The sequence below is a fragment of the Artemia franciscana genome, chromosome 6 (genome assembly GCF_032884065.1).
Source record: "Artemia franciscana chromosome 6, ASM3288406v1, whole genome shotgun sequence".
Taxonomy (NCBI): domain Eukaryota; kingdom Metazoa; phylum Arthropoda; class Branchiopoda; order Anostraca; family Artemiidae; genus Artemia; species Artemia franciscana.
Window position 1 is genome coordinate 37,678,247 of NC_088868.1, and position 121,896 is coordinate 37,800,142.

Genomic DNA, 121,896 nt, shown 5'->3' on the forward strand with positions numbered 1-121,896 from the left:
AGAACCTGGAACATAACGCTTTACCAACTCAGCTACTTCGGCTTGAATACATTCGTTTTTGAATTGGTATATGATGACTAACTTTATGACGACATACAGATCAATCCTCATAATGACGTCAGTCGACAGACAGACAAACAACTTATTTTTATATATATAGAAGATATATATATATATATATATATATATATATATATATATATATATATATATATATATATATATATATATATATATATATATATATATATATATATATATATATATATATATATATATATATATATATATATATATATATATATATATATATATATATGTATATATATATATATATATATATATATATATATATATATATATATATATATATATATATATATATATATATATATATATATATCCTCCTTTATTTTTCAGTTTTTTTCCTTTTTTTATTTTTTTTTTGTTTTTCAGTTTTTAGTTATTTTTATGTTGCATGTTCAAGAGTCGGTAAACCTGACAATCTATTTATATGTCCCCCAACGGTAGTTTTTATATATATAGATAGATTCGGTCGTTATTTGTGTCCCGGTGTTCCTGTCTGTAATTTCTCTTTGAGTGTCCCGGTCGTCATTTATATTCCCTGTTTCCTGGTGTCCTGGTCGTCATTTGTGTCCCGGTGTTCCGGTCTGTAATTTCATCAGTTGACAAACATGCCGTCGTCATAACAAACATGACGACAACTAACTTCATGACGACATACAGCTCAATCCTAATGACGTCAGTCGACAGACAGACAAACAACTTATTTTTATATCATTTTCAGTTTTGATATGTTTTGACTCTCGCTGTCCAGGTGGATCTTCATCTAACTGCGCGGTTTTGCGTTCTTTAGCCTCAAGCCTGTTTCCTTGCTGTTCTTTTGATTCCTCGGCACGCTTTCTTTTCTGACTTTCTCTATCAGCAGCAAGTTTTTTGGCATAGACTCTTTGAGCATCTTCATCGGCTTTTGCCATTGTAAGTTCATCAGTCATTTTAAACTTAAACATTAATAGATTTCTACGTGAACATATGTGTCTTAAATATCTTGAATGACGTCACCGTCATAGCAAAAATGACGACAACTAACTTCATGACGCCAGTCGACACAGAAACATGACGTCACCTGATCCACAGACAGACAACTTATTTTTATATATATAGATAGATAAATATAATTTCAAAATTGTCAGGTAATTTTCTATTTTGAAATAAAAACTAAAAATTATTGCTCAGACAACATAAATCTTTTTGATATTTACATAATAGCTTTAGTGGTTCTGGACTAAAAACTAAATATGCTAATCAAATTGGGAATTGCAATCTTTTAGATTGAAAAGCAGATCCATTGGAATCATGAGAATGCGTGGAATAAGAAAAGCCTCACCCTCAAAAGGCCCTGTCAAGATTGTTGCCTCTATTACGTTATAACAGACATAAAACGTCATTTGTGTCCCGGTGTCCCGGTCTGTAGTTTCGTTAGTCGACAAACATGACGTCAGACGACGAACAACTTCATGACGACATACAGCTCAATCCTTATAATGACGTCAGTCGACAAACATGACGTCAGTCGACACACAAACATGACGTCAGTTGACAGACAGACAAACAACTTATTTTTATATAGATAGATAAATGTCAGGTAATTTTCTATTTTGAAATAAAAACTAAAAATTATTGCTCAGACAACATAAATATTTTTGATATTTACATAATAGCTTTAGTGGTTCTGGACTGAAAACTAAATATGCTAATCAAATTGGGAATTGCAATCTTTTAGGTTGAAAAGCAGATCCATTGGAATCATGAGAATGCGTGGAATAAGAAAAGCCTCACCCTCAAAAGGCCCTGTCAAGATTGTTGCCTCTATTACGTTATAACAGACATAACACGTCATTTGTGTCCCGGTGTCCCGGTCTGTAGTTTCGTTAGTCGACAAACATGACGTCAGACGACAAACAACTTCATGACGACATACAGCTCAATCCTTATAATGACGTCAGTTGACAAACATGACGTCAGTCGACACACAAACATGACGTCAGTCGACAGACAGACAAACAACTTATTTTTATATATATAGATTTTTAAATATATAGATTTTAATTTAAAGAACGAGCCATAGTCCATAGTGACTGAAATATTAAACTAAAAAGACAGTTTCAATATAATCATTGGTGCGGCAGTTGCTGCAACCTAGAAACAGACAAGCCACCGCACATAATAATCAAAAGTTGAAAAATGCGCTTTGAAAAAACTAGCTATTGAGAAAAATTGCCATCTTAGATTGATAAAGAAATAGTTACTATTATTTTGGTTATATAGGATGAGCCATGGGATCAGTGAGCAGAGTCCTAAAATGCTACATCATGCCAATTACAAAATCATCTTTCATACAAAGATTTAGTTTTCACTTGAAATATGGGCTGCAGTGGTAGCTAGCAGCCTAGTAGGAACATTTTCTTCAAAATATTTCTGGAAGAACTAGGATCCAGGCCCAATTCCATTCGTAATTTCAGTTTAAGAGCAGCTGATCAGAAATATTTCTCTTTTATGATATCTTTTTTTAATGTGACTAAGTTTGTTATTCGTTTTTGCATATATGGTTTCAAAGGTCAATTTACCTTTTTTGCTCTAGACATTTCCAAAGTAGTCTTTATTAAGCTTCAAACTTTTGGCATTCTTTTTTGATTATAATGAAGAACGCATATAAAGTTATTAAAAGAGGCACTTAGATATAGCTACATAAGGGATCTATATAGTTCATTTTAAATTGGGAGTATGTAAGTTTCATTCGACAATTCTGAAACCTAGAAAACAAAAAAACTACAGCAAATAGGAACTAAAATTCAAGATAATAAAGTCATAATGAAGAAGTAGCTCTTGCCAATATTAAATGATAAATTTTCTAGTGAATATCCGGGTTGAAATAATTAGGAAAGAATTCTAACCAATGGTGCAACGAAGAACAAACCTTAACTCATAGTAACTGGAATATCCCTTCATAGTTGTAGCTTTAGATTTAGTGACACTATTATCGTTGGTAATTTAACGACGAAAAAGATGTAGTCCTCATCCTGTCTGTAATCAGGCTCCTCTAGTTGCAGCGGTAGTCTTCTTTGATTGAATTTTTTTTTAACAAATCATCTTTCGTATCACCAAATCATCTTTTGTTCATATTTCAAATCATCTTTGTTGTTTTATTTTTTAAGGTTTTTGAATTGTTGTAATCCCTTTTGAAAATAGAGACAAATATTTTTGCAATTACCAGTTTTTTGCGATTTACCAAATTTAATGTCTTGTCGTACTACAGTATATAAAACTAACATTAGAAAAGCATGTAGATATAATTATATAAAGTGTAGAAATTCTGTTAGGGTGTTAACCTAAAATCTGATTGTTGAATTAAAACTGGAGTAATTCCTGACAAATCTAAATTAAACAATTCAATTTTTCAGTTGAAAGTTATAATTATCTCCCGGAACCAAACTTTTATAGGCTTTAATTCCTAAAGAGCTCGTATCTGTAACGTCATGTTATAATTCAATAGCAAAAATAAATTTCAAAATATTTTTTTTATTTTAGTTCTCAGTTCAGGATCGATAAACTTATTTCGTAAACTTCAAATATATTTATGGTGTTTGAGCAAAAATTCTAATTCAAACTTAAATTCAAACTAAAAAAACTAAAATTAAATTCAAACTAGAAAAATACCAGAAATTTTCTTATTACCTTCTAGCTACTTGTCAAGTGTCAAGTATATATCAAAAACAATGTTTCAAAAATATTTAAAAAGAAAGATGAAAATTAGAACTAAAATGACAAAATTCCCAAAGGAAATGAAGCAGCTTATCGCTGCAGAAGAACTATGGCTGCGCTGTGGAAGAAGCAATAGAATATTAGAGATACATTGTACTGAATTAGAAAATATGCTAACAGAAGGAAACAGGGCAGATGAGGAAATTTATAATTATACGAAGAAGTGTATAAAAAAAACTCAACTATTGCTTGAAAAAGAGATAAATTTATTGGAAAAGGATAATGAAGCACAACAGAAGAACGCTGCTGAAATCGAAAAAATGATGAGTCAGACAAAGAGAAGCTATTCTCGGATTTGGAAGTACGCTTTACTTTTATCAGGGTTTTATTTCGTGCGCTTGATCTGGTACCTAGCAACCTATTAAGAGATGATTACTTCTTAAAATACATTCCAATTCTGAAAAATACAATAGCCCATACCTCCTAAAATTTGTGTGATATCGAAACAAAAGCCTTTTCTGAGATTTTTATATCGGAAGCTTACGTTCTCTTAGCTTGAAAAACAAAGTTTTAAAATCTACAGCATCTTTTTTGTTTATGTTTTTCTTTTTCATCAGCTACTTGGGCACTGAAAACTCATAGAGAGAACTGGAACAGACCGTTCTGCTCATTTTGATACCTGGTACGCTTAATTAATTAAGTCTGTATATTTGTTCTGTCAATTAAGAGGGATTAATTCAGAGGTGTTTCATACGTCTTTCTTAACCGCAAACAACTGCAAGTTTAGCGTTGTTTGGAATTGATGCAACAAATAGGTTAACCAATTTAGTAACCAAATTCAGTTTACCTTAAGTTAGTTTTTGTAAAAGTGGCATTGAGACAAAATAGTAATTATAAAAAGTAATAATGTATGCCAACATTGCAAGCACATTGAAACTGTGGACTACTGTAGCATCAGAGGTCAGTATTGCATGCTCTATAGTCTAATCTAGAACATCCGCAGTAATACAACACGGACCGACGGTAAAAATTACCGAATTGCCGGCACCCTGGCTGGTGTACTTACTAATGCCAATGTATTTTACCTTTGCCGTCATAGTTTAGACACAAGCAATTTTTGTGTTTTTTTATTCATTTATACCTACCTTACTTAAGATACCCAAGCAGAACACTGCATTTTTCTTTCTTTTAATATAAACAGTTTGCTTACATTTCTTTCGTCTCCAATTAGGACTGCAACATAATGTATTTAGGTGTATTTTAATGCATTGAATTGTGGGTTTCTTATCCCAATATCTAGCACACATCCTCTTGTTTCTTACGGCACTCTTCCCACAAGTTTAAATACGTCAGAGTTTTAAACTGATTTCTGCCAGATTGCCAGATTTTCGGTCTCTTTTAGCTTAATTTTGAATTTTTCATGGTCAGATTGAAAGCTGTAAATAAACTAACCAAATATAAACGAACTACCATGCCTGTGAGTAGTAACGGCCAAATCTATTTTATGACGCCCATAGCTGCTATTCCTTTCTTCTTTTAAGATGAACAGTGATCCCCTCAATACCCAGGTGCTATTAATTTTTTAAGAGGTGCAGGTGCTTTTCTTATTTTCTAAGAAACACAGGAGTGGAAAAAATGTAATCATAGTTTTTCTTATGGTTATGTATTACGTCGTGTTTGAGTCCATCTGTCGCGCAGAAGAGTTTTATTAAGACATTCATCACCAAGGCGTTTTTTCAAGACGTTTCGAGACATGATTCATCAAGATGTTTTTCAAGACCTTACAAGACTTTTCAGGTCGTTTTTAAGACATTTTTTCAAGTGGTTTTTTAAGACATATTTCTTCAAGGCGTTTTTCAAGAAGTTTCAAAAGATTTCAAGACGTTTCTTCAAAAACATTTTTTGATAGTTCCTTCAGTTCTAACATAATGGAGAGTTTTCACCTGGGTAATCAATGATGCATTCTAGCATTATATATTTTTTCAGGGCCCATGGAAAACCCCCACTCGGAACTGTGGGTTTTACGACACATGCGGGTTTTACGTAATAATCTATGAGATTTCATTTTATTTCGAAGTATTTTTATCAGGGAACCTTTATTCATTTAAGATTTTTGTTTCTAATAGGACGCAAACGGCAACTTTCATACGATGGAACAGCATCCTAGACACCAGGAATATAAACTTATTTTTAATATTTTGCTTCGGCTAATAAATTCTAAGAAATAAGCCATTCCACGCAATAAAATCCCTCTTTCCGTTTACTGGCTCGATTGAATGATTCCCAACCCTTTCCGGATCGGAGCACTAGTGTATTTCAATGCTATTGATATTTGCAGCATTAGATACACCTGCCTATTACTGCGTTATTAGTGTTCTAACAGGAACTACAGAGCAGATGTTACGTAATATTGGTGTTAGATTTTTCATTTCATTAGTGAAATATACTGAAATCTTATCTTGCATCAATAAATCTAACGAATTAAGACCATTGTAAATAAAAGTTATATTAACAAATACAAATTTAAAAGCTTTATCAAATCGCAGAAAAATAGTTACAACTCAACAAAATTAACAAAATTAGAAAAAAGTTATAAAGGATAAAACATATTTAAAAAACAATCATGAATTAAAAAAAAGGTGGGAAACCTAGCAACCAATTCCAGAAGGGCGAAGGTTGTTATTAAAAGTATATTTAAGCCCTATTGAGCGCTATTTCTGAGAGCTTTTAATGGAAACACTTTGTTTATTTGGAGAAAGCCTATGAATATTGGCCTCGCCACGAAAATATACCACTGACGCACCCCCTAGGAAGCAATTCTGGGGGGGGGGCTATTATAAGACGTAAATTCAGACCATTTTCAGCGTAATTTCTGAAAGGTCTTAATGAATTTGCCGCGTTTCTTTGGGCTAAGACTATGAAGGGCTAAGACTGGGACACCGGGACACAAATGACGACCGGGACATAGGGAATATAAATGACGACCGGGACACAGGGACAAAACTACAAAGGGGACGCCGGGGGGCACAGGGGGATATATAAATGACGATGGCAACACAGAGAATGGTCGATTAGCAATCACCATCAACCAAGCTCAAGGGCAATCATTAGAATCATGAGGTATAGATCTGAATACGGATTGTTTTCCCATGGACCATTATATGTTGCATGTTTAAGAGTCGGTAAACCTGACAATCTATTTATATGCACAGACAATGGGACAACAAAGAATGTTGTATATTCGCAAGTTCTACGTAGTTAAAAACATATATATATATATATATATATATATATATATATATATATATATATATATATATATATATATATATATACATATATATATATATATATATATATATATATATATATATATAAGTTGTCTGTCTGTCTGTGGATCAGGTGACGTCATGTTTCTGTGTTGACTGACGTCATGAAATTAGTTGTCGTCATTTTGGCTTTGACGGTGACGTCATTAACGGTATTTAAGACATTTGTTCACGGAAAAATGTTTAATTGTAAAATGACTGAAGAACCTACAATGGCAACAGCCGAGGAAGCTGCTCAAAGAGTTTATGCCAAAAAACTTGCTGCTGATAGTAAAAGTAAGAAAAGAAAGCGTTCCGAGGAATCACAAGAACAGCAAGAAAACAGGCTTGCGGCTAAAGAACGCAAAACCGCGCAGTTAGATGAAAATCAACCTGGACAGCGAGAGTCAAAACATATCAAAACTGAAAATGATAGCGATGATGATTGGGTTTGGGATTTTGACTTGGATAAGGTCATCAATGCCTACCAGATTTAAGTTAAAAAAACAAAGGTTCGTCGATATGTACTTCATAGTGACGCTGAAAAATAAAGAAGAAAAAGAAAACTGAAAAAAGAAAAAAGGTAAAAAACTAAAAAAAAAACTAAAAAGAAAAAACACTCAAAGATAAATTACAGACCGGGACACAAATGACGACCGAGACAGAGGGAATATAAGTGACGACCGGGAACCTCAAAGAGAAATTACAGATTGGGACACCCGGACACAAATCACGACCGGGACACAGGGAATATAAATGACGACCGGGACACAGGGACACAACTACAACGGGGACGCCGGGGGCACATGCGGGTTATATAAATGACGACCGGGACACAGGGATTGTTTGAATAGAAATTACAGACCGGGACACCGGGACACAAATGACGACCGGGACACCGGGACACAGGGAATATAAATGACGACCGGGACACTCAAAGAGAAATTACAAATTGGGACACCGGGACACAAATGACGACCGGGACACAGGGAATATAAATGACGACCGGGACACAGGGACACATCATTAGAATAATGAGGTATAGATCTGAATACGGATTGTTTTTCCCATGGACAATTATATGTTGCATTTTCAAGAGTCAGTAAACCTGACAATCTATTTATATGCACAGACAATGGGACAGTGAAGAATGTTGTATATTCACATGTTTTATGTAGTTAAAAACATATATTTATATCTATCTCTATTCACAGGTGGGACACAGGGACACAACTACAATGGCGCGTAACTAATATGGCGCGTAACGACTTACACGCGCGGGGGGGCTTGGGGGGGCGCGAAGCGCCCCACCAACTAGGTGTTGGGGTGGCGCTTCAGTGTTGGGGTGGCGTGAAGCGCCACCCCAACAGCTAGTATATATATAAAAATGAGTTGTCTGTGGATGTGTCTGTCTGTCGGGTGACGTTATGTTTGTGTGCTGACTGACGTCATGAAGTTAGTTGTCGTCATTTTTGTTATGACGGTGACGTCATTAAAGATATTTAAGACATGCGTTCACGTAGAAATCTATTAATGTTTAACTTTAAAATGACTGATGAACTTACAATGGTAACAGCCGAGGAAGATGCTCGAAGAGTCTATGCCAAAAAACTTGCGGCTGATAGAGAAAGTAAGAAAAGAAAGTGTGCCGAGGAATCAAAAGAACAGCAAGGAAACAGGCTTGAGGCTGATAGAGAAAGTAAGAAAAGAAAGCGTGCCGAGGAATCAAAAGAACAGCAAGGAAACAGGCTTGAGGCTGATAGAGAAAGAAAGAACAGAGAGCGTGCCGAGGAACTACCAGAGCAACGCGAAACCAGACTTGCTGCTAAAAGAGAAAGTGAAAAAAGAAGGCATGCCAAGGAACTACCAGAGCAACATGAAACCAGACTTGCTGCTAAAAGAGAAAGTGAAAAAAGAAGGCGTGCGGAGGAATCACAAGAACAGCAAGAAATCAGGATTGCTGCTAACAGAGAAAGTAAGAAAAGAAAGCGTGCGGAGGAATCAGAGCAACCTGAAAGTTATCGCCTGGCATGCAGGTACAGCCCAGTCGATGATTATAGCTTGAGTAGATGTGTTCAAATCGGGACTATGTCTAAAATTTGTCCCTATTGCAAGGCATTGAAATTCAATGGTGAAACAATGGGAATGTGTTGCGCCTCAGAAAAAATTAAACTTCCTCTATTGGCTGCACCACCAGAGCCATTGAAGACTTTCCTCACTGGAACTACGTCAGAATCTAAGCGTTTTTTTGTCAAAAATCACAAAATATAACTCATGTTTCCAAATGACGTCGTTTGGAGCCCAAATCGAAAATCCAGATCAATTTATGTCTACTTTCAAAGTAAAAGGGCAAATTTATCATAGAGCAGGGTCCCTTCTACCATTCTCAGGCGAGAATCATAAATTTTGACATTTATACTTCATCAGTGATAGAAATTCTGAATTGAATGCACGTTGCAAAATTTCTCCCAAAGTTGAAAGGACAATCTTTTCCCAATTGCAACATCTTTTCCACGATAATAATAATTTAGTGCGTCTGTTCAAAACAGCCATCGATTTGATGCCTACTGATACGCATAAAATTTTTATTTCCGCTGACAAAACGCCTCCTGGCCAACATGTGTGTAGATACAATGCTCCAACTATCGACGAAGTGGCAATCGTTATGGTCGGTGATCAGTTTTTACCTCGAGATATTATTCTTCATAAGCGAAACGCTCAGTTGTTAAGAATTGCTGAAACTCATCAATGCTACGATGCCCTACAATATCATATCATTTTTTGGGATGGAGCCAACGGCTATCACTTTAATATTAAATTGATGAATCCAGCCACTAAAAAAGAAATGAATAAGAAATGCAGTGCAATGCATTATTATTCCTATAGACTAATGATTCGGCAGGATGAAGAAAATTATATTTTAAAATGCCATGAATTGTTTCACCAATACGTCGTTGATATGTGTGCTAAAATTGAATCAGAACGTTTGCTATATATCCGCCTGAATCAGACCAAGCTCCGCTCTGAACAATACATTCATTTGCGAGATGCAGTTGTAAATGTCGGTAATACCACAAAAGTGGGAAGATTAACAATTTTACCTTCGTCATATGCCGGCAGTCTCCGTCATATGCATGAATATGCTCATGATGCTATTGCGTATGTTCGTCTCTATGGTCGTCCAGATTTATTTATTACATTTACATGTAATCAATCTTGGGACGAGATACAGCAGCTTTTACTTCAAGGACAATCGGCGGTTCATACACATGACATTACGGCCCGTGTCTTCCGGCAAAAGTTGAAATCACTGATAAACTACATAGTAAGACTTGAAGTGTTTGGGTCAGTGCGATGCTGGATGTACTCAGTGGAATGGCAAAAACGAGGTTTGCCACACGCACATATACTAATCTGGCTACATAAAAAAAAATTACTTCAAACGAAATTGATGATGTGATTTCCGCTGAAATACCTGATGAAAATGTCGATAAGGGGTTACATGATATTATTCTAAAAAATATGATACATGGACCTTGCGGTGCACTGAACGAAAATTCACCATGCATGGCCAAAGGAAGGAGAACAAAGCAATATCCTCGACTTTTAGTATCCACATAATTACTGGCAATGATGGTTACCCACAATATAGAAGAAGATCTACTGATGATGGCAGTAAAACAGCAATAATAAAGAAGCGTAACGGTACCACCATCGAAGTAGATAACCAGTGGGTTGTTCCATATTCCCCGTTATTATCAAAAACATTTAATGCACACATAAACGTTGAATACTGTAACTCCGTAAAGGCAATCAAATACATATGTAAATACGTCAACAAAGGCAGTGACATGGCAGTTTTTGGCTTGCAGCCCTAAATCAAAGATATCGACGAAATCGTACAATATCAGGCTGGAAGATACATAAGCAGTAATGAAGCTGTTTGGCGAATTCTTTCATTTCCGATACATGAACGTAGTCCAGCTGTTGTTCACTAAGCGGTACATTTACAGAATGGTCAACGGGTTTATTTCTCGGAAACCAACGTGCAACAAAGAGCCCTGAATCCACCGCATACAAAGTTAACCGCTTTCTTTTCGCTTTGCAAAAATGATTCTTTTGCAAAAAAACTGCTGTATACTGAAGTGCCTTCGTATTACACGTGGAATACTAAAAATAAAGTATTTGAACGTCGAAAACAGGGTAAGTCAGTCGACGGCCAACCTACCATCTTCAAAGATACCACGATAGGAAGACTCTACACCGTTCACCCCAATCAACATGAATGCTGCTTTCTACGCCTGCTTTTGATGAATGTACCAGGTCCGACATCCTTTGAGTATTTGAGAACTGTAAACGGCACTATACATGACACTTACCGTAGTGCATGCCAAGCTCTGAATTTATTGGAGAATGACCAACACTCGGATAACTGCATCAATGACGCGTGCGAAACGTCAACTCCAAGTCAAATTCGTGCATTGTTTGGCATCATTTTAACAACTTGCTCTCCATCAGCTCCTACAGAGTTATGGGAAAAATATAAGTCAAAAATGCCCAAAGATATACTCCATCAAAAACAGTTAGAGACGTCAGATATGACTTTTGATTTTACATCAGAAATTTATAACTACACTTTAGTTATTATAGAAGATTTGTGCGTACGTATGGCCAACAAACCTCTAAAGGATTTGGGAATGCCTTCACCTAACCGTATCGCTGCTGTTTCGACATGTGTAGAATTGGATCGTGAACAAAGTTACAGTACGAGTGATCTATTGTCGTATGTACAAAATAACATTTCCAAGTTAACGTCGGAACAAAAAGACATTTATTATACGATAATGCATTGTGTCTATAACAACGTTGGAGAAATTTTCTTTTTGGATGCGCCAGGAGGTATTGGTAAAACGTTTGTGACAAAACTGATTCTGGCATCAATTCGATCAAAAATGATATAGCGTTGGCAGTTGCGTCGTCCGGAATAGCTGCAACATTGCTGCCTGGTGGAAGAACTGCTCATTCCGCTTTGAAATTGCCTCTGAATTTGCATTCTACAGAAACTTCCACGTGCAATATTTCCAAATCATCCGGGATGGGTAAAGTATTGCAGCAGTGCTAACTTATTATTTGGGATGAGTGCACAATGGCACACAAAAAATCGCTCGAGGCTCTGGATCAATGCTTGAAAGATTTGCGAGGGAAGTCGAAACCCTTTGGCAGCACATTAATATTGCTTGCGGGAGATTTCAGGCAAACATTACCTATAATACCGAAATCAACCCCTGCAGACGAAATGAATGCTTGCCTGAAAAATTCTAATTTATGGGCACACGTAAGAACATTAAAATTAACTACAAATATGCGTGTCCGATTGCAAAACGATGACTCTGGTCAAACATTTTCAGATCAATTGCTGGCAATTGGAAACGGAAAGCTCCCAGTAGACTCAATTTCAGGACGTATACAACTACCTGCTGGTTTCTGTAATTAAGTGACGTCCAAAAATGAATTGATTGAAAAAGTATTTCCGAATATTCTAAACAATTATAAAAATAATAAATGGCTAAGTGAAAGAGTGATTCTTGCACCCAAAAATATAGACGTCCACGAAATCAACAATATTGTTTTGACAAAGATTCGAGACCAGGCAGTCCTTTACAAGTCAGTCGACACAGTTTTGGAACCAAATGAAGCGGTTAATTATCCATCCGAATTTTTAAATTCCGTGGATCTTTCAGGGTTTCCACCACACGTGCTACAACTAAAAATAGGCGTACCAATAATACATTTAAGAAATATCAACCCACCAAAGCTTTGCAAAGGCACGCGACTTGCCGTACAAAAAACAATGGAAAACCTAATAGAGGCCACAATCTTGACAGGGCCTTTTGAGGGTGAGGCTGTTCTTATTCCTCGCATTCCCATGATTCCAACGGGTCTGCCTTTTCAATTTAAAAGATTGCAATTCCCAATTCGATTAGCATTTGCAATCACCATTAACAAAGCTCAAGGTCAATCATTAGAAAAATGTGGTATAGATCTTAATACTGATTGTTTTTCCAATGGACAATTGCACGTTGCATGTTCGAAGGTCGGTAAACCTGACAATCTATTTATATGCAGCGACAATTTGACAGCGAAGAATGTTGTATATTCGCAAGTTTTACGCAGTTAATTTGTACTGTATCTATCTATCTATCTATCTATATAAAAACGAGTTGTGTGTATGCATGTTTGTTTGTTTGTAAAAAGAGCGTTTGCATATGACGTCATTATTAGTACATAAGGCTTTGTATATGCACATACAATGGGAAAGTCAAGAATGTTGTATATTCGCAAGTTTTACGTAGTTTGAAACACATATATAAATCTATCTATATTCACAGGTGGGACACAGGGACACAACTACAATGGCACGTAACTAATATGGCGCGTAACGACTTACGCGCGCGGGGGGGGCTTGGGGTGGCGCGAAGCGCCACCCTAACAGCTAGTATATTTATATATCTATATATATAAAAATAAGTTGTCTGTGTGTGTGTGGGTCTATCTGTCGGGTGACGTCATGTTTGTGTGTCGACTGACGTCATGTTTTCAACTGATGAAATTACAGACCGGGACATCGGGACACAAATGACGACCCTGACACCGGCACATAGGGAATATAAATGACGACACTCAAAGAGAAAGCGACCGGGACAAAAGGAATGTTCGATTAGCAATCACCATTAACAAAGCACCGGGACACAGGAAGTATATATGACGACCAGGACATAAGTAAAAAAAAAATAAAAAAACTAAAAAAAAAGGTAAAAACTACAAAAAAACTAAATAGAAAAAAAACTAAAAACTAATAAAAAAAACTAAAAAAGCTAAAAAACTAAAAAAGAAAAAAAAGAAAAAAGGAAAAAAATGAAAAATAAAGGAGAAAAACAAAACTAAAAAAACGAATTTATATACAGACCGGGACACCGGGATACAAATGACGACCGGTCCACAGGGAATATAAATGACGACCGGGACACAGGAACACAACTACAACGGGGACGCCGGGGGGCCCAGGGGGATATAAATGACGACCGGGACACCGGGACACAAGGAATATAAATGACGCCCGGGACACTCAAAGAGAAATCACAGACTGGGACACCGGGACACAAATAACGACCGGGACACAGGGAATATAAATCACGACCGGGACACAGGGACACAACTACAAAGGGGACGCCGGGGGGCACAGGGGGATATATAAATGACGACGGTGACACTGGGAATGGTCGATTAGCAATCACCATCAACAAAGCTCAAGGGCAATCATTAGAATCATGAGGTATAGATCTGAATACGGATTGTTTTTCCATGGACCATTATATGCTGCATGTTCAAGAGTCGGTAAACCTGACAATCTATTTATATGCACAGACAATGGGACAGCAAAGAATGTTGTATATTCGCAAGTTTTACGTAGTTGAAAACATATATATATATATATATATATATATATATATATATATATATATATATATATATATATATATATATATATATATATATATATATATATATATATATATATATATATATATATATATATATATATATATATATATATATATATATATATATATATTCACAGGTGGGACATAGGGACACAACTACAATGGCGCGTAACGACTTACGCGCGCGGGGGGGCTTTGGGGGGGGGAGGTTGTCGCGAAGCACCCCCACCAACTAGGTGTTGGGGTGGCGCGAAGCGCCACCCCAACAGCTAGTATATATATATATATATATATATATATATATATATATATATATATATATATATATATATATATATATATATATATATATACATATATACATATATATATATATATATATATATATATATATATATATATATATATATATATAGGGATAGGTTATGTTAAATTAAGATCACTTCTCTTAAGAAGGCCTTGTTTAGGTTCTTTTGGCCGACAACATTAAATTAAACGAAAGGAAACGTCACAACATGTAATTTCTTTATAGTGGAATGCTAAAAACACATTCCACTATTCAAAAGAAAAGACTTCACTTGTGAGAGATACCTGCATTCAATTCGTGACCCTGAAGATAAAATTCGATATTTCGCTAAATGGGTGCCTTACAAGATACCTGATAAAAAAATTAAGTCAGATATCCTAAGACCTAAATTTTACTACATCTATCAAAAAGAATTTTAAAGGAAATTGACGGGCTTTAAAAATTTTTTGGTTCTTCGTATAGTCCAAAAAATTTTTGTAGCCCAAAGTTATGTAGTCTGAAAAAGTGGCAAGGACTTGAGGGAATCTAACCTTGAGTATTGAAAAAATATTGCCCAAAAACCTTTTTCAGGGGGTAATAATTGAATGACGTTTTAACATGTGACCAGCTGTTAAGGTGAAAACTATAAAACAAAGTAAAATGATTGTGAATTTGTTTGTGTGTGTGTGTTTGCGTTTGTGTTTGTATGTGTGTTTGTGTGTATATGTGTAGTGGCTGAAACACAAACAAAGCTAACACAGACAAGATAAAACATGAATGGGCACAACAAAAGATCCTAAGTCATACGTTTCAAATGAAAAACTTCCAATATACACGTTGAATCACCAACAAAGCTAATACAGAGAAGATAAAACACAAAACAACACGAAAGGACACCATCTTAAGACATATGCTTCAGTTGAAAAACATCTAAAATACACTTTGAAACACCAACAAAGATAATACAGACAAGATAAAACATAAAAGAGCACAATAAGAGATTCTAAACAACTAAAAACTTCTAAAATGCACATTGAAAGAACAGCAAAGCTAACACAGATAAGATAAATCGCGAATAATGTGAAAAAAACATCCTAAGTCATTTATATCAAACGAGAACTTTCAAAATATACTTTGAAACACCAGCAAAGCTAACACAGATAAGATAAAAAACAAAATAGCACAACCAAGTGACTTTGAAGTTAAGAAGCTGACTTAAATATTAAAATCTGAAAGCTAAAAACAAAATTTTTGACATTTGAAATAGCCAAGCATTTAACTCCGACTTTCTTACTGTTTTATAATTGGTTCAGCATGCAAATCAAAATCTGTTCAGCATGCAAAGCAAAATTAGTGCCACATTCAGTATTTGCAATTAGCTTCGATAAAGAAACATAAACACGTCACTTTAAAAAAGCCATTACACGCCAAACGCTAGATAGCGTTGATAGTTGTGATTTTGTTTGTTTTTAGACGATTTTCCATTCTTATATCTTGAAAACACTCTTTGGCTCAAGCATAAAATTAATGAAAATGCCACAAAATAGCCATAAAAAGTAATAGTATGGGATTATTTATTTATGAATGATCCATTACTTAATATATAATGACCTGAAGTTAAAATATATAATTTTAGCTAACTAGCCACAGGAACTATCTATTAGATAATGGTAATTTATTACAATTTATTACGCTAGTATAATTCCAAAGATCAATAGTAGAAAAATAATGTAAAGAATTTCCTATCTTTTGATTTCATAGAAGTGGTTGCAACACTAGTATTTTTCAGTGAAAAATGCTCTTAAGCAAAAACTTATGTCAAGCAAATCTTCGTTTTTTAAAATAACATAGCTCTTAGTAAACTATGACGACGAGCATTATCTTGCATATTAAAAGTAGTTCTCTGTTAAAATATTGATTTTTTTTTCTAAATTTTCTATCTTTAATTATAAAAGCAAGTAGACGTGATAAATTTCTGATTTATATTAACAAAAGCTACTACAGTACTATAGAAAATTCAGGTTTTCGTAGAAAATTGATTATACTTTAAAGTTCAAGTTCACAAGTAATTTATTAAACAAGATTAATATAAATTATAAAATTACCTTCGACTACAGGAAAGCCCAAATGGGCCTGTAAAGGCAGTCGATGTGATTTCTTACTTCAAATCAACTTTATCTATACTTTCTAAAAAAAAAGAAAAAAATCATGCCGTCTTCTCACAGCTTCCAATCACTATAAAACAAACCTTTTTTTCTCGAGACTGGTCTGTCAAGAAGTGTTTCTTCAGGCGTGTCTTGAATTGGGATAGACTTACCGCACTTTGAATCCCCCCAGGAATCTAATTCCAAACGGTAGGACTTACATACCTTATTGTGAAACCTGAACGTGCAGTACTTCTCTCTAGGCTTGCCAACGCTTCCGCATTTCTTGTAGCATACTCGTGATAAGAAGCATTCCTTTTAAATAAGTCAGATAACACCAATATTATTCAAATACTGATAAAGGTTCCAATCCGAGAATCTCTAATTTCTCCTACGTTTAAAATACCCAACTTCTGAAATATAGATTCAGTGCTAACAACGCCTCTTTCATACTTACCTGTAGCTCGTAAAGTCTTGTTTTGTTGTATCTGTACTTTTTTCAATTACCTTAAAAATTGCTAGCCCAATGTGAACAACCATAATATATGTATGAAGTTATCAAAAAATGATACAATATAATAATGGCACTGGTTGGAAACACATTTTAAAGCGGCGCAGAATTCCAACACCTCTTGAGACTTTAGAAGACATAATATCACTATGTTTTTTCCATGACAAATTACAAATTACATGCTCCATTGAAAGTTTAATAGGAAAACAATACAAGAAAGAAGATAACTTGCTACCACTTTAAAGGTTTTGAGGTTAAGGCCATCAATACCTGCACTATTAGAACGAATTGAGTTCATCAATTTTTTCACTTCTAACTCACTACAAGGTTCAAGTATCATTTCATGTCAATTACCACGGTCTTCCACATAAGTTTGCGTTGACACGGAAGCATCAGACAATATTTCAGGATGAATTCTTTCACCAACTGCTGCAAAATGATTGCAAAATTCTCACTTACTTCCTCTAGGTCACTCATCACTTTACCATTGACTTCAAGACTATATTCCTGTGGCTTTCTTTCTCCTTTTATTATTCCGTTAATTATGTCCCACGTACCTTTTAGATCACCTACTTTCTCTTCAAATTTTGTCCTGTAGAATGCTTTTACTTTTTTTCTATTTAATTAATTAGTTTTATTTCTCTGGTCAATGAAATGCTTCCGCCTCTCATCACCCAAAAATTTCAGATAATCTGAGTACATTTCATTTCTTAAATCTATCATTGTAAGGAGCTCTTGGTCCATCCATGGTTTTCTTGGATCCATTCGTTTAGATCGTAGCGGTTTCATAGGACATGTAGAATTATAAATATCTTTCACTATAGTGTTAAACTTTTCAAAAGCTATCGATGGACCTATCTGTTCAAAAACTGTTTCTCATGAGATTACACTTATTGTTTTTTTAAATCACTGAATATTCTCACTTTTCAGTTCTCGGATAAATTTCTCGGTATTGCCTCTACCGTGGTGGAGCATTCTATTGGAACTTCGTTAAAACTGGGAAATGGCCAGACACTGGCGTCAGTGTTACATCCGCATATGTTGAATTGATTCTTTCTGATGACACGAAAATATTATCAATTAGTGTCGCTGATTTCTCGGTCACTCTTGTAGGCAACGTAACAACTGGGTAAAGGTCATTAGCAAACATAAGGTTTAAAAATTCTAGACTATCTCCAAAAGCATTCAAAAGATTATAATTAAAATCACCCATACACACAAATTCATTTCCAGACTTTTTAACTTTCGGCATCAGGTACTCAAATCCATTGAGAAAATCATCAAAGCTCGCTGTCAGTGGCTTGTACACTACCGTAAACACTGTCACTTTTCGGGGTATTTTTCCACCTTTTTGCGCATTAAAATCTACCCCAATTGAAAGACTTTCAAACTTGCCCTCTGTCCATACATCAAATTTAGCATTGTACTCTAATGATATCGAATCATACACTTTGCTGATTTTATCATCAGGATTAACACTGTTACCGTTTGATGCAGTTTTTGAAATTGGCTGATTTACTTCCAGAGTTATTTTTGAACAAATGTTTTCTTTCATTTTAGCTAGTTCGATTTGACTAAAAGCAATTTTCTGCAAAATTGTGTCCCGAGTCGGTAGGTCATTTTGGGTATTATTAGCAGCATTAGCTGGAAAAATTACTTGGCAGGTTTTCGAAGCACTCTTATAAAAGTTAGGAAAAGACCTTAGCTCTGAAAAATCTGCCTCTGCACCCTTTCCAGTATTCTTCTGGGCATCTGGGTTATCAGAAAGCTTGAGCAAGTGTGAGTTCAACACCTTGCATTCAGAGTGGTCTCAATAGCAAAAACTACATGACGCACACTAGTCCTTTTACATCATTTTCAGAATTTAAAATTACCATAGACCACAGGAAGTAGCCTTTAAGGAGGGCTATAGCAACTTCAAACTGCTTAAAACTGGAAGAATTAATTACGAGAAGAGCTATCAGTAAAGTAAAATTAACTAAAAAATAGACTTATCTTCAAATTGACAGGCCCACTTAAGCATTGGCAATCACCTTTTGATCGGTGGCCCGGTGGACAGTGGGGCCTATGGGAGTTTTTCGCCGTACTTTTACATCCCATACAGCATCATTCCAAAGCCTATAATCTAAAAAGATTGATCAAGTTCACATAAAATTCACGTGAGATAGTCTCTTGAAATTCACTTGGCAGGACGAATTCACTTCGCAGTCTGTAGTTAATTTAGAAATTAATCCTTTTTTCACTACTGAAATTAATCCTTTTCACAGAGAAAATATGTCTTGACAGGTCGAAGACTACATGAAGAGACCAAAACCAAAATTTTTTTGGTTTTGGACTACATAACTTTGGGCTACAAAAATTTTTTGGACTATACGAAGAACCAAAAAATTTTTAAAGCCCGTCAATTTCCTTTAAAATGAGCCAATAAACAGGTCTCTACAGACTTATCTATCTATATATATAAAAATAAGTTGTCTGTGTGTGGATCTGTGGATGGATCAGGTGACGTCATGTTTGTCCGCATATGACGTCTGAATTATTTCACACTAATACAAAAGAAGAAAAAAACTAAAAAAGGTAAAAACTACAAAAAAAACTAAAAAGAAAAAAAAAACTAAAAAAGCTAAAAAACTAAAAAAAACTAAAAAAAGGTAAAAATCTAATAACTAAAAAAAAACTGAAAGAAATAAAAAAAGGCAAAAACTACAAAAAAAATAAAAACTAATAAAAAACTAAAAAAGCTAAAAAACTAAAAAAACTAAAAAAAACTAAAAAAAGGTAAAAACCTAAAAAAAAACTAAAAACTAAAAAAGAAAAAAACTAAAAAAAAAGGAAAAAACTGAAAAATAAAAGAGAAAAAGAAAACTAAAAAAATATGAATAAATATATATAAAAATAAGTTGTTTGTGGGTTATGTCTGTCTGTCTGTCTGTCGAGTGACGTCGTGTTTGTCCGCATATGACGTCTGAATTATTTCACACTAATACAAAAGAAGAAAAAAAACTAAAAAAGGTAAAAACTACAAAAAAAACTAAAAAGAAAAAAAAACTAAAAAAGCTAAAAAACTAAAAAAAAAACTAAAAAAAGGTAAAAAACTAAAAACTAAAAAAAACTGAAAAAACTAAAAAAAGGCAAAAACTAAAAAAAAAACTAAAAACTAATAAAAAAACTAAAAAAGCTAAAAAACTAAAAAAACTAAAAAAACTAAAAAAAGGTAAAAAACAAAAAAAAACTAAAAACTAAAAAAGAAAAAACTAAAAAAAAGGAAAAAACTGAAAAATAAGAGAAAAAGAAAACTAAAAAAATATTAATAAATATAAAAAATATAAATATAAATATAATATAAATTAGCAATCAACAAAGCACCGAGACACAAATGACGACCGGGACACAGGGAGTATAAATGACGACCAGGACATAAGTAAAAAAAAAAACTAAAAAAACTAAAAAAATGGTAAAACTACAAAAAAACTAAAAACTAATAAAAAAACTAAAAAATCTCAAAATCTAAATAAATTAAAAAAGCAAAAAAGAAAAAAGGAAAAAAATAAAGGAGAAAAACAAAACTAAAAAACGAATGTATATACAGACCGGGACACCGGGATACAAATGACGACCGGGACACAGGGAATATAAATGACGACCGGGACACAGGAACACAACTACAATGGGGACGCCGGGGGGCACAGGGGGATATAAATGACGACCGGGACACCGGGACACAAGGAATATAAATGACGCCCGGGACACTCAAAGAGAAATCACAGACTGGAACACCGGGACACAAATGACGACCGGGACACAGGGAATATAAATGACGACCGGGACACAGGGACATAACTACAAAGGGGACGCCGGGGTGCACAGGGGGATATATAAATGACGATGGCGACTCAGGGAATGGTCGATTAGCAATCACCATCAACAAAGCTCAAGGGCAATCATTAGAATCATGAGGTATACATCTGAATACGGATTGTTTTCCCATGGACCATTATATGTTGCATGTTCAAGAGTCGGTAAACCTGACAATCTATTTATATGCACAGACAATGGGACAGCAAAGAATGTTGTATATTCGCAAGTTTTACGTAGTTAAAAACATATATATATATATATATATATATATATATATATATATATATATATATATATATATATATATATATATATATATCTATATTCACAGGTGGGACATAGGGACACAACTACAATGGCGCGTAACTAATATGGCGCGTAACGACTTACGAGCACGGGGGGGCTTGGGGGGGCGCGAAGCGCCCCCACCAACTAGGTGTTGGGGTGGCGCGAAGCGCCACCCCAACAGCTAGTCTATATATATAAAAATAAGTTGTCTGTGTGTGGATCTGTGGATGGATCAGGTGACGTCATGTTTGTTTGCATATGACGTCTGAATTATTTCACACTAATACAAAAGAAGAAAAAAACTAAAAAAGGTAAAAACTACAAAAAAAACTAAAAAGAAAAAAAAACTAAAAAAGCTAAAAAACTAAAAAAAAACTAAAAAAAGGTAAAAATCTAATAACTAAAAAAAAACTGAAAAAAATAAAAAAAGGCAAAAACTACAAAAAAAAACTAATAAAAAAACTAAAAAAGCTAAAAAACTAAAAAAACTAAAAAAAACTAGAAAAAAGGTAAAAAACTAAAAAAAAACTAAAAACTAAAAAAGAAAAAAACTAAAAAAAAGGAAAAAACTGAAAAATAAAAGAGAAAAAGAAAACTAAAAAAATATGAATAAATATATATAAAAATAAGTTGTTTGTGGGTTATGTCTGTCTGTCTGTCTGTCGAGTGACGTCGTGTTTGTCCGCATATGACGTCTGAATTATTTAACACTAATACAAAAGAAGAAAAAAAACTAAAAAAGGTAAAAACTACAAAAAAAAACTAAAAAGAAAAAAAACTAAAAAAGCTAAAAAACTAAAAAAAACTAAAAAAGGTAAAAAACTAAAAACTAAAAAAAACTGAAAAAACTAAAAAAAGGCAAAAACTAAAAAAAAACTAAAAACTAATAAAAAAAACTAAAAAAGCTAAAAAACTAAAAAAACTAAAAAAACTAAAAAAAGGTAAAAAACAAAAAAAAACTAAAAACTAAAAAAGAAAAAACTAAAAAAAAGGAAAAAACTGAAAAATAAGAGAAAAAGAAAACTAAAAAAATATTAATAAATATAAAAAATATAAATATAAATATAATATAAATTAGCAATCAACAAAGCACCGAGACACAAATGACGACCGGGACACAGGGAGTATAAATGACGACCAGGACATAAGTAAAAAAAAAACTAAAAAAACTAAAAAAATGGTAAAAACTACAAAAAAACTAAAAACTAATAAAAAAACTAAAAAATCTAAAAATCTAAATAAACTAAAAAAGAAAAAAAAGAAAAAAGGAAAAAAATAAAGGAGAAAACAAAACTAAAAAACGAATGTACATACAGACCGGGACACCGGGATACAAATGACGACCGGGACACAGGGAATATAAATGACGACCGGGACACAGGGACACAACTACAATGGGGACGCCGGGGGGCACAGGGGGATATAAATGACGACCGGGACACCGGGACACAAGGAATATAAATGACGCCCGGGACACTCAAAGAGAAATCACAGACTGGAACACCGGGACACAAATGACGACCGGGACACAGGGAATATAAATGACGACCGGGACACAGGGACATAACTACAAAGGGGACGCCGGGGTGCACAGGGGGATATATAAATGACGATGGCGACTCAGGGAATGGTCGATTAGCAATCACCATCAACAAAGCTCAAGGGCAATCATTAGAATCATGAGGTATAGATCTGAATACGGATTGTTTTCCCATGGACCATTATATGTTGCATGTTCAAGAGTCGGTAAACCTGACAATCTATTTATATGCACAGACAATGGGACAGCAAAGAATGTTGTATATTCGCAAGTTTTACGTAGTTAAAAACATATATATATATATATATATATATATATATATATATATATATCTATCTATATTCACAGGTGGGACATAGGGACTCAACTACAATGGCGCGTAACTAATATGTCGCGTAACGACTTACGCGCGCGGGGGGGCTTGGGGGGCGCGAAGCGCCCCCACCAACTAGGTGTTGGGGTGGCGCGAAGCGCCACCCCAACAGCTACTATCTTATAAAGATTAAATGTATACTTATAGATTATAAAGATTAAATTTATCAGCGAAAGCAATAACAGGAGGGAAAGAAGTGAAACATGAAATTGTAGTTAATTTGGCAGATATAAACAGGAATTGGTTAAAAACATATACTTTTCTTTGCAAAGGATTGGGGAGAATTTTGACAAAAAAGGGAAGAAATTTCGATTAAAGCAAGTAGAAGAAAATAAAAGAACTATCTCAAACAAACAATACCTTTTGTAAATATACTAATTACACTTGGTTTTTTATTCTTCTGGCCAACCGTGTGTTTTGCGTGATTTCTCAAATGTCATAGACACTGAAATTATTCTGACATAATTTATTCCAAAACTAAGACTCTTAACAAATATTCTCAAACCTCTGGCCAATATAAATCGATTATTAAGGCTTGAAAATCCAAAGATGTCCATCCTCCTGCAAAATATAAAGCCATTTTTGAGATAAAATTAATAAATACATGAATAAATAATTATTGCTTTAAAAGATATATTACGTATATATGAGTGCGTTTAATATAATTACCAATTTTATTAGATAAGGTTTTTATCTCATATAGATCAGATATTTAAATAGTTCAATTTATTTGAAATGGTTTAATTTAAGGAAAAATAAGTGATACCGACGCTGTTAATCCGTAATATATGAAAAAGTTTTCACAGAATACGGCTTTGAAATTTATTTAATTTTCTTGGAGCATCAAGAAATAAATTGTAAAAAAATTATTGAAAGTCTTAAAAAAAAGCAAAAACACCGAAATAATAAAATAAAAAGGCTATTAAAACTACTCAAATCAAAAAAAAAAGAAAAACAAGAAAGAGGGCGGAAAAATTCTCGTTCAATGCTACTTTGTATAATCGAAGAAATTTCAATAACATTGATCACCTCGTATAATTTTTCGGTTATTATATCACTAAATTTGAATTAAGAAGCACAGGTGAAAAATTTAAAGTTTGATACTGTTGTTTAATATACTCTTGCTGTTGACAATGCCAGTTTTGTTTAAGACGGGTTTTCTAAGTTGAACAATTCTCACATTTCCCGAACAATTTTGCTGTTTGAAGGTCAGCCCACACATGAATATCGAGAATTTTCTACAAGATTGCAGGGTTTCCTCTTCAGAAAATTCTCTCAACTGGTCCATGAGAGCTTCGATGCTTTTAATTCCCTATCTTGGTGAATGACCCATTTTTGTTATTTTTGCAACTTGGCTCTTATACTAAAAGGGAGAAAAAATCAATCCTTGTGTACACAGGTACCTAATACTTCTTATATGAGATATATCATGTGTATATAACGAATGAGTAAAGTTAGCATTAAATATACCTTATGTACACAAGTGTACCTTATAAGAGAAAACTTAGATCTTCAAAAGAAGGAAACATATGTTCTTCTATTAATTTTAATAAGGATCAGTTCGACTATGGGGAAAATGTTTTCTTTCTTTTTATAAATTTAAAGAGTTTCATAAAAAGATATTAGATTTATAAGGAATTCAACACAATTTGAGCGGGCACAAATTCACGAAAACATGGCAAGGATCTTAATTTTTAGAGCAATGATCTACATTCTTTTGATACTAAAACATGTATTTTTCATATAGGGGGTGACAGCAATTTTAAATTAATACCAAAAGAAGGTTTCTCAAAATCTACAGGTTATTCCCACATCTACAAAATGTACTTTAGCACATAAAGATACTTTTTGGGGGGATTAGAGAATATTATAGTCCTTTCCTTTCGATAATCCCTTTGAAACTAAAGCTTGAAAATTATTTTCACTTGTGTCATGGACACAACTTGAAAATTATATAGTGGGAACCATAACTAAATGTATTCCAAACATCACTTATGAGGTGTTTATCAAACAACCGCAAAAATTTAAAGCTTATTCGGTATTTTTTCCATATCAGTTCTTTATCTGTAAGTAGGTAAAACATAAGGACTTAAACCCTCAGTAAGTCCGAAAATCCGATACTATCCTTCCTCGATTTACTATTATTTCAGCTGTCTTTAAAATAATGAAGGGTGATTTAAGGTAGTTTCCTTAAAATAGGGACAAATTAAGGACCAGCCCGTTCTGGCAATATCATTAGGCCTAATAATGCTTCGCCCACTCAATGGCATTGGATATTGCCAACCTATAGGAAGTCAAAATATCCAATCAGATGGCTATTGAGGTCTCCCAACATACTTAAGCAAGACATCTGTGCAATTACCCCTATTCCTTGAATGGTTAAAGTACCAAACGTTGGTTAAAGTACCGAAACGTAGTCAAGTTAAACTAGTTATAGGGTTTTCACTCATTATTTGAAATGATTTTCCAAAAATTTTCCAAAATATTTTAAAGAAATTTTCCGCAGCCAGCAGCCCACAATACAAGTCAAGCTGAAATGAGTATGGTTGGGTGATATGCTAATATTATAATAAAATTAGGGTATATTTTGAAATAGAGATGCTGTTTCATCTCTACCCTTATATCAGTACTATAATTGTGCAAAGATTGCTGCCTTTAACAATCCCACCTACTTTCCTCTACTCATACTGAAAAGAAACACTGAAGCTATTCTTTCATTGCTATATCAGTTTATACGTCCAATCTCTCATAGCTTAGCTGTGTGTGCATTGAGTCAGAAAATATCAAATGTTATTGGACTTTTATAAAGTAATTGCATATACTCACATCAAGGCATATTTGAGTTTAAATTGAAAATTATTTTAGCCCTATGTTACATGGATTCTAAGGGAAATTTCCTATTCTGATATATTTAGGTATAATAAAAGTATTTATCTTATATCCCAAGCTTTGGAGAAATGTCATTTTTTAAGCTATTATTTAATATTTTGTACATTTAACCAGATTTTGTAATGTTTATTCGTTTCTTACATTTTCTCTTTGACTTTCTCCATCGGAATAGGCTATATCATGTATAATAAATCAACAAAACAATTTCCTATATATATATTTTACTTATCTGTTAAAAAGTATCATTATAAACTTGAAATATTTTTTTCTCTCAGAAATCGATGAATACTTTAAATTTACGATAATTTTTGAATCACTTTATCTACAAATAAAATGGAACATCTTGGTCATAAGGCTTTCTAATCATGAAAGTCAAGCTACAATGATCATTAATATCGTCAAATTATCTGAGGAGAAACAATTTAGACAAAAATTGGCTAATTAAATCATTTTTGACCAATTTCCACTTAAATAAGTCAACAATGAACCTGTAAATCAAAGCACAAATAAATATAGAATCAAATGTAGTTTGAAAATATTTCATGATTCAGAACTGAAGATATATTTGCTCATAGAGGAGGAACTAAAGCAGAAATTTATTCATACAATTGAAACATAAAAAGACTATGTGATTTGTTAGTATGATAGATCAGTCTTTGAATAAGTGAGGCAAAAATTCTAGACATGGATTCCAAATTACAAGCTCAATCTTAAAAAAGAGGGAAAGTTTTTGAGAACTTTAATTAAATCTCAATATATTTAGAGAAGAATTTATGTAAAAGAAGTTGGAAACTAGAATGCAACGGCAGAGAAGAAAGAAAAAGATAGAGACACAGAAACATATTAATTATCTATTTTCAATGAGCAAATTTAGCCTTAAGAGTATAGAAAAGAAGAAAACAGGAAGAAGAACTAGGCATTTCTGTATGAAGAATGCATAACAAAGAGGGAGGGATGTGAAATACTAAGCAGAACCAAAAGGAGTTCCAAAAGGAAGATCAATAGTTATGGTTTCATAAGCTCCTTAGGGACGATAAAACATTGAGAAATAAAATGAAAGTAGAAATTAGAAGGAGAGCAATTGAGAAATGGTAAAGTAAATCGTATGCTAGGATAAGAAATCGTTCTTAGAGAGAACTAAGGGACCAATAGGGACCGTGTCCATAGAAATTTTACCCTACTGCAGCCTCATAGTCATTGTATCTAGAAAAGAATAAAAGGTCTCTGGACAGCTAGAACTAAATCCAGATCAACACCGGAGTCGTATATTCTCTCGTAATAAGCAGATTATGACTTGATGAGCCCGGGGGATCAAATAGAGGCTTGAACCCTTTTGAAAATGCTAAAGAAAGATTAAATCCCCTTAGAGAGCATAAGGAATTATGAACAGTACATTTACTTCAGATCGTGTCAGTAATTTTTACAGGTGTTCTGCTAGATAGCCATGAATATAAATTTCAAACTGACAGGCAATAGAAAATTGTATGCACTGTCTTGGTCTTCTGAACTCCTTCCATTCACTTAAAAGAAATTTCAAATTCTCTTTGCCTAGGAAGTGATCATGCAGCTCGACCAGAATAATTGATTATTTTTCAAGAGCCTTGTCCCAAACTTATAAATTTGACTATTATTCCATTTTAAGACTTTATTCTTTGATATGATTAATAATCATTCATAAAAACAGATATTAATTAAGAAACTAGGACAAAAACCACTGGGTAAGTGTGTTAAGTAAACCTATATCCCTTTATAGGTACGTCATATCGTAGCATAAACAAACACTGAGAAGGTTTAATCAAATGACTCTTCCTTTCAAACTTGCATAGAAGCTTTTGTCTAATTTATTTTAAAATATTCATTTGCAAACTAGGTGTCAACACAAATAAAACAGAATAGAATGTTTAGTGTGATTATTATTTTAAAATGGTTTTTCGATATTTTCAAGAAAATTACAGATGAATGAAGTTCCTTCTTAGTTATTTATGGCAAATAGGACATCAAATCGATATTCTGGTAGCCATATTTGCAGGCTTGTTTAGCAGAACTATTACCCAACTTAGCAGTAGTGGCAAAGGGTCCCTGAGCTTCTCATTGCATAGCAGACAAAAAAAATCCATTGAGTAACTACCAAAAAAAGAAAACCATATCAAAAGAAAAATTCTCTCGTTCATTCTTTACAAATTTTTTGGGCAAAACTGATGAGGCTTAAATTATATAAGTAATTTTTTATGATATTGTTTTTATGTCTTTTGTATGTTTCTTTTTTGCAGAAGGCTCTGAAAAAGTCTGCTTTGCATAGTTCTGTCGTTTTAATACTATTTAATTCGAAAATACTGTGGAGTTTTTTGAAAAACGTTCGACAACTTCTGAAGGAAAAACTAATAGGCTACACGTGCTATGTGATTTCACTCTCAGCTATTTTTTCTTTAAAAATTTAAATCATCTGCAAAAGAGTGCATAAATAACAATTTTTCTCTAGAGTTATATTGGAAATGGGGCCTAGGGTTAAGAAAGTTTCAAGAATGAACTTTATTTTCATCATTTTCACCTTCTTCAAGGGAGTTTCACCAGAAAAGACAGTCAGTAGGGCAGAGAATTATACGGTTTGTGCTAGTTAGCATGTTTTTATAATATTTTATGATGTACCTAAATTACTACTGATATAAGATGGAAGCTGTAAATATGCAGCAACCATTCTGCAGGAAAAGTCCAGCAAAACTATTTAGATTCAAGCGAGGTGTAGATGATAAATTGATTATCCTCTTACACCATTTTCAAAGGAACGACCTCTCAGTGGAAGTTAGAAAAATAATGTGTAACAAGTAATTTTTAGGGTTTCAGGCAAAACTTCACTCCACCTACAGAAAGATCTACAGAGTTGTCAATACATTTGGACCACATGATTCCACGACTATAAAAATAATCAACAAAACTGTAAATCAACGAAATTTTATAAAATGGATATAAGAATAACAGTCATCTATTAACAGTTATTTTTGCATGTACTTTACATATCTATAGATACAAGTACTCAACAATACAGAATTAAGGGAGCTGAAATAAAGAAGCTGTATTAGTATATTTTTCGTAGTTTACTCAAAATTTTCAGCTGTCAAGATTTTGGTCTTTAACCTTATTAATTGTGATATTGTAAACCAGAGACTAGTAAGATCAACACAAAATACTAGGGTATATAGGAGCGCTGTTATTAATGTTAAAGGTTAACATCAGAGTCTAGTATTGTCTAGGTTAATTAAGGTTAATTAATTAATTAATTAGGTTAATAATTAGGGTTAATTTAATGCAGAAATTTAGGAATGGGAACTACCTCCATGTAAGTTATAATGTTGGTAGATTCCAAAATAGGAATTTGACAGAAAGACTCCAGAAACATTTGAATACTAAACTGAAGAGTTTAAAATTTGACATTCCAGAAAATGGATGGAATAATCTTAGGAAAACAATTTGTGAAGTTACTTATGATATACAGTTATTTATGATATACTAGTTTGAAATGCAGCAAGACATATTATTGAAAAAGCTTTATGTTCAATTGAGAAGAAAAGGGGCTTGTACAAGAATTTTCTAACTGATAAATTATATGACATTATAAAGAATTTAACAGAATTAGAAAAGGAATTAAAATATGAACTAAGGAACCGTGAAATGAATACTATTGATAAAATTGCAAAGGATCTGGAAGATGCAAATAGACGAAAAAATAGTCAAATATTTTAATGGCATTTTAAAAAATTGAGAGGGGGTTGTCAATCCAAACTTCTACCAGTTGAAAATAGGAATGAGGCAACAAATAGTGATAAGTAAAGAGTTAAGAGGGATGGAAAATACATTTTGAGAAAATGGTATACCAAGAAAGAGTAGCAGGAAAACATGCCAATGAAAATTAACATGTTTGTGATACCTTCGATGCGGATCAAGATTTGTATTGTGAGGAAGAATTAGCAACAGTACTTAAAAGAATAAGAACTAATAAGGCCCCAGGTGTTAATAGTGTGGTAAATTCATTTTTTTGAAATGGTGACTCTGAAGTTAGAAACAAGTTACTGAAGATTATGAATATGATTTTTGAAAAAGGAAAAAAACCTAGTGATTTCAAAATTAAGCTACTGTACAAGAAAGGTGATAAGAGTGGGTGTGGTAATTATTGAAGCATTAGCTTGGTTTAATAGCTTTGAACCGAAAAAAACATTTTTTATTTTAAATTTGTCAAGAATTACTCTAGTTTCAATTCAACAATCAGATTTGTTTTAACACCCTAAAGGAATTACTGTATTTTATCTATATATATAAAAATAAGTTGTTTGTGTACTGACGTCATGTTTTTCGACTGTCGACTGACGTCATGTTTGTAGATCTTTTTAATTAGATGTCTCAGTAAATGCTAGTACTATATGTACTTTTTTCAATACTAATCCTTTTTTTTTAATTCTAAATTCTTATAATGCACAAAATAATATATTGTATTATATAAAGTTGAAATTAATTATATTGAAAATGTTCAGGAGCTAGTGGTAAATCTTTATGTGAAGTGTGTAACTTACTTGTATATTTTAAATCAACTTCGCAAAGGGAAAATATATTTTCCTTATTCATTTCTGACTAAACATAATATTTTATTGTTGGTAACAGTCTGAGGTCTTGATTTCTTTTAGATGGATGAGTATAATAATAAAGATAGTCTCTGTCAGGTAAATTTTGTGACATTCCCATACCATATAAATTATTAGCATCTAAATACAATATATAATCTGAAGATTTTTGTTTTTGATTAGAATTTTCGTACATTTATTATTTGCTGTAGCATATCTTTTCATTCATTCAATAAAAATTTCTCTTTCAATAAAAATATACATTTCTTTGTCAAAAAATAATGGAATTCTAGCTCTAGAGTGTTTGAGAAAAGGCTTCCCGGGTTATTCCTGGTGCTGAGAAGCTGTGCAATGGATCCAGTTTATAATTGTTGAAACATAAATTTCCAAATTTTTGTCAACATCTGATAGAATAATCACATCACTTTTTATTTATTTTTTAGTGTAATATAATAGTTTTTTAAGTTTAATTAGTTTCCAATTGGATCTAAACAGTTTTATTCTTAGAGATTCTTCTTCAGACATATTTTTCCCTGCTAATCTTGAACTGATTTGAACTGTTTTCTTTTTACATGCTGTGTAAAATGTAAAGGAATACCTGGCCTTAAATTTCATAGATTCAACAAAAAGTCTTTGAGGCATCTTATATCAAAATACATCTGACATATTTTAATGGGTTTTTTTTTAGATGACATAGGACACCATTAAAGTTTTGCATTTGCTTTGCTAAAAATATCTTAAGTAAATACAATCCCTGATGGAGTTTTGTCGATACCTGTCTTAAAATTTATTTGTCTAAATAAAATACATATTGTTTGTGGGACAGAAGTGAAAAATGGGAGCAACTATGACTTGAGTTGTTTTGTTTTGTTTTTTTAATATTTTCTCTTTCCAAATAATTTTTGTTCTCTGGTGACATTTGTGTTCCTTCCTAAGTGGCTGGCACTCTAGGTTGAGAATCTTTTATCCAAGGGGCACAGGTTTAATTCATGGCATTAGCAGTTTTTTGGTTTGGGACAAACATCAGTGATGTGACTCTGTAAGTTCAGCCAGATTGCTTGCGGGAGATTTCAGGCAAACATTACATATAATACCTAGATCAACCCCTGCAGACGAAATGAATGCTTGCCTGAAAAATTCTAATTTATGGGCACACGAAAAAAAATTAAAATTAACTACAAATATGCGTGTCCGATTGCAAAACGATGACTCTGGTCAAACATTTTCAGATCAATTGCTTGCAATTGGAAACGGAAAGCTCCCAGTAGACTCAATTTCAGGACGTATACAACTGCCTGCTGAATTCTGTAATTTAGTGACGTCCAAAAATGATATTTTTTTAAAATCAACAATATTGTTTTGACCAAGATTCGAGACCAGGCAGTCCTTTACAAGTCAGTCGACACAGTTTTGAGGCGGTTAATTATCCATCTTAATTTTTAAATTCCGTGGATCTTTCAGGGTTTCCACCACACGTACTACAACTAAAAATAGGCATACCAATAATACCGTTAAGAAATATCAACCCACCAAAGTTTTGCAATGGCACGAGACTTGCCGTAAAAAAAACAATGGAAAACGTAATAGAGGCCACAAGCTTGACGGGGCCTTTTGAGGGTGAGGCTATTCTTATTCCTCGCATTCCCATGATTCCAACGGATCTGCCTTTTCAATTTAAAAGATAGCAATTCCCAATTCAATTAGCATTTGCAATCACCATCAACAAAGCTCAAAGTCAATCATTAGAAAAATGTGGTATAGATCTTAATACTGATTGTTTTTCCCATGGACAATTGTACGTTGCATGTTCGAGGGTCGGTAAACCTGACAATCTATCTATATGCAGCGACAATTGGACAGCGTAGAAAGTTGTATATTCGCAAGTTTTACGCAGTTAATTTGTATTGTATCTATCTATCTATCTATAGTATCTATCTAGTATATATACAATAAGTTGTATGTGTGTTATGTCTGTTACCAGATTATATCTTCTATATATATATAAATAAATAAGTTGTATGTATTTTTGTGTTGAGGGTTTGCATATGACGTCTGAAAAATAAAGGAGAAAAAGAAAACAAACTAAAATGTAAAAACTGGGAATTGCATAAATATTTCGAAATATTTTGACAATAGATTAAAGTAATTCGAAAACCTTAAAACAGATACTTAAAATTTGAGGTTTATTATAAATTGTTGAGCTTTAGCAAGCTTGGTACGTGAAGATTTTTCCAACTGTCAATGTTAGAATGAAAATTAACAAATTGAAAAACTTTGAAAAAGATAGAATGTTACCAAATCCTACAACAGAAGAAACAGCCGAGGAAGCTGCTCAAAGAGTTAATGCCAAAAGGCTTGCGGCTAAAATAATTTCTTAGTATCAGAAAAAGCAAATGTGCGATCTTGCAAAGAATGCAATTGCCTCTGCCACTACACATAAGGAAAGAGTAAAATATCTAATCACTAAACTAAAAGCAATACACTTCACTTTTTTATGGAGATCATAAGCGTTGTCAAACTTACTGTGAATTATCTGGTAAAACTATCGAATTAAGTGCCCAGGATACTCCAAGTAGCATTTTCCTCTTTCATGTATGTTCTACCTTCGATACCCTGACCAGAAGGGCCGTCTACTAATAAGTAATAGAATAAGCAATTTGGCAGAATATTTTATAAGCATAGTTGCAAAATACAAGCAACTACACAAATAGGCAATTAAGCAGAATATTTCATGACCACAGTTGCACGATACAAGCAATTACGCGAACGTGCAATTTGGCAGAATATCTCATAAGCATAGTTGCACGATACTAGCACCTACACGAATAGGCAATTTGGCAGAATATTTCATGAGCATAGTTCACGATACAAGCAACTACATGAATAGGCAATTGGGCAGAATACTTTATGAGCATAGTGGCAGGATACAAGCAACTACACAAACAAGCAATTTGGCAGACTATTTCATAAGCATAGTTGGACGATACAAGCACCTACACGAATAGGCAAATTGGCAGAATATTTCATAAGCATAGTTGCACAATCCAAGCAATTGCACGAAACAGCAATTTGGCAGAATATTTCATGAGCATAGTTCCACAATACAAGCAACTACACGAATAGGCAATTTGGCAGAATATCTTATGAGCACAGTTGCACGATACAAGCAATTACGCGAACATGCAATTTGGCAGAATATTTCATTAGCACAGTTGCTCAATGCTAGCACATACCCGAATAGGCAATTTGGCAGAATATTTCATAAGCATAGTTGCACAATACAATTGTGGTTTTCACTTGCCTTTTTTAGTCATTCCATTCCAGATGCTTTGGATATTTTTTATTGTGATAAATTGTCTTAATGATCTGAAAAGGGAAAAATATTTCAATTGCATAGGATAGGAAAATTTCAGTGGGCTAATCAATTTAAAGTCCTAAATTAGCCAGGGAAGTGTTTTTTCACTAAAAAATCAACACCTTCTTTGAACTCCAATTATATAGTCCTGTTTTTGGCCCCCTTGAGCCAGTATCCAGGTCCTGATTGTCATTTACACTAAATTTCACTTTTTCTGTGACTCATTTCTTATCAAAATTACTAAAGGGTCATAGTTAAGCACTAGATAAGTCATTGTTAAATAACATGTGCTTATGTATATATAGCTTTTTGCTACTTATTCTTCTCTGGTGATATAATGCTTGATGTAGTATAAGCCAAGAGAAGGACCTGTAGACCTATAGAAGAAAACATGTAAAAAAAAGATGCTTCTTCATAATTTACATAATAATTATAGCTAACATATTCTACATGCAGCCCTACTCTACTTTAGCCCCAACCCTCCTAATATGGAAATCTATAGCTGAAATTACATATTTTCAATTGATTCTGCCAATCTATCCCTCCACCCTAGTACCTGTTAATTGAAGCAACTGTGGCAAAACAAGAACTGGAAAAAACAAGTAAAAGGTGGCAGAAAACAATGGAAATATATAATTTGGGCTATATATTTGCAAATTAGGCATGTTAGGGGTAAATTTTTTGTTATTCATATTTTGATTTACAAATAAAGTGAATAATTGCGTATATTGCTAGCTCAAGTTTAAGTACTTTTTGACCTTACTTAACCTAACAAATTTTGGCAGTGAAAAACATACATTATTTTGTCAAAAATAACCAAAAACACATACTTTAATTGAAAATTTGGCATCAAAGAAGAAGAAAAACAGCATAATATTGTATAATTTATTAATCCAACTTAATTGTGGAAAATCAGTGCTCATAGATTATACAAAATTAAAATAATGGATGAATAATGAAACAGTAGGTTTGAGACCAATGTTTTAAGCTTTTTTATACCCAAAAACTATTTGGGTATATTTTGGTCATTTTCAAGAGCTCAAAAACTTGCAATTGAAGCACTTATTTTGTTTGTAAATAACATAAAAAAGCATCAAGGGGTATGTTCACTTTATTTGTAAATAAAAAAATGAATAAAAAAAAATTACCAATTATTAGTATAGCTGCATGATTTTCCCCTGGGTATGTAGGCTAAATGGAAGGTTACTTATACCTGATCCTGTCCCTACTGTTTTTACTTGGTTGAAAAAATCCAAAGAAAGTTCCCATTAAAAAGGAAAGAGACCACAAGTGAGATTGAATTTGTCATAGCTTGGAGGTTTGCCCCTTCAGTCTGTTTAAAGAAAACAGATTCATAATTGAAGCTTTGTTCATTTCAATCTTCGGGATGATCTACATTTGTTACACTTCATTAAATGGTTGTAAAGGGATACTTTTATTTATTTGTCTTGTTTGTTTTCTACATGATTTTTTAAATCTTTAAATTGATATACATTTCTTACAAATTAATTAGTCATACCATAGTTCCATTTGCAAGTTTTGACCTACTTTGTAACCCTGGTCTCAAAATTGCATATAAATTTATTGAAGCTAGGAAACATAGAACTCATCTCTGTTTAAAAGAAAATGGATGGACATAAGTAGGTTTTAATACACTAAAGTCCTACGGTCATGGCAATTAAAACAAAACAATAAAGATTAACTTTAAAATGCTTGACATTACATAAATATAACATTCACAAAGAAAAACCATTCACAAAATTTTACATTTGTGCTCAGTTGCCAACCTGAGCAATTGCCCTAAATTTTTAAACCTTGCAAAATATTCTTTAGCCACCTCATATGACCTACACTCTTGTCTGTACATCAACAATTTGTTGAAAAGGAAGGACCACCTTACTCGTATTTCTTCCTTTGTACTTATATTTAATAGGTTTAAAAGAAAGCTTCTATGGCTAACTCAGAAAACCAGGAAAGGACAAGGTAGTCCTAAGCCAGGAAGTGCAGGAAGTGCAATCGAGTCTTCATCTGACTTGCGTGCGGAGAGGTGCTGTCAAAATTATATTTTCAATTTTATTTACGCGCGGTGGCGTTGTTTGACATTTGTGTATCTAATCTATGATTTTCGTTTCAAAAATATGAACTTGAGGATTATTTTGGATATTGAATCTCCTCACAGCAGGTAGAGAATTTCTGTGGTTTTTACCCCAGGTAAAGACGAGTTGGTCGGGTTCGAGGTAGTCCTCCTCCCAATCAGCCTAGTACACAACACCTAGTTTTTTCCAAGTTAATTATGACTAAATATTACTGCCCTGAATGTAGAAACCCAGCAACTAGTGGGACAGTTCAGTGCACCAAATACAGTCAATGGTGGCGTCCTAAGTGTGCAAGGATCACGCTTGGAGCAAGAGAGAAACTACTGGTATGGTTGTGCTTAAATTGTGACTTCTCCACTTCACCTTCATTTACTAGCGGTATGAAAATTCCGTGCAAAGTTACGCCACAAGCGAGCCCTAGACCTAGATCCTTTGTCAAAAACACACCCATAGTCACACCAAGGAATTCTAATCCCAAAACTAAGACAGTAACTAGGCCCAGCAGTGAGGATAAAACTCCATGCACGAATTGTTCTGAATGCGTTAATGAAGTCTCAGCTTTAACTAACAGATGTTCCGTTCTTGAGAATCAACTCTCAGCTATTCAAAATGAACTATTACCCTTAAGAAACGCCCACGAATCACTCCAATCTGATTTACGTAACCTTCAGAACTTAACTTACGAAAAAACGACAATTATTGACACCCTAATGATGCAGTTAAATCAGTTGGAAATCCTTTCACCCACGCCGCCCGTGAAATTACACTCGTCTCCCTTTAGCTCTGAAATGAATAATTCTATACAAGCCCCGAGCAATCAGATTTGTAACTCATTAAGTGACGTAAAAAGTGCATGCAGTGTGAGAATGATCCTCGATAACGAGATTCAGGAAAGTGTTAAATTAGCTGACGTAAGGTTAACTGACGAGAATAAGTTTCGTAACATTCAACCGACTGAAGATGAACCGTTAATTGTTTTCGAGAAAATAGTTCAACAAAAAGTTAAGCGCAAGCCCTTAACCAGTAAAGGATGTAATATTATATGCAGGTTTTTTGTGAAAGAGGCTCCCAAATTTAACAAGATATGTCGGTATTTTAATGAAAGTGGTTTCTGTAAGCACAGAAAAAAGTGGCGTTTTTTACATATATGTCCGCGTTTTATTTCGAAAACTTGCAGTAATAATGAGTGTAATTAAGACCACGTTGATTTATGTTGTGTTTTATTATGTACGGAAAAAGAATGTGTTTTCGCGCATGCGTGTTGCGGTACATCAAAAAGACGTAGCTCCAGTCACACCAATCGACAGGAAAATGCTTTTCTGGATCCAAACCCGGCATCAAAAAACTTAATTGGACGGGGGTTACGAATTCAAAAACATCGCGATTACACCTTTTGCGGACCTGCGTGGCCCCCCTTACCAACAATCCCTCCCGTACATCAACATACCCCCAACCAAGCGTGTGTTGCGCCTTCTCGGTCGGTCGGAATGTTTTTTTCCGGATCCACTACCTTAGCAACATCAACTTTTCTATCCCCCACAAAAGATAACGTCCCCGAGCCCCCCGACAGAGTTTCAAATCCCCGTACCTCCCCCCTCCTGTCCACCCTCACAGCCCCCAATGGCGAGGACACAATTTCTTCCGTTTCAGCCGAAATTCCAGTACTGAATAAATTTGAGCCCCTGGTTGGTGTGGGTAATCCTGATGACAGCCCCGCCCACCAGGGAAATAACATATTCTTACAAAGACCTACAACAAGAACATCAAACACCACTAAGGTAAAGTATTATAATTCTGATGTTTTTCCTTCCCTAGGTTTATTTACGCAAATGCTGAAAGTTTAAATTTTGATAAAGTGGCTGAGTTAGAAAGTCTAGCTCAGGCAACAAAGTTAGGCATCTGTCCTAATGGTTTCTGAAGTTCATCGACAAAACCCAGAACTCCTGAAAATAGGTGGTTTTGATGAGTTTATAAAAATACGACCTGATGACCATCTACTGGGGAAAAAAGGTGGGGGAGTTCTTATTTATGCCCATGAAATTTTTAAAGCAGCTAGACTTGATGTCCCTTTTTTAACTGAGTACGACGAAATAATGTGGGTCATTCTAAAACCACGACGTCTCCCCCGGAAATTCACTGGTATTGATCTCTGCGTGTATTATTACTTGCCGGGTCAGACGAGTGAATACCGCCAAGCATTCGTAGAAAAGCTACAACTCAGTTCGGATTTTGTTTTGGGCAAATACCCATCATGCGGAATTTTCATGATGGGCGATGCCAATGAATTAAAGCTCCATCACCTGGACGCCGGAATCGGCCTGAAGCAGCTCGTCAATTTTCCCACAACCAAAGGTGGCACCTCCCTTGACCTAATTTCCACAAATATGCACGAATTTTACAACATACCTACGACCGGGGCTCCAGTTGGAGGAAGTTACAACTTTTCTCTTGAACTTAACCCCACCTGTTCCATTAAAATCGATTACACTACAATTGTAACTATCAGTCGACCAATCACAAGTGAGGGACTTCTGACTTTTGGCCAATGGTTAAGCTGCGAGAAATGTGAAAAATTCCAAGATGCTAAAAGTAGCAACGAAAAAGCTACTATTTTCCAAGAAGCTTTGCTTCATAATTACAAGGCCTGTTTTCCTGAGAAGTCAACAAAACGTTTCTCGTCAGATCGACCATATATTACACAAGAAGTTAAGAAAATGGTAATGGAAAAGAGATGGCTTTTCCGTCATGGTAATACCCAACAAGCCAAACTAAGAAAAGTCACTCGAAAACACGCGAACAAATATGTAGAACGTAAAGTTAATCATCTGTTCGAGTCCAAACCAAGCCAGTCGTACAACCGAATCAAAAGGATGAGGGGCAAGGTGGAAAAGGAGTCGATTTTGGCATTGATGCAGATGACGTCGTAACAGCCGACTCCCTTAATAAACATCTGGGTAACATTTTGCAATCCCTCCCGCCTTTGCTGAGCGTGGGAATACCCACCCCTCCTCCTGAGTCTTTTGATTTCCCTTTGATATCAGAGTCCCAGGTGTTTTTCAAATTAAAAAGGCTTAAAAGAACAAGCATTACCCCTGTAGATATTCCCATTGATCTCATCAAAGCATTTCCAGATTATCTTAGTGGCCCCCTAACACTCCTTTTTAATCAGGTGACAAAAACAGGTGAGTATCCATCAATTTGGAAAAATGGGTTCATTACACCAATACCAAAAAAAGATGCGCCCAATGATTTTTCGGGTGTCCGACCGATCACTATGACACCCATTTTTAGCAAAGTGTATGAAAGTTTTGTTGCAGCATGGCTGAAAGACCGTATTCTGGACAGAATTGATCCAAGGCAGTTTGGAAATATGCCAAACACTTCTACATCTCATTACTTAGTAAGTATAATTGACAGTATTTTGCAAAAACTCGATGAACCAGATTCTTGGATTAATCTTATTGCAATAGATCTAAGAAAAGCTTTTGATTTAATTTGCCATAATATTCTTGTTAAAAAACTTCTTGGACTAGGTGTAGATTCATTCCTTGTGCGTTTAATTGCTAGTTTTCTTTCTGGTAGATGTCAACGGACAAAATATAAGTCCACCTACTCCGACCCACTGCCCATTTTTTGTGGAGTTCTCCAAGGTACCCTCTTGGGACCACTTTTGTTTCTTGTCATAATAAATGATTTGGCAACAACACTGGATGACCGCTGGAAGTATGTCGACGATCTGTCGCTCATTGAATGTTGTCGAAAAAACCTACCAAGCAGAGCAGGTTCATTAATGAAAGATATATGTCAAGAGGCAAAGGTGGACAAAATGACTGTCAACTTTGATAAATCTGTAATTTTAACATTTTCTTTTTTTTAAATCTGCGCCAGTTTTTAATCCACCTATTCCCAGCGCCAGTCACGTGACCGAAATTAAACTGCTCGGCGTTCATATCACTTCAGATCTGAAGTGGAATAAACATGTTGATGGCATGTTAAAAAAAGCTAATTTGGCCATCAGGTCTCTGAAGTTGTTGGCTCGCCATGGAATCCCTGCACCACACCTCCTACGCATCTATTTCTCTTTTATACGTTCCACACTTGAATACTGTCGCCCTGTATGGCATTTCGGGCTGACTAGGGAACAGTCGGACCGGGTTGAGAGGGTGCAATACCGTGCCCTCCTAGTAATCTCAAAAGCCCCAAAAATACCGTACATATCCCTCCTTAATCAGTTTCAACTTCAAACCCTTCAATCTCGTCGTTTAAAACTAGCCCTATCCTTTGGTAATAAAATTTTGTCCAGCCCTATAGACCGAAATATCCTTCCTCCCCAACATCAACCGGCACGGGTAAGGCCACTCAGGGCCGTTGCAGAGCCTGTACCAAAACTTCAACCTGTGACTGCGTCACATGCTCGTTATGAGCTTAGTTTTGTGCCCTCGTTTGTTAAGTTGTTTAATGCTGGGTCGACTTTTTAATCCGGATTATTGTTGTTAATTGTATATATTATAATTTTGTGTATACTTGTTGACTTATTTTCGTGTGTATGTGACAATTATTATTGTTAATTGTATATATTATAATTTTGTGAATGTTAATTTTGACTTGTCGACGAATTTTTGTGTGTGTAGGACAATAAAAACTAATAATCGGCTCTGTCCGTCGAATGTTTTTTAAATAAAATGAATTTGAATTGAATTGAAAAGCTAGGGGCCAGTCATCCTATGCATTTGCATGCCCTTCCTGCTTACTGACCCCTGATTTCTCTAGGTAAGCTGTTAAGTTTGGGCCAATTCTGGCTGAACTTACAGAGTCACATCACTGATGTTTGTCCCAAACCAAATAAACTGCTAATGCCATGAATTAAACCTGTGCCCCTTGGATAAAAGATTCTCAACCTAGAGTGCCAGCCACTTAGGAAGGAACACAAATGTCACCAGAGAACAAAAATTATTTGGAAAGAGAAAATATTAAAAAAAAACAAAACAACTCAAGTCATAGTTGCTCCCATTTTTCACTGCTGTCCCAAAAACAATATGTATTTTATTTAGAAAAATAAATTTTAAGACAGGTATCGACAAAACTCCATCAGGGATTGTATTTACTTAAGATATTTTTAGTAAAGCAAATGCAAAACTTTAATGGTGTCCTATGTCATCTAAAAAAAAACATTAAAATATGTCAGATGTATTTTGATATAAGATGCCTCAAAGACTTTTAGTTGAATCTATGAAATTTAAGGCCAGGTATTCCTTTACATTTTACACAGCAAGTAAAAAGAAAAACAGTTCAAATCAGTTCAAGATTAGCAGGGAAAAATATTTCTGAAGAAGGATCTCTAAGAATAAAACTGTTTAGATCCAATAGGAAACTAATTAAATGTAAAAAACTATTATATTACACTAGCAAATAAATAAAAAGTGATGTGATTATTCTATCAGATGTTGATAAAAATTTGGAAATTTATGTTTCAATAATTATAAACTAGATCCATTGCACAGCTTCTCAGCACCAGGAATAACCCGGGAAGCCTTTTCTCAAACACTCTAGAGCTAGAATTCCATTATTTTTTGACAAAGAAATGTATATTTTTATTGAAAGAGAAATTTTTATTGAATGAATGAAAAGATATGCTACAGCAAATAATAAATATACGAAAATTCTAATCAAAAACAAAAATCTTCAGATTATATATTGTATTTAGATGCTAATAATTTAAATGGTATGGGAATGTCACAAAATTTACCTGACAGAGACTATCTTTATTATTATACTCATCCATCTAAAAGAAATCAAAACCTCAGACTGCTACCAACAATGAAATATTATGTTTAGTCAGAAATGAATAAGGAAAATATATTTTCCCTTTGCGAAGTTGATTTAAAATATACAAGTAAGTTACACACTTCACATAAAGATTTACCACTAGCTCCTGAACATTTTCAATATAATTAATTTCAACTTTATATAATACAATATATTATTTTGTGCATTATAAGAATTTAGAATTTTAAAAAAAGGATTAGTATTGAAAAAAGTACATATAGTACTAGCATTTACTGAGACATCCAATTAAAAAGATCTACAAACATGACGTCAGTCAACAGTCGAAAAACATGACGTCAGTACACAAACAACTTATTTTTATATATAGAAGATATATAGATAAAATACAGTGATTCCTTTAGGGTGTTAACAACAAATCTGATTGTTGAATTGAAACTAGAGTAATTCTTGACAAATTTAAAATAAAAAAAAAATTTCGGTTCAAAGTTATAATTATTTTTAGGAACCAAACTTTTATTAGCTTTAACTCATATAGTGCTCATATCAGTAACGTTGTGCTATATTTCAATGGCAAAAATAAAATTTCAAAATGTTTTTTAATTTATTTTAGGTCTCAGTTAAGGATCAATAAATTTATTACGTAAACTACAAAAATATCTATGGTATTTGAGCAATAATTCTAATTGTAAAATTCAAACTAGAAAAATACAGGTAAATTTTAATATTAATTTTGCTTTTTGTTACTTTCTAGCTTCTTTACACGTTTCAGTGTTTCATTGATATTAAATGCAAAACATGAAATATCAAATTCGTGAAGATGAATTATCTCATGAAATTGTTGAGTATTTCACTGCGAAAAGTGAGTTAACAAAAAGGAATAAGAGAGCAATAGAGCACCATATTGCTACGGTAGAAGAGTTACTTGAAAACGGAAGAAGAGAAGATGAGGTCTGTCATCGTGAAAAGGAAGAAATGTTGAAAAAGATCGAAGAGCTATTGAAAAACGATGTTGAGTTGATGAAAGAGGAAAATGGATTACACCAAGGCAAAATTAAAAAGTTGATAAAAGATACAGATAGAACATATTTTTTTTTGCTCGTTATGAACTTAATTGTGATTGTATTCATATTTGGATTGTCATGGTGGCATTTGAAAAGTGACAGAGATAGAGCACAACAGGCAAATGCTGCTGAAACAGAAAGGAGGTTACTCTTAACGCTCCGTTCAACTGGTATTTCGCTTGCATACACTTTCATTCTCTTTGTAATTGCTATTTTACACCAAAAAACAAAACCAGGCTTGCGTTTCAAAGAGAAAGGGCCAGATTAGGAATGTGCAATTTACGTCAACGAAGGCGTGTCGAGGAACTACCAGAGCAACGCGATACCAGACTTGCTGCTGAAAGATAAAATAAAAAAAGAAGGCGTGTCGAGGAATCACAAGAGCAACGTGAAAACAGGCTTGCGGCTTCAAGAGATAATGCTAGATTAGGAATGTGCAATTTACGTCAACGAAGGCGTGTCGAGGAACTACCAGAGCAACGCGAAACCAGACTTGCAGCTAAAAGAGAAAGTGAAAAAAGAAGGCGTGTCGAGGAATCACAAGAGCAACGTGCAAACAGGCTTGCAGCAGATAGAGAAAGTAAGAAAAGAAAGCGTGCCGAGGAATCACAAGAGCAACCTGAAAATTATCGCATGGCATTAAGGTACAGCCCAGTCGATGATTATAGTAGATGTGTTCAAATCGGGACTATGTCTAAATTTTTTCCCTATTGCAAGGCCTTGAAATTTAATGGTGAAACAGTGGGAATGTGTTGCGCCTCAGGGAAAGTTAAACTTCCTCTAATGGCTGCACCCCCAGAGCCATTGAAGACTTTGCTTACTGGAACTACGTCAGAATCTAATTTATCAAACATCAGAAAATATAACTCATGTTTCCAAATGACGTCGTTTGGTGCCCAAATCGAAAATCAAGATCAATGTATGCCTACTTTCAAAGTAAAAGGGCAAATTTATCATAGAGCAGGGTCCCTTCTACCATTCTCAGGCGAGAATCATAAATTTTTACAATTGTACTTCATCAGTAATAGAAATTCTGAATTGAATACACGTTGCGAAATTTCTCCCAACGTTGAAAGGACAATCGTTTCCCAATTGCAACATCTTTTCCACGAAAATAATAATTTAGTGCGTCTGTTCAAAACAGCCATCGATTTGATGCCTACTGATACGCATAAAATACACTGATGCACCCAAAAATATAGACGTCCACGAAATCAACAATATTGTTTTGACCAAGATTCGAGACCAGGCAGTCCTTTACAAGTCAGTCGACAAAGTTTTGAGGCGGTTAATTATCCATCTGAATTTTTAAATTCCGTGGATCTTTCAGGGTTTCCACTACACGTACTACAACTAAAAATAGGCGTACCAATAATACTGTTAAGAAATATCAACCCACCAAAGCTTTGCAATGGCACGCGACTTGCCGTAAAAAAAAACAATGGAAAACGTAATAGAGGCCACAATCTTGACAGGGCCTTTTGAGGGTGAGGCTATTCTTATTCCTCGCATTCCCATGATTCCAACGGATCTGCCTTTTCAATTTAAAAGATTGCAATTCCCAATTCAATTAGCATTTACAATCACCATCAACAAAGCTCAGGGTCAATCATTATAAAAATGTGGTATAGATCTTAATACTGATTGTTTTTCCCATTGACAATTGTACGTTGCATGTTCGAGGGTCGGTAAACCTGACAATCTATTTATATGCAGCAACAATTGGACAGCGAAGAATGTTGTATATTCGCAAGTTTTACGCAGTTAATTTGTATTGTATCTATCTATCTATCTATCTATATAAAAACGAGTTGTCTGAATGCATGTTTGTTTTTTTGTAAAAAGAGCGTTTACAAATGACGTCATTATTAGTACATAAGGCTTTGTATATGCAAAGACAATGGGAAAGCCAAGAATGTTGTATATTCGCAAGTTTTACGTAGTTCAAAGCACATATATAAATCTATCTATATTCATAGGTGGTACACAGGGATACAACTACAATGGCGCGTAACTAATATGGCGCGTAACGACTTACGCGCACGGGGGGGCTTGGGGGGGGGGGTGAAGCAACTCTCCAACTAGAAGCGCCACCCCAACAGCTAGTATATATATAATAAGTTGTAAGTGTGTTATGTCTGTTACACTATGTCTGTTACGCCAGATTATATCTTCTATATATATATATATATATAAATAAGTTGTATGTATTTTCGTCGTGAGGGTTTGCATATGACGTCTGAAAAATAAAGGAGAAAAGGAAAACAAACTAAAATGTAAAAACTGGGAATTGCATAAATATTTCGAAATATTTTGACAATAGATTAAAGTAATTCGAAAACCTTAAAACAGATAATTAAAATTTTGAGGTTTATTATAAATTGTTGAGCTTTAGCAAACTTGGTACGTGAAGATTTTTACAACTGTCAATGTTAGAATGAACATTAACAAATTAAAAAAATTGAAAAAGATAGAATGTTACCAAATCCTACAACAGAAGAAACAGCCGAGGAAGCTGCTCAAAGAGTTAATGCCAAAAGGCTTGCGGCTAAAATAATTTCTTAGTATCAGAAAAAGCAAATGTGCGATCTTGCAAAGAATGCAATTGCCTCTGCCACTACACAGAAGGAAAGTGTAAAATATCTAATCACTAAACTAAAAGTAATACACTTCACTTTTTTTTATGGAGATCATAAGCCTTGTCAAACTTACTGTGAATTATCTGGTAAAACTATCGAATTAAGTGCCCAGGATACTCCAAGTAGCATTTTCCTCTTTCATGTATGTTCTAGCTTCGATACCCTGACGAGAACGGCCGTCTACTAATAGGTAATAGAACAAGCAATTTGGCAGAATATTTCATGAGCATAGTTGCACAATACAAGCAACTACACAAATAGGCAATTAAGCAGAATATTTTATGAGCACAGTTGCAGGATACAAGCAATTACGCAAACGTGCAATTTGGCAGAATATTTCATAAGCATAGTTGCACGATACTAGCACCTACACAAATAGGCAATTTGGCAGAATATTTCATGAGCATAGTTCACGATACAAGCAACTACATGAATAGGCAATTTGGCAGAATACTTTATGAGCATAGTTGCAGGATACAAGCAACTACACAAACAAGCAATTTGGCAGAATATTTCATAAGCATAGTTGGACAGTACAAGCACCTACACAAATAGGCAAATTGGCAGAATATTTCATAAGCATAGTTGCACAGTCCAAGCAATTGCACGAAACAGCAATTTGGCAGAATATTTCATGAGCATAGTTCCACAATACAAGCAACTACACGAATAGGCAATTTGGCAGAATATCTTATGAGCACAGTTGCACGATACAAGCAATTTACGCGTACATGCAATTTGGCGGAATATTTCATAAGCATAGTTGCACAATACAATTGTGGTTTTCATTTGCCTTTTTTAGTCATTCCATTCCAGATGCTTTGGATATTTTTTATTGTGATAAAGTATCTTATTGATCTGAAAAGGGAAAAATATTTCAATTGCATAGGATAGGAAAATTTCAGTGGGCTAATCAATTTAAAGTCCTAAATTAGCCAGGGAAGTATTTTTTCACTAAAAAATCACCACCTTCTTTTAACTCCAATTATATAGCCCTGTTTTTGGCCCCCTTGAGCCAGTATCCAGGTCTTGATTGTCATTTACACTAAATTTCACTTTTTCTGTGACTCATTTCTTATCAATATTACTAAAGGGTCATAGTTAAGCACTAGATAAGTCATTGTTAAATAACATGTGCTTATGTATATATAGATTTTTGCTACTTATTCTTCTCTGGTGATATAATGCTTGATGTAGAATAAGCCAAGAGAAGGACCTGTAGACCTATAGAAGAAAACATGTAAAAAAAAAGATGCTTCTTCATAATTTACATAATAATTATAGCTAACATATTCTACATGCAGCCCTACTCTACTTTAGCCCCAACCCTCCTAATATGGAAATCTATAGCTGAAATTACATATTTACTATTGATTCTGCCAATCTATCCCTCCACCCTAGTACCTGTTTATTGAAGCAACTGTGGCAAAACAAGAACTGGAAAAACAAGTAAAAGGTGGCAGAAAACATTGGAAATATATAATTTGGGCTATATATTTGCAAATTAGGCATGTTAGGGGTAAATTTTTGTTGTTCATATTTTGACTTAAAAATAAAGTGAATAATTGCTTATATTGCTAGCTCAAGTTTAAGTACTTTTTGACCTTACTTAACCTAACAAATTTTGGCAGTGAAAAACATACATTATTTTGTCAAAAATAAACAAAAACACATACTTTAATTGAAAATTTAGCATCAAAGAAGAAGAAAAACAGCATAATATTGTATAATTTATTAATACAACTTAATTGTAGAGAATCAGTGCTCATAGATTATACAACATTTAAAAAATGGATGACTAATGAAACAGTAGGTTTGAGACCAATGTTTTAAGCTTTTTTATACCCAAAAACTATTTGGGTATATTTTGGTCATATTCAAGAGCTCAAAAACTTGCAATTGAAGCACTTATTATGTTTGTAAAGAACATAAAAAAGGCATCAAGGGGTATGTTCACTTTATTTGTAAATAAAAAAATGAATAAAAAAAAATTACCAATTATTAGTATAGCTGCATGATTTTCCCCTGGGTATGTAGGCTAAATGGAAGGTCACTTATACCTGATCCTGTCCCTACTGTTATTACTTGGTTGAAAAAAATCCAAAGAAAGTTCCCATTAAAAAGGAAAGAGTAAAGAAAACAGATTCATAATTGAAGCTTTGTTCATTTCAATCTTAGGGATGATCTACATTTGTTACACTTCATTAAATGGTTGTAAAGGGATACTTTTATTTATTTGTCTTGTTTGTTTTCTACATGATTTTTTAAATCTTTAAATTGATATACATTTCTTACAAATTAATTAGTCATACCATAGTTCCATTTGCAAGTTTTGACCTACTTTGTAACCCTGGTCTCAAAATTGCATATAAATTTATTGAAGCTAGGAAACATAGAACTCCTCTCTGTTTAAAAGAAAATGGATGGACATAAGTAGGTTTTAATACACTACAGTCCTAGGAACATGGCAATTAAAACAAAACAATGAAGATTAACTTTAAAATGCTTGACATTACATAAATATAACATTCACAAAGGAAAACCATTCACAAAATTTTACTTTTGTGCTCAGTTGCCAACCTGAGCAATTGCCCTAAATTTTTAAACCTTGCAAAATATTCTTTAGCCACCTCATATGACCTACACTCTTGTCTGTACATCAACAATTTGTTGAAAAGGAAGGACCACCTTACTCGTATTTCTTCCTTTGTACTTATATTTAATAGGTTTAAAAGAAAGCTTCTATGGCTAACTCAGAAGACCAGGAAAGGACAAGGTAGTCCTAAGCCAGGAAGTGCAGGAAGTGCAATCGAGTCTTCATCTGACTTGCGTGCGGAGAGGTGCTGTCAAAATTATATTTTCAATTTTATTTACGCGCAGTGGCGTTGTTTGACATTTGTGTATCTAATCTATGATTTTCGTTTCAAAAATATGAACTTGAGGATTATTTTGGATATTGAATCTCCACACAGCAGGTAGAGAATTTCTGTGGTTTTTACCCCGGGTGAAGACGAGTTGGATGGGTTCGAGGTAGTCCTCCTCCCAATCAGCCTAGTACACAGCACCTAGTTTTTTCCAAGTTAATTATGACTAAATATTACTGCCCTGAATGTAGAAACCCAGCAACTAGTGGGACAGTTCAGTGCACCAAATGCAGTCAATGGTGGCATCCTAAGTGTGCAAGGATCACGCTTGGAGCAAGAGAGAAACTACTGGTATGGTTGTGCTTAAATTGTGACTTCCCCACTTCACCTTCATTTACTAGCGGTATGAAAATTCCGTGCAAAGTTACGCCACAAGCGAGCCCTAGACCTAGATCCTTTGTCAAAAACACACCCATAGTCACACCAAGGAATTCTAATCCCAAAACTAAGACAGTAACTAGGCCCAGCAGTGAGGATAAAACTCCATGCACGAATTGTTCTGAATACGTTAATGAAGTCTCAGCTTTAACTAACAGATGTTCCGTTCTTGAGAATCAACTCTCAGCTATTCAAAATGAACTATTACCCTTAAGAAATGCCCACGAATCACTCCAATCTGATTTACGTAACCTTCAGAACTTAACTTACGAAAAAACGACAATTATTGACACCCTAATGATGCAGTTAAATCAGTTGGGAATCCTTTCACCCACGCCACCCGTGAAATTACACTCGTCTCCCTTTAGCTCTGAAATGAATAATTCTATACAAGCCCCGAGCAATCAGATTTGTAACTCATTAAGTGACGTAAAAAGTGCATGCAGTGTGAGAATGATCCTCGATAACGAGATTCAGGAAAGTGTTAAATTAGCTGACGTAAGGTTAACTGACGAGAATAAGTTTCGTAACATTCAACCGACTGAAGATGAACCGTTAATTGTTTTCGAGAAAATAGTTCAACAAAAAGTTAAGCGCAAGCCCTTAACCAGTAAAGGATGTAATATTATATGCAGGTTTTTTGTGAAAGAGGCTCCCAAATTTAACAAGATATGTCGGTATTTTAATGAAAGTGGTTTCTGTAAGCACAGAAAAAAGTGTCGTTTTTTACATATATGTCCGCGTTTTATTTCGAAAACTTGCAGTAATAATGAGTGTAATTTTGATCACGTTGATTTATGTTGTGTTTTATCATGTACGGAAAAAGAATGTGTTTTCGCGCATGCGTGTTGCGGTACATCAAAAAGACGTAGCTCCAGTCACACCAATCGACAGGAAAATGCTTTTCTGGATCCAAACCCGGCATCAAAAAACTTAATTGGACGGGGGTTACGAATTCAAAAACATCGCGATTACACCTTTTGCGGACCTGCGTGGCCCCCCTTACCAATAATCCCTCCCGTACATCAACATAACCCCAACCAAGCGTGTGTTGCGCCTTCTCGGTCGGTCGGAATGTTTTTCCCGGATCCGCTACCTCAGCAACATCAACTTTTCTATCCCCCACAAAAGATAACGTCCCCGAGTCCCCCGACAGTGTTTCAAATCCCCGTACCTCCCCCCTCCTGTCCACCTTCACAGCCCCCAATGGCGAGGACACAATTTCTTCCGTTTCAGCCGAAATTCCAGTACTGAATAAATTTGAGCCCCTGGTTGGTGTGGGTAATCCTGATGACAGCCCCGCCCACCAGGGAAATAACATATTCTTACAAGGACCTACAACAAGAACATCAAACACCACTAAGGTATAGTATTATAATTCTGATGTTTTTCCTTCCCTAGGTGTATTTACGCAAATGCTGAAAGTTTAAATTTTGATGAAGTGGCTGAGTTAGAAAGTCTAGCTCAGGCAACAAAGTTAGGCATCTGTCCTAATGGTTTCTGAAGTTCATCGACAAAACCCAGAACTCCTGAAAATAGGTGGTTTTGATGAGTTTATAAAAATACGACCTGATGACCATCTACCGGGGAAAAAAGGTGGGGGAGTTCTTATTTATGCCCATGAAATTTTTAAAGCAGCTAGACTTGATGTCCCTTTTTTAACTGAGTACGACGAAATAATGTGGGTCATTCTAAAACCACGACGTCTCCCCCGGAAATTCACTGGTATTGCTCTCTGCGTGTATTATTACTCGCCGGGTCAGGCGAGTGAATACCGCCAAGCATTCGTAGAAAAGCTACAACTCAGTTCGGATTTTGTTTTGGGCAAATACCCATCATGCGGAATTTTCATGATGGGCGATGCCAATGAATTAAAGCTCCATCACCTGGACGCCGGAATCGGCCTGAAGCAGCTCGTCAATTTTCCCACAACCAAAGGTGGCACCTCCCTTGACCGAATTTCCACAAATATGCACGAATTTTACAACATACCTACGACCGGGGCTCCAGTTGGAGGAAGTTACCACTTTTCTCTTGAACTTAACCCCACCTGTTCCATTAAAATCGATTACACTACAACTGTAACTATCAGTCGACCAATCACAAGTGAGGGACTTCTGACTTTTGGCCAATGGTTAAGCTGCGAGAAATGGGAAAAATTCCAAGATGCTAAAAGTAGCAACGAAAAAGCTACTATTTTCCAAGAAGCTTTGCTTCATAATTACAAGGCCTGTTTTCCTGAGAAGTCAACAAAACGTTTCTCGTCAGATCGACCATATATTACACAAGAAGTTAAGAAAATGGTAATGGAAAAGAGAAGGCTTTTCCGTCATGGTAATACCCAACAAGCCAAACTAAGAAAAGTCACTCGAAAACACGCGAACAAATATGTAGAACGTAAAGTTAATCATCTGTTCGAGTCCAAACCAAGCCAGTCGTACAACCGAATCAAAAGGATGAGGGGCAAGGTGGAAAAAGGAGTCGATTTTGGCATTGATGAAGATGACGTCGTAACAGCCGACTCCCTTAATAAACATCTGGGTAACATTGTGCAATCCCTCCCGCCTTTGCTGAGCGTGGGAATACCCACCCCTCCTCCTGAGTCTTTTGATTTCCCTTTGATATCAGAGTCCCAGGTGTTTTTCAAATTAAAAAGGCTTAAAAGAGCAAGCATTACCCCTGTAGATATTCCCATTGATCTCATCAAAGCATTTCCAGATTATCTTAGTGGCCCCCTAACACTCCTTTTTAATCAGGTGACAAAAACAGGTGAGTATCCATCAATTTGGAAAAATGGGTTCATTACACCAATACCAAAAAAAGATGCGCCCAATGATTTTTCGGGTGTTCGACCGATCACTATGACACCCATTTTTAGCAAAGTGTATGAAAGTTTTGTTGCAGCATGGCTGAAAGACCGTATTCTGGACAAAATTGATCCAAGGCAGTTTGGAAATATGCCAAACACATCTACATCTCATTACTTAGTAAGTATAATTGACAGTATTTTGCAAAAACTCGATGAACCAGATTCTTGGATTAATCTTATTGCAATAGATCTAAGAAAAGCTTTTGATTTAATTTGCCACAATATTCTTGTAAAAAAAACTTCTTGGACTAGGTGTAGATTCATTCCTTGTACGTTTAATTGCTAGTTTTCTTTCTGGTAGATGTCAACGGACAAAATATAAGTCCAGCTACTCCGACCCACTGCCCATTTTTTGTGGAGTTCCCCAAGGTACCCTCTTGGGACCACTTTTGTTTCTTGTCATAATAAATGATTTGGCAACAACACTGGATGACCGCTGGAAGTATGTCGACGATCTGTCGCTCATTGAATGTTGTCGAAAAAACCTACCAAGCAGAGCATGTTCATTAATGAAAGATATATGTCAAGAGGCAAAGGTAGACAAAATGACTGTCAACTTTGATAAATCTGTAATTTTAACATTTTCTTTTTTTAAAATCTGCGCCAGTTTTTAATCCACCTATTCCCAGCGCCAGTCACGTGACCGAAATTAAACTGCTCGGCGTTCATATCACTTCAGATCTGAAGTGGAATAAACATGTTGATGGCATGTTAAAAAAAGCTAATTTGGCCATCAGGTCTCTGAAGTTGTTGGCTCGCCATGGAATCCCTGCACCACACCTCCTACGCATCTATTTCTTTTTTATACGTTCCAAACTTGAATACTGTTGCCCTGTATGGCATTTCGGGCTGACTAGGGAACAATCGGACCGGGTTGAGAGGGTGCAATACCGTGCCCTCCTAGTAATCTCAAAAGCCCCAAAAATACCGTACATATCCCTCCTTAATCAGTTTCAACTTCAAACCCTTCAATCTCGTCGTTTAAAACTAGCCCTATCCTTTGGTAATAAAATTTTGTCCAGCCCTATACACCGAAATATCCTTCCTCCCCAACATCAACCGGCACGGGTAAGGCCACTCAGGGCTGTTGCAGAGCCTGTACCAAAACTTCAAACTGTGACTGCGTCACATGCTCGTTATGAGCTTAGTTTTGTGCCCTCGTTTGTTAAGTTGTTTAATGCTGGGTCGACTTTTTAATCCGGATTATTGTTGTTAATTGTATATATTATAATTTTGTGTATACTTGTTGACTTATTTTCGTGTGTATGTGACAATTATTATTGTTAATTGTATATATTTTAATTTTGTGAATGTTAATTTTGACTTGTCGACGAATTTTTGTGTGTGTAGGACAATAAAAACTAATAATCGGCTCTGTCCGTCGAATGTTTTTTAAATAAAATGAATTTGAATTGAATTGAAAAGCTAGGGGCCAGTCATCCTATGCATTTGCATGCCCTTCCTGCTTACTGACCCCTGATTTCTCTAGGTAAGCTGTTAAGTTTGGGCCAAATCTGGCTGAACTTACAGAGTCACATCACTGATGTTTGTCCCAAACCAAATAAACTGCTAATGCCATGAATTAAACCTGTGCCCCTTGGATAAAAGATTCTCAACCTAGAGTGCCAGCCACTTAGGAAGGAACACAAATGTCACCAGAGAACAAAAATTATTTGGAAAGAGAAAATATTAAAAAAAAACAAAACAACTCAAGTCATAGTTGCTCCCATTTTTCACTGCTGTCCCAAAAACAATATGTATTTTATTTAGAAAAATGAATTTTAAGACAGGTATCGACAAAACTCCATCAGGGATTGTATTTACTTAAGATATTTTTAGCAAAGCAAATGCAAAACTTTAATGGTGTCCTATGTCATCTAAAAAAAAACATTAAAATATGTCAGATGTATTTTGATATAAGATGCCTCAAAGACTTTTAGTTGAATCTATGAAATTTAAGGCCAGGTATTCCTTTACATTTTACACAGCAAGTAAAAAGAAAAACAGTTCAAATCAGTTCAAGATTAGCAGGGAAAAATATTTCTGAAGAAGGATCTCTAAGAATAAAACTGTTTAGATCCAATTGGAAACTAATTAACTGTAAAAAAACTATTATATTACACTAGCAAATAAATAAAAAGTGATGTGATTATTCTATCAGATGTTGATAAAAATTTGGAAATTTATGTTTCAACAATTATAAACTAGATCCATTGCACAGCTTCTCAGCACCAGGAATAACCCGGGAAGCCTTTTCTCAAACACTCTAGAGCTAGAATTCCATTATTTTTTGACAAAGAAATGTATATTTTTATTGAAAGAAAAATTTTTATTGAATGAATGAAAAGATATGCTACAGCAAATAATAAATATACGAAAATTCTAATCAAAAACAAAAATCTTCAGATTATATATTGTATTTAGATGCTAATAATTTAAATGGTATGGGAATGTCACAAAATTTACCTGACAGAGACTATCTTTATTATTATACTCATCCATCTAAAAGAAATCAAAGCCTCAGACTGCTACCAACAATGAAATATTATGTTTAGTCAGAAATGAATAAGGAAAATATATTTTCCCTTTGCGAAGTTGATTTAAAATATACAAGTAAGTTACACACTTCACATAAAGATTTACCACTAGCTCCTGAACATTTTCAATATAATTAATTTCAACTTTATATAATACAATATATTATTTTGTGCATTATAAGAATTTAGAATTAAAAAAAAAAGGATTACTATTGAAAAAAGTACATATAGTACTAGCATTTACTGAGACATCCAATTAAAAAGATCTACAAACATGACGTCAGTCAACAGTCGAAAAACATGACGTCAGTACACAAACAACTTATTTTTATATATAGAAGATATATAGATAAAATACAGTGATTCCTTTAGGGTGTTAACAACAAATCTGATTGTTGAATTGAAACTAGAGTAATTCTTGACAAATTTAAAATAAAATTTTTTTTTTCGGTTCAAAGTTATAATTATTTTTAGGAACCAAACTTTTATTAGCTTTAACTCATATAGTGCTCATATCAGTAACGTTGTGCTATATTTCAATGACAAAAATAAAATTTCAAAATGTTTTTTATTTATTTTAGGTCTCAGTTAAGGATCAATAAATTTATTACGTAAACTACAAAAATATCTATGGTATTTGAGCAATAATTCTAATTGTAAAATTCAAACTAGAAAAATACAGGTAAATTTTAATATTAATTTTGCTTTTTGTTACTTTCTAGCTTCTTTACACGTTTCAGTGTTTCATTGATATTGAATGCAAAACATGAAATATCAAATTCGTGAAGATGAATTATCTCATGAAATTGTTGAGTATTTCACTGCGAAAAGTGAGTTAACAAAAAGGAATAAGAGAGCAATAGAGCACCATATTGCTACGGTAGAAGAGTTACTTGAAAACGGAAGAAGAGAAGATGAGGTCTGTCATCGTGAAAAGGAAGAAATGTTGAAAAAGATCGAAGAGCTATTGAAAAACGATGTTGAGTTGATGAAAGAGGAAAATGGATTACACCAAGGCAAAATTAAAAAGTTGATAAAAGATACAGATAGAACATATTTTTTTTGCTCGTTATGAACTTAATTGTGATTGTATTCATATTTGGATTGCCATGGTGGCATTTGAAAAGTGACAGAGATAGAGCACAACAGGCAAATGCTGCTGAAACAGAAAGGAGGTTACTCTTAACGCTCCGTTCAACTGGTATTTCGCTTGCATACACTTTCATTCTCTTTGTAATTGCTATTTTATACCAAAAAACAAAACCAGGCTTGCGTTTCAAAGAGAAAGGGCCAGATTAGTAATGTGCAATTTACGTCAACGAAGGCGTGTCGAGGAACTACCAGAGCAACGCGATACCAGACTTGCAGCTAAAAGAGAAAGTGAAAAAAGAAGGCGTGTCGAGGAATCACAAGAGCAACGTGAAAACAGGCTTGCGGCTTCAAGAGATAATGCTAGATTAGGAATGTGCAATTTACGTCAACGAAGGCGTGTCGAGGAACTACCAGAGCAACGCGAAACCAGACTTGCAGCTAAAAGAGAAAGTGAAAAAAGAAGGCGTGTCGAGGAATCACAAGAGCAACGTGCAAACAGGCTTGCAGCTGATAGAGAAAGTAAGAAAAGAAAGCGTGCCGAGGAATCACAAGAGCAACCTGAAAATTATCGCATGGCATTCAGGTACAGCCCAGTCGGGGCATGGTCGAAAAACCTTCGACCACTTTTGTAATTTTACATTAAGAACTGAAACACTTCTTAGCTTCATGTGGAATTCCCTTAATAAATCTTATATGTATTGGGACAGATGGAGCAAACTGCAAGTGTGGCGGGAATCATTCGCTGTTGACATTATTATGAGATAACGGGTTGCCTCAACTCAAACTCTTTATTGCGTATGTCATTCCGTACATTTGTGTGCTTCCGAGGCTGTTGGAGAGCTTTCAAGTAATTTGGAGTTCATGCTCTCAGAGACTTACAAGTGGTTTAATGTTATTCCGCTACGAAGAGAGGCATATCAGCAAATGTTAAAGCTCATAAGCGATGGGAATACCCTGTTAAAATATATTGCTCCTCCCAATGCCCATTGGCTTTCCCGATATAGAGCAGTTGTTCGCATACTCGAGCAGTGTCCTGAGCTGTCAGCAGACTTTCGATTAGCGATGGAAAAGCAACGTTGCTACACTGCCTGAATGCTCCATGGTATGTACCTCGGTGAACGAAATAAGGCATATATTGTTTTCTTGAAGCCATTATTGACCGAATTCCAGAGAGTTAACCTCCTTTTCCAAAACACTAACGCAGATCACTTTCGTTTACTTGAAGAGCTAAAAGGGTTTGTATTAGGTCTTCTGCGGAGAATATTGCATACGTCTGCAGTGTCATTAAGAGTGAATTTGGACTTCAAAATTTATTACCTTCCTACAGCCGAGGTTGACTACGGATACGAGTTCCTTTTGAAGTTTAAAAGATCTAACCTGACCAGTCATCAAAAGGAAGAAGGAAAGTTGCATTACCTCAAATTTTTCAAGGAAGCTGCTAGAGCAGTTTTAAAGCGCTTGCCCCCAGGTCTTGATTCTCTGCTGAAACTGAAAGTGCTTTCTCCCACCATTTGTTTGTTGCAGTTACGTCTTTGATTTAGTGATTTGTCTTTGGATGCTATTCCAGTGCTGAATATTAGCGAGTTTGAGAGTCAGTGGAGAACTTGACTGGGCATCAGCTTGTGGCGGAGAAATTCCAAGTGACTCTTGTGAATTCTGGGTCAAGGTCCTGCACCATCTTGATCCAGTTGGTGTCCCTCCATTTCGTGACTTAACGGGATGGGCGTTGACCCTCCTCAGCCTGTCGATTAGCAATTCTGTAGTTGAGTGGTCATTTTCTGTTATGGATATTGTGAAGAACAAATTTCGGAATTGAATGTTGTTGCCTATGCTGAACTCAATAGTAGTCTTTTGGTATTTGCTGTTTGCAGTTTGAGCCTACTAAAAATATTTTGCAGTTCAACAATGAAATCTATAGGCTTGGGGGTTGCGTTGCAGCCACAGATTTCAATTTTGACAATGATCTTGATGACATTCTGGTATTAGTATAGAATCGCAGAACTGGCTCTTTATTCGTTTTCTTTTCTTCTGATGCTGTTTTTATCCTGGCGTTGTTTTCTAACTTCTTGAAGTGTAGATATATACTTTAAAAAAAATTGGATTTCCAACAAGAAAATGCGTTGAAATTTCAACTGCTTAAAAAAGATAAAGTTTCTTGTTGAGTTTTCAAACAAAGGTTAAAAATCGAACGAATAAGTGGGCTCTTCAACGATTTGTTAACTTTCCAAAAACAAAAGTTTAACTTCCAGCAAAATAATTTATTATTCCATGTTCTGTTGACTTTCCAATACCCAATTTTTTAAAATCAACCAATTAGTTTTGAAATTCCAGTGAAAAATTTTTATATTTTACACTTTGCTGACTTTCCAAAAAAATGTTGAAAATCCAACGAAAAAGCTTAATATTCTACGTTTTCCGGATTATTCTTGCAAATAATGTTGAAAATAAAATACGAAATTATTTTTTTAACATGAAATTTTTCAATTTGCACCTCAAGATACAAATAGGAATTGTATAAGAAATCGTCGGTTTCTTTAAAAAACGAAAAAGCAAATGTTGAAATTCTTCAGGTTCTGTGAAATTTATATAAAAATGAATTCCTTCAGTGGAGCCAAAACTTGGAATGTTCAGGCTGGAGCCTGATTGGTAAAAGAAATCGACTGATAAGCTGCATCTAAAAACCAAAATGCTTTATTACAAAATAATCAGCTTTTGATATGTATATTTTTCCTAAGGTGATGAAGCTGAATTTTTAGCTTGCAGTTTGCTTTTTCAAATCAAAATTTCTTCGTGTTCGTTCAATATATTGGTATTTCAGTTGTTATAGATCTTTTTTATGTCAAAAGCTGTATATTATATTTCATTTTTCAAAAATTATTTTTAATTTTTCTTGATTGAGGTATAAAGAAAATGTACCAAAAGCAATGAGAGCTTTTCAATCATTACATTGATCCTCTTGAAGTTTTTTTCCTTTGTGTTGCAGAATTTTAAGCTTCAATAATTTTCTTTTTTGCGTTTTATCACTCTATCCAAAAAAGTGATTAAGCCTGTGTATTTCTAGTTGTAATATTTTGGTCATAATCCTGTTTTGCTCGCTAAAACTATTTTGCTTATTGAAGAGGTCTCATTGCGTTTTCTGTTACTCGTGATTTTTTTTTGTTGTATTACGATGTCAATGCACTAAAAATTAGCTGAGAATCTCGTCCATTAAAACTAGGTGACAAGAAAAAAAAGAAGGTTTTCAGTTAAAAGTCTTAACATCTTAAATAACCATAAAAAATCAAAATATTTAGCTGCTACATGGCTTAAGATAGTTTTTAGATTATAATCTTGCTTCAAAATAGGTTTCTAAAGAGATAAAAATAAAGAAAATATAATATTTAGTGACAAATACAAAAAATCGTCACTTATTAGTACAGTAGGGCATGGGGAAGTGGCTTTATTTGTATAGGGCTATAGCTTTCGGAAGGGTATGGAGAGGTGGTAACTCTGTTGAAAGGTGTAAATTCGGAGGGAAAACTAAAACTGTAAGGAATAATAACATATTAGGATCTGCCTCGAGGGCTCGGCTGGGAAATGGCCCCTTTGTCTTTTTTATTTAGCTTTCATCAAAAATAGTAGCAGTCATAGTTAAATCGTCCAACTTTGATCCTAAGTCTGAACACATGTTCATGGGCTAATTCGTTTCCAAGTAAATAGTTTTACTTTCGCACCATAAGTTTTTCAATGCAAAGGCTTAGCGTTAGAAAAAAAAACCATGAGTTGGAAATATTAAGCTACCATACAGCTTAAGGTAATCCTTTTATATTTCAAACTTAAAAGCGGCAATAAATGTCAAGTATTCCCGTTTGCCGGGTAGGCATATCCTTCTTCCCTGCGAATTTTGAGGGGAGACCAACAGAATTACAACTCTTCATGATTTTAAAGAAAAAACAATGAGAATATCTTTCGGACTGAAAAATTCTGCATTAATTTTGCATCCAGATGCAGCATTCTCCGTAAAACAAGCTTTCGGACGCGCTCACAATAAAATCATAAAGTGGATTATTTCGGTAAATTTTGTTTGGGGCTTGTTTTGAAAACCCCAGGGCGTTTTTCTGGGTTGACAATCTGGCAGCACTGAGGGTGCGTTTGTTTACTTGTCCGATTACTAATCTGATTAATCCAAGCGTTTTTTCAGACACATATGAGTTGCGTTCGAATCGACTCGAAAAAGTCAACTTAAAAGTTGACTTTTTTCTCTGCTGCCGTTTTATTTAGTAAAAAGTTGACCTAGAAAGTCAACACAGAATTGCGAATCGAACGCTTCAATGGCAAAAAATTTAGAAATATGAAATCGTTTAGTCTAAAGAAAAGACAAGGAAATTGTTAATAGGCCTAGTGGAAATAATCTTAGCTTTTCAGTGACCTGTAAGTGATCTTATGCATATTCCTTAGGATTTAAAGGGTTTTTGGTGTTCTAGGCCTATCTTGCATAGGCTAAGCTTAATAAGGAATGAGAAGAAAATTTTTATGTTGTTAAAAACGTTGATTCTCAGGAAGGCAGCTGTCACATTGGTGAGTTATTCTAATATTACCAAATCTAACAGGTCTAGTTTCTAAACCAACCTATAATTTTTAGTTGAAAAAACTAAAAAATTTTAGGTTGGTTTGTAACTTTATATTAGCCTATAGGTTAGTTAAAAACTAAAAATTATTGGCTTCTTTTCCCAGTAAAATTGGTGCAAACAGTATTACCGGCTTTCAAATAAAGTGAATATACCACTCCATGCCCTTTTTTATCCTCTTTACAAATATAATAATTGCTTCTACCACAAATTCAGATTTAAGCACTTTTTGACCTCTTAAAAATGACCTATATGTGGGGTTATTACAAATCTGTAATAGCTTAGAAACAAATTTGGGCTATATATTTGTACATCAGGGGGTGGGGGTAAAGCATAGCATATATTAAATACGTAAACTAACCATTGGTGTATTTTTTTATGTTTGTGCTGTTGCACTGGTGATTTCTCTTCTCATTAAAATTCAATGTGCACAAAAACATAAAAAAATACAGCAAAGGTTAGTTTACTTATTTAATATATGCTATGCTTTACCCCCACCCCCCCTGATGTGCAAATATATAGCTCAAATTTGTTTCTAATCTATTACAGATTTTCTATACCCCATATTTAGGTCATTTTTAAGAGGCCAAAAAATGTTTAAATCTGAATTTGCAGTAAAAGCAATTATTATATATGTAAACAGCATTAAAATAGGCATCAAGTGGTATATTCACTTTATATGAAAGCCAGTAATACTGTTTGCACCAATTTTACCCTTTTCCCTAGTTATATAGTCTGTATTCATTGAGATTGTTGTTTAACTGGATTTTTAACATAAAGTAGGGGCAAAATTTTACTTTGGCTACTTTTGACTATCTTTGAAGGAGGTTAGGTTAGGAAAATGAAACTTTCAGGGATGTGTCTGCAGACTGAAGTATGTCCCAGGAAAGTATTTTGAAGTACCTACCTCCATTTCTTTTCCCTCTAAATGGTCCTGAAATTTTGGGTTATCAGTTTCTTTTTCTCTGGCTTTCTGGTTGTTGCCATAACACTGGGTTTTTGAAATTTAGAAATAATCTTTTATGCCACCTCACTATAGGTTAAATATTTGGCAGATATTATTTATTCTCCATGAATTTTTTTTATTGGATTTCATATGATGTCAGTTGCTTTCTGTTAAACATACATTTATTTTTAAAAATCAAGCTTCTTTTGAGAAAAAATTTGAATTATTTTTCTCTGAAAAATATCACTGAAATATAAAGTGATATAAAATATGAGAAATATGTGAGTGATATAAATATCACTGAAATTTTCTCTGAAATATCACTGAAAGGGGATAGGTTAGGAAAATGAAACTTTAAGGAATGGGTCTACAGGCTAAAGTATGTCCTGGGAAGGTATTTCAAAGTACATATCTCTACTCATTCTTGCTCTAGAGGGCCCTGACCCTTGATGACCTTCAAAAATAGGCTATCTGTGTTATAAAAGTGAAACCTTACAAAATAAATCTTCTGCTGAAATGAAGTACAACAAAGTTGTTCTCAGCTTAACAACTTTGCTCAATCCCAATTTATAGGTTTTAAAGATATGAAAAAACATTTCCTAAATAGTCAGAAACGCCTTTTATGCTTTTTCTATTCTCACCAAAATAAAACACAAATCCCATGTTGACTTGCACAAAAACCTCAAGATAAGTTGTAGTAATTGGTCCTTTAGCCTGATGTAGCTGCTATTTGCTGCTATGAGTGCATAGTTTATAATGGGAGCTTAAAATTGTCTTGGCAAGCTGCATGGTTGAGTATACAACCCTCTAGGCTATACTCTCTTTCTTTATGTGCATATTATTGTTTAAAAATGATCAAGCTTCACATTAATCTCCTTTCATGACCTATAGTTGAAATTTGCTAGGGAAGTATTTATTCCACTAAAAACTCACCACCTATTTTTGAACTTCAATTATACAGCCCTGTTTTTTTTTTACCCCCCTTAAGCCTGTATCCAGTTTCTGATAGCCATTTAAATTTCATTTTGTCTGTTGCTCATTTCTTGTCAATATTACTGAGGGGTCACAGATAAGCACTAGAGTCCTCATTGATAAATAATATGTGCTTGTATATATATAGCTTGTTGCTACTTATTTTTCTCTGGGAATACAATGTTTGATGTGGCATAAACCAAAGAAAGGACCTGTAGGCCTAGAGAAAAATATGTTAAGAAAACCGATTTTTATAATTGCACAATAATTATAGCTTACATAATTTTACATGCAGTCCTGCTCTACTTTACCCCCAACCCTCCTAATATAGAAATATATAGCTGAAGTTACATGTTACCTGTTGATTCTGCCAATCTATCCCTCAACCTTTAACTCCCTGTTAATTGAAGCAATTGCAACAAAGCAAGAATGGCAGGAAAGGTAACAGGTGACAGAATACATTGGAACTACATAATTTTGGCTATATATTTGCACATTAGGCATGTTGGAGGTAAATTATAGTATAGAGATGCATGCTTTTCCCTTTGGTATGTAGGCTAAGTAGAAGATCACTTGTACCTGATGCTGTCCCTGTTGTTTTTAGTTGGATTGGAAACATCCAAAGAAAGTTTCCTTTGAAAAGGAAAGGTGAGATTGCCCAAAAGTGAGATTGAATTTGTCAAAGCTTGGAGGTTTGCCCCTTCAGTCTGTTTAAAGGAAAATGGATTCATAATTGAAGCTTTGTTCATTTCAATCTTAAGGGTGACCAATATTTGTGACAATTCATTAAATGGTTGTAAAGGGATACTTTTGTTTATTCATTAGTCTTCTTTGTTTTCTAACAGTTTTTTTTTTTTTAATCTTTAAATTGATATCCATTTCTTACATATTTTTATTGATACCAGAGGTCCATTTGCAAGTTTTCACCTACTTTGTAATCCCTGGTCTCACAATTACATTTAAATTTACTGAAGCTAGGACACACAGAACTCCTATCTATTTAAAGAAAATCAATGGATATAAGTAGGTTTTATTGTATTTAAGCCCTAGGGCCATGGCAATTAAAAACAAAATAAAGGAGATTAACTTTATAATACTTGACATTAAATAAGCATAATAGTCGCAAAGAAAAACAAATAACAAAATTATACTTCTGTGTTCAGTTGCCAACCTGAGCAACTGTCATAAATTTTTAAATCTTGCAGAACATTCACCCCCATTACATTCACAAGCTATCTCTCATGACCCACAAATTTGTCCATACATCCACATTTCAGGGAAATGGAAGGACCATCACACTGGTATTCTTCATTTCTACTTATATTTAATGGGTTTGAAAGAAAGTTTCTATGGCTAAGTCAGTAGGCCAGTAAAGGACCTGGTGATCCTTTAGCCAGGTAGTGCAATAGGAAGCTAAGGACCAGCCAGCCTATGCTCTTGCATGCCCTTCCTCCTTACTGTCCCTAGATTTCCATCTGTACTCATTTAAAGTTGGGCCAATTCTAGCTGAGGTTAGTCATATCACCAACCCCTATCCAAAACCAAATAAACTGGCAATGCCAGGAATTAAACCTATACACTTTGGACAAAGCATTCCAACCCAAAGCGCCTACCACTTAGCAAGGAACACAAATTTGACCAGAGAACAATAATTATTTGAAAGAAAAATAGAAAATTGAAAAAAATTGCTATAGTTGCCCCACTACTGTCCTATAAATGCTATAGGCCCATTTTATTTAGACAAATCAATTTAAGACAGGTATCAACAAAACTCCATCAGGGATTGTATTTGCTTAAAATACAATCAAGCTATGTGAATGCTCAGCTTTGTGATATTCTAGTCTTGAAATAATAAAAAAAAGAGAAAATTTATATTTTCTATTTATTTTTCACCAACTCATTTGAGCAAAATCATTTGTGACAGCCAAATGCCCATGGTTGGCTTAGAACCTCTCTAAATGCTCTGAAACAGCAGGAATTAAAAAAAATTATACTAATCAGCATTAAACTATCCCTTAAATTTGAACACGTGTATTTAATTTGAAAATGATGCTACTGCTAGTCAGGTTACTGTGCCGTTCCCACTGGCTCTACTGCAGTTAAAAATGGGCAGTTACCATGCAGTAACTGAAAAACCATCAGCTGGAACATACCCATAAGCAATTATATCTGTATATTATATCAATTATATATCTTATATTATTATATTATATATATATACATAAGCAATTATATCAATTATATCTGTAAAGAACATACAAAAAGGCATCAAGTAGTATATTCACTTTATTTTTAAGTCAAAATATGAAAGAAACAAAAAATTTACTCCCGACCTGCCTAATTTGCTAATATATAGCCCAAATTATATATTTTAAATGTATTTTGCCACCTTTTAGCCTACTTATTTTTCCAGTTCTTGTTTTGCCACAGTTGCTTCAATTATCAGGTACTATGGTTGAGGTATAGATTGGCAGAATCAATAGGAAATATGCAATTTCAGCCTTAGATTTCCATATTAGGAGGGTTGGTGCTAAAGTAAAGCAGAGCTGCATACTTCTCTAGTGCTTAAGTATGACCCCTTAGCAATATTGACAAGAAATGAGTAACAGAAAAAATGCAATTTGGACTAAATGGCAATCAGGAACTGGATACAGGCTAAAGGGGGCCAAAAACAGGGCTGTATAATTGGAGTTCAAAGAACTCCAATTATACAGTGATTTTAAAAAATCACTGTATATAAGTGATTTTTTAGTGAACTAAACGCTTCCCTTGCTAATTTAGGACTTTAAATTGATTAGCCTACTGGAATTTACCTATCCTATGCAATTGAAATATTTTACCTTTTCAGAGCATTAAGACAATCCATCACAATAAAAAAAAAATATCCAAGGCATCTTGAATGGAATGACTAAAAGAAGACAAATGAAAATCACAATTTGCAATCTAACAATTAAACTTCTGGCCACACAAATTGTATTAGGATACCCAGCTCTGAAATAATTGCTCAAGTAGATTTGCAGTAACTTTAACTAATATTGCAATAACTTTATAAGTTTTTTTCTTAACCATTTTATTATCTACCTATCCCCCCACCCAGTAAAAGAAAAAACCCACCCACCCACACAAGAAAAAAGCCAGTTTTAACTAGGGTAATAACATAGTTTTTAAGTCTATTTTAGTGCAACCTACCCAACAACAAAAATCTGGCTCAATAACTCACCATACTGGTTAACAAAAGTGGTGCCTTCATCCTGGATCCATCTGAACACATACTCCATGATTACCTATAATTGAAACTTTTGCCCTCTTTCCGAGTTAACTTAAGACGAACGTACAAAATGTAAAAGTTGTTAAAAGTCAACTTTTCATTAACTTTCAGTCAACTTTTACAAATCGAACGCTAAAAGTTAACTCGGAATCACAAATAAAACGTCAGAATGCTGGTTTCAGTCAACTTGGAATGTGATTCGAACGCAACTCTGGATTACTTGTCCGTGGGCTGGCACTTTATAACCCCCAAATATAAAGATTATTTGAGGATTGTGACGTCAATGCTATATATTTTTTTAAATGGATAAACATGTGAAATCGTTAAGTCTAGAGAAAAGACAAGGAAACTGTAAAGAATAGAAATAATCTTAGCTTTTCAGTGACCTTTAAGTAATATTATGCATATTCCTTAGTATCTAAAGGGTTTTTGGTGTTCTAGGCCTGTCTTGCATAGGCTAAGCTTCATAAGGAGTCAGAAGAAAAGTTTTTTTTGTTATTAAAAAGGTTGATTCTTAGGGAGGCAGCTATCACATTGGTGAGTTAGTCAAATGTTATTATATCAAACAGGCCTAGTTTCTAAACCATCCTATAATTATTAGTTGGAAAAAATTTAGAATGATTAGGCCAACACCTATAGCCTTTTATATAGTCTATATTTGTTGAGATTGCTATTTAAACTGGATTTTTAAGATACAGTAGGGGTAAAATTTTACTTTAGCTACTTTTGGCTATCTTTGAAAGAGGTTAGGCTAGGAAAATGAAACTTTCAGGGATGTGTCTACAGGCTAAAGTATGTCCCAGGAAGGTATTTTGGAGTACCTACTTCTACTTCTTTTCCCTCTAAAGGGTCCTGAAATTTTTGGGTTATCAGTTTCTTTTTCTCTGGCCTTAGTTCTTAATTATTCTGGCCTTAGACAACTCCTGTTGATTGAGCAGAACTTTAAGCCATAACACTGTTTTTTTTCTAATTCTAGAAATAATCTTTTATGCCACCTCATTATAGGTTAAATATATGGCTTATATTATTTATTCTCCATGAATTTTTGTTTTATTTGATTTCATTGATGTCAGTTGCTTTCTGTTAAAAATACATTTATTTTTTACATCAAGCTTCTTCTTTTGTGAAAAAATTTGAACTGTTTTTCTTTTTATATATTGTATAAAATGTAAAGGAATACCTGGCCCTTCATTTCACTGATTCAACTGAAAGTATTTGAGGCATCTTACATCAAAATTCATTTGACACATTTTAATGTTTTTTTTTTTTAGATGACATTAAAGTTTTGCATTTGCTTTGCTAAAAATTGTCTTAAAAAGTGCCAAGTTTAGAGAGTTATGTTAATATTTTTCTTGCTGATGAGTATAATTTTTTTTTAAATTTCTTCTGTTCAAAGAATTTTAGAGAGATTCTGAGCCAACCATGGGTATATTGTTGTTACAAATGATTTTTCTCAAATGGGCTTGTGGAAAACAAGTAGAACATATAATTTCTCTTTTTTTATTATTTCAAAACCAGAATATCACAAAACTAAGCATTAATATTGCTGATTGTACCTTAAGTAAATACAATCCCTGATGGAGTTTTGTTGATACCTGTTTAAAAATTTATTTCTCTTAATGAAATACATATTGTTTGTGGGACAGCAATGAGCAACTATGGCTTGAGTTATTTATTTTCTTTTTTCCAAATAATTTTTGTTCTCTGGTGACATTTGTGTTCCTTCCTAAGTGGCTGGCACTCTAGGTTGAGAATCCTTTATCCAAAGGGCACAGGTTTAATTTCTGGCATTAGCAGTTTATTTGGTTTGGGACAAAGGTCAGTGATGTAACTCTGTAAGTTCAGCCAGAATTGGCCCAAACTTAACAGGTTACCTAGAGAAATCTGGGGTCAGTAAGCAGGAAGGACATGCAAAAGCATAGGATGACTGGCCCCTAGCTTCCTATTGCACTTCCTGTCTAAAGGATTACCTGGTCCTTTACTAGGCTTCTGACTTAGCCATAGGAGCTTTCTTTTAAACCCATTAAATATAAGTACAAAGGAAGAAATGTCAGTAAGGTGGTCCTTCCTTTTCAATGAATTTTTGATGTATAGACAATAGTGTAGGTCATAAGAATTGGCTGGTGAATGTTTTGCAAGGTTTAAAAATTTAGGGCAATTGCTCAGGTTGGCAACTGAGCACAAAAGTAAAATTTTGTGAATGGTTTTTCTTTGTGAATGTTATATTTATGTCATGTCCAGAGTTTTAAAGTTAATCTTCATTGTTTTTTTTTAATTTCCATGGCCCTAGGACTTTAGTGTATTAAAACCTACCTATGTCCATCCATTTTCTTTTAAACAGAGAGGAGTTCTATGTTTCCTAGCTTCAATAAATTTATATGCAATTTTGAGACCAGGGTTACAAAGTAGGTCAAAACTTGCAAGTGGAACTATGATATGACTAATTAATTTGTAAGAAATGTATTTCAATTTAAAGATTAAAAAATTATGTAGAAAACAAACAAGACAAATAAATAAAAGTATCCCTTTACAACCATTTAATTAGGTGTAACAAATGTAGATTATCCCTAAGATTGAAATGAACAAAGCTTCAATTATGAATCTGTTTTCTTTAAACAGACTGAAGGGACAAACCTCCAAGCTATGACAAATTCAATCTCACTTTTGATCTCTTTCCTTTTCAATAGGAACTTTCTTTGGATTTTTTTTCAACCAAGTAAAAACAGTAGGGACATGATCAGGTATCAGTGACCTTCCACTAAGCCTACATACCCAGGGAAAAATTGTGCAGCTATACTAATAATTGGTAAATATTTTGTTGTTCATATGTTTGATTTACAAATAAAGTGAACATACTCCTTGATGCCCTTTTTTATTTTTTACAAACATAATAAGTGCTTCAAGTACAAGTTTTTGAGCTCTTGAAAATGACCAAAGTATACTCAAATAGTTTTTGGGTATAAGAAAGCTTAAAACATTGGTCTCAAACTTACTGTTTCATTATTAATCCATTTTTTACATGTTGTATAATCTATGAGCACTGATTTTCCACAATTAAGTTGGATTAATAAATTTTACAATATTATGCTGTATTTCTTCTTCTTTGATGCCAAATTTTCAATTAAGGTACGTGTTTTTGGTCATTTTTGACAAAATAATGTATGTTTTTCACTGCCAAAATTTGTTAGGTTAAGTAAGGTCAAAAAGTGCTTAAACTTGAACTAGCAAAATAAGCAATTATTATATTTGTAAAGAACATACAAAAAGGCATCAAGTGGTATATTCACTTTATTTGTAAATCAAAATATGAACAACAAGAAATTCACCTCTAACATGCCTAATTTGCAAACATATAGCCCAAATTATATATTTCCAATGTTTTCTGCCACCTTTTACTTGTTTTTCTAGTTCTTGTTTTGCCACAGTTGCCTCAATTAACAGGTACAAGGGTTGAGGGATAGATTGGCAGAATCAATAGAAAATATGTAATTTCAGCTATAGATTTCCATATTAGGAGGGTTGGGGCTAAAGTAGAGCAGGGCTGCATGTAGAAAGCTATAATTATTATGTAAATTACAAAGAATCATCTTTTTTTTAACAGGTTTTCTTCTATAGGTCTACAGGTCCTTCTCTTGGCTTATACCACATCAAGCATTATATAACCAAAGAAGAATAAGTAGCAAAAAGCTATATATACATAAGCACATGTTATTTAACAATGACTTCTCTAGTGCTTAACTATGACCCCTTAGTAATATTAACAAGAAACAAGGGTAAAACTGGTGCAAACAGTATTACTGGCTTTCATACAAAGTGAATATACCACTTGATGCCTTCTTATATGCTCTTTACAAATATAATAATTTCTTCTACTGCAAATTCAGATTTGAGCACTTTTTCACCTCTTGACCTCTTAAAAATGACCTATAAATGGAGTCATTACAAATCTGTAATAGTTTAGAAACAAATTTGGGCTATATATTTGCACATCAGGGGGGTGGAGGTAAAGCATAGCATATATTATATATGCAAACTAACCATTGCTGTTTTTTTTTTTTTTTTAACGTGTTTGTGCACATCAAATTTTAATGAAAAGAGAAATCACCAGTGCAACAGCACACACATAAAAAAATTCAAGCAATGGTTAGTTTACATATTTAATATATGCTACACTTTACCCCCCACCCCCTGATGTGCAAATATATAGCCCAAATTTGTTTCTAAACTATTACAGATTTGTAATGACCCCATATATAGGTCATTTTTAAGAGGTCAAAAAGTGCTTAAATCTGAACTTGCGGTAGAAGCGATTATTATATTTGTAAACAGCATTACAAAAGGCATCAAGTGGTATATTCACTTTATATGAAAGCCAGTAATACTGTTTGTACCAGTTTTACCAATGGTAAAACTGGTGCAAACATAAATAGGTAACAGAAAAAGTGAAATTTAGTGTAAATGACAATCAGGAGCTGGATCAAGGGGGCCAAAAACAGGGCTATATAATTGGAGTTCAAAGAACGTGGTGATTTTTTAGTGAAAAAAAAACACTTCCCTGGCTAATTTAGGACTTTGAATTAATTAGCCTACCAAAATTTTCCTATCCTATGCAATTGAAATAATTTTCCCTTTTCAGAGCATTAAGACAATTTATCACAATAAAAAATATCCAAAGCATCTTGAATGGAATGACTTAAAAAGGCAAATGACAACCACAATTTGAAATCTTACAATTAAACTTCTGGCCACACAAATTGTATTAGGCTACCCAGCTCTGAAATAATTGCTGAAGCTGTATTTGCCTGTAAAATTTGAAACAGGCCCAAAGTCCTAGCCTCTCCCTTGTCAAAACTTCACATAGCATTAAAACAATAATTACACGTGACTAATGTTGTTATTATTCGCAATTAATCTTGCCGTTTTAAGCGACACGTGGCCAGACAAGTATTTGTTGCTATCTTTTAGGGGTTAAACCTCGATTAGTAAAAATCCCATTGGACAAGTAAACAAACGCACCCTGAATAGCCTACAAGGCTACCTCTTCCTTGAAAATGTTCTGTTATAACATTTACACATTATTTTCTTTTCTTTTCCTGTTTCAACTAGGTATCGTATTTTGATAAAGCACTCTAAATAAATTTAAGTGGGTTGTCGGTAAGGGACTTTTTGTTGTCTTTGAAATTAGTTCAGCCAGCCAAGGTGAAAGGCAAATCTGGAAATTGACTCAGAGTCTAGGCCTATGTGATGACTAGTCTCATTGATGTTTGAGCTATGTTGGTAGCTAAAAGATGAATATGTCAATTTGTGCATGTTTTGTTACTGACTTCAAATGTAGCCTCCTCATAGCTATCCTCACAAATGCACCCAAGCCCCCCTCTGTTAGCCTAGCCTGTGTGCCAGACTGCAGAGGTTAGCCTATGCACAATTGCCCTTGGTTAGCCTATACACAATTTTCTTAGCTTGCATTATTTTTTAGTAAATATTTGGTAGTTGACTACTTCTGCATTAGCAAAGTTGTTTATAAGATAAGTATAATAGCCTATGGTAAAATTCTAGTTTAGTGACTTCTTGCTATCTTGGAAAGGGGTTAGGTTAGGAAAATGAAACTTTCAGGGATGGGTCTACAGGCTAAAGTATGTCCCAGGAAGGTATTTTGAAGTACCTACCTCTGCTCCCTCTCCCTCTAGAGGGTCCTGACCTGTGTTATAAAAGTGAAACCTTGCAAAATAGATCTTCTGCTTGAATAAAGTACAACAAAATTGTTTCAGCTTCACAACTTTGCTCAATCCCATTTTATAATGTTTTAAAGATATGCAAATACATTTTCTAAATTAAAAAAAAAAAAAAACATTGATATGGCTCAAAATTCTACTCAAATAACAGGAATTGGATTTTCAGAACTAAAGGCAGAGAAAAAGCAGTTAGTAACTGAAAATTAAGGTATAATGTTGTAAAAATTTCAACAAGTAGGCTATAGACCTGTCATTTAGGCAAATTTCAGGACCCTCTAGAGGGAGAAGGATTGGAGATGGGTACTTTAAAATACCATGCCAGGATATACTTTAGCCTGTAGACCCATTCCCAAAACTCTCATTTTCCTAATTTAACCCCTTTCTGAGATGGCAAGAAATCATTAAACTAGAATTTTACCATTGTAAATTTCTATTTTAGTCCCTTTTGGGTATCTTTGAAAGCAGTTAGGTTAGGAAAATGAATCTTTCTGGGATAGGTCTACAGACTAAATTATGTCATGGGAAGGTATTTTGAAGTACTTACCTCCACTCCTTCTCCCTTTAGAAGGTCCTGACATTTGATGGCCTTTAAAAATATGTGTGATATCAAAGTGAATCCTTGCCAAATAGATCTTTTGCTTAAATGAAGTTCAACAAAATTATTTTGAGCTTCAAAACTTTACTTATCCAAATTTATAAGGTTTTAAAGATATGCAAATACATTTCTTAAATTTTAAAGAAAAAAAAACACTAACATGGCTTAAAATTCTACTCAAATAACAGGAATTGCATTTTTAGAACTATGGTAGAGAAAAAGCAACTGGTAACTGAAAATTAAGGTAAAATGTTGTTTTATAAAAATTTCAATAGGTATAAACCTGTCATGTAGGTGACTTTCAGGGCCCTTTAGACAGAGAAGGCATGGAGATGGTTACTTTAAAACACCTTCCCAGGATACATTTTAGCCTGTAGACCCATCCCCAAAACTTTCATTTTCCTAACCTAATTCCTTTCTGAGATAGCAAGAAGTCACTAAACTAGAATTATACCATGGTAAATTTCTGCTTTAGTCCCATTTGGGTATCTTTGAAAGGGGTTAGGTTAGGAAAATGAATCTTCCTGGGATGGGTCTACAGAGTAAAGTATGTCATAGGAAGGTATTTTGAAGTACCTACCTCCACTCCTCCAACTATAAGGTCCTGGCCTCTGATGGCCTTTAAAAATCTGTGTGATATAAAAGTGGATCCTTGCCAAGTAGATTTTTTACTTAAATTAAGTACAATTAAATTGATTTCAGCTTCAAAACTTTACTCATCCTAATTTATAAGGTTGTAAACATAAGAAAATACATTTCTTAAATTTTGAAGAAAAAAAAACAACATTAATATGACTTAAAATTCTATTCAAATAACAGGAATTGCACTTTCAGAACTAAAGCCAGAGATATAGAAACCGATAACTGAAAATAAAGGTAAAATATTGTTTAGATAAAGTTTCAATAGGTATGGACATGTCATGTAGAGAAATTCAGGACCCTCTAGTAAGATGAGGAGTGGAGGTAGGTACTGTAAATTACCTTCCCAGAACACAATTTAGACTGTAGACCCATCCCTGAAAGTTTCATTTTCCTAACATAACACCTTTTCAAGATAGCCAAAAGTAGTTAAGGTACAATTTTACCTAACATATAGCCTAAACCAGCTGAATCACTAGCCAAGAAATAGCAAATGCTATTATGACCTTGTTATATCCTATAATAGCCCCATTAGGGGTAAAACAAGAAACAAATATATTCAGCATATCAGATAACACTCAGTTTATTGTATGCTCTCTCTCTCTCTCTCTCTCTCTATATATATATATATATATATATATATATATATATATATATATATATATATATATATATATATATATATATATATATATATATATATATATAATGAAAAAAGAAAGCTAGATTTTCGCCCCCCCTCCCCCTCCTATTAAAAAATACTCTTTTGTTGTTTGTATAAAAAAGATTCAGAAAATATTCACAAAATCTTGTGAATTGGTGCTACCGTTAATGCCTGTAAGATCTGCTCTACCACTTATGTAAGATGGTCACAGGAAATGCTTAAGAACTTGACACAAAAGTGAGTGCTTCTAAATCAAACATTCACAATAAACACTTTGTCAAGTGTTCACTTTTTCATCTTATTCCATCTGACATGATGTTACCATTGTCCCATTGTTGGAAGTACAATTTTCTAATATTATTAAATGGGCCAATGAATTGTCTCCTTCCTCAAACTTGAAAGTCTGTGGTCCCATTTCCCCTAGTCACATTTTTTTCCAGTCTACTTTTGGAGGGTGCTCTTTCTCTCTTGCAGAGGTTAAATTGGGGATAATAACTAGGGTTGACATTTCAGGCCCTAAGCCCAAGGTAGTATAGTAACCAATTATGTTCTCATCAAGTGCTCTGTATCTCCTCTATAACTAAACAAATGCTGGCTTCTGTTGGTCCATCAGAAATAATTCCTACCTTATATGACTATCAGATACTGTCATTATGTTATCATTATATTTCATAATATTATTATATATCATTGTAAAGTAATAGTATTATTACACTCTCAGGTACAATTATCATCAGAATAATCACTATCAGATACAATAATTCTGTAGTTCATTAGAAAGAATTGTTTTTGAGTATACCTACTAACCAAATATAAAACATCCTCAGCTTTTTAGTTGTACTTGGCATTTAAATTAAATTTCAGAAACATCTTTTAATGATTAGCTTAAATACATTGAGTGTAAAAACTATTCCTTTTCTCTTCAAAATTAAAATCTATTCTCATTAAAAGTGCATGCTTTATTTCCTTGAAATCCTTTGCATAGATAGAGTATAAATAATTATTGCCTACAGATCCTGTAAAACAATACAACCTTGGTATGCTTTATAATGATGAATCTGTAAAACAGAATCATCTAAGAGGACATTTTGGAAAACTATTTAAGGAGTACACTAATGCAAAATTTAGAAGTTTATTCTTCTTTAAACCTTGTATTTGAATCATTAGAACTTGCTGAGTTAACCTATAGACTTTGCATCAAGTATAATGCTTAAAGGCATCTGATGAAAAAGAGTTGTTCAGCAAGCCATAGAAACTAAATTTGCATACATAAGACAGCAGCTGGTTGTGATATGCACTTGCAGCTGCATAAGCCTATCTATCCTATTAGTTCTATCATCTTTTGGTATAATTCCTTTTCTATCTTAAAACATAATACTATTCTAAACCTTAAATAGCTTGAAGTTATACATTTTTCAATTAATACTTTTCAATTTAGAACTATTTTTCCATAAAGAATAGATTGAAGCCTGTCCCAGATGTAATGGGTTAATCATTTATCCAAATTTGGTGTTAGCTTTTGTAGTCTGTGGGGAAATATCAGTTGTAAAGAATCAAAAATATTCCTTTTTAGTATCAAATTTGCCAATGTTTTCATCACTTTCATGACTATATACCTAGTTGGTTGAGGTTCATTGAGTAATGTGGTTCTATTAAGTTTAAAGTACCTCCTTCAAGAAAGTCTGGAAGGAAAGCTTACTCTCACATTACTCCCTCCCTTTACACATAGAAAGCTTTGGTATTAATCACCCCCCTCCTAGGAAAAATTTGAGTTTTAAATGTATTTTTTCAACTTTACTCCCTCTACTCTCTTGTGAATTGAGAAACACTCCACTCTACTCTCCTGTGAATTGAACTAGTGTGTATCTCTGAATACTTTTACAGACACATTGTAATAATGGGTTGAAGCTGATGATTTTTCTTATTTAGGCTCTGCTCTAGAATGCTATGTTTGCAATGAACAAGAAGGTAACACAGATAAATGTCTGAAGACCATCAAAATTTGTGAGCAACATGAAGACATGTGTATGACGAAAATCAAGTGGGGAAGTAAGTCAAAATTATTCAATTTAGTTTTCTTATGTTTGATTATTGTAGATATGTCTTATGATTTCATTTGTCTGTCCACATCTGGCTTACAGAAAAACTGAAAAATTCGGGTTTGTCCATCTTTGAAAAAAAGTATTCAAACTTTTCAGAGGGTCCAGGCTCTGGACCCTCTTTAAAAAAAACTTTTGAAGACAAGGAATTCAGAATGTTGAAAGATAATTTATAGGATTCCCCTTTCCCTGCTTGTTGGTATGGGTGCTCCCCCATCCCCCACCTTCCTGCTATTTCAGCTATTTTTATCCAACTTATCAAGCCTTTGGAAATCAATATCAAAAAGAAAGGGATATAATCTCTTGGAGAATTAGTGCTTTAAGAGGAACACCTACTAGTTCATCATAAATAACAAATTTTCCTTTAAAGGACTTAAATCATAACCAAAATCTCAGTCTGCTAAGAAATTCAAGAATATTCAACACGATTTATTGTATCAATAGATCTATTTGTGTGCACAGACCTGCCTTGGGAGGTAGGGTATCAGAGTATCTGAACCAATGTAACAAAAAATTAAGAGTGATATTTTTTTTCAATTTCTCTAATAGGGTTTTATTGTTTAGGTTAATTTCAAGGGGAGAATCCCCTTGAAATTGTAGGTATGAATAAAACTAATGGTAAAAATCTGGATTGAGTTCTGTTCTTCCTATCCTAAAGCTTCAGCTTTGCATGCAAGTATGAGTAGTATGAGTATGAGCAAGTATGAATAGTATGAGTTTGAGCAAGTATGAGTAGATTTCCCAAATGTTTAGAAACTCCATGTCTTCTACTAACCTGTTAATCACAGAAAGAAAATCCCATCAAACTTTTTGTTGTGTTCCAATTCCCTAAGAGCTAAAAGACCCACCCACTCCCTGCAGCTGGCTGGTCTATACTCACTTTTGACTTATAAGAGAGGACTAGAGCTCTCGTTTTTCTTATCAATTGTACACCCTTCGAAGTTTATGTGAACATGAGGTGGTGGTGGGGATGAGAACCTTCCTATACGGAATAAATTCTGTTCATTTTGGGATTTAATGTTATTCTTTACTTTCATAATAACAGCGCCGACAAGAAATATTTCAAGAAATCATAGAGGGATCAAATATCAGTTCCATGCTTGGTGTAATTAAAAAGTTTTTTGTATCCTTCCCCCCTGAACAGAAGTCCGGATACAACCCTGGGGATCATGTATCAATTTCTGCCTCCATCCTCCCCTCGTCTCTCAATTAGAACTAAATATAAATTTATGAGGCTCAGTGAAATTTGGCATGTTTTGGTATTAAATTGCACCCTTTAAGGCATATCTCTCCCTCCCTTACTATAGAAAAAAAATATGGAAGCCCATTGTAAGGTTTAAAGCACTTGTATGCAAATGCTTAGAATTGTAAAACAACAGGAAGTAAAACAATCTAAGACAGTGAAATTTGTTAGGATCTAAAAATATTTTGGCTAGTTTGGGAGGGGGAAGGGATGCCTTAAAGGTTGCATTTTAATGCTGAAACATCCCAGCTCTCATTGAGCTTTAAATAAATACATAATTAGTTCTAAGAGACAAAGAGAGGATGGAGGTAGACATTGATGCATTATCCCCAGGGCTGTATTTAGAACTTTTGTCAAGGGGGTTATTTTTACCCCTTAAAAAGTCATAACAGTCATCTAGAAGACTTTATTTTGGTATTGAAGAAATACCCAGTTGCTAGCCCAAATTACTCTTGAGTTGAATAGAAATGGAGGAAGGGTCTTTTTAATTAATATCTCATGTCTATTAATAAAAAAGAGGAAGGCGTGGTCTCTTCTAGTTGTCTCATATATGAATAATGTGATACCTGCCCTTGGCAATTTATGCATAAGCTATCTAATTGGGGGAGGGTACAAAAAATGTGAAATTGATTGTCAAAGAGTTCTTTATTTCTGAGAATTTTTCTAGTCTATGTTGTTATTATGAAAATAATGAACAACATCAAACCCCAAAATGAGTAGTACTTAGTCAGTATAGGAGGGCGCATGTGCCTTCTTCATCCCCATCTCCACCTCCGGGCTGTAGAAACTTTGGAGGATGCTCATTTGATCAGAAATTGAGAGTTCTTTTCCTTTTTTCTAGGTCAAAAGTGATAGGAAACCAACCAGCCGGGGAGGGATATTTTACGCGGGAGGGAGGGGGGCTCGTCTAAAACCTAATAATTAAGCGAGGTGCAGGTCCGCAGGAGTATCAGCATTTTGGGTATATGCAAATCATGCTCAAAACAAATATTTGATTTATTTCCATTAAAAAAATATAATCAGTTTCTTTTAGGAATCTTTTGCTATCTTTCACAATTTGTTTCTTAATGTATCCCATATGATTTTACATGGGCAATACGATTTTCCCATGACGGGCTATATGATTTGCCCATGATGGCCAGTATTATTTTGCAGATCCATTGTGGTTAGGTACATTTTCTGTTTTCAAGAGAATCTGAAAGGCTAGTCTCTTGAAATTAAAGTGAAAATGCACAAACAGTTTGGATATTTGAGATTAATCCACTCCTTGAAGCAACAGATCCCCCCCCTCCAAAGCCCACATAATGTTGTGGCTATTTCCACCTATACTTAATGGGTGTTATGGTTATTGTAATGGTAATTATAATGTGAGATATTTTTCCAAATAAAGCATAGTTTTAACCAAAAAAGAAATTGGCTTCTAGTCCTCTTATTTTCATGACTATCCAAATATTTGAACATTTATTTTAGTTTTCCTAGAAATACTTTCAGAGTTTGTAATTGGATGTATGTGCAACAATATAAGGTACAACCAGGCATGGTGAGTAGAGTATTTAAATATGAAAAGGGTCTTTAAGCCAATAATTTACAGCTAAACACGAAGACATGCACTTTGGAATCTAATTCCATTTCAAAGGTTTAAGACTGGAAACTAAAATGAATGTCGTAGTGATAACTCTAATACAGGATACTAATCGTTCCCTAGTTAAATCCTTGCTTGACATCTTTTTATTTTCTTTCTCGTGCTTCTTTCAGTTTTTTTAGGTTATATTGCCAGATTTCTGCTGCCCTATGTAGTAATGTATCTTTTATTGGTATATCACGTTATATACCGTACTTCGCACAGTACTGAATTTCTCCGTAATTAATTTCCAGGATCCAAAAAAAATAAAATATTGAGAAAATAAAAATATTAAGAAATAAAAAAGATATTGAAAAATAAAAACGGTCAATGACTTTTGGCCCACCCTGTATTTTATTTTATGTCGGGTTTTTGTTAATTACTTATATTTTTGTTAATAAATTCGATTCAATAATGCTAATATAGAAGACTGTTTATCTTAGTATTAAAGAAACAACCAGTTGCTAACCCAAATTACTCTTGACTTGAATAGAAATGGAGGAGGGGTAATGTCTTACGTCTACTAATAAAAGATAGGAAGGCGTGGTCTCTTCCAGTTGTCTCATTTATGAATAAGCTGATATCTACTCTTGGCAATTTTTGCATAAACTATCTACGGTCAACTATCCTTATGACCCTTGTTACTCCAATGAATATGGGACTGAAAGCAAAATGTTTGATTTAATTGTCCCTGGAAGAAGACTGTTCTCAATGCTGACATTAGTATTCTAGTAATTCTTAGGTGATTGATAAGTTGTCAAGAGAACCACGAATAACCGTCTTTTATAGCTGAAGGAATGAATAGTTGGATATAAAATTACTCAAATTTTCATGAATAAAAAATTGAGATTGCAATCTCAAATGAGTGAATTTACTGTCATTAAATAAATATAAAGGTTGAAATAAAACTCATGCTATATAAGATACTGTCGTACTTTACATCTCAATTCTAACTTTCAACCTAAATACTTTCTACCAAAGTTTATTGACTGTAACACTATGAAGAATCAAGCGCAAAAAGATAAAGAGCGACAATATTGCTCAGCAATAAGCAAACAAAGTTTATTGTCTGTAATGCTATGGAAAATCAAGTGCAAAAAGATAAAGAGAGACAATATTGCTCAGAAATCATTAACCAAAGTTTATTGACTGTAACACTATGGAAAATCAAGTGCAAAAAGATAAAGAGAGACAATATTGCTCAGCAATCAGTAACCAAAGTTTATTGACTGTAACACTATGGAGAATCAAGAGCACAAAGATAAAGAGAGACAATATTGCTCAGAAATCATTAACCAAAGTTTATTGACTGTAACACTAGGAACAATCAAGAACAAAAAGATAAAGAGAGACAATATTGCTCAGCAATCAGTAACCAAAGTTTATTGACTGTAACACTAGGAACAATCAAGAACAAAAATATAAAGAGAGACAATATTGCTCAGCAATCAGCAACCAAAGTTTATTGACTGTAACTCCATGGAGAATCAAGAGCACAAAGATAAAGAGAGACAATATTGCTCAGAAATCATTAACCAAAGTTTATTGACTGTAACACTAGGAACAATCAAGAACAAAAAGATAAAGAGAGACAATATTGCTCAGCAATCAGCAACCAAAGTTTATTGACTGTAACACTATGGAGAATCAAGTGCAAAAAGATAAAGAGAGACAATATTGCTCAGCAATCAGTAACCAAAGTTTATTGACTGTAACACTATGGAGAATCAAGAGCACAAAGATAAAGAGAGACAATATTGCTCAGAAATCATTAACCAAAGTTTATTGACTGTAACACTAGGAACAATCAAGAACAAAAAGATAAAGAGAGACAATATTGCTCAGCAATCAGCAACCAAAGTTTATTGACTGTAACACTATGGAGAATCAAGAGCACAAAGATAAAGAGAGACAATATTGCTCAGAAATCAGTAACCAAAGTTTATTGACTGTAACACTAGGAACAATCAAGAACAAAAAGATAAAGAGAGACAATATTGCTCAGCAATCAGCAACCAAAGTTTATTGACTGTAACTCTATGGAGAATCAAGAGCACAAAGATAAAGAGAGACAATATTGCTCAGAAATCATTAACCAAAGTTTATTGACTGTAACACTAGGAACAATCAAGAACAAAAAGATAAAGAGAGACAATATTGCTCAGCAATCAGCAACCAAAGTTTATTGACTGTAACTCCATGGAGAATCAAGAGCACAAAGATAAAGAGAGACAATATTGCTCAGAAATCATTAACCAAAGTTTATTGACTGTAACACTAGGAACAATCAAGAACAAAAAGATAAAGAGAGACAATATTGCTCAGCAATCAGCAACCAAAGTTTATTGACTGTAACACTATGGAAAATCAAGTGCAAAAAGATAAAGAGAGACAATATTGTTCAGCAATCAGTAACCAAAGTTTATTGACTGTAACACCATGGAGAATCAAGAGCACAAAGATAAAGAGAGACAATATTGCTCAGAAATCATTAACCAAAGTTTATTGACTGTAACACTAGGAACAATCAAGAACAAAAAGATAAAGAGAGACAATATTGCTCAGAAATCATTAACCAAAGTTTATTGACTGTAACACTAGGAACAATCAAGAACAAAAAGATAAAGAGAGACAATATTGCTCAGCAATCAGCAACCAAAGTTTATTGACTGTAACTCTATGGAGAATCAAGAGCACAAAGATAAAGAGAGACAATATTGCTCAGAAATCATTAACCAAAGTTTATTGACTGTAACACTAGGAACAATCAAGAACAAAAAGATAAAGAGAGACAATATTGCTCAGCAATCAGCAACCAAAGTTTATTGACTGTAACTCTATGGAGAATCAAGAGCACAAAGATAAAGAGAGACAGTATTGCTCAGCAATCAGCAACCAAAGTTTATTGACTGTAACACTATGGAGAATCAAGAGCACAAAGATAAAGAGAGACAGTATTGCTTAGAAATCATTAACCAAAGTTTATTGACTGTAACACTAGGAACAATCAAGAACAAAAAGATAAAGAGAGACAATATTGCTCAGCAATAAGCAACCAAAGTTTATTGACTGTAACTCTATGGAGAATCAAGAGCAAAAAGATAAAGAAAGACAATATTGCTCAGCAATAAGCAACCAAAGTTTATTGACTGTAACACTATGGATAATCAAGAGCACAAAGATAAAGAGCGACAATATTGCTCAGCAATCAGCAACCAAAGTTTATTGACTGTAACACTAGGAACAATCAAGAACAAAAGATAAAGAGAGACAATATTGCTCAGCAATCAGCAACCAAAGTTTATTGACTGTAACTCTATGGAGAATCAAGAGCACAAAGATAAAGAAAGACAATATTGCTCAGCAATAAGCAACCAAATTTTATTGACTGTAACACTATGGATAATCAAGAGCACAAAGATAAAGAGCGGCAATATTGCTCAGCAATCAGCAACCAGAGTTTATTGACTGTAACACTATGGAGAATCAAGAGCACAAAGATAAAGAGAGACAATATTGCTCAGAAATCATTAACCAAAGTTTATTGACTGTAACACTAGGAACAATCAAGAACAAAAAGATAAAGAGAGACAATATTGCTCAGCAATAAGCAACCAAAGTTTATTGACTGTAACTCTATGGAGAATCAAGAGCAAAAAGATAAAGAAAGACAATATTGCTCAGCAATAAGCAACCAAAGTTTATTGACTGTAACACTATGGATAATCAAGAGCACAAAGATAAAGAGCGACAATATTGCTCAGCAATCAGCAACCAAAGTTTATTGACTGTAACACTAGGAACAATCAAGAACAAAAAGATAAAGAGAGACAATATTGCTCAGCAATCAGCAACCAAAGTTTATTGACTGTAACTCTATGGAGAATCAAGAGCACAAAGATAAAGAAAGACAATATTGCTCAGCAATAAGCAACCAAATTTTATTGACTGTAACACTATGGATAATCAAGAGCACAAAGATAAAGAGCGGCAATATTGCTCAGCAATCAGCAACCAGAGTTTATTGACTGTAACACTATGGAGAATCAAGAGCACAAAGATAAAGAGAGACAGTATTGCTTAGAAATCATTAACCAAAGTTTATTGACTGTAACACTAGGAACAATCAAGAACAAAAAGATAAAGAGAGACAATATTGCTCAGCAATAAGCAACCAAAGTTTATTGACTGTAACACTATGGAGAATCAAGAGCACAAAGATAAAGAGAGACAGTATTGCTCAGAAATCATTAACCAAAGTTTATTGACTGTAACACTAGGAACAATCAAGAACAAAAAGATAAAGAGTGACAATATTGCTCAACAATCAGCAACCAAAGTATATTGACTGTAACTCTATGGAGAATCAAGAGCACAAAGATAAAGAGAGACAGTATTGCTCAGCAATCAGCAACCAAAGTTTATTGACTGTAACACTATGGAGAATCAAGAGCATAAAGATAAAGAGAGATAACATTGCTCAGCAATAAGCAACCAAAGTTTATTGACTGTAACACTATGGAGAAATAAGAGAGAATTGAATTGTTGGCTTTTTATTGAATAAACTGAAGAACAAATTCAGCACAAATTGAAAATTACATGGCTTAAAGCAGTGCTCTTTTTGTTGTGTGAAATAGTGAAATTAATTATGAAAAGTAGAAAAACGATCAAAATATGTGCTATTGTAAAATAAGCCAAATATCTGATAATCTGTGCTCTGGAAATTTTTAAGGTTTTAAGTCATTGAAAAGTTTTTTTTTTAACTTGCATCTATACTGGCCAAATTTGTAATGGTCTTTTGTGATTTATTGTTTAAGGGCAGTTTGCTGATTTTATTTTTGTTTATAACCTCCAAATTTGAGGTTAAAAAAATGGTTAAATTTAAATTTTGAAAACTATTTCAGATAGACAAGAAATGGGTTAAAATAAGACGATAAATCTTTCTCTAAACAAAAACTCCCTCCATAGACCCTGATTAATATTTTATTCTTAGGTCTTCCGTATTGGACAATTACTGCTGCCAAACAGTTCAACGTTTCTAAAGAGTGTGCCACCAAAGACCTTTGTGAACAAACTTGGAATGCGACCTTGCCGTATTGTGAACGAATTTGGTATTTAGATTGGAGATGTTCTGAATGCTGTGCTGGAGATCGCTGCAATTATTATGTCACAGTAAGCCATTTCTTCTTTTATTTAAATTTATAGTCTGTTTGGATTTATCCACTTAGCCCTTTCCTTTTTTTTTTTTTTTTTTTTGTCTGGTTGATGATTCCCACGTTCAGAGCTGTTTCTAGGGTCGGTAGAGACCAGGGATAAATTGATTACAATGTCTCTCCCGACTCAAATATAAGCAGAAAAACCCGAATCAAAGTCACAGCTCCCAGCTAAGGCACCTCCTTAGTTGTGGTGCCGGGGGAAAATGACCCAGTTGCCCCCCACCTATGGCTAATCCTATACAATCCATCCCCCATGCCAATGCAATTTCCAGTACGTTATATTTCTTTTCTCCTGCGTTTTTAACATAAGACACTATATTTGGCTCTATCCCTCCACTGAATCACAGTTTATAGTTTTTTTTTGTTTTTTTTTAATGGCTTGTTAGATTGGAAACATGTTGAATGTTATTTGAAAATTGTTGAAAAAGGTTAATTTTCCTTCTTTTTGTTAAGCATGTTAATTAGAAGTAATATCGTAATTATTCTAATAAAAATGTTGCTTCTGCTCCGCCCATCTTGATCAAATGTTGCTTCTACATATATTTGATTTATATTTTGTTTATGTGGATGGGCAGCTTTTAAAAACGCAACAGACAGTTCAATTATTTGGTGAAAATATTAAACATTGAGGTAAAACTGATTATTTATTTTGAATTAAAATATGAAAGAAACAGAAACAATTGCTATAGGAGCGCTTTATTTTAATGGAATGAATACATTGTATGGTATTGTATTCCATGTATATTATTTTAAAGTAATCTATAAATAATTTCTGAGAACACACGGGCTAATCATGACAAAACACAAAATCGCAAAGAAAAGAAGAACGAGAACAATAAACAGCCAGTGAATTTTGATGATTCAACCAGCAGCCTGGTTGATGATTCCCATGTTCAGAGCTGTTTCTAGGGTCGGTAGAGACCAGGGATAAATTGATTACAATGTCCCTCCCGACTCAAATATAAGCAGAAAAACCCGAATCAAAGTCACAGCTCCCAGCTAAGGCACCTCCTTAGTTGTGGTGCCGGGGGAAAATGACCCAGTTGCCCCCCACCTATGGCTAATCCTATACAATCCATCCCCCATGCCAATGCAATTTCCAGTACGTTATATTTCTTTTCTCCTGCGTTTTTAACATAAGACACTATATTTGGCTCTATCCCTCCACTGAATCACAGTTTATAGTTTTTTTTTGTTTTTTTTTAATGGCTTGTTAGATTGGAAACATGTTGAATGTTATTTGAAAATTGTTGAAAAAGGTTAATTTTCCTTCTTTTTGTTAAGCATGTTAATTAGAAGTAATATCGTAATTATTCTAATAAAAATGTTGCTTCTGCTCCGCCCATCTTGATCAAATGTTGCTTCTACATATATTTGATTTATATTTTGTTCATGTGGATGAGCAACTTTTAAAAACGCAACAGACAGTTCAATTATTTGGTGAAAATATTAAACATTGAGGTAAAACTGATAATTTATTTTGAATTAATGTATGAAAGAAACAGAAACAATTGCTATAGGAGCGCTTTATTTTAATAGAATGAATACATTGTATGGTATTGTATTCCATGTATATTATTTTAAAGTAATCTATAAATATTTCTGAGACCACACGGGCTAATCATGACAAAACACAAAATCGCAAAGAAAAGAAGAACGAGAACAATAAACCACCAGTGATTTTTTTTTTTAATTATGCAAATATTTCGGTCAAGACCTCCGCTTGACTGTCCTCAGTGCAAAATAAAATGATAAAAAAAAAAAAAAATGTTTTAAACGAGCACAAAACTAAAATATGATGACCCTTTCTTTGTAACCGTGAAAGGTTTACCTTTTCAAAAAAATTTCACTTGCTGTTTATTGTCCTCGCTCTTCTTTTCTTTGTGATTTTGTGTTTTGTCAAAGTAATCTGAACTTTCCTTAAAATTAATTTATTAAAAAGGAAAGTGTTCATTATTTTCCTAAAATATGCAACTTTAGTATTTGCCCTGTGTGGGTCAAAAAATTTAAAATAAATCTTGAGTGACTATGAAATAAAAAAAGGTATAGAGAAAAAAAAATTGTAGTTAAAAAATAAATTTGTAGTAGTAAAAAAATGTCCCTAGGTTACGTCCCTTTCCTCTAAGTTATCTTGAATTAACACCACAGAGTAAACGTACAAAGTTTGTCAAAATCTGTATCAATGGATATCATGGTCTGGTTGACCTTATCTGGGATTACCCAGTTGCAACATTTTGCTGAAAAAAATTTGTAGTTAATCATATCTATAAAAATTTAAACCCAATGGCGTTCATTTGGGAGGGCACATGATCCCTCCCCCAGATTTTGAAAAATAACCTTTATGGAATATTATCATTCTAAAATGACTATTGGGGGTGTTTTTATTGAGAAAAAAAACCTAGGTTACGATCCCTTCCTCTAAGTTATCTTGAATTGACATCACCGAGTAAACATACAAAGTTTGTCAAAATTTGTAACCATGGGTATCATGGTCTGGTTGACCTTATCTGGGATTGCCTAGTTGCAACATTTTGCTAGAAGGAATTTGATGAAACAAAATGAACTTTTTTTTTATCAAATTTGATGAAAAAAATTTGTAGTTAATCATGTCTATAAAAATTTAAACCCAATTTCGTTGATTTGGGAGGGCACATGATCCCTCCCCCCATATTTTGAAAAATAACCTTTATGGAATATCTTCATTCTAAAATGACTATTGGGGGTGTTTTCTTGAAAAAAAAAGAAGAAAAAAAGCCCCTGGGTTACGATCTAAGCTATCTTTAATAGACACCAAAGAGTAAACATAAAAAATTTGTCAAAATTTGTAATCATGGGATTATGGTCCGGTTGACCTTATCTGGGATTGCCCAGTTGCAACCTTTTGCTGAAAAAAATTTAATGAAATTTGCTTCTTCTCAATTAAGCCTATTAAGACGAACTTCAAGGATTATGTGTGTTGGTTAGATGCCATCTACATAAATACTCCCATTAATTTTCAGGCTTTGTCAAATTTTTACTTTTGTTTATGCTAGGCTCAAAGAATGTGGATAAGGATGGAAACTGGCACTAGTGTCGAAAAACTCAGTGCCCTATAACGTTTGGTGTTTGATATTTTTCAAACTTTGCCAATTTTTTTTTCTTTGCAGAAGGTGGGTACTGGGGTAGTGCAGTGGGTTCGATACCAGCTTGGTAATATGAGACTCGGAGTTTGAACTCAGCTCTCAAAAACCCAATGCAGGGCCGACGTAAGGCCCTTAGTTATCAAGAGGCGTCATTAATCCAATAATACATTCAGAAAGTGGATGCTTATTACTACAATAATTTTATCAGTTATACTATTTTGCCCTATTACTTCACTTGGGTAACATCGAACAGTATAGGGTATTGATTTTTTCGACACTATCGTCAGTTTCCAATCTTTCAAGCTACCCATGCTCTTTGGCTAAGCCATGAGTATGTAAAATAAATAAACAAGTTTCACTTGTGTTATCATCTTTTTTTCTTCCAGCTTGGATCAAGTTCGTTGTCAGCCAATGCCATCTTCCTGGGAATTGCAGCAATAGCTGTTAGTTTCTTACACATGCTGCCAGTGTAATTACTACTTTAAATCTTGCTTACTGAATTCCGTCCAATGTACAGTGCCTGTTTACATGTTTTTTCTGTTCATTTTCTAATTTCAGTAGAATAGGATTTTTAAATATTTTTAAGTTCTTAGCGCTTATTTTGTGTTTGTCTCAAATTATTCTGTTTTACTTTTAAATATGTTTATTCTACCTTTCAAGAGTACTTCACTTTAATGTATTTTGTGCTATACATTTTAATGACATGATTTTGTCGTAGCCTATATTTAAAGGGCGTATGTTACACATTCTGAAGATTTCTAGAAGGTAAAGAATACGGCTTAGAAGGTCAAGAATTATATTTTGCAATACTACTAGTGGTGCTGATATATGTTTCATAACCCTTTAGCCAGGAAGTACAATGGATCCTTGCTTTCCTTCATCCTTTGCCATCCTTTGCTTTCGCACATCTTTCCTTTTTAGCTTTCTCAGATTTCTCCAGGTAGCCATTTAGAGCTGGGTAGACTCTGGCTGATCTTACGGAGTCATTCCACTGATCCCCGTTCAAACCAGTGACACCAGGACTCGAACCTCTATGCTAACTAAGAGACTCAAGTCTAGCGGGCTAATGATTCGGCTTGGCCGGCGTTTTGAAGACTGTTTTTTTTTTAAGTCTCGTTGGTTAGGTCGACCCCTGAATACGTTTACAGTCATATTTACTTCATTTAATGTAAGGCAGATCAGCCCTGACTGGGAAGAAAAAATAGTATACTGTATCAAGAAATCACGCCATATAATTTTATGCAATCCAACGAAATAAATCAATTTATTCAGCTGAACAATGTTAGTCGTGATAGATTCTGCTGTTGGTGTATAAAAATTGAATTTTGATATTTTTGATTTTTTTTTTAAATTTGATTTCAAAACTGCTATAAGAAAGAATTCAAAGAAAATTGGAATTTTACGAGTAAAGAGTTAGTTTTTTTTAGGATTAGGAGTGGGAGCAGTGGAGGCAGATTTGCTTGTCTCGGATGGAAACTGGCGACTTAACTATTTGCTAAATTAGTCGTGATAGATTCTACTGTTGGTGTATAAGAATTGAATTTTGATATTTTTGAATTTAATTTCAAAACTGCTTTAAGAAAGAATTCAAAGAAAATTGGAACTTTACGAGTAGAGAGTTAAGTTTTTTTGTGGATTAGGAGTGGGAGCAGTGGAGGCAGATGTGCTGGCTTCAGATGGAAGCTGGCGACTTAACTATTTGCTAAATATTCTTTGTAAATGCAACATATCTTTGTAAAAAAAAATACCATACCCTTTAATATTGCACTCTGTTGAAATAATTCTTGGACGCACTCATTCTCTCATTTCAGGAAACTTCATTGTTAGCTTGGTAATTTAGTTTAATTTTTATAAGATGTTAAACTCAATATTACGGTATAGATATCATGAAAGCGTTTTATACAAATCGGTTTTATTTTGACTTTCCATTTTATGCAAACTAAACACAAATAAAGTTTTGACCAAAATTTTTAGGGAGGAGGAGGGGACCTGAAAACTCTTTATTAGCGTATTCATTAACGTAGAAACTTCATTGTTAGCTTGGTAGTTTCGTTTAAATTCTATAAAATGTTAAGCCCAATATTACCGTATAGATATCATGAAAGCATTTTATACAAATCAGTTTTATTTTGACTTTCCATTTTATGCAAACTAAACACAAAACAAAGTTTTGACCAAAATTATTAGGGAGGAGGAGGGGATCTGAAAACTCTTTATTAGCGTATTCATTAACGTAGAAACTTCATTGTTAGCTTGGTAGTTTTGTTTAAATTCAAAAAAAATTTAAAGCCCAATAATACCATATAGATATCATGAAAGAATTTTATACAAATTAGTTTTATTTTGACTTTCCATTTTGTGCAAACTAAACACAAAACAAAGTTTAGACCGAAATTATTAGGGAGGAGGAGGGGGATCTGAAAACTCTTTATTAGTGTATTCATTAATGTTGAAAATTCATTGTTAGCTTGGTAGTTTTGCCTAAATTCAAAAAAAATTTAAAGCCCAATAATACCATATAGATATCATGAAAGAATTTTATACAAATTAGTTTTATTTTGACTTTCCATTTTGTGCAAACTAAACACAAAACAAAGTTTAGACCGAAATTATCAGGGAGGAGGAGGGGGATCTGAAAACTCTTTATTAGCGTATTCATTAATGTAGAAAATTCATTGTTAGCTTGGTAGTTTTGTTTAAATTAAAAAAAATTTAAAGCCCAATAATACCATATAGATATTATGAAAGCATTTTATACAAATCAGTTTTATTTTGACTTTGCATTTTATGCAGACTAAACACAATTAAAAGTTTAGACCAAAATTATTAGGGAGGAGGAGGGGGATCCTAAAACTCTTTATTAGCATAGAAACTTCATTCATTAACGTAGAATCTTCATTGTTAGCTTTGTAGTTTCGTTTAAATTCTGTAAGATGTTAAGCCCAATATTACCCTATAGATATCAAGAAAGCGTTTTTACAAATCGGTTTTATCTTGAATTTCTATTCTATGTCAACTAAACACAAAGCAAATAAAGTTTTGACCACAATTCTTAGGAAGGAGTTGGGGATCTGAAAACTTTATTATAAGAGAAGTCACCAAACTTTCCTTCATATACAGCTAATCGCGAATCAGTTCTTTCATACATACTTGATAAATTTTTTTAGCACGCACTGGTAGTAGTTGTTTTGTCCGAGTAGTTCGGCTGTTTATAAGAATTTAATCCTCTTTTCCCTTCTTCCAGAACAAGAAGGAACACGTACTTCCCTCTCTCTGAACACCCTTATTCCTAGTTGTACCATACGCTTAAACGACGAGAGGTACACTCCCCCCTCCCGCTATATTCAAGTTAAGGATTAATCGGGAAGCTATAAAATTTTGGTATTTTTGAGATCTATTTTAGAATTAAAATCGGGAAATCTGTGGTTTTTATCTTGCGCTTTTTTGGTTCATAATTCAGTTGTCTCAGTTTGTAGTGTTGAACTTAATTTCATATACAACTTTTTTGGTCAAGATTTTTGGTTCCCATCTTGCTAATAACTTATCGTGACCATGCTAATCAGTGACGATTTTGTGCAACAAAAGAAACAGCAGGTGTACCTTATAAGAGTAGAAACCAGCGCAAAAAAAAACACCTTCAAGTCTTTGGCGTTTCTTTGCATTTTTCAGTGTAAAACTAAAATAAAACTAATAAAAAATAGCGTAACTGGCATAATTACTCCAATAATAATTGTCGAATCTCAGTTTAAAAAAAAAAACAAAGTTAAAATTCAAAGAAATGCTAGGTGCTGGTGATTGTTGAACTAGCGCTAGTTTCCCCCTTACAAGCTGCTTATAAGCTTGCACAGAGGAGTAGTCCCGCTTTTTCTTGGAATTAAATACTTTCAGCTTTAAAATAATTATTCTTTTTTAAAGTTTATGAATTTTTAATTGAGAATTCTTTCAAAAACAATTTTTACACAATGTCTAGTTCCTTATATATTCCGTAACATGCATTTTTTGTATATTAACATATATCATAATATAAACATATTATTTTAACTCACTTATGCAGATTTGGTCCTATCACGTTATGCTTTCCTCAATTTCAGCGCAAAAGTTTTGAATGTTACTACTGAGAACAAATTATTGGAGGACATTCAGCAACCTAAGGTTAATGAAGATAAGCACACTCATCCTCCACCTCATTATTTTCAAAACTAAAACTCACTTGCATGAAGTAGAATTCCTTTCTTATGATCTCTTCCAACCGTATTCAGTAACGACCTGCTGTTCGTCCCAGATGACTGCCGAAAAAAAGTATAATTTTTGGCAAAACATCATCCATGAAACAAATTTTAGCCCTCTTAATCTAACTGCAACTATAGCTCTGGAACGAAATATAAAACCAAGTTCCTTTTTTTCCAAATTCACAACATCCTTCAGGGGCTGTAATCCGGAATCTTAACGTTAGTCCTGTGTTTTTTCTTTAAATGTGACTTCTTATCTATTGGAAATTGTGCTTTATGCGATTTTTTGTCTCTGGAAGACAGGCTTTAACAAGATGTTGTTTGGGCCCAGTGTCAAATTTCCAAGACTATCATTTGCCATAATTTACAGTATATAAATATAAATGATATACGGGAAAATTGAAAATACTTTTCATAAATATTTCATTTAAAGGCCTACAGAAGCAAGTAGAAATTTTGAAGGAAATTTTCACGCTATATGTATAAATATTTCTGAGATTTAAACAAAAGAGATGGGATTTTCCTAAAGGCAATATAAACTAAAATATCGACGAAGACTACACCGCCTTGCCCTGTCAAACAAACACATAGTAGAAACAATAGGGACATTTTTTTCAAGACAGTGGAATAGAGAGAGAGAGAGATAGGTTTATTTAAAACAACATGGTAGCTAACAGCTAATTTGCATTGCTTCACTATGCTAAATAACAAACTAACACAAAAAAAGGTACAAGCGAATTTGCGTGGCGGTTCGTGCGTAGAAGTAGCTCTAAAGTAGATGGCGCCACCGTATACAGGGGTGAAGAAAGGTCAAATAAAGTATCTTTCCTGTACTTAATTTGCATATTGATGGCACAGAAAACTGTCAGGATAGACACTGCTTTAACTGGTGACGCCATTGACGAACCAGCACACATATATTGGGCACTCTTGAGCTAAACTTGGTAGATGGGCTACCAATTACCCATGTCCAAGGGCCGTCTTCAGCACAACACGAGAAAATAAAAATTTATACTTATATAAACTTACATTAAAATGTGAGAATTGAAACTAATGTTTTTAAAAACGTTTTATCTCGTGTTATGCTGAAAACGGCACTTGGACATAGGCCCGAAATATACATTGAATTGAATTCCACTGTCTTGATACAAAATTTCATCTTGTTTCTGCTTTGTGTTTGTTTGCAATATAAACTAAATTTGAAGAATTCCCAGAAAGAAAAAGAAAATCCCTTAAACGCCCTTGGTGAGTCTTAGGTTTTACCCTCCTACGCAAAATACTATTTTTTAGAATTTCCAGGCAATTCTTATTCAAATTATCATGTAATATTTTTAGTAGCCCCTCGCCCCCTCAAAAAAATATTTATTTTGTTAGGCTCCCTAATAAAAATATTGCCCGTTTACCTTGTTCATTCACACCAAAATTTAGCAAAAACCAAGAGGTGAACTACCGCCGGATTCATTTATAATTAGGCAATATATTTTTAACTAAAGTTGAAGATTTTTTGGGCTTGCGCCATTCAATGCAACTTGGAAAATGGATAAGGAACCTCAATAGAGCAAAATAGGATCCCATTATATGATTCGAAGGAATTAAACATCACATTTAATAATGATTCAAAATGAAAATCCTACAAAAAAATGCCTCTCTTCTCCTTTTTCCTCTCCTTCCCTCTAAACCTCAAAATGAGCCTCAATCCACCTGACCAAGTAATTCCCAACCACCCACCGCTATACTAAATTCAAAACTTTTTCTGTACTTAATGTGTTTTAGTTTTGGAAGGTCCACTTAAAAGGCACAAATAGAAAAACAACATAATAAACAAATAACAATTTAATTTTAGATAACTAAATGCCTGAAATTGCGGACCTGTTGTCTATAACTAAAATTGTTTCTCTTGGGTAGTCCTTCAATTCGACAGCAAGCAGGTGGTAGTCATATTTGTTGTTTGGCCCCTAGAAAGAAAAATATTATGTAGCAAGTTCAGCGGTTGTAATATGCTAGTTGTAATTATCGTAAACACTTACGATAACCGTAAGTGTTGAGAAAAAAAAGACGAAATATAACCCAACTAAGACATTACGAAATAAAAAAACAAGAATTCTCAGAATAATATCATCCGGAGAAACTAAATTTATTTGTGGCTAGAACCATAGAGAGCAAAATATTATTCACCAAGTTCGGGTAAGGTAATAGACTAGTCTACTAAGTCTAAAAATCCTCGTAAATAACGAGAATGAAAGGACGTCGTACTACGAAACAAAAATTTTACGAAATTTCAAACCAAAAGACCTGGAAACAGTGTTGCTCAGATGAAAAATATAACAAATAGCCGAAGGGCCTCTTAAAAATGTAATATTTATTTCGCTCATTTTTACAAAAAGAATATTCTTTTGTATGGTTGATATACCTTTCTTTTATTCAGAATTTACACGTATTAATCACTACAATGCCCATCCTCGGTTGTTTTATGGATATTGTTCTAGAGCTTGACAATGACACATGTGCATGGCCGCATTCAGGCTGGCACTAAGGAGACAATTCTACTGGTTCAAGATATTGAGAGGATTTTGATTCCCTTGGATTTTGAAAAATATCTTTTTTTTGGTGTTTTCATCGGAAAAAACGTCTTTCCACCAAAGATTTAGGAAAAAAAATTCTGTATCTTATGAAAAACTGACAGACATCCTTACTGCTCCCTACTATTTCGTGAAATAGGACACTTGGATACTGATAGGGTAATTCTTCATGGATCATCAAAAAACTAAAGTTTTGACGCTGATGATTTATGATCATTTTGTGCGAAAAAGGGTTTCAGGCGGTGAATCTTTTTTTCTTTCTTCAATATTATATTAAAAATCCATTCCTGCGTTATTTTTGTTTAAGAGCTGTAGTTTAGGACTCATTGGAAAATTTCCACAAGGAAAGTCGAAATTAATCACAATATTTCCCGCCCACGACTGTTTTGTGACTATTGTGCTGAAGCTTTACGATAATGCAAAGGTTCAAGCCCCTGGTCCAGGGCTTGGGTTCAGACACATATTCAACTGTAAAATCTTGTTGGTCCGCATTCAGGCAAGGGTTCAGGGCCACATTCAAGTGCAAGTTTGCACTGGTTCTAAGAAAGCAGTCATAATGGTTCAAGATGTTGACAAGGGCACCAATGGGGATAGGAGAGACGAGGGGAGGAATTGCCCCGTAGTATTCAAAATGCCTTTTTTTGGTATTTTAAAACAAAAATGCCCATGTTAAATAGGGTTTCAGGTAGTGAATTCTTTCCTTCCTCCTTCATATTATTTCCGGGAATATATTATTAAGTTATATTTTGTAGTTTACAGATGGCTCCAAAAAGCCGTACCTTTTATTTGCAAGTTTTCATTTTGGATTTTCTATCAATAATTATTCTCTTTCTGACAAAACAAAGAAAGCAGTTCTTTCCCTTTTTTGATTTTTCTTTCCTTTCCTCTAGTTTTTCTCTTTTAGACACTTGTTTTTGCAAAATTGTTACAATTACTCCCAAACCCATCTTATGGAATTGAAATTTCCTCCTTTTTTTTAGTTTAAATATCCAAAGAGAAACATCTTAAACAGTTGTAGAATGACTCTTTATCGTGGGTTTTACAATAATTTCACAGTCTGCATAAGTGATAGAACTACCTTTCATTTTAAGCTTGACATCAGATATTCCAGGTTTTTTTTAGTTAACTAGTCCATTCAAAACCACTCTGAATAAACTTTTTCCGACCTGACATTTATCCCAAACAAAATCCGGATCTAAGCATGCTGGATTGAACAAATTTAGCTTAATTTCTGCTACTTATAGAATTGAGAAGATTATGGATTTATAAAGATTATAGCTTTAATGGTTTCTGCTTTTCCTAAAATTTTTTAATTTTTCCTTTTCCAAATTGCAGAAAAGGTAATATTTGGTTAACCCTTGTCATAGAACATATCAAATTTTAGAAAAAACAATTTTAAAGCTAAAAAAAAGAAAAATTTTGATTGAATATATGCCAGGCCAACTTAATGTTTACAGTCCAAAGTAGGCTTAATCAATAAGTTTACGATCTAAGACAGAAATCAGATAGGAAAAAATTCTTTTTAAATATAAGAATCACTATCGTCATAATTGCATCCTTATCCCCCCCCCTGTCCTAATAGAACTGGAAACACCCCTAGGCCTGATACAAACGCCAGCTGATTTTGTGGGTCTACACTATTTTTCTGTATAAATTTGTGAAAATATCTAGTCGAAAATTAATTCTTAATGTCTAATAAGGCAAATCTTCAAAAAAAAAAAAAAAAAAAAAAAAAAAAACCAGCAAATGCTATTGCGATTGAATGGTATCAGATTTCTGTCTTTCAATTTAAATTTGTCAATTTGGCGACCAATAAAATTGATTTCTAAGCCTAAATTAAGAATTGATAATATGCCCTTCAAGATTTGGGCCTTAGCCAAATCCGAAATATTTTTTAAAATGGGTTAACTTTCCTTCCTTTTCCAGAATTAAATAAAAAAGAGAAAAGTTTTTCAACTGAAAGTAAGGATAACATTAAAACTTAAAACAAACAGAAATCCTTCCGTATCAGAGGCAGCATATGCCCTCCTCAATAACTCGCTCTACACGCTAAAATTAGAGATCAACGAGGAAAATTTATCACGAAAATAGAGGCTAACACAATAGCAACAGCCTTCCTCCATCTTATCAAATCACAAGCTTCATCTTTTGCCACCTCCCAAGAAACCTGCATAAATGTTAAGACGGTACTTGTATGATATACCCACTGCCACTCAAGTTGTTCATGAATTGACGCATTGTAAACCGGTTTTTTTGCTAGTTTCTTTCACTTTAGCGTGAGAAAAAGACAAAAAGAAGTGACAGAATAGATGGTGAATATACAGTTTGGGGTATATATTTGCACATGGGGGGTGGGGGAAAAAAATTTGGACAGAGTGAAGTCAGAAAATAATTCTTACTTCATAATATGCAAAATAATTGTAACTAACATATTTGCATTCCGACCAGCTTTACTTTACCCCCCCCCCCTAATGTGCAAATATATAGCCCAAATTCGTTTCTAAAGTATTACATTTTTATTATACTTAGGTATATTTTATTAGGATTAAACAAACTTCACTTTTTTTGAGTTGTGGTGGGTATATCATACAAGTACATTATGTATAATGGGTATATGTGAAGTATATTATAAAATTTTTAATATCTTATCGCAGTCTAAGAGATTTTCTATAATTCACTGAGAAATTTCCAAACGGGACAGCCTGTGCGAGGTCAGCTCAGGGGCAGATCCAGTATTTTTAGCGGGAAGCGCAAAATATTTTACTCCGATAAACTTGCAAATAAAGAAATTCCATCAATTTAAAGGGAACCTTAACAAGTATACGCCTTAGGTAGGTTGTGGAAATGGTTGTAAATTTAATCTAAAATCTGCTGAGGGTTAAAGTTCTAATAAATCTGTTGAAATTAAAATTATGTAAAAATATTGATACAAAAACAGTAAGTTATAGAAACCTACCCCCATAAAAAAAAAAACTGAAAAGTTGTTCACCCTCTACAAAATATGATATTTAATATGGAAACATGATATTATCCCTAAATCCACCACTACGTTAGGAGGGGGCGCGCACCCCCCGCGCCCCCACCTGGATCCGCCACTGTCTTAGCTATGATACTGAGCTGAAAAAAATTTGGTTAAGAGGGGATATACATTTTCAGAGAAATACAACGGATTTGAAGTAACAGTAGGCCTACGAGTAGACTACATAACAGTAACCTAAGTAACAGTAGGCTTACAAGTAAGAAAATAACATAAAATAAAGAAAAAAAAAACATTACCTTTTTCATGTCAACGTGTACTGTAGCTCTTCTTCGTGTTCCGACAATATGAAACTTGACAACTAAATGCTCTTCCCCATTTTCCTCATATTTACCATGTCTGAAAAATATATTATAAAAAACATAAAATATGAATAAACCTGTGAAATCTTTCGAATTGACATGCAGAGTCTGAACAGCTTGAAAGGAATTGTTTGGAATAAATTTCTTAAAAAGATATAATTTATAACAAGTTTTAAATTCTTCGAGAGGAAGACCCTCCACACCAATCATGGGTGGGGGTTTTCTATCAATAAGAAAAAACTTTCGAAGAATTCTGTTTGCAGTTCGAAACTCATTAGAGAATAAGCACAAAGTTATTGATATTAGAAAATCAGGGTTCATACTTGTACATGCATAGGGGTTTTCTTATAGTGGGAGGAGGGCGAACTACGCCTCTTTGACAATTCTGTACATGTTTCGGGAGAGAGAGTCAAAGAGAGTCCTTTCAAAATAATGATCAATTTCATTGTTAGCTACTATCGCAAACCCATGTCAAAGAACCCCTAAGTTTGTTTTCTAATTTGCCTAAAACAAATCACGGAGCCCTACGCTTTTGGTTCGATCATATTCATGTCGAAGTTCCAATAACTATCTAATTTTTGACGTAACACCTTAAATTCGGTATCATTTTCTCAGGCCACGCTGCCTTTCTACGACAAACAAAAAAAGGTTCAGATTGGGATACATCCATTTATTTAGACAGTGAAAACAGGTACAAAATTCTAGATATTTGAACTCTTAATTATCTTAATCTTAATTATTTTGTTAATTATTCACTAGATTTTTTTTCCAGAGAGAGTTCAAATATCTAGACTTTTGTACCTGTTTTCACAGTCTACATAAATGGATTCATCCCTCATTTGAACGATTATTTATTCATTACTATCTACATACATAAGTGGCAATTATCTGTAACGCAAGAAAAGTCATACATATAAAGATATTTATTTTTGTATATTAATATACCAGAAACAACAAAGGTATATATTAATTACATTTGATGAAAAAGTAACCAAAAAATCACCATAGTAACTGAAACAGTAGCAAATCAACTATGAATCCTATCAAGCATGGAACAAGTTCCAAAGCAGCCAATTACGGGTCTCACAAAGAGAAGAACACTCGAAGAAATCGGCCATGTACTCTTTTATCGTATCGGGCGGAACTCCTTTAGCAAGATTTTTCTGTACAAAGCACAGGATAGGATTGTAGAAAAGTTCATCTTCGCACCAATTACCAGTTCCCATTTTCTCTAGATTGAAGGTTCACTTGCGAGAGAAGTAAGGGAAGCGTTGGAGGCTGCCTACCTTGTCCCCGCAATTTAAGAGACAAGCCAAAAACTTCAAAATCTCCCAACTAATTTCACTTGGCCACAAAAATGCCAAGTAGTCAGCTACTATGATACCCCACTTTTTCCACAGCAGAATCCTGTTTTTAATTAAAATGACAAACACATGAATAGATGATAAAATAAAATCTTTATTCACTTTAAAACTTTCTGCGAAAAGCACTGTTTTAAGGATTTTTGGTCAATACAGCGACAAAAGGAAAATTCTCATTTCATAATTAAATCTTTTAATCCTGTTTTGACCATTTCTTTTTTTTAGAATATGCTAGGAAAAAAATATTTCATTAATCTCAATTTTCTTGAGACAAGAATAAAAAAAAAATTATGATGTCATTTTTAGGGAAAGAAATTTGAACTTCCACAAATAACAACAGTATATCGAATTGAAACTGGTGAAGTTTCAAAATTTTCTTTTAAACTTGCTAAATTTTTTTTCACATTTCTGATAATTTAGAAATAGAGAAACTTATATAAAGTGGAGTTAGAGATAGTTCCAAACGAAATAAAAAAGATAAGTTTGCAGTAAGATAAGTGCGGTAAATGAGTAATTTTTTTCTTCTTCTTTTCCTTTCTTTTTTCTCTTCCTTTTCTTTTCTTTTTTATTTTCTTCTCCTTTTTCGTATTGTTTTTATTTGTATGTGTATTGGGGTTGTAAGCCCAAACAAGCTTTGCTTCGGGCTATTGGCTTGTTTTGTTTTGTAATTTATATTAATAAACCCACCTTTCTCTCTCTCATACAACCAGAGTATTAAACCAACTAACAAGCTCGGTTAGCTCACACTCCCAATCTCAGGGTTACGTTGTTACGTTGGGGTGGCTATGGTTTTTTTTTTTTTACTCTGTTTTATGTCACAGCCGAGTTGTTGAAATTCTGCATATAAAACATCCTTTTTTCTGTTTTTTCCTCCTCAGGTCACTGGGCACTAAAAATCATAGAGTAGGATAATTGCTCATTTTAAATTGCTACTTCGGAAGGCAATTTGGAGATTTGTCAACTACCAGTTTCAAAAGGTGCCACTATAGATGCCTTACATTCGGAAAATAGAACAGCCTTATTTTACGCAACGAATCAAATGCATGTGAAAGAATATCTATTAGAAAAAGGGGCCAAACCAAATGCAAAATCATAAGTGCGTAAGCAACAGCCTTATTTTACGCAGCGGCAATGAATCAAATACATGTGATTGAATATATATTAGAGAAAGGGTTCAACCCAAATGCAAAGGATAATAAGGGCGTAACAGCCTTACAGTTTATTGCTTGGAAAGGCAAGATAGAAAACATCAATACCGAATTTCCTTTTCTTATAACCATTAGTTGGTTCTTTATTATAAATTAAATAAAAAAAAAAATTGACTGCAAGTAAGGAGCGACATTAAAACTTAAAACGAACAGAAATTACTTCTTATATGAAAGAGGTTGTCCCCTCCTTAACGCCTAGCTCTTTACGCTAAAGTTTGACTTTGTCACAACTAAGACAATAAAAAAAAACTTTAGCACAGAGGGGACAATCTCTTTTAAATACGGAGTAATTTTTATTCGTTTTAATTTCTAATATCGCTCCTTACTTGCAGTTAAAAAAAACTTCTTTTTTTATCTAGTTTATGAACGTTTTGAATTAATACATGTTTTGATTTTGGCTCACCGCATATGAATAATTAAAACGAGACTTGCATATTATATATTTTTTTTTGCTAAATGGCTTTCTTAGTTTTGATCGGATGATTTTGATTAAAAGACAGGTGTGAGGGAGGAGGCCTAGCTGCCCTCCAATTTTTGGTTACTTACAAATACGACTAGATTTTTTTTTGTACGAACGTTTTGTTAGCAATAAACATACGTACCTTACGAACTAACTTACGAAACAAACTTCTATATTTGTGCATTTTTATTACGAATATGAGGGGGTTTGCCCCCTCTACAATACCTCGCTCTTTACTCTAAGTTTGAATTTTATCCCAAATCTTTAAGAATGACCCCGAATCACAACGGCCGTAGAATAAATAGTTGAAATTACAAAAAACACCTTAGCGTAAAGAGCAAGGTATTGTGGAGGAGACGAACCCTCTTATTTATAGACGTAATATTTTCTGTTCGTTTTAAGTTTTAATGCTGCTCATTACTTCCAGGTGAATTTTTTTTTATTTATTTTCTCATTGTTTTTTTTAAAGAATGCTTGAAAATCCTGCGCCCCCTTCATGGAAATTCTATTCCCTCATGATAAATTCCTCCATGGACAGATACTCCCACGTTACCAAATCCCCCGACCCACTCCCACCCTAACGCGAAAAAGTTCCCCTGAAAACGTCTCAACACTTCATAATAACCATTACTATATGTAAACAATGGTCAAATCTTGTAACTTGCAGCCCCTCCTCCGGGGACTGTGGGAGATTAAGCCGTCCCCAAGGACATAGTTATTAAGTTTTCGACTAAGTTGAACAGAATGGCTATCCCAATATTTTGATCCGGTGACTTTGGGAAAAAATGTGCGTGGGAGGAGGCCTAGGTGCCCACCAATTTTTTTGGTAACTTAAAAAGGGCACTAGAACTTCTGATTTCCGTTAGTATGAGCCTCTCGCAACAATCCAGGACCACTGGGTCAATACGATCACCCCTGAAAAAAAACATAATGGGGAAGGGGCAAAGTTGGAGCCGATTTTCCCAAGTCAAGTGAAAATTATGAGGTCAATATTGTACAAATCAAAAGACCGCCGGAGAGTGAATAAATCAAACGGCAAAATCAGATGTTGTGTCGACAGAGATAGTAAATTCAAAGAAACTTTGACTAAAAGTGACCTTGCTCGGGAGTCAAGGACGTATCCAGGATTTTTGTTCGGAGGGGATAGAGGGTTACAGAAAAACTTTAGAAAACACCAAAATTTATTTATACGCATTCGGTAACGTTTTTATGAGTCAGACAAAAATTTTTGGGAGAGGGAGAGTGGGGAGGGGGGGGTGGAATCCTGTAGCCCTCAGCGGCTGGGATCGAACACCGGGCAAATGTGCCCAAAGTTCTATAAAGAAGGTACTTTTTTATATTACTACAACAAGGTTACCAAACTGATGGGTACCATAAAATTGTTTCAGCTGTACATCTGCATTCTGTACATTTTGTCAGTGACCTGCCCATAGGTAGTCTTTTTTTGCTATTTTTCTTCAATATTTGGCAGTCAGGTACGGTAGATTTCCAAAAACCATGCAAGTACATAATAGTGATTAAGTACAAGCATGCTACACGGCTAATATACCAAATACCTACACTGCAATCCTAAATTCTGACCTGCCTTAGCCCATTAATAAAAAGATATTTAGGCCATCTAATGATTTCTTAAAGAAAAGACAAATCGATTAGCGATCATTAAAGCCAAACGTAGATCACTGAAAAGGGTTTATTCATAAAATGAATTGGAATGTTCAGAATAAAGCGGGAGTGGGAAGAACCGTATAGGCACCGGCCGGTCCATGGACCGTAAACTATTGGGGTTCAGTAGCTCAAGTGCCCACACTTCCCTCAACCCATCAACAGAATTAAGAATTTTAATAGGGAGTGTTGCTTATTAATTGACAGGAAGCCAGCTTTATTTCCAGGGGCTTGGTTACAGACGAGGATGGAGGATTCCTGACTAGTAGTAGTAGTAGTAGTAGTAAAATTTTTTATTAGAAATAAACGTTTCTTAATCAACAGCACAACATAAGCGAAGCTTGCGAGGCTGTGCTAAATTCAAGAAAAATAAAGAGAGAATATGGAGAATGAGACCATATACCGAAATCAACAAAAAAAACTAAAACAAACAAAACAAAACAAACAAATTATATGAAGATATTTTTGAGGAGTCAAGCGATGAAACGACTAATTGTTAGTTCATATACACTCGCTAGTTCAAATTACATTTATACATATTTGTAAATTTACATTTATACATTTATACATATTTTTATACATTATTTATCTATTATTTTATATAAAAGTAGACACAATTTTGTAACAGGATTGCTCGAGCACTGACAGAGAAATCAGTTCATCTTTTTCTTCGGCTCAACTTCTACTATCAAATCTTTTATTATTTTGAATTTATCTTCAACTATTTTTTTATATTGCAGCAACCATATTCAAATAAAAAAAGAAAACATAATCCAATTATGATCAAAATGTCGTATTTCCTAGAACAACATAGTACGCAACAGCTGAAACAAGCTCAACTTCTGGACATTTGCTGTTTTTATTTGTTTGTTTATATTAATGAACCCATCTTTCTCTCTCAAAACAAGCAATGGAAGAGGGTGCTTCAAAGATTACATTCTTATACGCTAGTAACTGAAATATTGTCCTTGGAGTATTTTTTGGGGGGAGGGAGGTGGAATACTAAGATTATTATTAAGTAAAAAGACTATCTCTTCCATCAGTTAATATATATTATATTATTATAATGGCAGAATTGATAGCCTTCACCTACTAGAATGCAATGCCATGCCCCCTCCACCTTATTTCCCCCTCTATATTTTCCAATAATACCATTCGAGGATGTTTTCATTGAAAACACCAAAAAATGACAAATTTGCGCCCCCCCCAGTATATTGAAAAATAACATTTTGCCCCCTCCTCTAAATTTTGTGAATTAACACCACTTCTAGAATGTATACATAGACACTTACTTAACATGTCTTCTTCTTCCTCTTGATGTAGTCTCACCATGTGCTTTAATTGGTTCACCAAGCATATCTTGTACACGATAGTCCTGAATCACTTCTTTAAATGCTTTATCGTATATAACATTTGGGCTTTCGCTTGAAAACAGCTCACTGAAGACGAAGTAAATCATATACCCTGTGACTGCGATTCCACCCAGAATTATGAAGAGGTATGAACCAGTTTTGCCTGATTCCTTGACTGGAACAAAAGTGTGTGTCGTCAATTGGAGTAAAAATACAATTCTTAATGAGAAGGGGGTCAACTATCTAGGAGTTTTAATTGATGAATGTCTTAGTTTTAGAGAACATATAGATTATATTAGTCAATAACCTTATTAATGCGGTTAAAAATTTAAAACCTACCATTTGCTGTCGTCTTTGTCAACCAGTATCCGTCACTAGCTGTAACAAGAGTTTGTCCTTACTAGATGCACTTATTGCTTTTGCTGATGACAGTACTCTTGGCACAGCTGGTAGAACTGAGTCTGATCTTCGTTCAAGGATGATAGCCCTTTTTGAAAGAGTTATCCAGTGGTTTAATATAAATTATCTTGCCTAAATGTCGAAAAGTCATGTTTTCTCATTTTCTCCAGAGTCTCAAAGGCTTGCCCTGATTTAAATGAAATAAATACATCAAGAAGTTCTCTAGGTAGACCTAAGGATCGTTACGTTGGATTCCTAGGCATCTTGCTTGACGAAAATCTTTCGTTCAAGCATCATATTGACCTGATTAAAATGAAAGTCTCCAGGAGTCTCGAAATCCTTAGAAAGCTCAAATATATATTTCCAGGGTCGATTCTTAGAATCTTGTTCTGCAGCCTAGTTCAGTCTTATGTTTCATATTGTTCTGTTATTTGGATGTCAACTTTCCCCTCGTCTCTGAAGGCACTTTCAAAACTTTATGATAAAGCAAGGACTCTTATTCAGGAAACTAACCAATTTTCACTTAAACCCTTGCTTGATCTGAAATCTCTCTATTTTCTTTCTTGTTCTTCTTTCATTTTTTTACAGTTGCACGGCCATCTTCCTGCTGTCCTATGTAATAATATATCTTTTGTTTCTGATCAATCGACTTATCATCTCCGCACTTCCAACAATTTACTGGTTCTTCTAACACCGTCAGTGAGGTCTGACTTCAACCCTCTGACAGCTTGCAACAGGATCTGGAACACGCTCCCAGAGTTCGTACGAAGCTGCCACTCGTTTGGTATGTTCAAAAATAATGTTAGAGATTTTCTAGCTAGTAAATAATTTTTTTTGTCTCTATTTTATATTCCGGTTTCCCTTGGAGTTGATGTCTCTGGATTGAGTATTGAGTTGGATATTTAATTGAGTTGGTGAAATCATGTGCAACCCCCTTCCTAGCTTGTCTTTTTTTGGAGATTATTAAGGTGGGCGACTCAATTTTGTTTTTTGGCTTTTGTTTATATTTTTTGTTGGTATTTTTTTCTCCCCTGCTCTTTCCCGGCCATGGAGCCTTATGGGGGGGGGGGGATTGTCTTGAAGCAATTTTTGTTTATGGATTTTATTGTTAAATAAAGAACTCAGAACTCAGAACTTAACTAGCTAGGAATGTTGACATTTTAAGAAAGTTGAAGTACATTTTCCCAAGAGATATTTTAAGAACACTGTATTATACATTAATTCATCCTTATCTGCTAAATAGTTTCACGATGAGCTAGTAGCCTTACATGGTAGCTTGGTGGCAGATATTTAAAAGGTGGTATTTGATTTTTTAATTAAACAGATTTGTACTCCAGTCCCCAGTAGCGTCAGATGGAGGAAGTAGGGGGTCTTAAACCCTGGATCTTTGCCCCTCACTCCTAGACTTTGAAAAATACTTTTTGGTGGACGTTTAGTAAAATACGCCTTTTCTTTGGTATTGTTACTCTTGTAACAAAACTGGCTTTTTGCCAAACTCTGCTAGTCATAATCTTATATTGGTTATTTAAATTTACACAAATTCATTATTTTAGGTAAAAAGCCATTACTATTGTAACTAGCATTTCTGATGTCCTGGCAATGGCAGACAGCACGTTGACCAAGGCATCACTGTTTGCCTTAGACTAAAGCCACTGGAGGTGGAATATGCCAATCTCTATGCCAAGCGCTACCCCAAAGGTGATTTAAGTGGAAAAGCAAGTCTGGTTTCACAAACACAGGCCTATATTTTTATAAAACCAATCTATGTTGGCCTACAATAAAAAAATAAATACATAAAACATATAAATGCGTACTTCAAAGCCAGTAAAATTTATAAAGGCAAAAAAACGCGTATAACTGGAAAAAAAAACTACTATTCACGGCTCTAAATCTTTCAAACAAAAGCAATATTGTCTCTAAGCATCTAGGAGGGGTTGACTTAAGGACTTCTAGAGCAACCACTCAATGCAGGCTTAGAATAGACTGCTTTTCTAGTCTTAATTCTCTATTAAAACTGTTTTTTATAGACTAAACTTTGAAGCACTCATTAGAATTGTAAAAAAAAACTATATCAAATAGTCAATAGCCCCTCAGTCCTTGAAACAAGTCAATAGCCTTTTAGTCTTTTAAACCCAAACCCAAGCAAGTAATATTTTCAGATAAAGACTAGTAGCGTCTAAACATCGGATAGTTTTGGTAATTAGGGAAATGAGGGGTTAGAGAAATGTGGGGTTTTGAACTAAATATAAATAAAAACAATAAAAAACAAAATGCAAAAATAAAAACAAGGTTCTTCTAACATTCGTAGTTCGTAACTATAGCAACCAAATGTTCCTTTCACCAGATTTCGGACAGACCAGATTGATTCGAGTGTATGTGTTAAATTTTATTGTTTTATTTATTATTTGATATCTCTTGATTATCTGTTGATATTGCTTGCCTCTAACCCCAGAGTCGAGTCCTATTCTTGTTTGTATGCTTAGAACCAATAAATATAATGCAGTGATAACTTAGTTTTCCTCTCACAGGACTCAGTAGGATATCGGCTCACTAAAACTATTCTAGTCGGCCTTGATAGTTTCTGAGGAGGGGATCTCATGGCTAAGTTGAGTACCACGGGATATTCGCAGGATCTCATGGCTAAATTTGGTACGACGGGGTCGCTTATAAAAGACTGGGGCACAGGACGCATTATTACGGCTGATAATAGCGAGTTAAACTCACAACAGAACTGTTCAGTTTATCCAACATTGATGTTTTATTAAATGATACCAATTACTTTCATATTACCTTTCTCTCCAAAAGACATCCCAACTTCCTTTTTTTCATGACTCTTCTGGATTGCTTTACTTTCTTCTTTTGATCTATTACTGTACATCCGAACATCTTTATCATCCATAAAGACAGCCAATCGCTTCAATTGCAATAAATTATTATTTTCCTTCAAATTTGAAAAATGCCTTACTGCTCGAACTATACTCCTGGTATTCAAAGAAGCCATCATTAATTTAGAGAAATAATTTTATATTCTTCCAAAATTGAAGTCAGCCACCTAAAAAAAGTGGAATGTAAAAAAGTAGAAATGGAGCACCCTCCAGCCAACAAAACAAGACAGTAGATTAGAAGCAGGCCAGGCTAAACCACTATGAGGCTAATTTAATTTTGTAGCAAGCTCACAAAGGAAACTAGGCTGAGGCCTTTATCTTTAAAAAACGGGCCTAAACTGAGGCTTTTTTTATCGTGTGTTCAAGTCTACATTTGTTCTGTGTTTCCTTACTTACGGCTGAAAGTTGTTATATTGAACGAAGTTATTTGCTTGAAAGTATAAAATTGGTAAACGATTTATTTTAAAAAAAAATCAAACTGCATTTAAGAATATCAAGCTTTGGTATCCCCAGACTGCAACCTATACTGCGGCAACTGGGAGATACAGCGCTGATATGCAAGGTTGTAATTCACTCCTGGCTCATACAGGCATTATCTTTAGGAGAAAGTATTTTTCCTCACAAGACCTTCGAAGTCGATTCGTTTTTCAGAGAGAGTATTAAAAGAATAATAATAAATATAACATGAAAAGATATTTCATACGGTATAGCCTGGGTTTATTGCTTTTCCATATATTCAAATAAATCTCCATGTAATCCTTTTGCAATACGCCCTGGGCTTGCGCCAGTTTCTTTTTAATAAGTAAATACAAAATAATTTAGGAGTTGATATGTGTTGTTAATCCAATGCTGGATAAAAGCAGAGGTTTTAAATAAAGAGCAATAATTACTTTATGAAGGATTTAATGCAATAGTCAGTGGTGTCAGTACACAAATAGGTAAGGGGGGATTTATTTTTCAAAATATAAGGGGGGATTTGATTCATTGCTTATTTATTTTTTTAATGGCAATACACAAACTTATGTCGAGAAAATCTTTGAAAAGAAATTTTTGAAATCTAAGGAGGGGGCATAAAACTGGAGAGGCAATTGCCACCCCAAAAAAACAGAAAAATCTACCCCCCGCCCCCTTTTCCCCCATTGGCACCCATTTGTATGTATAGAAATTGTTTCCAAGGTTTCTTCACAGTTTGTATGTACAAAACTTCGTTTATATTAATTAAACATACGTTCCAATAAATAACTAATTCTAAGAAATGAGTCATATTAAACTTAACACCAGCAGAAATAAATTCCATAATATTTCAAACTCAAAATGACCAAAAAATACTATTAAAGAATAAATGAAACCCAAAACGAACAGGAACTAAATCAACAATCGTAGCAAACAAACATACAACAGGTACTAATATAAACACATCTTAAACCGAGTAGAACAAGGTGAATAAGGTGAATAATAATAAGGTGAAAGGTGACCATTAAAGGTAAATAAGCAAATCAAGCTTGAAACGAACAAATTCACTACAAACAAGTTTGACTTTGTGTAACTGTAAAATTCTACAGCCTAATACGTCATTTGCGTTTATTAAAAACCATAAGCATCTTGAACCGTCCACGGAAAGAACAAATAGAATTAACTGAATGTTTGATATATAATGATACTAACTGCTGAAAACTTACCAGTTCAAGATTTTACTTCACTATAACATTTATTTTGTGTTCAATGTTATAAGCACAATAGTAAATATATGTAATGAATTCATTTTTAGTAAAGCGCTTAATAGTAATATCTGGTCGTTTTGAGATTGAGTTACTATAAGAATTTATTTCTACTGGTCTTAAGTTTAATATGGCTCTTTTTCAGTTCGTTTCTATTGCCAATATTTCATGTTTCTCAACATTCCCCATTTCAACATCATTTTTTTTCATCATCAAAAGAGTAAGTGGTATTTTTTCAATATTAAAGTTTCGAAGTTCAACATCCCCCTCAAAATTTCCTAAGAATAGTCACACATAGATGTAGTAGAAGTTGTAAGAAGCAAAAGCCATATTTGGAAATGGTCACAGTTGTAGTCACAATCAGTTCTAGTTGCAACCACAATAGTAACAGTAGTAATAATGGCCCTGAAAGTTTCAAGTTAATACCCTTACCTGTTCCTCAGATATTGCAGATAGGCTTTTTGATAACTTAGATTCATACACTTTTATTTTTATTTAGCTCAACATACCCCTCAACATCCTAAGAGCAGTCACACATAGATGTAGTAGAAGCTGCAAGAAGCCACAGTTGGAAATAGTCATTATTGTAATCACAATCAGTTTAATTTGTAACCACAATAGCAACAGATGACCCTGCAATTTTCAAGTTAATACCCTTACCTGTTCCTCAGATATTGCAGATAGGCTTTTTGATAACTTAGATTCATACACTTTTATTTTTATTTAGCTCAACATACCCCTCAACATCCTAAGAGCAGTCACACATAGATGTAGTAGAAGCTGCAAGAAGCCGCAGTTGGAAATAGTCATTATTGTAATCACAATCAGTTTAATTTGTAACCACAAAAGCAACAGATGACCCTGAAATTTTCAAGTTAATACCCTTACCTGATCCTCAGATATTGCAGATAGGCTTTTTGATAACTTAGATTCATACACTTTTATTTTTATTTAGCTCAACATACCCCTCAACATCCTAAGAGCAGTCACACATAGATGTAGTAGAAGCTGCAAGAAGCCGCAGTTGGAAATAGTCATTATTGTAATCACAATCAGTTTAATTTGTAACCACAAAAGCAACAGATGACCCTGAAATTTTCAAGTTAATACCCTTACCTGATCCTCAGATATTGCAGATAGGCTTTTTGATAACTTTGATTCATACAGTTTTATTTTTATTTAGCTCAACATACCCCTCAACATTTCCTAGGAGTAGTCACACAAAGATGTAGTAGAAGTTGCAAGAAGCCACAGTCACATTCGAAAATAGTCACAGATGTAGTCACAATCAGTTTAATTTGCAGCCATAATAGAAAACAATAGTAGTAATGGACCTGAAAGTTTCAAGTTAATACCCTTACCTGTTCCTCAGATATTGCAGATAGGCTTTTTGATAACTTAGATTCATACACTTTTATTTTTATTTAGCTCAACATACCCCTCAACATCCTAAGAGCAGTCACACATAGATGTAGTAGAAGCTGCAAGAAGCCGCAGTTGGAAATAGTCATTATTGTAATCACAATCAGTTTAATTTGTAACCACAAAAGCAACAGATGACCCTGCAATTTTCAAGTTAATACCCTTACCTGTTCCTCAGATATTGCAGATAGGCTTTTTGATAACTTAGATTCATACACTTTTATTTTTATTTAGCTCAACATACCCCTCAACATCCTAAGAGCAGTCACACATAGATGTAGTAGAAGCTGCAAGAAGCCGCAGTTGGAAATAGTCATTATTGTAATCACAATCAGTTTAATTTGTAACCACAAAAGCAACAGATGACCCTGAAATTTTCAAGTTAATACCCTTACCTGTTCCTCAGATATTGCAGATAGCCTTTTTGATAACTTGGATTCATACACTTTTATTTTTATTTAGCTCAACATACCCCTCAACATCCTAAGAGCAGTCACACATAGATGTAGTAGAAGCTGCAAGAAGCCGCAGTTGGAAATAGTCATTATTGTAATCACAATCAGTTTAATTTGTAACCACAAAAGCAACAGATGACCCTGAAATTTTCAAGTTAATACCCTTACCTGATCCTCAGATATTGCAGATAGGCTTTTTGATAACTTTGATTCATACAGTTTTATTTTTATTTAGCTCAACATACCCCTCAACATTTCCTAGGAGTAGTCACACAAAGATGTAGTAGAAGTTGCAAGAAGCCACAGTCACATTCGAAAATAGTCACAGATGTAGTCACAATCAGTTTAATTTGCAGCCATAATAGAAAACAATAGTAGTAATGGACCTGAAAGTTTCAAGTTAATACCCTTACCTGTTCCTCAGATATTGCAGATAGGCTTTTTGACAGTTAGTGGTAACGAACTGTAGTAAGGAGCAACACGGCTCAATAGTAAAAAAAACTCTAAAAAACGGAATGTTAATACAAATGGTTACATCAAAAGAATCGCATTTTAATGCTGATTTTTAATATATAAGTTTCATCAAGTTTAATCTTACCCATCAAAAGTTATGAGCCTGAGAAAATTTGCCTATTTTTAGAAAACAGGGGAAAACGCCCCCTAAAAGTATTACAATCTTAACAAAAATCACACCATCAGATTCAACGTATCAGAGAACCATATTGTAGAAGTTTCAAGCTCCTAACTACAAAAATATGGAATTTCACATTTTTTTCCCCAGGGACGATCGTATCGACTCAGTAGTCCTAGAATGTCGCGAGAGGGCTCATTCTAACGGAAATTAAAAGCTCTAGTGCCCTTTTTAAGTGACCAAATATATTGAAGGGTACCTAGGCCCCCTCCCACACTCATTTTTCCCAAAAGTCATCGAATCAAAATTCTGAGATAGCCATTTTATTCACCATAGTCGAAAAACCTAATAACTATGTCTCTGGAGACGACTTACTCCCCCACAGTCCCCATGGGAAGGGTTGCAAGTTACAAACATTGACCATTGTTTACATATAGTAATGGTTATTAGGAAGTATACATACGTTTTCAGGGGGATCTTTTTGGTTTCCCGGGGGGGGGAATTTGAGGGGGGTACATGGGAGGATCTTTCCATGGAGGAATTTGTCATGGGGAAGAGAATTCCAATGAAGGATTTTCTAGCATTATTTAAAAAAAACAATGAAAAAATAAATATGAAAAGTTTTTTCAACTGAAAGTAAGGAGCAGCATTAAAACTCAAAACGAACAGAAATTATTACGCATACGAGAGGGTTCACTTCCTCGTAATAGCTCGCTAATTAAGCTAAAGTATTTTTAGTAATTTCAACTATTTATACTACTTATTACAATAGAAATAGCCTTAACTTAGATTTGCCTCTCATTCAGACTATCTGTCTTGGTTTTTTTTTCTCCAATCAGACATAGCTTAATGGCAACATAATACAACCGTTAAATCACCTGCAATCACAGGAAAACAAGCGTCCGAAGCCTAACTCTGTCTTGCTGTCTCCCTCTCTCTTTCACTCTCTCTCTCTCTCTCCTGACTTTAGCATATTTTTTCTTCGTTTTCTTCTTCTATCATTCTTTATCTAGTTACAGAATGCCTTTTTTGCGTAAATTTTTAATATTAGTTCTTCATGCATCCAAAGCATGTATAATGCTACATATTTTGATTAAATGATGCTATATTATGTTTGTGATAGTTTCTATGGTACAAAAAGCCTATTCTTGGGATTGAGAATAATAAACGCATCAGTTTCGAGTTTATAACAGTGATCCTACTTTTTAAAAAATGTAGAGGAGAGCAAGACTTTTCTTATGAAGATACAATACAAGGTATTTTTACAGCCCCTAATTCGTGACCCTGTGACTCACTATTCTTTAATTAGAACGAACTTGAAAATCTGAAAAATAAAATGTTTGATTTCGCACGAGATTTATAAACAAAGATTGAACTTTGGTGAGATTATCACTTCCTGAATTTTTTAGATCACTTCCTGAAGTTTTAAGAGCATCTTACATAAATATTTAGTAGAAGTAGATTTTAAAAATTTCTCATTTGCAGGTTTGACGATATCAACTTCATATCAAACATGATGCTTTTCAAAGAACACAGAACAGGATTCCGTTCCGGGCTTATATTCAGACGTGAAGATTATCATTTACAAGTAACCATTCACACTGAAAAGCCAACTGCATCTTAAGGATTAGTAAAAAATCGAAAAAAGATAATCAGGAAACTACTGTTGAAAAACGCAAAACAGTCAATTTGTTTTGTGTAGCTCCAAGGACGAAAAATCAAAACAGGGACAGCAAATATAAATAGATGGCGGATCAGTGCAATAAATGGCGGAATCAGTGCAATAATAATAGATGGCAGACAGTGATCAGAGCAATAAATGGTGGCTTAACTCATGATCAACTTCAAGAGTTTTTTTTTCTACAGTAGGAATAAATACCCCATGCCCAAAGGTATTTACCAAATAGGAAAAAGAAACTGGTGTAAATTTAATTATAACACTTTACCAATATCTCATCAACAATGGCAAGACGGATCACAAAATGGCTTTAGAAGCAAATTAAGCAACATTAAATTAAACTGATTAATTAACTAAATTAATCAACATTAATTAAAATTAAGCAACATTTATGAAAATACATTTACTGTGTTTGATTTTAAATTTCTATATTGCAATATTTACCTAGTGGTTAGTAAGATCATAAAACACTGAATAAAAAGAGCTAGTTGAGATCATCAGTCATTTGTAGATTATTTAGGCCATTATGTTTCAAGATGCTACTATTCAAATTTTGCCTCCAAATATAAAAAACAAAGCTTGATTGGCTTCAGAAGTGAGAAAACTAATAATAGTGGTGTAGTTGAGGCATGTGTGGTGGTTGATGGTAGCTGGTGTACACGGAGTAACAGAAATAGATACAAAGCCCTATCAGGCTGTTGAGTTGTTATAATTCTAGTCAAGAAAGTTCCTACATTTAGAGATTAGGAACAAATACTGCAGCATGTGCATGGAAGACAAAACCAAAGGTTCTAACTCTGTACCAGATCATACATGCTTTATGAACTGGCAGGGGCCAAGTACAGGAATGGAGTAAGACATATTAGTCGACGTGTTTCGAATGGAACCCACTGTGCACCAATTAAAATGCACTTGATTTATTGATAATGGCGATTAAGGCACTCGTTCAGAAATAATAAACATCAAATTTCATTAAGATCCGATCACTCCTTCATAAGTTAAAAATACCCCATTTTTTTCTAATGTTTCAGAATTAACAATTCCCTCCAACTCCCCCAAAGAGAGCGGATCCGTTCCAGTTATGTCAATCAAGTATCTAGGACTTGTGATTATTTTTCCCACCAAGTTTCATCCCGATCCCTCCGCTCTAAGCGTTTTCCAAGATTTTAGGTCCCTCCCCCAACTCCCCTCAATATCACCGGATACGGTCTGGATTTAAAATGAGAGCTCTGAGACACAATATCCTTTCGAAACATCAAATTTGAGTAAGATCCGATCACTTCTTCGTAAGTTATAAATACCTCATTTTTTCCAATTTTTATAATTAACCCTCCCCCTAACTCCCCCAAAGAGAACTGTTCCGTTCCGTTTATACATTTCATTAGGATCCGATCACCCAGATGTAAGCTAAAAATACCTCCTTTTTTCTAATTTTTCCGTTTTAACCATCCCCACACCCCCCCCCCCCAATGGTCGAATTGGGGAAACGGCAATTTCTAATTTAATCTGGTCTGGTTCCTGATACGCCTGCCAAATTTCATCGTCCTAGCTTACCTGGAAGTGCCTAAAGAAGCAAAACCAGGACAGACAGACAACAGACTGACTGACAGATTTTGCGATCGCTATATGTCACTTGGTAGATACCAAGTGCCATAAAAAGCTTCACCAAAGCCAGAGAGACGTTAGTTCAATGACCAAAAGATTTAGGAGGATGCAGCCCCACTCATATATGGACTAATTTTGTCTCTTTCAATATTGTTCTGTACTTTAAGTTGACAAAACTTACTTTTTTAAATCTTGATTTCTTGTTTGTTCTCTTTCCAGGGAAATTCCCACAAGACAATTCCATTCTAGCAGAAAATTCCACCCAAAAAATTTATTCCAGATGATCTGGGATGAAAAATTTTATTAGAGCACTTTCATTTGAAAAATACTACAACTTCTGATTGTTTTTAAAATCATACCAGTAATCCCCTTCTAAATGGAAATTTTCTCAGCAAAAAGGTGTTTTCTATCAAAGATTTTTTAGGGGAGAGGGGTACAAAAGAAACCTGACAAAATACATCAAAAATATGACATTGATATCTACTCCCTTATGATTTCTGGGAAATTTCTAATCTAGTCTGTTATTATGAAAGTAAAGAATAACACTAAACCCCAAAATGAGCAGAATTTATTCCGTACCGGAGGACTGTCCCCTCCTCATCTACACCACCACCACAAGGTCGCAGAAACTTCTGAGCGTGGTCATTGGATTAGAAATTGAGAATTTTAGTCCTTTCAGTGAGTGTGCAATTTTTTGGTTGAGGGATCCGTGGAGGGCTAGTTTCTAGAAGTATTTTCCAGTGGTTTAACGCTGGCCACCAAAAAAGGACAAGCAAAGATAAAAAAAGAATGCTAATTTCTTTTTTATAAAAAAAAGCTAACATCAAACAAGGCATGTTCAATGCCAATAACAACCAGAAAAGAACAGAAACGTTTAATAATAAGAAAAAAGGGACTGCAACTGATCAAGTGAAGAAGAGAAGGTGAAAATCAGAAATGTTTGCCATTAAAACTGAAAGCAATTAAAATCTAGCCTGTATTAGGCTAGACTCTTACTACCTGGATTTGGTTGGAGAAGCTTAAATACATTTGGTTTGCCTTTTTTGTACAGGAGGGTCAATTGGGGGTCAATTGTTTTTGGTTTTCCTTTTAAAAAGTGTTGTTTCTAGTTTTCTTATCTTTTCTTGCATAACTCTTTTTGTTCCATTCTCCTGGTTTCGTATTGTTTTTGTTTTTATTTTTTGTTGTACTAACACAAAACAAATAAATAAATATCAAAACGAGCACAACTTAAATTAAATATACAAATCAACCTTAAAACGAACACAAATATTTTACTATCGTAACATAAATGAAACCCAAAACAAACAGAAACTGAATAGAAAATCAAAGCAAACAAACATACAACATGTAAACCTTAAAACAAACAAATCTTTAATTAAATATGCAAACGAAGATTGAAACAAAGACCAATTAAAAGAAGAGTATGGGTACTGCCTCCTTCTCTAACTGTAAAAGTCTAAAACCTACTGCATCATGTGTGCTTTACTGATAATGGTGCTTTATTACAAGTATTTTCTTACATACTTATTACAACATTGAAAACAAAAAATTAAATTACAGTAAAATAAAATTTTGAACTGACAGGCTTTCCAGCAGTTGACATGATTATATATCAAATATTTAGTTTAACCTTATTTCTTATCAAGACTGTTTATGACAAATTTAGACCTACTGCAGATTTATCATATTTCTGGGCAGTGGCATATTTAGGATATCCATTCAGAGGAGCCCACCAGCTACAAGCTACCAAAAGTCCAGAAACTCACCAGCAATTAAGCAGAGGCGCCATTTGGGCCAAATCTTGGGGTGGGCATGAACTCCATCTAGCCCCCCCCCCGATTCACTTCGTGTCGCCTAAGAAAAATGCGGGTTTTGGCATCACATCGATCAAATATTCTAAGTAAAAACGCACTTTCAGCACCTGTGTTTTGCTTGGAAATGTACTGTAACCAAACGTGGAACTCAGCCACATTGACCTCTAAGATTAATCATAACAATGAAGAATACGATCAACGAGGTTAAGTGCTTAAACTGAAAGTGGAAAATTCAACCAGACTACAGGCTGGCATTCCTCAGCAAGAAACTTTCTTATTTAAGTAAACAATGCGTCGGTGAAAGTAATCTTCATTGCTATGCTGAGGCTTGTAACCAAAATCTCGGTTTTCCTTCAGCAGAAATCTTCCAGATTAAATATATTTACAAAAAGGAAAAACATAACAAAATAAAAAAAAATATTAGAACACTCAAGGTAACAAGGGGAGCCGCCGAGGTTTCATCTTTGCAAAATCGTCAACAAGCTGGTCTTAGTCCGAATTTTTTACTAAATCCTTCTCTGCAAATATCAAAAGGAGGTGACTGAGACAATCATCTCCTGTTGTAGACCGCAGGTAGTTTTTCACTATTTTTAGGCTAGAAAAGAAACGCTCATTGACGCTGTTGTCACAGGAAGTATGGCAGCAATACGAAGTACTTTAATTACTTCTGAGTAAGCAACTGGTAATGCCTGAAGATGGTCGACAATGTCTAGGAAGTTTTCTGGCTTTTCTCCTCATCGAACAAGAAACGCTTGGCATTACCAGCTTGAGATTCGAGAAGAATGTTGTCGATATCCAGCTCGCCGTAAAGAGCAAAGAAACGCTTGAGCAGCTCTGTGTCCATAAACTTGATTGAGCTTGGATCCAAGGCTTCAAGTGTACTCAGCACTGACAAGTTATCTGTGAACCTTCTGTCAAAATCGGCTTGTAAAAGGTTAAAAGTTCTGTTGTATTCTTGCTTTATTTCATCCGCCAAAGTAGTAGTCTGATTTCCAGATTCGATGAAATTATTTCCTAGTGTCAACAATGTCACAAATTGTTTCAGATTCTTGGTGATCTTTCGAGTTCTTCGATGTTGTCCTTTCTGACCAACAAAGGAGGGTCTAGTCGCGGGTTCATTCACAGCAGATACTTCAATTTCGAGTTATGTCGCAAACTCTTTAGCCTTCTCGAAAAGCGATACGAATGAAGCATCTGAATGCAGGTCGGTGAGTTCGCTTCTTGTGGCCTGAATCAGGGTGCGCGATCGGGAAATAACCAAGTCAATGGCCTGGAGCTGCTGGGACAGCGAGTTCATCACTCGCATAATTGCTTCTATGTAGTGCAATTGGAAGATAACAAGGAACGATTCCATCTTCTTCTGGGGACCAGCTACCTCTGCCCGTGAAGATAGAGTAAACCTAAGATGAGTATATTTTGGTGCATTTATGTTTCTAGTTTAGTTATGTAAAATAAACTATAGTAGTAGCCAAGCTCTCGCATCCATCCAGGCGTAGGATTGAGAACCAACAAAAGGTACTAAATTACCAATAAGAGTATAGTACATAACATCCATCTACTGGATGAAAATCTGGAAATAATCAGATACTGGATGAAAATACTGGAAGAAAATCAGAAGACTGTTTTTCTGCCTCTTTCTCCTTCTTCAAGGCTGTCAATTTCTGCTTTTGAGCTCCTGACAAACTCATGATAACAAACAAATAAGATATTGAATCAACAAGATCACAAACAATTCTGTCACTCAAATCCCAATCCTAAGGATGACTTTATACTAGCTAATGTCTATTAATACCTTAGGTTAATAGGCTTAATTGTGTAAAGTCTTTTACTTCTCTCTGTAAAGTGTGACTTTCTCTGTGATGTTCTTTAGAGTCTTATGGTAGCATTGGCCTACAATCTGGAGTTTGACCAGTAGAGGATGTCAAGCGTCTCTAACTATCATAAGGTTTATGCATTGAGTATAAGTTTATGTGTCAAGTATAAAAATGTTTATTTACACATATGATACAGTAAATGTACATAAGATGAGGACAGAAACAGAATAAGAACTGACTCGAGTAATCTAAAATGGTGGCTTATATTCACTAAAACAAGGAAATAAACATTGAAACATTTGCCACAAACTGACCTATTTTAATCTGTCAACTTAGAGGAATTACTGCAAATATTCAGAATTTATAATATTAATATAATCATCTAGGAAATGAGCATTTGATGGAACTTGAGAATTTAATTATGTATCTAACCTACTTTCAAAGTTTACAATGGTTAATAGAAAATAGCATAATTATTATGGCTGGCAAAGGGCCCTTTGTGGTGGAAGCTTGGGCCCCTGGAAAACCTAGGGTGGGCATTTACCCACCCCTGCCCCCCCCCCCCAAATTACACCTCTGCAATTAAGTATATTACTGTCTACAACTATTTTTTTAGCTTATTTATTATTATGCCACTAAAAAAAAGATAAAATAATGAGTTCAACTAACCAAACTAATGACCTCTAATCTGGCTAATTCTTGAATCAGATACAAAAAAATAAGTGCTGTAAATAATACTTACATTTTAATCCTTCTTATATAAAAAAAGTTCTACTTATTAAAATACTACTTATATAAGAAATTTTCAATATCCTTTTTGATATTGCAAGACCATTCATCCTGCACTATCCTTTCTTATTTTATGGGTATGTTTGCTTTAGCACGCTAGTTGAATACTTTTCAGAAGCCATGATAAAAGGGAGAATACAATAAAGAGTGAATGCACAGTTGGAAAAAACCAGTTGTTGCACACACCAAGAGTTCTAGAAATTTTATTGGGATGATGACTCACCTCTAGACCTCCATTCAGCAGTTGGCTCATCAAAGAGGGCTAGTCTTAGAGAAACAGAACTGTTCATGTTTTTGGAGCTTTGTCACAACCTCAGCTAACACAGCGTCAACAATAAAACAAGGGAAGATAAGTTGGATTTGAAATGCTGTAGCTTGATGGTTAAGAAATCCCACATCAAGTTCTTCACATGGCTGCTTTAGGTATGGAGAAAAGATGGTCATTGTAAAAAAGAGAAGTATCTGAAAAAGACAATCACCAGTGTTGATGCCTTGGTGTTAAGGAGGGAGTCCCAACACTTCCAGCTGTCTGGGCTGCTTTTCCATAAAAAGAATGAAAATCGACTCCAACTAGCTCTTTCAGTACAGACTTGCATAGTTCTGTATATAAACAGAAGTTGAAATCAAACTAACTTTTTCCCAAGATTTAGAGGAAAAATGAAGATGAACTAGATAATGGCTGCTATAAAGGAGTTGGTTTTCTCCATTAGACCTGAATTGGACTGGTTGTCCACAAATCTCTCCAGTACTTCAACAACAGCAAGGAAAAGCTTCTGAAAAGTGACCATACTATCATGCCCTTCAACTCACCATATGTCACAAAAGTAAAGAAGCTTTTGCCTTTGTTGCATGAGGCAGAACAGAAGCTAATCACTCAGTTTGTTTAGGGGAGTAGGACAAAAATGATAACTTCTTTTTAAGTCCAGTCTTGAGGCCTTCACTAGGGCATGGTTCAAATAATGCAAAGCATGATACACATAAAAAGTAAGTGAGTACTGCTTTTGTATCACTACTTGAGTGCCCTTGTACAATATTGCCAACATTGAAAAACAAATAATTCAAAAGGAACTGAGAGGAATAAATATGGCTACCATCAGATCTCAAAGGGATATGTATGCTAAGCTATGAGTTCAATTTGAAATCCCTCTACAAAAGATGAAATGGCAAGGCCACTGGATAGGCCTAAACCAGTTAAGAAAGGAGCAAGGCAAGATTTCATTGCCTCACCTTGTTATTTCAATAATTATGTCCTTCATATGTTGTCCAGTCATGTGATCCAAGGGGTTGATAAACAGATCAGGAATGACATGTTTTAATATAATTTTATGGGCTTACTCATTTCTCCTTATTTCCTTCTTTATACAAGTAGGCCTATAGGGAGTTCAAGATGGTGCAGGGGATTTTCATAAAATGTTGATTTGCAATCCACACATCATCTTAGCTGCTCTCCATTGCACTTTTATAATCTTTATTTTATTAAAGTGAAACCTTGAAAATGGAGCAACTGCTCAAGTGAGGCACAAGTAAAGCATTTTGAGCCTTAATTTCTGATTTATGAGATTTTTGAGGATTCATGGCCTAGAGCTAGCCTGTTTCTTAAATTTAGGGGGGAAAGCTCTGATATAGGCTGCTTAAAATCCTGCTTACATGACAATAATTGCATTTTCAAAAACTAAAGGCAATGAGATAGACTGAAAACCCAAAATGAAGGTAAAACCTCATTTTTCAAATTTTAAACTGTGTAGACCTGTTATCTATGCAGTCTTCTAAAAATAATATAGCCTATAAGAAAACAGTAAGGATATCCAAAGGCATAACTAGCTGGATCTTTTTTTTTGGGGGGGGGTGTTTTTTTACTGGCTGGCTGGTCATTTTACCAACTCATTTCAGATGATCTTGCTATTAAATTTACTTTATTTTTAATTGACTGAGACGAACCATTTTCTATTGGTTTTATTCCATTTTTTTAATTGGTCTTTTTGTGGGTAGTTATAAGTCAAGAATGAAGGCTGTCAATAAGGACATAAGTACTTGAAAAGGAGTGGGAGAAGAGACAGCAGATGTTCAACTGGGAAACATGAGCCCAAGGTCCTACCTGCCTGTAGGAGCTTAAGGCTCTAACATGGATTAAGGTTAAGGTAATGTTAAGAAAACCATTCTTACTTCATAATATGTGGAATAATTGTAGCAAACATATTTCATGCACAGCTCCATTATAATTTACCCTCAAACAACCCTAATAAGCAAACATGTATCCCAAATTGTGCATTTTGTTCATTTTGCTGTGTGTACTCTAGTTTTGGTATAAGCCTAGATAAGCCCCTTCATAGACAGAAACATGTCAAGAAAACAATTGTTGCTTTATAATATGCAGAATCATCATATTTGACATATATTGCATGGGAAAAACCTTTATCTTTGCTTATTTCATTTTTGAACAATTTTTTTAAAGTTCTGAAAAATAAGCATGGATTCAATAAGCATTTTCTTCATTTTCAAATACAAATTAAACATTACCATGTACCATCTAATTATTGCTTATATCACATATTAATAGAAAAGAATGTAAGAAATTAGGTTAAGCTAGCAGATGGTTGAACATTTATTTGGGCACATTTTTCAAGACATAGAGAATAGATGCAAAAAAACTTGGAAATTAGGCAGAAAAGTATAAAACAATGAAAGAAGAGAAGATAAATGTACTCCTCATGCAAAATGTGCTAACCATGATTATTCTACATAGGCCATTATGAAGTAGGCTAAGAATTATTTTCTTAACATGTCTCCTTATGTGACAGGATTATCTAGGCCTATACCAGTGTTTCATTCCTTAAATTAGATCAACTGTGATAGAATCTAAAAACCAAAAAGGAAATAATTATTTGGCCAACAGGCTATGTCTGCACATTAGGGGGGGTCTAAAGTAAAGCTGAGGTGCAGTCAAAATAACAAAGAAATGTTATTTTAACATGTGTCCTTCTCAATAGCCCTAATACTTATGCCCACTTGCCTAATAAATACCAAATGAGTCGATAAAGTTGCACTACTTTGCAGCACTATTCCATTATATTAGTATTTTCCATAGTTGAAAATGTGAGCAATTTTTAAATTTTTTGCGCTTCTCAACTATATAATAGCTGGCGCTGAGAGTAATATAATGCCAGTATGCTATTGAAAAATGCAACACGCTATTGAGTGCGACAGAATAACCTCCTATTCACGTAGAGCACTGATATGCGAAAAACCACTGCGGATCACGTTTAGCCCAAGAACGCTCCTTTCGGTTTTCGGCAACAAGCTTGCGATGAAAAAACCCTACACATAAGGTTAAAAAACTTGTGGATTGCGGAGGAGAAGAATATGGTGGCAGGTAAAAGGCAGAATTCAGCCTGGAGCATAGAGAAGAAATTCTGGAAGCTCCATTCAATTACAACAGCAACAGAATTTAGCTTTTAAATTTTTCATTATTTCTAAAATATTTAAGTATTCTTAAGTTATGGAAAATATTGTCATAAAATAGTATAATAGAAAAATAAAGAATAATTAATCAAAACTTTATATTATATCACGCTGGTGGCGCGGTGAAGCAAACACATTTATGAGCTCGAAACACCCGGAGCAAATGGGATGTCTATTGTTTGCAAAGATTATTTCGCACTTCGTTGTGCTTGACAGTATTTATCATTGTAAATATCAGAAAATAATTATTAACCCTTAAAGATAACAATGGAAAAGTGGCAGGAACAGTTAATAAAACACTGTTGCCACCACCAGTTGGCTACGATCATATAAAAGATCTTTTGTTTGAAAGAAATGGCAGCCTTGACTTCTAAACTCCCTCAACGAGTATTCGTGAAACCGAGCGACCAAAGCTATGAGAAAATTTAAAACTAGAATATCTAAAACTAGTGGGGTTTTTCCACTGTCCAACTGTTTGCT

General features: G+C 34.2%; 3 protein-coding genes and 1 long non-coding RNA gene across 7 annotated transcripts; 2 read left to right on the top strand and 2 right to left on the bottom strand.

Annotated features, from left to right (window-relative positions):
- Window positions 1-23,715: 23,715 nt before the first annotated feature.
- LOC136028382 (uncharacterized) lies at window positions 23,716-48,155 on the bottom strand. 2 transcript variants are annotated; one of them, XR_010617824.1, is made up of 3 exons: window positions 46,104-48,155; window positions 34,394-34,458; window positions 23,716-24,154 (listed from the first exon to the last, which is right to left on the bottom strand). It is a non-coding gene; the product is annotated as an uncharacterized LOC136028382 (long non-coding RNA). The 2 variants fall into 2 exon arrangements; XR_010617825.1 differs by lacking the exon at window positions 46,104-48,155 and adding an exon at window positions 36,171-36,701.
- Window positions 48,156-50,825: 2,670 nt separating this feature from the next.
- Window positions 50,826-55,508, top strand: LOC136028565 (uncharacterized). The gene is made up of 2 exons (XM_065706411.1): window positions 50,826-52,319; window positions 55,461-55,508. Exons 1-2 carry the CDS (start codon window positions 50,826-50,828, stop codon window positions 55,506-55,508), a joined length of 1,542 nt encoding a protein of 513 aa, XP_065562483.1.
- Window positions 55,509-70,581: 15,073 nt separating this feature from the next.
- LOC136028384 (UPAR/Ly6 domain-containing protein cold-like) lies at window positions 70,582-87,261 on the top strand. The gene is made up of 4 exons (XM_065706195.1): window positions 70,582-70,729; window positions 75,183-75,302; window positions 83,210-83,388; window positions 86,941-87,261. The coding sequence occupies exons 1-4, from the start codon at window positions 70,675-70,677 to the stop codon at window positions 87,025-87,027; spliced, it is 441 nt and encodes a 146-aa protein (XP_065562267.1). The 5' UTR covers window positions 70,582-70,674; the 3' UTR covers window positions 87,028-87,261.
- Window positions 87,262-92,601: 5,340 nt separating this feature from the next.
- On the bottom strand, window positions 92,602-121,103 carry LOC136028383 (mitochondrial import inner membrane translocase subunit Tim21-like). 3 transcript variants are annotated; one of them, XM_065706194.1, is made up of 5 exons: window positions 121,005-121,103; window positions 105,934-106,195; window positions 102,685-102,919; window positions 96,639-96,738; window positions 92,602-92,738 (listed from the first exon to the last, which is right to left on the bottom strand). In XM_065706194.1, the coding sequence occupies exons 2-5, from the start codon at window positions 106,145-106,147 to the stop codon at window positions 92,631-92,633; spliced, it is 657 nt and encodes a 218-aa protein (XP_065562266.1). In that variant the 5' UTR covers window positions 106,148-106,195; window positions 121,005-121,103; the 3' UTR covers window positions 92,602-92,630. The 3 variants fall into 3 exon arrangements, with proteins under 3 accessions (XP_065562266.1, XP_065562265.1, XP_065562264.1); XM_065706193.1 differs by having other exon boundaries at window positions 120,979-121,100; XM_065706192.1 differs by having other exon boundaries at window positions 120,968-121,095.
- Window positions 121,104-121,896: the final 793 nt, after the last annotated feature.

Bases quoted from the DNA above. Each gene is read 5' to 3' on its own strand.
- LOC136028384 (XM_065706195.1), top strand. From the start codon at position 70,675: ATGTTCTGTTATAACATTTACACATTATTTTCTTTTCTTTTCCTGTTT. The intron at 70,730-75,182 runs GTATCGTATTTT...TTTCTTATTTAG, and splicing joins TCTTTTCCTGTTTCAACTAG to GCTCTGCTCTAGAATGCTAT. The intron at 75,303-83,209 runs GTAAGTCAAAAT...TTTTATTCTTAG, and splicing joins GACGAAAATCAAGTGGGGAA to GTCTTCCGTATTGGACAATT.
- LOC136028383 (XM_065706194.1), bottom strand. From the start codon at position 106,147: ATGATGGCTTCTTTGAATACCAGGAGTATAGTTCGAGCAGTAAGGCAT. The intron at 96,739-102,684 runs GTAAGTGTCTAT...TATATTTTTCAG, and splicing joins GGAAGAAGAAGACATGTTAA to ACATGGTAAATATGAGGAAA. The intron at 92,739-96,638 runs GTAATGTTTTTT...TTTTCTTTCTAG, and splicing joins TACACGTTGACATGAAAAAG to GGGCCAAACAACAAATATGA.
- LOC136028565 (XM_065706411.1), top strand. From the start codon at position 50,826: ATGGTTTCTGAAGTTCATCGACAAAACCCAGAACTCCTGAAAATAGGT. The intron at 52,320-55,460 runs GTAAGTATAATT...GTTACTTTCTAG, and splicing joins CATCTACATCTCATTACTTA to CTTCTTTACACGTTTCAGTG.